At 41.8% G+C, this 130,422-nt stretch overlaps 3 protein-coding genes across 6 annotated transcripts; all 3 read right to left on the bottom strand.

Annotated features, from left to right (window-relative positions):
* Positions 1 to 9,067: 9,067 nt before the first annotated feature.
* On the bottom strand, positions 9,068 to 20,967 carry nr1d2a (nuclear receptor subfamily 1, group D, member 2a). Of its 2 annotated transcripts, XM_024396054.2 has the most exons (8): positions 20,563 to 20,967; positions 15,488 to 15,715; positions 15,169 to 15,257; positions 14,881 to 15,025; positions 13,972 to 14,696; positions 13,538 to 13,714; positions 13,032 to 13,233; positions 9,068 to 10,424 (listed from the first exon to the last, which is right to left on the bottom strand). In XM_024396054.2, the coding sequence occupies exons 1-8, from the start codon at positions 20,744 to 20,746 to the stop codon at positions 10,228 to 10,230; spliced, it is 1,947 nt and encodes a 648-aa protein (XP_024251822.1). In that variant the 5' UTR covers positions 20,747 to 20,967; the 3' UTR covers positions 9,068 to 10,227. The 2 variants fall into 2 exon arrangements, with proteins under 2 accessions (XP_024251822.1, XP_024251831.1); XM_024396063.2 differs by lacking the exon at positions 20,563 to 20,967 and having other exon boundaries at positions 15,378 to 15,519.
* Positions 20,968 to 24,435: 3,468 nt separating this feature from the next.
* LOC112229904 (ubiquitin-conjugating enzyme E2 E1) lies at positions 24,436 to 33,949 on the bottom strand. Of its 2 annotated transcripts, none has more exons than XM_042311858.1 (6): positions 33,827 to 33,949; positions 32,250 to 32,424; positions 31,971 to 32,039; positions 27,844 to 27,976; positions 25,082 to 25,229; positions 24,436 to 24,665 (listed from the first exon to the last, which is right to left on the bottom strand). In XM_042311858.1, the coding sequence occupies exons 2-6, from the start codon at positions 32,393 to 32,395 to the stop codon at positions 24,568 to 24,570; spliced, it is 594 nt and encodes a 197-aa protein (XP_042167792.1). In that variant the 5' UTR covers positions 32,396 to 32,424; positions 33,827 to 33,949; the 3' UTR covers positions 24,436 to 24,567. The 2 variants fall into 2 exon arrangements, with proteins under 2 accessions (XP_042167792.1, XP_024251810.1); XM_024396042.2 differs by having other exon boundaries at positions 31,971 to 32,021.
* Positions 33,950 to 34,350: 401 nt separating this feature from the next.
* ube2e2 (ubiquitin-conjugating enzyme E2E 2) lies at positions 34,351 to 66,336 on the bottom strand. Of its 2 annotated transcripts, none has more exons than XM_024396029.2 (6): positions 66,179 to 66,336; positions 62,366 to 62,551; positions 60,674 to 60,724; positions 37,046 to 37,178; positions 35,553 to 35,700; positions 34,351 to 35,087 (listed from the first exon to the last, which is right to left on the bottom strand). In XM_024396029.2, exons 2-6 carry the CDS (start codon positions 62,542 to 62,544, stop codon positions 34,990 to 34,992), a joined length of 609 nt encoding a protein of 202 aa, XP_024251797.1. In that variant the 5' UTR covers positions 62,545 to 62,551; positions 66,179 to 66,336; the 3' UTR covers positions 34,351 to 34,989. The 2 variants fall into 2 exon arrangements, with proteins under 2 accessions (XP_024251797.1, XP_042167786.1); XM_042311852.1 differs by lacking the exon at positions 66,179 to 66,336 and adding an exon at positions 64,588 to 64,729.
* Positions 66,337 to 130,422: the final 64,086 nt, after the last annotated feature.

Below are 130,422 nucleotides of genomic sequence, written 5' to 3'. Positions count from 1 at the left end.
ACTTAATAGTTTCCCTCAATGCCACGGGACCATAGCTTCAATGTTAAAGGAGGCTAATTACCCAGTATCTCCCACACTCCAGGGAGGAGGGGTCATTCAGAGGACAGGCATGCAGAGCATTCCTGCAGCCTGTTGGCCCCCACCACCCAGCCCAGGCAGCCTCACTCCCTCTCCCTTTACAGTATCTCTCTTTCTCTCTCGAAGTTTCAAGTTTCCCCTCATTTTACCAGGTAAATTGACTGAGAACATATTGTCTTTTACAGCAACAACTGGGCTCCCGAGTGGCGTAGCAGTCTAAGACACTGCATCTCAGCGCAAATGGTGTCACTACAGTCCCTGGTTTGAATCCAGGCTGTAAGACATCCGGCTGTGATTGGGATTCACATAGGGCGGCGCACAATTGGCATAGCGTCATCCGGGTTTGGCTGGGGTAGGCCATCGTTGTAAATAAGAATTTGTTCTTAACTGACTTGCCTAGTTAAATAAAGGTTAAATTGAAAAGAGAAAAAAAAGCTGGAGAAGAGTTACAGTGGGAGGAGAGGGGATGAATTAGCTAATTGGAAGCTGGGGATGGTTGGGTGGCCATGTTGGTATGAGGACCAGATTGGGAATTTAGCCAGGACACCGGGGTTAACACCACAATTCTTACAATAAGTGCCATGGGATCTGTAGTGACAACAGAGAGTCGGGACACCCGTTCTACATTTGCTACATGCTTAATCATGTGGACAAGTATCCTGCCTATATTGTATTGTGTTTTGGAGAAAATGGTTACTGTTTACTGTTTAATAAAAGCCATTTTTCTCAGTTCCACGCAATGAGCAGTTACTGCCTTTTTGCTTTGTAGGGCAGAAAACATTGATCATTTTTATTATCTACTTAGACCAGAAGTAAGAGGGCCCCCCTACTGGACCTCCAACACCACTTCCAGCAGCGTCTCTCATCCAGAGACAGACTCAGGACCGAACCTGCTTGGGATGCAGGCTGGTATGATGCTGGTCTGTACTCCCTCGCTTTCCATGGGTACATTTCCATGATACATCCCCGTTCACTCTCTTCCTCTGTAAAAATGTTTCAGCGCCACCATACCACGGACATGGTACAGGACCTGCTGTCTGTCTGTTGGTCTGGTGGTCATTCAGTCTACCTGTCGGTCTGTGTCTGCGTCTGCCTGTCTGTTCATCTATTCATCACTTTATATATTAAAATGCCATATGTTTCTGTGGCTTGTTACCTTCCAATGGATGAGCGTAAAAAAAAAAAAATAGCATTCCTTTCTACCAAGATAAGCACTCTCTTCCCACGCATGTGAAATAGCTGTGAAATTTCATCTCAAAGAGTGCAGTAGTGCCGATTACTAGCAAATCTGCACTGATTAGATAAGGATGCCCTAATATGGGAAGCAGCTTTCCCAACTTTAAGACCATAGTTAGATTGTCACAATGCACCCTCCCCCATTGCTACTCAGATCCCAGTGAAACATTGATACCACAGTAAATTTATTTGTGATGAATCAATTATTATTAGTGAATAAATATGGTCCTGTATATGAAATGTGCCTGTCCTCTTTCTCTTCCCACATTATCCAATACATCTGTTCCAATTAGCCACATACACTACATCATCAATGAACTCAACTCAGCAAAAAAAGAAACGTCCTCTCACTGTCAACTGCGTTTATTTTCAGCAAACGTAATATGTGTAAATATTTGTATGAAGATAACGAGATTCAACAACTGAGACATAAATTGAACAAGTTCCACAGACATGTGACTAACAGAAATGGGAATAATGTGTCCCTGAACAAAAGGGGGGTCAAAATCAAAAGTAACAGTCGGTATCTGGTGTGGCCACCAGCTGCATTAAGTACTGCAGTGCATCTCCTCCTCATGGACTGCATCAGATTTGCCAATTCTTGCTGTGAGATGTTACCCCACTCTTCCACCAAGGCAAGTTCCAGGACATTTCTGGGGGGAATGGCCCTAGCCCTCACCCTCCGATCCCAGACGTGCTCAATGGGATTGGGAATCGGGCTCTTCGCTGGCCATGGCAGAACACTGACATTGCTGTCTTGCAGGAAATCATGCACAGAACAAGCAGTGTGGTTGGTGGCATTGTCATGCTGGAGGGTCATGTCAGGATGAGCCTGCAGGAAGGGTACCACATGAGGTACCACATGAGGGAGGAGGATGTCTTCTCTGTAACGCACAGCGTTGAGATCGCCTGCAATGACAACAAGCTCAGTCCGATGATGCTGTGACACACCGCCCCAGACCATGACGGATCCTCCACCTCCAAATGTATCCCGCTCCAGAGTACAGGCCTTGGTGTAACGCTCATTCCTTCGATGATAAACGCGAATCCGACCATCACCTCTGGTGAGACAAAACCGCGACTTATCAGTGAAGAGCACTTTTTGACTGTCCTGTCTGGTCCAGCGATGGTGGATTTGTGCCCATAGGTGACATTGTTGCCAGTGATGTCTTACAACAGGCCTACAAACCTTCAGTCCAGCCTCTCTCAGCCTATTGAGGACAGTCTGAGCACTGATGGAGGGATTGTGCATTCCTGGTGCAACTCGGGCAGTTGTTGCTGCCATCCTGTAACTGTCCCGCAGGTGTGATGTTCGGATGTACAGGTGCTGTTACACGTGGTCTGCCACTGCGAGGGCGATCAGCTGCCCATCCTGTCTCCCTGTAGTGCTGTCTTAGGTATCTCACAGTACGGACATTGCAATTTATTGCCCTGGCCACATCTACATTACTCATGCCTCCTTGCAGCATGCCTAAGGCACGTTCACGCAGATGAGCAGGGACCCTGGGCATCTTTTTAAAATGTTTTTCAGAGTCAGTAGAAAGGACTCTTTAGTGTCCGAAGTTTTCATAACTGTGACCTTAATTGCCTACCGTCTGTAAGCTGTTAGTGTCTTAACGACTGTTCCACAGGTGCATGTTCATTAATTGTTTATGGTTCATTGAACAAGCATGGGAAACTGTCTTTAAACCCTTTACAATGAAGATCTGCAAAGTTATTTTGATTTTTACGAATTATCTTTGAAAGACAGTGTCCTGAAAAGGGGACATTTATTTTTTTGCTGAGTTTAGTATGATTGACTAAATATTGGCATGTTATTTGCTGTTCAACATCAGACTACATTACACCCATCCCATTCCAAACTCTGGGGAATATCCTTATAGTTTAGTTCTGAAAGGAATGACACTCTTATCCCCACCCTTAAAAAGGCAAGAATTGGAAAAGAGATACTATGAGTAAAGGCAACATTTTCTTTAATATTAGCGTTGCTTTTTAGCTGTTTACAGCCTGTTGTTAGCCCTCACTCAGCTCATCACATCTTTAAAGAGTTATTTATTGGAGTTATATATCTTTTATACGGGCTGTTACACAAGCAGAAACAGGATGAGAGGGACAAAGTGGCTTTAAAGCTGCCGACGTTCAATCAAACCCTTTTTAAAGGGGTGTTTGATTTTCTAAAGGGATAGTGTCAGGCCTATTAAGAAGCGAACAAAGGAAAACCATCTTCTTGATTGATGTATGGTTGCCATGGTTATTCAAAATGGGGCATATGTGGCCAATGGGGATTGAGGACATCCACACTGTCTCTGTTTTGGGACCATAACCCTAATCTATATGGAATTAAGACTGGAAGAGGACATTCATCTGCACTTGTCCCATATTTATAAAAGACACAGTAAAATTCATTCAGATGTAGGATCTAAATTTGACCAGTATTGCCACAGCAAAACAATCCTGCAGCAACAGGATCTAAACATTTAGTCCATAATGTTGGTTGATAGGGTGGTTAGGCTATTAGCTACCTGAAAAGTGCAATACTGTTAATATAACAGTGTGGTAGTGCAGGTTTTCAGTGAATTTATGTAAATCATGAAGCCCAAGAAAAAGAGTGATCAAATGAAGATCCTACACCAGTACATAGATGAGTTGCATGGATTATAGCATGGGTCATGTGACACAGAGCAGAGTATTCTAAGGATGTTTACAAAGTGTGTCTGGCACAATTGTTTCATTGAAAATGGCTAAATTGTATTATCATTGTCCAACATTGTAATGAATCAAAAACATTTAAAAAAATATATATAAAAATAACTCAAAATACTGAGTATCTTCAAAGCAGCTGTACAAACTACATAATTACATAAACAAATTATTAAATGCAACAGAACACAAGTTAACAACAATTTGCAGATTACACTGAGAAACCACTGCGCACATCAATTTAATATTTCGATTTTGTCACCAAACCTCTGCACACATTTTGCTTGTTTTATGCATACAATGAGATAAACATTATACTCTTACTGTAAAATGAACAATAAAATAAAATGACTTAAATGACACACTAGGACATGCAATCCCAACCACAATCCCATTTTGTCCCAATACAATGTATCATTTCCATAGTGGAAACCATTCCACAGTTGCTGTTGATTTGACGGAACCGTTTGTGTATGGCTCTTACCATCATAGCAGACAAAGGATTTTCGATCACTACAGGGCACATCATTCCAGTCTCTGCTATCCCCATTTTCCTCTCTGTTGTTACACAGTGCTGATCACTATGCTTATTATTCGGTTGACCGGTCCATCAGTTTTGAAACCCTGTATCTTTCTCATCAGTGCTATTAGCCAATGGCCATGTCCAGTTGGTAATGTTAACATACAGTCCTATCCAGGCCAAGTCAGTATAATCAGCCGTAATGTCATTCGGTGGAGTCATATCCTCCATATATTGACTAGGTCAATATACTTCTCTCTGCAGTAGCTCTGTGCTTAGGCCCAGGTCATGGGCAAGTTCACATAGTAATAGTCATAGGGAAGGCATGCGCTGGGATGAATCCTGAAAAGGGAGAACTTGTTTGTGATGTATGTTTTCCTGTAGAAAAGCTGCAAACCACAGGAGGGAGGACTGCTCATTACAATGACTGGAATGGAGTGAATGGAATGGTATCAAACACATGGAAACCATTTGTTTGATGAGTTGATACCATTCCATAAATTCCATTCCATCCATTACTTTGAGCCCGTCCTCCCCAATTAAGGTGCAACCAACCTCCTGTGTAGCAATAAATTAGGGTTCTTCAAGGTTTTTTGGGGAACCGTTGATGGTACTGTGTGGAACCATACTGACTCAAATAACTCTTTGAGCCCTTCAATGGTTATTTGCTTTTCAGAAAAGGGTTATTTCCTCTTTTAGTGATAATTCAAATGTAGAAGCGTCTCATTCAAATATTTTGGGGCGTGGTTTGTTCACAGCTCTTTTTGTGCAATCGTGAGTGAGCGTCATTCCAGTTGATCCAATCTGTTGTTTTATGCTAGTACGTGTTATTTATTGCTATGTCCAGTGACGGTGTCCTGTGAAAGACTCACGTATGGCCTTGTGTCAATTGAGAACGATTGACTAAGCCAGTAGTTCTCAATTCTCTCCTCAGGGACCGGCAGCCTTTCCAGAGCTAGCACACCTGGTTCAACTTGTTAATTAACACAATATTAAAACCTACAGAATTTTTTACAATATAATATGACTATTAACCTAGAATAAAAAACCCTATATGGTTCTACAAAGAACCTTTGAATTTGAGATGGGTTCTATAAAGAACCATTCTCCAAAAAGGTTATATAAATAACCATTAAAAAAGGGTTCTATATAGCCCCAAAATGGGTTAGAACCATAGCGGAACCCTTTTTTGGTGCTATATATATATATAGAACCTTTTTTATGTTTTTTTATAGAACCATAGGGAAGGGTTCTTTATAGCACCATACAGGTTCCATTGAGGATCTGATGAGCATGGTACTTTATAAAACCTTTTAAAAAATCCATATAGAACCAAAAAGTGTTCCGCTGTGGTTACAAGCCAAATAACTATTCTTAGGCACATTATAGAACCATTTGTTTTTAGTGTGTAGAAGGTGAGGTGGGGTTATTGCAGGTCACATCAGGTCAGGGGTAGTCCTGTCCACCAGCCAGCTCTAGCAATTAGCCTGGGGACGTGGTTTAGTTTAGTTATTCGGACATGCAGTAGCTACATTTCCTGGGGTCCACATAAAACTTACAAATACATGAAAAAGTACAGAACTGTTATAGACAAGAACAGCATAAGATCTAACTTTTTTTAAGACACCAAGAGACAACAAAAAATACTATTTACACACTATTCATATACACATATTTATATTTATATTCTTATATACAATACAGTTCAATTAGATCTTTAAAAAGAGGAGAGCTTCTGTCATACAATAGTTTTTTTTATCAGATGTTTAGCTTTTTGCAGTAGCCTCTGGTTGCAGAGCATTCCATGATGACATGACTCTATATTTAACTGAGCAAGGCATTAAATCTGTTTTCGGTTTGGGTACCGGTCAGGTGAGGTGAGGAATGAGGATGGGTGGGTGGGGTGTATTATGGAAAAGCGTTCTTCGAAGAGTTCTTAGCAAAGTTCTTAGAAGAGTTAGAATTCTATATAGTGCCAAATAAGGGTTATTTGGCTTGCAACCATAGCAGATCCCTTATTTGTGCTATGTATAACCTTTTTTAAAAAAGGTTCTATGAAGAACTTTGTTCATTTAGTACTTAGTAGGATCTCCATTAGCTGCCGCCAAGGCAGCAGCTACTCTTCCTGGGGTCCCAACAGGGTCAAAACAGCTAACAAAACACAAAACACAACAACCGCCATAAATAAAACAATACATTACACACATTATTACTCTATTATTACACATTTACAATATAAAACCCATAATACCACAAAAGAATGTGTGTTAGAGTGTGAGTGCGTGTGTCTCTTCACAGTCCGCGTTGTGCCGTGAGGTGTTGTTTTATCTGTTTTTACCGCTCACTTGAATTGCTTGATGTGGAAGAGAGTTCCATGTAGTCACGGCACTATGTAGTACTGTGTGTTTCCCAGAGTCTATTCTGGACTTGGGGGGCTGTGAAGAGACCCCTGGTGGCATTTCTTGTGGGGTATGTATGGGTGTCTGAGCTGTGTGTTAGCTGTTTGAACATGTGCCTTCAACATGTCAATGCCTCTCACAAAGACAAGTAGTGATGCAGTCAATCTCTCCTCTACTTTGAGCCAGGAGAGACTGACATGCATGTTACTGTTATTTATCCCTCCGTGTACATTTAAGGGCCAGCCGGGCTGCTCTTTTCTAGGCTAATTATATGTAGCTTTGTCCTTCTTTGGGGGCACTTGACCATACAACTACAATGTTTCCAGATACTTTGAGGTTGTAACATACATTGTTTAAGCCCAATAATGCTAATGCTAGTATTTTTTATTTATTTAAGTATCCCTTTAATTCAACAGTGGTGAGGGGAAACTCTAGGAAAGCCTGTATGTCCATGATCTACCTAGCTGGTGCTGGTCAACTATTCAGGACACCAAACAAATGAAAAACAAAAGTCAACCAATAGTGGTCTAGAATTTGTTAGACCTTCACACTTAAACTTTTACGCTAAAAATTATATGGCGTCCCTCAGCATTTGCCTTTTGTTTGATCAGACAGTGTTTGTTTAATCTTTATTTTATTAGGCGGGTCAATTAAGTACACATTCATGCTTACAATGACAGCCTGAATGACGGTGTGTGTGTGGGGAGGGCATAATCCCTGATAATACTATGTGTAAAACAATTATCTGAGCACGCTGAAATGAAATGTGTTATTCTAGGACAGAATTGATGCTCATTGTGCCAGAGTCTGGCCCGCTAGACCACATATACCCCTGGCGACGTGTGTATGAATCCCATCTCAGCCCTTCCTGTCTCGCTAATACATTCTAACTATCACTGTCCATGCAACTATACAAATATTCAATACTAATTGATGCTCATTATTGCTTCTTCAGGGCATTTTAATGCAGTCTTACATCCATTCAAATACAAGCTATAACTTATTCATAAGTCAGAATTTTGTTGAATTGAGTGTACTTTGTACTTACCTTACACTCACGCAGCATCCATTACACTGGCTGGTGTGATTTTATTTGACCTTTATTTAAGTAGGCAAGTCAGTTAAGAACAAATTCTTATTTTCAATGACAGCCTAGGAACAGTGGGTTAACTGCCTTGTTCAGGGGCAGAATGAGAGATTTTTACCTTGCCAGCTCGGGGATTCAATCTTGCAACCTTTCAGTTACTAGTTGCTCTAACCACTAGACTACCTGTATAAACCGGCTACAAAGACTCCACTTCTGTCAGTCTCTGGGCAGTTTTTCTGCTGTTGTTTTTGGACATTGTACTTTGTACTACAAAACAAATATCAAAATTATTCTTCTGAAATAAACATTTGTACATTTCTATGCTACTGTATTGATATCAGTTTCCAACATGGAAATAGTGGTACGACATAAAAATGTGGACAGCACGCCCTTGTGGAGGAACCTAAGTCACTGCATTCCAGGTCCACATAGTGGTTTCAGAGTTGGGTGGTCACTTTAAGTGAGGGTTGTGAAACTCATTCTATGGAGGGCCTAGTGTCTACAGGTTTTTGGTTCTTCCTTTCAATTAAGCCCTAGACAACCAGATGTGTGGAGTTCCTTACTAATTAGTGACCTTAATTCATCAACCAAGGGCTCCCAAATGGTACTGCATCTCAGTGCAAGAGGCATCACTACAGTCCCTGGTTTGAATCCAGGTTGAAACACATCTGGCTGTGATTTGGAGCACAATTGATTGGGTGCACATTTGGCCCAGTGTCATCTGGGTTAGGCTGTCATTGTAAATAAGAATTTGTTCTTAACTGACTTGCCTAGTTAAATAAAGGTCCTTTTTTTTAAAGTACAAGGGAGAAGCGAAAACCCGCAGACACTCGGCTTTCCTTGGAATGAGTTTGACACCTGTGCTTTAGGCCAATAAATTGAACCTGGTTTGTAATATGGAAAATCACTATACAATAACAGTACCCCTACAAATGATATCACAACGTAACTAACCACATACCTAGAGTTCTTAATGCTTTTACCCCTCATAGATGCTCATCTTAGATCACCAAACCAGTTCAAACATATTGCACACAAAAAACTCAACACCGTAAATAACTTCACTTGTATTTATTTATACTATTTATATATATTTATATGATAGACATAGCATAACTATTAATTACAAACGGCAACCTTGTCAGTAAATGGAGACAAATACAGACTATTCAACAACAACTAAAACAATAGATGGGAAACTATCAGTTGTAAAGTCAGTGCTGTGCTGAAATGCCAGGAGATAAAGTCCAAACCACCCAGTAACTCCTCACTGTGAGGAAGGTGGGGAATCAGTGAAGGAACACTTCAGTGTCATCGTGTTCACATCATGCACACATGATGTGGGTCTGTGCTGACATGTGTGATTTTGGAGGTTGACAGTCCACAACACAATGTGCAAAGTTGTGTTGCTGAAAAAGTGTACTATCAACAACTCCCCAGAAGGAGGCGTGGCAGTAGCAGCTAACAAAGACATGCAAATATGAAATATTCAGACAAATGAAATACCCTACACAAAGGACAGTAAACATAAAAATACAGTTGAACAATTCAAAAATAAATAAATGAGTCCTTCCTCGGAGGGTTGGGAGCAAAATGTCAAGTTGTTCACTTAAGGATAGCCAATGCAATTGCGGCAATTATCAGATTCATCAAGCATTCTTTTTGATAGATAGATGTTTACATTGAGTCTTGAGGGCTTTTATCAAACATATTGGGTCGAAAACAGTGACCATTTGATATTGCGCTTCGAATGAAACATCCAATAGGTAGCATAATCATCACATTCACACTGCTCTTAAGAAATACACTTTGGAATGAAATGGATTTAACAAACAAACCAAGTAGTTCTGCACTTCATCATTTCAAAAAGCTGGTATAGCATTTCTTCATCTTTTTCTTTAAAAATAGAAAGGTGCCTCTAACTTGGTAAAACCACAAGCTCCGCACACACACACACACGAGCAATAGCTCAGTTCTCAAGCCCTTTCCTATGACTAGAGTACAGTATCTTCTCTTCTTTGACCTTTGTCCCTATCAACATAGTTCAAAAGAAGAACTTCTCAATACATTCTGGAGAAAAACACTGAGTTGGTTGACTGCAAACGGTAGGTCCCTAAGTTCTCCCCTGGGTCCTGGTATAGGAGTGGCAGACGAGGCCAGTCCTGGTTTCAAAGTGTGGAAGGAGGGTATTAGGAGTGAGTTTCCCATTACAAGTGCACTTTGAAGGCCAGCAGTTCTTCAGAGTGTATGTTGTTGAGGGAGCGCAGCTCGGGCAGCTTCAGCAGCAGCTTGGTGAAGGTGGTAGTCTCATTGGCGTGGTTCTTCATGATCAGACTCTGCAGCGCTCGGATCAGCGTGTCCTGCAGCGCCTCCACTGACTTCAAGTCCTGGATCCCTGAACGATCTGATCACAGAACAGAGCATAAGAACAGTCTGTATCAAACAAGGCTTTAGGTTTCATCGTACACATACAGTGCCTTGCGAAACTATTCGGCCCCCTTGAACTTTGCGACCTTTTGCCACATTTCAGGCTTCAAACATAAAGATATAAAACTGTATTTTTTTGTGAAGAATCAACAACAAGTGGGACACAATCATGAAGTGGAACGACATTTATTGGATATATCAAACTTTTTTAACAAATCAAAAACTGAAAAATTGGGCGTGCAAAATTATTCAGCCCCCTTAAGTTAATACTTTGTAGTGCCACATTTTGCTGCGATTACAGCTGTAAATCGCTTTGGGTACGTCTCTATCAGTTTTGCACATCGAGAGACTGAAATTTTTTCCCATTCCTCCTTGCAAAACAGCTCGAGCTCAGTGAGGTTGGATGGAGAGCATTTGTGAACAGCAGTTTTCAGTTCATTCCACAGATTCTCGATTGGATTCAGGTCTGGACTTTGACTTGGCCATTCTAACACCTGGATATGTTTATTTTTGAACCATTCCATTGTGGATTTTGCTTTATGTTTTGGATCATTGTCTTGTTGGAATACAAATCTCCGTCCCAGTCTCAGGTCTTTTGCAGACTCCATCAGGTTTTCTTCCAGAATGGTCCTGTATTTGGCTCCATCTATCTTCCCATCAATTTCAACCATCTTCCCTGTCCCTGCTGAAGAAAAGCAGGCCCAAACCATGATGCTGCCACCACCATGTTTGACAGTGGGGATGGTGTGTTCAGGGTGATGAGCTGTGTTGCTTTTACGCCAAACATAACGTTTAGCATTGTTGCCAAAAAGTTCAATTTTGGTTTCATCTGACCAGAGCACCTTCTTCCACATGTTTGGTGTGTCTCCCAGGTGGCTTGTGGCAAACTTTAAACAACACTTTTTATGGATATCTTTAAGAAATGGTTTTCTTCTTGCCACTCTTCCATAAAGGCCAGATTTGTGCAATATACGACTGATTGTTGTCCTATGGACAGAGTCTCCCACCTCAGCTGTAGATCTCTGCAGTTCATCCAGAGTGATCATGGGCCTCTTGGCTGCATCTCTGATCAGTCTTCTCCTTGTATGAGCTGAAAGTTTAGAGGGACGGCCAGGTCTTGGTAGATTTGCAGTGGTCTGATACTCCTTCCATTTCAATATTATCGCTTGCACAGTGCTCCTTGGGATGTTTAAAGCTTGGGAAATATTTTTGTATCCAAATCCGGCTTTAAACTTCTTCACAACAGTATCTCGGACCTGCCTGGTGTGTTCCTTGTTCTTCATGATGCTCTCTGCGCTTTTAACGGACCTCTGAGACTATCACAGTGCAGGTGCATTTATACGGACACTTGATTACACACAGGTGGATTGTATTTATCATCATTAGTCATTTAGGTCAACATTGGATCATTCAGAGATCCTCACTGAACTTCTGGAGAGAGTTTGCTGCACTGAAAGTAAAGGGGCTGAATAATTTTGCACGCCCAATTTTTCAGTTTTTGATTTGTTAAAAAAGTTTGAAATATCCAATAAATGTCGTTCCACTTCATGATTGTGTCCCACTTGTTGTTGATTCTTCACAAAAAAAATACAGTTTTATATCTTTATGTTTGAAGCCTGAAATGTGGCAAAAGGTCGCAAAGTTCAAGGGGGCCGAATACTTTCGCAAGGCACTGTAAGTATTTTGTGTTATCACCAGTGGCTGAATGGTATGTACAGGACTGCGTTTTAAATGGCACTTTTGACCAAAGAAGTGCACTATATAGGGAATAGGGTGTCATTTTAAACAGGTAAATAATACAGTCAGCCAGCCGGAGGACAGCCAGCCAACCAGTTAGAGGACAGCCAGCCAACCAGTTAGAGGACAGCCAGCCAACCAGTTAGAGGACAGCCAGACAACCAGTTAGAGGACAGCCAGACAACCAGTTAGAGGACAGCCAGACAACCAGTCAGCCAGAGGACAGCTAGCCAGCTAACCAGAGGACAGCCAGCCAGAAAAGTACAGAGTACATCCAGAGTACAGCCAGAGTACAGAGTACAGCCAGAGTACAGAGTACAGTGATGAGGACAGTGTGTTTACAATTACAGTGTGTATAAAAGGACACTGTGTTTTACAAGGACACTGTTTACAGGGACACTGTTTACAAGGACACTGTTTACAGGGACACTGTTTTACAAGGACACTGTTTTACAAGGACACTGTTTAACAAGGACACTGTTTAACAAGGACACTGTTTAACAAGGACACTGTTTAACAAGGACACTGTTTAACAAGGACACTGTTTACAAGGACACTGTTTACAAGGACACTGTTTACGAGGACACTGTGTTTTACAGGGACACTGTGTTTTACAGGGACACTGTGTTTTACAGGGACACTGTGTTTTACAGGGACACTGTTTTACAAGGACACTGTTTACAGGGACACTGCGTTTTACAAGGACACTGTTTACAGGGACACTGCGTTTTACAAGGACACCGTTTACAGGGACACTGTGTTTTACAAGGACACTGTTTACAAGGACACTGTTTACAAGGACACCGTTTACAGGGACACTGTGTTTTACAAGGACAGTGTTATTTACCGGCGGAAACGAGGACGACGGCAATGAAGAGGTTCATCTCATCCTTGTCCAGCTGCAGAGCGGCCAGCTTCTCGCTGAAGTCACACATGGAGGTGAGCAGCTCCCCGGCCCGCAGCAGCTCCAAGCTGTAACACTTCCCCGTCAGGAAGGTCACGGTGCGCTCGGACACATCGAACAATGAAGCAAAGCGCACCATAAGCACCTGGAGAGAGAGAGGTGGGAGAGAGGGTGTGTTAGAACGGGGGTTTATGATGACTGGCACTATGGTGACTGGCACTATGGTGACTGGCAGAATTTAACAGTGATAATGCCCACCTAACTCGGTTAGAGAGAGTTCAATGTTGAGTTAAAATACACTGATACTCTACCATAACATATCTACAGACAGTAATGTATTTAGCCAATTCAACACTCAGAGTTAAGAAGAGTGCAATGTTCAGTTGGAACACGACAGCCAGAGTTGGGAAAGATCTATTTTTGGTGTCAGAGAGTCCAGGGATTCTTACCTCAAACGTTCCGTTTTTGAGCAGGCTGACTTGGTCGTACTCGGGGAGGTCTCGGAAGCCCGGGATCCTCTTGGCAAACCCCACAACCTCGCGCACGGCCGGGATGAAACTCAGGGAGAACTCCTCCCAGATCTCCTGGCTGCGCTGGCTGGGGTCCACATAGAGACTAGGAATGACCTGGGGTGACAAGAGTCAAGAACAGGGCCCTCAGTTGTGGAAAGCAGGACACAGGAGCAATAACGCAGAAGAAACTAAATGGGGGGATTTAGAGGATAGGCCTTTTTAGGTATTTCCCATGTGTGCTTTAGACATGGTTATGGGGTAATTTCAGGTGTGCAGTATACAATGCATTTCTACTGTAACATTTTGTAAAGAGACCTTCAATCTCCTCAATGTTTCAACGAAGGCTAATTAAATGATAAAAGGACACACACCAAGTTTGTCTTGTGGTCCTGTAGGCTGTATGATGGTCCACTGTAACCATTGGAGACAGTCTGTACGTTGTGCATTGTGTTGTCGCTCCTGTGATGGAGGCTGCAGGAGTCTTCTGGCATGCCACCACTGGGGGCGCCGTTTAGCTGCGCAGGCTGCTGCTGGTAAACAACTCTCTCTTCCCGGTAGGGAACGTTGGTGACGTGTTGATGACTGTTGCAACTAGGCTGGTAACCCCTGGCATTGTCGTTGCAGCGGTTCCAGCTCTCCTGCAGTTCCTCCATGCGGCTGTCTCTCCTGTCTTTTACAGTGTCCCCGGCGACCTGCGAAGGTGACTCCTCCGCTTCCTCTTTGATGGACTGTTGCTGCTCACGGTGGTACGTGAATGTGCCCTGGTGACACACCCTGGAAGGAGGAACCTCGTCATCACCGCTATCCGACGAACAGGAAGAGGCGGAGCTAGAGCTGGTCTCCAGGGAGTCTTGAACGGAACGGGGTGAGGAAGGGTTGGAGCCTGATGAAGACGAGATAGATGAGGAAGAAGAGGCAGAGGAAGAGGAGCTGCCGTCATTGGGGAGCCCTTCCATGGGGCAGGGTGGACTCTGGGTGCCGTGGAGCATACTGCGGAGCTGGCTGTTGTTGTTCATCATCATGTTGTTCATGGCGTTCTGCATCTCCAGCAGCATGCGCTGCTTCTCTCTCTTTGGGATGCGGCCAAACCTAACAGCTGGAGAAGGAAATCAAATAACACACATTAGTACATAAATCACTAATAAGGGCTGAAATATCCCTACAGTCAGTCAATCCATCAAACTTGTAAAAGGAAACCCCTCACCCCCATGAACCATAGTATTTCCGTTTGGGAAAAAATCAGTTATTATTTACATGTACATTTAAAAGTGGAGACTCACCGTCTCTAGACATGCCCACAGCCAGACACTTCTTGAAGCGGCACTGCTGACAGCGGTTCCTGTTGATCCTTATGACGGTGCAGTTCTCCATCTTCAGGCACTTCTTATACCGGATGCTATGCTGGATGCTCCTCCTGAAGAAACCCTGAGAACAATCACAGAAAACATTGTTTGTGCGTGGTTATTACCAAGTTAAAACGCGAATGACACAGAGCCATTGAATAACATGAATGAAACCTTGGACTGGCCGTGTGGCATTCCATGAGAAGCAGTCAGGACTAGTCTTACCTTACAGCCCTCGCAGGCGTGGACGCCATAGTGGAACCCTGAGGCCACGTCACCGCACACCTTACACAACAACACCATGCCGTTGATCTCTGTAAGGAGAAGCGCACAGCAATGTTACTACTAATTCACACCTCTCTAACAAATGTACTGGTCCACCTGTACATGATAATGACTCATGTAGACTTGAGAATAAGAAATGCACCTATTACCTGGATTAGTGTGGTAACTCATACAATGCATTTCCTATCCTTTGCCATTCTGAACATATCTAGTATCCTTTGCCATACTGAATGTATTTCCAGGACTGAAATACACTCACTGGTGATGCTGCTCTTGGTGGAGGTAGATCGCCCAGTCTTCTCTGTGCCGTGGCTACGTGGGTGCTTGGCTGTTGTAGTGCGGGCGATGTCCACCATGATTCCCACTGCCCGGCTTGGCAGTGAGGGATGAGGTGGAGAGGAGCACAGGTAGCTGCTGCTGCAACTGTCACTCAAACAAGACTCCGGGCTGGAGGCGGAGCCAGAAGAGATGTAAGTTATTACACCACCTGAGGGGAGAAGGAAAAAAACACAAAAGGTTATTGGAATATAAATCAAATATATGTCATATCAAAAACATAATATTGAAGTCGAAATATTTTGTAACAACTAAGAGAGACACAAATTATTATTCAAAGATTTTACCCCATTGTATGTCAGAGTAAGGTTATAATAGTGATGGAAATTGACCAACTATTTCAAAAGGTAAATAATAAACCATAAAACATCTGCCTGATTACCTTTGCCACTCCCAATATAGAGCAGGACCGTTTCCCCCCTTCGTTCATTCGTCCTGTTGTTTGACCTGTTTTTTTTGTGTGTCTAAATTTTTTTTTACCCCTTTTTCTCCCCAATTTCGTGGTATCCAATTGTTTAGTAGCTACTATCTTGTCTCATCGCTACAACTCCCGTACAGGCTCGGGAGAGACGAAGGTTGAAAGTCATGCGTCCTCCGATACACAACACAACCAAGCCGCACTGCTTCTTAACACAGCGCGCATCCAACCCAGAAGCCAGCCGCACCAATGTGTCGGAGGAAACACCGTGCACCTGGCAACCTTGGTTAGCGCGCACTGCGCCCGGCCCGCCACAGGAGTCGCTGGTGCGCGATGAGACAAGGATATCCCTACCGGCAAACCCTCCCTAACCCGGACAACGCTAGGCCAATTGTGCGTCGGCCCCACGGACCTCCCGGTCGCGGCCGGTTACGACAGAGCCTGGGCGCGAACCCAGAGTCTCTGGTGGCACAGCTGGCGCTGCAGTACAGCGCCCTTAACCACTGCGCCACCCGGGAGGCTTGACCTGTTTTTACTACCTCATGCCTGGCGATACAATAACACCACTGTTACATAACAAGCTGGCTCTATGGGTGTTTGTCCTAAATAGTACAGCAAAGCCTGCAGTCCAAGCCAGGGTCATGCATGTCACCATTATATTTTTTAAATATTTTTTTTACAAAAACACAAATAATCACAAAAATACTTTATTTAAAGATGTTTGGGCACAGGGTGACAAAGTGTGTTACATGACACACAGAAACCTAATCAAAATCGCAAATATCTTCCATTTGACCTAAATTACTTAACCCTTAATTATTTTGTGGGGGGAAAAAATATTTCACCCAATTTCTTTGGGAGCTTGGGGGTCCCTATTAATATATCCATCATAAAATGTGTCTAGTTTTCTATAGTACATATGATAAGCGGAATAAGGAAAAGAAGCAATATATGAATTGGAACGGGTTTTATTTAGACAAACATCAACCACAAATAGTTCCAACCAATCACAATTAGAAGTTTTAAAGTCAAAACATCAAGAATCAAATAAACTACAACTAACACCTCATGTATAAATGTTTCTCACATTTCCTATAAACCAATATCCAAATGACTGTGTGTATGTGGTGTATATGTGTGTTTGGAGGTTATAGCCTATATGTGCGAGTGTGTGTGTGTTTCAGTGTTTCTGAATGTGTGTTTGTGTGGGTTAATGTTTGAATCAGTGTTTCTCTTTTTGACAAAGCACACTCTGATTTCCATTTATGTGTGGAACCTCAGGAAGCAGTTGCTGGTGGATGTGAAACAGAGGTGGACATCACAATTCTGGCACTTGGATTTTGGTGTACCTTGGTACCTTGCGTCTCCCCTTCTCTTCAGCCATAATCATCTAAGTGGGCCGTGGCATCCAGGTGCACATCAGGGACTGGAATTGGAGCAGCGGGCCCTTTTCTCCTCTTCTCCTCATACTCACCAGCAATTGTGGAACTGGGACGACCTTTCTTGCACTCCAGACTATTTCCACTTTTGCATAGGCCTTCAGCGATGTATAACTTGAAGGTATACAACTTAATTTGTTCCTTCTTTCTCATGCCAGTGCCCTTACAATCTCTTCAGTAGAGCAGCCAGGTGGTCATGATGATCATATCCAGGAAGTGGAACACCAGCCTGTCGTACCACCTCCTTGATCTGATTTTGTTCTGGTACAGTGCAATCAGTGAGTCAAGCAGATCCATCCCACCCCACCCATATTAAGGGGACTTAGGTGATCCTCTTTCGCTTGAGATCCCACCTGTCAACCTCAGGGATTTTTTGATGGCCTCCCATCTATTCAGTATCATGGTGTCAGCTACTTGGGACACTCGGCAGGCTATGTTCCAAAACATGCGGGTGCCTGGTAAACCAAACAACGACATGTACACCATAATACCCAGGAACTGCTCCAATTCTTTTGTTGTGAGGTTAAGGGGCTTGTTTGCGTTACATTGTACCGCATATAGATTTGATTGCCCTACAATAACTTCCAGAATGTCTTCAGAGAAATCCTGCATGAAGTACTGGAGGGGGGACATGATATCATCAGATCTTGAAAGCAGGCCCTGCCATTCTGGGTAAGCATTGAAGTATGCATTGTGGGGTGTTCTCCACCAGGGTAGGCATGGAACATCAACCTCTGCTACATCTTCATCCTCAGACTCAGTCTCATTGTCAACAGACAGGCATTCTCCTTTAAAAAAGAAATCAGGAAGCACACATTTGAATGTGTCATATACCCTTCTTCATCCACTGACACGCATGCAAACACACACACACACACACATTACTTTGCTGACTGACCCCTAACTGATCCCTGACCTCCTAACTGTCTCGGGGATCCACTCTTCCTGACTCTCAAGCTCACTGTCCTCACTGTCAGAGGGATTGACCCTAACTGCTCGATGATGTTCCTTCCACCCATAAAATGTTGCTGTGTCCATTTCCTGGAAATATCAGTAGATAGTAAAGTAAAAACATTGACTATGGTCATAATTATGCATCTGAGCACATCTCCACACATTAGCATGTTATTGCCTGAACAAAGGTGGTCTAACTGCACAACGTTGCCCTGAGGCAACGAACCAAAAAACTGTTTTAGTATATAAATAAAAACAAAATAAGTATTTAAACAATCAAACATACTTCTTTACATACTCATGCACATAATTTTTTTTATATAAAGTTATTTCAATTTAAACATGTTAAAAGTGACTTTATCTTACCAATTGGTGGCACTGCGTCCCATGCGGCTTTGCGTCCTGAAAAGACTGCTACACCCCCAGACAAAAGGCCACACTCACTTCAGTCCCTCATTTCATTGGACACAGACATGTCAGGTGATATTATAAATATTTTTTTTAATCTAAAAAAAATTCAAGGGGTGGTGTGAGGCCCAAAAAGGTAGTTTGTTGCCTTAGGGCAACACCATGCCATAGAGGGTTAATGGTGTACCATCAAAACATGACACTACAGTGTAATGTGAAAACGAATGCGTTTCTATAAACATTTGTATGCACTTATGTTACAAATGTAATCATTTGTAACATTTATTTGGGGGTTGGGTTTCCCAGTTCTTCTATAAAATATTATATTGAATAACACTGCCCTCTACAAAGCAAAAGAGCAGTAACTGGACATTCGGTCAAAAATGTGTTGACATTTATGATACATTAAATACATGATTTATCATGTGGACAAAATGTGTTTCAGATAAAATGGGATGTCATGTTTGCAGTGGCTGGTAAAAGTTAGTGAAACCAAAGAAAAAAGCAGTAAATGTAATCGCTCACCTCAGTTACTGCTTTTTAATGATTTTTTTAAAACCTTGAATCACTAAGCTTTGGGCTGAAGTTACTATGGTTTACCAATTTATTGTTGTTTGTTGAAACAAGTATCAAACCATATGACACTGACAACCACATACAAATACATGTACGAACACAAGTTTGCATTGTAAAAAAAAATCATCATTCCAGTGGGTGTACCAAGCCAGAAGGCTGTAACTGCCAGATAATGCCAGAGGTCAGGGTCAATATGAATACAAAATAAACTGGGAAAAAAGACAACAGTTAACATCTCCAATGATCTGACTACAATTCATTTGGCTCCACAATTAAAAAAACACTGAAGTCATTTTTCTAAGTTTCCATTTATGAGCAGTTACAGCTCTTTTGCTTGACAGGGCACAAAAATATATCGTATTTTAGTTTCTGGCAAAATCAAAGTTATTCTTGTAGTCATTGGTGTTAAATAACATTGTTACATAAGAATGTAGACATTAAACCAAATGCTTAAATATGGGCTAAATAAGACAAACTAGGAAAATAATACACATGCTGCTTGGTGTACTGTCACAAAAATCAACATATATATTATACTATACTATGTAGCCCTAAATGTAGTTAATGGTCTCGAAGACCTGGCCATGATTACCTAACCAGCTACGACTATTCTCTTCCAAAACCCACCCACATGTGGAGCTGTCATGTCTAAGAGATTAAATCTAGGTCACCAAAACAGCCTCCTTCAGGCTCACGTGGACCTGCATGCCGCCCGCGAGCTTGGACTCAGTGCAGATTTATGCACTGATTGCGTCACAGCCTCTTCTCGACCAATGAGCAGTGAGAGTCGAGGGGCATCGGCACATGGCTAGGCAGCTTGTTCCATGTGAGGTGAAGCAAAGTAGAACATTGTAGTGTCAAAACAAAACAAAAACGTAGCACAGTGGCATTCCTAACCCATATACATGGCTTGGCAACAAGCAGACCACAAAAGCTAAATAATCCATTGGAAGGTTTCTAATTGTGGTCCACATATAACGTATAAAAAGCACACAACTAAATAAAATGTGGACAGATAAATCAGATTGCACAAGCTTTTTTCTAGAACAGATTCTTAGAACGACACATTGATTCTAGACAGCAACACTATATTTGTAACAAAGTAACACATTTGCAAACAAGTAACTGATTAATGTAGCGAGAGATGGACACTTTCAATTACATGTAACATTGTAATAGCACGGATAATAAAGCCGGTCTTACCAGTCTTGATTGATCCCATGTCTGCAGGCGCCTCGATTCCGTGAATTTTTGGAGAAAGCAACCTATGCTGACTAAATGTCTTGTCAATAACTCGCCAGTTTGACTTTAAGGATTGCAAAGTTCTATTGTCCTTGGTAGCACAGTGGTTACACTGTAACAAACTCAAATTAAAAGCGTCGATCATCTAAAGCTCAACACTATCTTATTTCAGTCTGAACTACATTGCTGTAAATATTGGTAGCATGAATATAATTGTCTGCACTCTCATGTCAGTATCTTTTATGCGGCATCTAATACAACCTGAATAGTTTTTGTACATTTAAAGATGTGTAACAAGATGAAAAACGCTGGACGAACTCCGTTGAACGACTCTTCTGTACTCAATGTTCTAAATAGTGCGTTAACCATGTGACCCAGTTGTCAGCCACTCCCACTTGCCTGGGCGCTTGAGTCACTTTAACCCAGTGACACACTTTTACAGACCAGAGGCAGAGTTAAAGGCTCAGTGCACACAAAAACGTGAATTCTCTGTGTTATACACACAAACACTATGAGCTTGGAATAATACTATGAAAATGATCATGCCCTTTAGTGTAAGAGCTGTTTGAAAAGACCACCTGACATTTTAGCCTGTTTTGGTGGGATGGAGTTTTGGCCTTCCTGGTGGAAACACCAGGTGGCAAATTAGTTAATACACAAGAGTTCCAAACCTCTCTGCCAATAACTAGTTTTCATCTCCCCACTCAGACCACTCCCAAACAGTCCTAGCAAAATTACTGCTTGAGAAATTGCTATTTTCTGAGAAGTTAATTGTTGTTTCTTCCATTAAAATGGAAAAACAATCACACTAAGATACTTCATTGTTACCAAGAAATGATTTGATAGAGAACCAAATAATGGCTGCATTGGACCTTTAACACAATGATAAACATAATCGGGACTGCTCCAAGCCAATCTCTGGACTGCTCTCACTGTCAGGTTTCTTCAAAATCGAACCCAGAAGCAGACCAGGACAAGGAGAGTAGGAAGAAGGTGAGTATTTATTTACAAGTGAATGTGAATGGGTAGATATATCGAGGTGGCGTAGCGGGCAGCGGTGGTGAGTTGATGGGAGTAAATAGGTGGATCCAATGGGGAAGCGGAATCCTCCGACGACCAGGCGGGAATGGGGTAAATGATCCGGGTGAGTAACTGAAGACAGAACAAACGGAGGTAAGTTTAAGGCAAACAATACGTAAAAAACCAACAAAACAAATTCTATCCAACTTGAGGCTGATACTATGGCACAACATACTGTTCATGGCTAACGATCCGGCAGGGAATGGATGTCAGGTCCGGGCTTATGAAGAGGAGAGATGATGATCAGGACCAGGTGTGCAGATAGCTGATGGGATACAGGTGCGGGTAATCAGAACTCCCAACTGGCTACATTGCCCGGCAACCAGACAGGGTGCGTTCCAGGACGCCGGAAAAAACACTCCAGGACAGAACACAGGCAAAAAAACAGACTCAGGAAACGGGATTCGTGACACTCACGTTGACTGCCTCGCATAACGTGAATCCATAGGCAGCGCATTGTGATGATCCATCCTCCATTGGATAACATCGAGGTGGTATAGAAGGAATGCAACATATGTATAGTTCAGAAATAGAACTCAAAAACTACAAACTCCTAATGGTACATAGGAGTTCTACTATTATTAATGTCAATAAAAGAATATGCTAGAATATGCTAAGCTTTGTGTCCCTACTGGAAAGTTACACAATCTGTGTGTATACAAATTTGAGCACTGATGTCATCAACATTCAAAAGCCTGTATCATTCCTATCATGTACCTACTGCTCTAGTAAAGTCACACAGTGGAGGTAAAAGTCTGTCAACATCAAATGCCAGATCTAATACTACTGACGAGTGAGTGTACTTGGGACTATAAATGACTGTCTAGGGTCCATGTGAGATGGAAATAGATATTTGTTGTTATTATTGGAATGACCTGCATAAGTGGTAAATATTTTGGTAAAAGTATTGTTTTTATGTATATTCATGCAGCTTAAAATCATTGTTCAACCGAGCATCTAAAACATTGTCCAACAGAGTGCGCTTCTAAAATGCTTACGTCCATTTTCAACAAAAATAATAAATACAAAACCAAGAGATATTGCCATACCGGTTATTCATTTCATGGTTTAAACCTCAGGGCCCAAAGTTACTGTAGTTTCATTAAAATAATTTCACGTTCCATTTAGAACAGCTGTTCTTTAGGAAGGGTAAAACAGCCACTTATTGGACTGCTGCAAAGCCACATTGGCATGTTGTACATACAGTGCATTCAGAAAGTATTCAGACCCCTTCACTTTTTCCAAATTATGTCACGTTAAAGCCTTATTATCCTTATACATCTACACACAATACCCCATAATGACAAAACAGGTTGTTTGACATTTTTGCAAATTTATACAAAAGAAAATGCATCCTGTTTCCATTGATCATCCTTGAGATATTTCTACAACCTGGGAGTCCACCTGTGGTAAATTCAATTGATTGGACATGATTTGGAAAGGCACATACCGGTCAATATAAAAGGTCCCACAGATGATGGTGCATGTCAGAACAAAAACCAAGCCATGAGGTCGAAGGAATTGTCTGCAGAGCTCCGAGACTGGATTGTGTCAAGGCACAGATCTGGGGAAGGGTACCAAATAATGTCTGCAGCATTGAAGGTCCCCAAGAACACAGTGGCCTCCATCATTCTTAAATGGAAAAAGGAAAAAGTTTGGAACCCCCAAGACTCTTCCTAGAACTGTCCGTCCAGTCAAACTGAGCAATCTGGGGAGAAGGGCCTTGGTCAGGGAGGTGACCAATAACCCGATGGTCACTGGCAGAGCTCCAGATTCCTCTGTGGAGATGGGAGAACCTTCCAGAAGAACAACCATCTCTGCAGAATTCCACCAATAAGGCCTTTGTGGTAGAGTGGCCAGACAGAAACCACTCCTCAGTAAAAGGCACATGGGAGCCCGCATGGAGTATACCAAAAGGCCCCTAAAATGCAGGAGTGGCTTTGGGACAAGTCTCCGAATGTAATTGAGTTGCCTAGCCAGAGCCCGGACTTGAACCTGATAGAACATCTCTAGAGACCTGAAAATAGCTGTGTAGCGATGCTCCCCATCCAACCTGATAGAGCTTGAGAGGATCTGCAGTGAAGGATGGGAGAAACTCCCCCAAAACATGTGCCAAGCTTGTAGCGTCATACCCAAGAATCAAGGCTGTAATTACTGTCAAAGGTGCTTCAACAAAGTACCTAGTAAAGGGTCTGAATACCGAGTTTTTTTTTTTTTAAATAAGGTTTAAATATTTTTTATATAAAACTGGTTTTGCTTTGACAATATGGGGTATTACGTGTAGATTGACGGGGGGGGGGACAATGTAATCCCTTTTAGAATAAGGCTGTAACAAAATGTGGAAAAAGTTAAGGGGTCTGAATACTTCTTGAATACACTGCAGTAGAGGCAATTTATCACTATTCCTTCATCTGACCATAACCAAGCACACTCGGTATGTATATGAGCTTGCACTGTTCCTTTAGCACCAAATTCCATTGGCTTTTCAAGTGAGAGATTACCATGTTATAATGCAATGACTAAATGCTATTAAAAGTAAGACATGGACAAGAGAACTGTGTAAAGGAGTACTTAGATTTCGTGGCTATTGTGGTACAACTGTACTGTAGTTCCATATTAAAAGGTGAAATCCATGCTTTTAATGGCACTGTTTCTGCATTTCATTTGAGAGACAGCCTACTATATTTCAGGAGATTAGCAATAGGCTAAGCAGTGGAATATCCTACGGAGAGTAATAAAACATGACATTACATATAGTTTCATTGTTTTTCTTTATTTCCATATCTGCACAGATAACTTAAATCAGGAACCAAAAAATATACCAGACAATAAAGTACTAAAAATCTGAAATAGAAATCCCCCCCCACACGGCTGTGCTCTATGGGCCTATGTGGCGTACCGCTTCGTCCACTGTTTGGCTGTTCTGTCATGCTCGGCTCTGTTTGTCGTGTACTGGGTGGCTATGCTTCCAACCAGGGGATCAGCTGAAAGTGAAAATCAACATGAGGGAAATTACAGTTAGAGGGTGGTGAATCTTGAAGCAATTACTTTGCTCCAAGTGATGAATTATAAGCATTTTATAACTACTTATGAGTTATGCCAGCTTGTAGTGGTATCATAAGGAATTATACATGCAATATAAGGCATTGTGTGGGCCTCAAAGTGATACCCATAACTTTTTTTAAAAGTAATCCATACTGAGCACAAAATGACACCAAAGAAATGGACAGGTATTTGCTATTTACCATGTTACCTGCAGATTCAATTTGACCATTCTCGAGTCAGGAATACTCATATTTGTTCTGGTATCATATTTCCAGCCTGGGACAGATGCAGATCTGAAGAGAAACAAGTAAATGGGGACAAGGAAGCCAATTAGGCTCCCCGATGGATATCTTACCTGGGTTACAGTCTGTGAGCAGAGAGCAGATGGACAGCAGCACCTTGGAGATGGTGAGGGCGGGGCTCCAGTTGTCCTTCAGGATGTCCAGACAGATCACCCCCTGACTGTTGATGTTACAGTGGTAGATCCTTGTCCGAAACGTTACCTTGAGGAAAAACAAAAGTAGAAAACATACATGCCATGTGCATATTAAACATAATAACAAGGCTAGAGACTCCAGATCAAAATCTATACAGAACAAAAATATAAAACGCAACATGTAAAGTGTTGGTCCCATGTTTCATGAGGTGAAATAAAAGATCCCACACATTTTCCATATGGACAAAAAGCTTATTTTGTGTACAAATTGCTTTTCATCCCTGTTAGTGAGCATTACTCCTTTGTCAAGATAATCAATCCACCTGACAGGTGTGGCATATCAAGAAGCTGATTGAACAGCATGATCATTACACAGGCGCACCTTCTGCTGGGGACAATAAAGGACCACTCTAAAATGTTGTGTGACAAAACTGCACACCACAAATACATTTTGAGGGAGTGTGCAATTAGCCTGCTGACTGCAGGAATATCCACCAGAGCATTAAATGTTCATTTATCTACCATAAACTGCCTCCAATGTCATTTTAGAGAATTTGGCAGTATGTCCAACTGGCCTCACAACCGCAGACCACATGTAACCATGCCAGCCCAGGGCCTCCACATCCTGCCTCTTAAATCCTTATTTTTTTAAACTAGGCAAGTCAGTTAAGAACAAATTCTTATTTACAATGACAGCCTACACCGGCCAAACCCAGACGACGCTGGGCCAATTGTGCGCCACCCTATGGGACTCCCAATCACGGCCGGTTGTGATACAGCCTGGATTCGAACCAGGCTGTCTATAGGGACGCCTCTAGCACTGAGACGCAGTGCCTTAGACCGCTGCGCCACTCGGGAGCCCTGCGGGATTGTTTGAGACCAGCCACCAGGACAGCTGATGAAACAGAAGAATTTCTGTCTCTAATAAAGCCCTTTGTGGGGAAAAACCTATTCTGATTGGCTGTGCCCTTGCCCAGTCATGTGAAATTCATAGATGAAGGCCTAATGATTTTATTTCAATTGACTGATTTCCTTGTATGAACTGTAACTCAATAAAATCATTGAAGTTGTTGCATGCTGCGTTTATATTTTTGTTCAGTATAGTTATTTATTAAAGTGGATCAACATTTATTGGGGCAAAAGACAATACATGTAGGGCCGGAATGATACCAGTATCGCAATACTTGTTAGTATTGTGGCAAGGACGCAAAACAAAGCAGATTTTACTTCTTTATCAAAACAGCTCTAATGTTGGAAACAAACATCATTTCGTTGTTATCCAGTCACTTATTTTTCAAGCTACATCACAATTTTTTTACATACAGCAGGTTTATTCGTCATTTTTTTGTTTGTAATTGTGATATTACGATCTTGTCTCATCGCTGCTACTCCCCAACGGGCTCAGGAGAGGCGAAGGTCAAATCATGCGTCCTCCAAAACATGACCAACCAAACCTTGCTTCTTAACACCCGCCTACTTAACCGGGAAGCCAGCTGCATCAATGTGTCGGAAGGAAACACAGTTCAACTTACGACCGAAGTCAGCCTGCAGGTGCACTGCCCACCACAAGGAGTCAGTAGAGCACGATGAGCCAAGTAAAACCCCCCCCTTGCCAATCCCTCCCCAACCCGGACAACGATGGGCCAATTGTGCACCGCCCTATGGGACTCCTGGTCCTGGCCAGTTGTGACGCAGCCTGGGAACCAAACACTGAGATGCAGTGCCTTAGACCGCTCGCCACTCGGGAGGCTCTATACAACAGGCTTTAAAGGACCAAAGAGTTTGGTCTACTTCGTGTTTTCATTTTTGCCATTTTTTCAAAATTGTGATACTGGTATCGTCCTGGACTTAATTCAAGCGTCAACTACTGAGGAGCAATATGGGACTAACCAATATTCACATAATCATTTAAACACACAAGGCAGAAAATATCTAACTGTGAAAGAAAATCACATCCATAGACTGTTCTGGCACCCAAGTGGAGGTGTCAAATGCCCTCTGTTGGTTAATGAGAGTACTTCCACATGTTAACAGGGAAAACCTGTCAAACCGCAGGGATGGTAAGTACTGTAGATATGCTGCCTGCTGTGTTCTAGAAACGGGAGGAAATTCAGTCATCCTCATTTCACCTTTCTTAAAGAGAAATTCCATATTGTAATGAAATTATCAAATGTGACAAAACAATCCAAATATAATAGAATTTCATTTTAGCAAATTTTTATGAAACGTTTGGATTCGTTTTTAGCACATGGAATTAAACTTAGAACAGAAAATTTAACTAGTGAGCTAACTAGCCAAGCTACAAGCTATGTTTCAAATTGTCTATTTAGTTTGTGTTGCTGTTGTGTATCAAATTGCATAGGCTACCTGTCTCTCCTCCTTCTCTGGAAATGACCCGACTCGCACACACACAATACGCACAAACAGAGGCACACATGTAAATAGCTCTCTAGCATCTGGAAAGTGAGTCTCGTTTTTTGCTGTGGCGGTAACAATTTAGCAGCAGCGTAATATAACAGAAACACGGTCGTCATCGCCGGTCGCATTTTTTGCTGTGTATACCTTGAAGAACAAGCAAATTAATACTAAGAAAATCTGTCCCATTCATTGCGCGGGACTAAACCAAGATGACTGTTTTGTAGAGAGTAAGTAGTGACTGGAAGCTGACGATTGCCTAGTACCTTGGGTGGTTTGAAGGGATAGTCAGGTGTGAAGGCGATGTCCAGGAAAAAGACCCCTCCCTCGTAAACAGAGCCCGGTGGTCCCAGGATGGTTGACCTCCACTCATAGATGTTGTCTCCTTTGGGACCAGCGCTGGTATTAAATGAGAAAGTTACAGATTATTTTAAACTATTAGCCTGGTCACAGATCTGTAAGTGCTATAGCCCACTCCTTTGTCGTTACCCACCAGGTAAACCAAAGGAGAACAGTCTCCCTAATTGGTGTAAACCAGACAGCGTTCTTTGTTATTGTTATGGCTCAGGTCACTTATGTGTGTGTACTTGTCTCATTGCCACAAGGGACAGATAACTTAAAGCTGCAAATCAGCAGTTGCAAAAATGACAAAGCATTCTCCCCACCCGTTTAAATAAAAAGTTAAAAGGGCTAGAGAAATGTAACCACTCAAATTCATAGACAGAGCAATGGATGCTGAGACTGACCATACAAGATTTCAAAATTATAGTTTTAACAATCACTATATAGCCTCAAAACATGGTTAACATTTACTTTGTTTACAACCATTGGAGTGAAACAACCGTATATATTTTGGGTTCTGATGGGGTACAACAGTTGAACTAAGCTGATAAGGTTATAGAATAAGTTATGGGTACATGTAATTAATTCAGAAGTCCCAAAATGGATGAATCGATTGTCCCTTTACACTACTGCACCTGCAAAAAAAAATGTCTGTCAAACTGTTTAGAGCCTATTATCCCTTGGGGTTACACTCGCTTGGTGACCACACAGCTTTATGTTGATTGAGAGAACAGTACATTTTCTCTCAAGCGTCAAAGAAGAAGCCTCCATTCACAACCAATCCCTGATGACGTGCCTCTGTATCATGACCCATATTGATTTCCTCAGAGCAGATCAGCCTTTATCCTTGGTACATGCTGAACATGTCGTGGGAATTATCTAGGGAGTGATGACTACAAGGCTGATCCAATATAACGTGGAAGATGTAAAATTCAGCTTCATGTAGATTTCTAATAGAGGTCGACCAATTAATTGGCATGGCCGATTAAAATTTTTCATAACAAATCAGTAAATCGGCATTTTTGGAGACCAATTATGGCCGATTACATTGCATTCCACGAGGAGACAGCGTGGCAGGCTGACCACCTGTTACGTGAGTGCAGCAAGCAGCCACGGTAAGTTGCTAGCTAGCATTAAACTTATCTTATAAAAAAACAATCAATCTTCACATAATCACTAGTTAACCTAGTAATATCATAAACCATGTGTAGTTAACTAGCTTGTCCTGCGTTGCATATAATCAATGCAGTGCCTGTTAATTTATCATCGAATCGCAGCCTACTTCGCCAAATGGGTGATTTAACAAAAGTGCATTCGATGAAAAAGCACAATCGGTGCACGATTGTACTTAACCTAACATCAATGCCTTTCTTAAAATCAACACATAGAAGTATATATTTTTTTAACCTGCATATTTAGTTAAAAGAAATTAATGTTAGCAGGCAATATTAACTAGGGAAATTGTGTCACTTCTCTTGCGTTCATTGCATGCAGAGTCAGGGTATATGCAACAGCTTGGGCCGCCTGGCTCGTTGCGAACTAATTTGCCAGTCTTTTACACAAGTATGACATAACATTGAAGGTTGTGCAATGTAACAGCAATATTTAGACTTATGGATGCCACCCATTCATTAAAATACAGAACGATTCCGTATTTCACTGAAAGAATAAACTTTTTGTTTTCGAAATGATAGTTTCTGTATTTGACCATATTAATGACAAACAGCTCGTCTTTCTATGTTTATTATATTATAATTTGATAGAGCAGTCTGAGCGGTGGTAGGCAGCAACAGGCTCATAAGCATTCATTCAAACTTTACTGCGTTTGCCAGCAGCTCTTAGCAATGCTTGATTCATAGCGCTGTTTATGACTTCAAGCCTATCAACTCCTGAGATTAGGCTGGCAATACTAAAGTGCTTATTAGAACATTCAATAGTCCAAGGTATATGAAATACAAAATGGTATAGAGAGAAATAGTCGACACGGCATAATTCCTATAACTACAACCTAAAACTTCTTAACTGGGAGTATTGAACCACCAGCTTTCATATGTTCTGAGCAAGGAACTTAAAACTTCTTAGGGCTGCAATCCCGTTAACGGGATTGATATGACAACAGCCAGTGAAAGTGCAAAGCGCCAAATTCAAACAGAAATCTTATAATTAAAATTCCTCAAACATACATCTTATAGCATTTTAAAGGTAATCTTGTTGTTAATCCCACCAAAGTGTCCGATTTCAAATAGGCTTTACAGCGAAAGCACCACAAATGATTATGTTAGGTCAGAGCCAAGCCACAGAAAAACACAGCCATTTTTCCTGCCAAAGAGAGGAGTCACAAAAAGCACAAAGAGATAAAATTAATCACTAACCTTTGATGATCTTCATCAGATGACACTCATAGGACTTGATGTTACACAATACATGTATGTTTTGTTCGATAAAGTGCATATTTATATTTTAAAAATCTCAGTATATATTGATGCGTTATGTTCACTAGTTGCAAAAACATCCGGTGATATTGCAGAGAGCCACATAATTTTACAGAAATACTCATTATAAATGACGACGAAAATACAATTGTTAGACATGGAAATATAGATACACTTCTCCTTAATGCAACCGCTGTGTCAGATTTCAAAAATTGTTTACAGAAAAAGCAAACCATGCAATAATCTGAGTACCGCTTTCAGACTACAAAGCAGCCAAAAAGATATCCGCCATATTGGGTAGTCAACATTAGTCATAAATAGCATTATAAATATTCACTTACCTTTGATGATCTTCATCAGAATGCACTCCCAGGAATCCCAGTTCCACATTAAATGTTTGATTTGTTCGATAATGTCCATCCTTTTTGTCCAAAGAGCTACTTTTGTTAGCACGTTTGGTAAACAAATCCAAAGTCATGAAGCGCGTTCCCTAGTTGCAGACTAAATGTCAAAACGTTCAGTTACTGTCCGTAGAAACATGTCAGACGATGTATGGAATCAATCTTTAGGATGTTTTTAACATAAAACGTCAATAATATTCCAACCGGAGAATTCCTGTGTCTTCAGAAAAGCAAAGGAACGCAGCTACCTCTCATGTGAAATGCGCGTGACCAGCACGTGACTGCTGGCAGACCTCTGACTCATTCCTCTCTCATTCGGTACCACTTCACAGTAGAATCCTCAAACAAGTTTCTAAAGATGGTTGACATCTAGTGGAAGCCTTAGGAAGTGAAAAATAACCAATATCCCACTGTGTATTCAATAGGGGCAGGGTTGAAAATCGACCAACCTCAGATTTCCCACTTCCGGTTTGGATTTCTTCTCAGGTTTTTGCCTGCCATATGAGTTCTGTTATACTCACAGACATCATTCAAAGTTTTAGAAACTTCAGAGTGTTTTCTATCCAATACTAATAATACTATGCATATATTAGCCACTGGGACTGAGGAGCAGGCAGTTTCCTCTGGGCACGTTTCATCCAAGCTACTCAATACTGCCCCTGCAGCCATAAGAAGTTAAAACGTTTTTTATTTTTTACTTTATGTTCTGAGCAAGGAACTTCAATGTTTATTTTTACATTGGACTTTTACTTTCTTCTCCAACACTGTTGTTGTATTATTTATTTGAGACTAATAGATTTGAGACTAATAGAATAGATTTAATGTATTATATTAAATTATTGTCCTTTCAGTATTGTATAATTGTCATTATTACAAATATATATAGAAAAATTGTCCGATTAATCGGTATCAGCTTTTTTTGGTCCTCCAATAAATCGGTATCGAAAAATCATACTCGGTTGATTTCGAAACACCTTTTTTCCCACCATCTTAATCTAGCCTTGCATTTCAAGTCTAAACATTTTGATCAAAATAGAAGGTGCAGCTTTATTTTATCAGCATATGGGACAACATGATAAAAATCAGAAAGTAATGCAAGCCTTTATGAATAAGTGGTCAAATCATTATTGTTTGGAGTCGCATGTAGGTATTGACCATGGCAATACGAAAGACTGTGGATGGATTAGAACAGAGAAGATGAGCTCAAATAAAACCAACCTGCAGTTTGGCGGAGGGTCCAGCGTGATATCTGCCAGCTCTTTCTGAATCCTGCAGAAACAAACATGCCTTCAGATCAATCATTGATTGCCCAGCCGTATCTTTACACATCTTTGTTTTCTCAGCCATGGTCGAATACAGTGAGGCTAGAATATTTTGAAACACAAATAAAGTACAGAGAATATCATCTAGGAGATTAACCTACCCCTCTGACTAAATGTCACTTTGTTGGTGTTGTGTGTGACAACCAGACAATATTTCATGAGGTTTGGGTGTTACCTCTTCGCGCTGGTGGATAGCAGCTTGGAGGTCTTGCTCATACTGGCTTTGCTCTCCCGTTTCTTGCAAGGTGTGTCCTTCGGTTTGTTTTGATTGGAGGAAGAAGATGAAGAGCTGGTGCTGACACGCGACTCCTCATCCGACATACCGGTTTGGACAAGAAATTAGCAGGAACCTACAATGCGATTGTGATGCAGCAGTTGAAGAACAAAAAAACAGTAGCTTTGACAAATGAAATTGCTTTCCAGCTATTTGCAAAATGAAGTTACGTTACAGTTATGACAGAGCACGTTAGACATTCTAGGAAAAAACAGCTACCTCAACATAGCTTGCTGAGATAACCTAAAAACAAGCCACTTCAACACAGCTACGACCAGTGACTTTTTCATAGCAGGTTAGGAGAATGTACGCAGCAAGTTAGGAGAATTAAGGCAGCTGGTTAGGAGAATTAGGTTAAGGTTAGGAAAAGGTTTAGTGAAAATGCTTTCCTAACCTGCTAGGAAAAGTCACTTCCGGTCATAGCTGTATTGAGGTGGCATGTTTTTAGGGAGTCTCTAGGCTTAGCGGAGATGCCAACAACCTGATGCATCTGCTTTTCAGGGATACAGTTTATTCAACTTTTACACCTGCTACGTTAGGTTACGGCAGTGGTTTCCAACCTTTTTCGGTCACTGTACCACCAACAGAATTTTGCTCTACCCAGAGTACCCCCTCATGTGCATTTTACCAGCAGGCCTATGGTCTCATGAGTCTTCAAGTACCCTCTGTGGATAGGCAAAGTACCCCTGGTTGGGAACCACTGGGTTAGGGAGTCCCATACTGCTTGCTGCTTGGCTAGTGCTCAGTTGAAATAGAAGTAACTGGCTAGCTGCCACCCCCTGGCAATAATATTGTGATTATGGATGGTTGCGCAAACAATGTTGGCCAGCCCTGATATGGCAAGCCTCCATTATTCCCAAAATGTAATAGATCATGAATGATATGTAAAAATGTAGCTAATTTACCGTCAGCTAATAATACAAGCGCCCAGAGGAACAAATTGAGTTTGTGTTTGCAACTGCTTGTGCCAAGTCAAGCTGGTTGGACTAGGTTTGGTTAACTATGTGGACATTAACAGCTGGCTAGCATAACCATCTAGCTAGCTAGTTAACGCTAGTCACAAACGGCCGACCTGATTTCCTCGCCCCCTCCTTATTAGCCGACCGTTTGACTGCCCAGACCGTAGCCAAAGTTCGCAAAATATTGTAGTTACATGAAAGTTGACGCCCACCTCAACCTTTCAACGTTCTGAGATATTTAACTTAGCTAACGTTAGTTGGCTATCTAGCTATAAGGCAAACAACGTTACACCATACAGTGAAGCTAGCTTAGCTACTAACATTACTAGCTTGAGCTAGCTAACGTTAGATTTATTTCCTGAGCCAGGCAGTGTCACCACAAATGTGTCTGTCGAGTCGTTAACTAGCCGTCTTTTCCAATAGAAAACAAGTTGAATACACTCATTGAACGTCAATGTATTTTATAAATCATGAGACCTATTCAATATTAAAAGTAACGTTAGCGAAGTAGCAAATTACCTCCTTTGTGTCTGGATCTCCCCACTGCCTGAGCTCGTGTGTATCGACTTCTGTGGAACGGAAGTGCCGCGGGTGCAGTGGAATCATATCGCGCACTCACTATGATGACAGTATATCCGCGCATAAGGATCATTCAATATTAGGTCATGGTAGACTGATATGACATTTTGATATCATACATTTAAAAAAGATGCACGAAAAGGCACTTGTCGGATGAGGGCCAATATAGAATGTGGAGTATCACTGAATATGGTGTTACCAAGTCAGGGTGAGAGAGAGGTTCATATATGGTCTATGGTTCATGCCCACCTCTAACCTAGACCTTTAATGCAGTTTGTTCTGCTGTAGTCTATTTTACCCTGGTTTCACTGATTCCCTGGATTCCCCAGAGTTCATTATATGCACAGGCAGTGGCAATGTGTGTCAGTCAGTCATGAGGCAGAAGACTGATAGGTCCAGAGATGATCCTTTTAACACCTGTCACAGACCACAGAGGGTTCACAGTTACAGAACAGAGAGTATAGTCACAAGCCAACCAGTGTTTTATTGGGTGCTTCATTAATACAAGTCATAACAAACCACCCTGCCATGCCAGAGTAGCCAGTAAATGTACAAGTCCTGCCTCTTTCACAAGCAGACCTATATTTCTGTGGTCTGCCTCAAAAGCGTTTGAAAAAATACATACAGTACAAACAAAACCAAAGAGCGCAGAAGAGCATGACATGTCATTTGATGCAAATCTTCCTCCTGTTCCATGCAGATAACATTGATGACTGGAATAGGAAATTAAAAAACACAAAAGAACCTAGGGTACAGTAAAAAGAGTATATAATCTGCATTTTGTTCCTGGAGCCACTATGAAAACAAGGATACCTACTGTATAGTTGAGGGACAATACTCATCAGAATAATAGTATTTTTTCAATACAATTCCAACATTCAGATATTGGAAAATAAAATCCCAATCTACTCTTTGTATATAAAAAAAAGAAGCTTTCAAGTCAACAAGGAACAAAGGACAGTTCTTTACAAATAAAAGGTAGATACAAAGTTTAGGGGGGAGGATTACAGGTATACCGTTGCACTTAGTGAGTGTGCTTTGAAAGGCTGGGGAGAGAGGTAGAGAGGTACAGGAGGGGGGCAGTGGAAAAGTCAGATGGGGATCTATGTGGCGTATCTCTTCGTCCACTGCTTGGCTATTCTGTCATGTTCCGTTCTGTTGGTCAGGTATTGTGTGGCAATGCTCCCCACCAGAGGGTCCGCTGCAATGACAAAAGGAATAGGATGCAGATCAGAGCATGCATTAATGAATAGCATTTCACAGGTGTTGGGTTTTTGGACCCAGAGAGAGTTTAGAGCATATTATTACATTGTATTAAAATATGAATAAGGACTTTTTTTTTTAAAGATCATTTTAAATCCATCAACAGGTTCAACAGCAACGGAGCTACTGTCCCTGGGGAAGGGAACGCTAGAACTCTGCTAGTAGAGCTGCAGACAGTTATCAATGAAACATTATCACCATCTCTGTGTATAGATGTTTCATGCTGTGAGTTTACATTATTTACACACAGAGATGGTGATAATGCTTCATGCGGTGAGTTTACACTATCGCTATCTGTGTGTGTAGATAGTGTAAACTCAAATGTCATTTAAAATCAGTCATGAATCACCAGCTGAAATGAGAACACTGCAGATCCTGATGTGGACATTGACGGGTCTCTTACCTGGGTTACAGTCTGTGAGCAGAGAGCAGATGGACAGCAGCACCTTGGAGATGGTGAGGGCGGGGCTCCAGTTGTCCTTCAGGATGTCCAGACAGATCACCCCCTGACTGTTGATGTTACAGTGGTAGATCCTTGTCCGAAACGTTACCTGGTAAGTACAGGAAAATACAGCATTTATAGTTTAGAACCCTGGTTCAGCAGCAATACTGACAGTAGAATAGTCTGAATTGGACAAAATAAAGTAGCAGTATGTGTAATTTCTTCATTGAGTAGATGGTGACAACCCTTATAACACGGCTGCAGACCTTCGATATACCATAACAAAATACCAGAATTTTCATATGCCTTCTAATTTCCCTTAGGCTTTAATATAGCCAACAGGGGGCAGCATGGTGCATTTACCAATATGCAGAAAATATGTATAATTGTCATGAAATGCCCCCAGAAAAAACCCATGCCCATCTCTAATCTCGCTATAACCATTACATATATTAGTTTGAGAGGAAAACAATCATTCCCATAAGACTTTAACAGGGATTCAAATAAGGGGTCAAAATTACTTTATTTGGTTTCAAATGTGCTGACGTCAAACCTTTGTACAAGAATCATCCACACAAACATCCCTGTTAAGTTTACTATCATGTTTCTGATTGACCGTGAGTCTGACATCTGTTTAGGCCTGACACCTGACACCAGCCCAGTCCTCCAATCACCAACATCTGGACAGACTGACCCTGACCTTGCAGAGGAAACTTCTAATGAGCCTTGGCATTCTGAACACACAGAACAGGACATTCATTATAAATAACCCCACAATGGTGCACTCTGCCCCACTAACCCTAACAACTGAATCTTATACTTCCAATCTGTCCAACAAGCTTGTCAAACTGGAGTTTCAGTTAGGGGCTTGAAAAAAGCTATGGTAAGAGTCTATAGTATACAGCAAAACTCCAATGGAGCATGTATCCTGTGCTATAGTGACGGAAGGACTGGCTACAGATCACAGTGGGACAAAACACTTGAGCCCTCTGGCTACACTGAGCAGAGCCTGTGGATTTGTTTGAGTCTGCTGTCAAACAGCAGAGCCGGTTCTTACACAGCTCAGAGAGAAACAGAGACAAAAAGAAAGAATGAAAGAAGGTGGGAGGAAACTGAGAGAGAGTCAGAACTCAAAATGAAAGCCAGTGAGAGGGAAATTGGGTTATAAGAAGCAAAGAGATATCCAAAAGCACATTTCATACAATGATAATGACATCCACTCAACAACCGAAAATACTCCACAGGGTACGTTTCATGAAAAGGCTAATAAAGAATGAATTGAAAATATGAACAGTGAACTGGTAAAGGCTTGGCGGAGCACACCAGATTTCCAGAAAATCATGTTAGCTGTTGAAATTACATTAAAGCAAGAGTTCTCCACACAGGAAGAGAGCAGCACAATGGCACTAAAGCTATAAACCATTTGTGGTCACAGTGTGGTGGTGGGTGCTGACCTTGGGTGGCTTGAAGGGGTAGTCAGGTGTGAAGGCGATGTCCAGGAAAAAGACCCCTCCCTCGTAAACAGAGCCTGGTGGTCCCAGGATGGTTGACCTCCACTCATAGATGTTGTCTCCTTTGGGGCCAGCGCTGAAACAGAAACATGTCAATATGTTAAGCAACTCAGGGCATTGGGATTGACAACCGGCTACTGACAGAGTAGCCTAGAGTAGACAGTCTGAGTCCAAGTGAGCAAGAGAGGAGGAAATGCTAGTTTCTGACGAGTTAATGAAGCAGAGATTTGAGATTCTCAGTTTGTACTTTTAGCCTGAGTTTTAGTTCTGTTCAATGATTATCACTCAAGCTATCTAGGTTGTGCTACCAAAGAAAATCTGAAACATTCTTAAACGCCCCAAAATGTGCAACATTCAAAGGCTAATATGATCATCCATCCATTGAAATAAACAGTTTGTTAGTTGGATTATCATTTCACAAATAGAGAACAATTTAGCTATGTCAATTCATACAATATATACACAAAAATGTAATTGTATCTTGAAGGTCCTTTATTAGATGTGACCCTCACCCCACTCAACATAACTACACATCTGTTGGATAGTCTGGTAATTAATGTAATTTCCATATTAAGTCTCCACCCTCCCCCAACAGAAGACTGTCTTGAACACCGACCAGATCAGAAATCCCAGGACAAATGAGCAATTCCTCAGATTTCATGTCATTACTGTACATGAACTTTAACATCGACCAAACCCACAGGTACACAAGAGCACACACACACACGACGACGACTGCTCACACAGATGCTCACACATACTTAGACAGATTGGGAGCAGGATTGCAGCAGCACAGAAAATGCATGACTAGCAAAGTCACCAATCGCTTTGTTCATCTTGACAAGCACCAATAATCTGTGACTGACGTTTCCAGGTGGCCATGTCAGAATGAAATGACTAGCAAGTTCTGCTTTCTCCACAACATAATAACCTCAAATAGCGCGACTTGAGTATCAAACAAGTGTCTGACTCAGTGCATGCCCATGAGAATGGATCAGTCTCCACAAATAGAATGAAAGGACGAGACACTTCCTCTTTCCTGTAGTGTCAACACATTCAGATTTCATCTTATACTATTTATTTTTCTAAAGCAACTATTCGAAGCGTTCTTTAATTAGTTAAGGGACTTGAATATTTTTCAATAGCTGTTTTGTGCCCATAAGAGCAATGCAAATATGGACTTATCTTGATGAGGCACAAAGGAAATCTGTTTTATACTGGTATGATTTGGAAATGACTTAAGCATATCATCTGGAGACCATATTGGGAAATATTCATTGTCAGTGCATTGCAACAGGGCAGATGTGGCCTATTAATAGCTAGCTGTAATGAATCTGTACTGAAGAAATGTTCTGATGTTGCTTAGGTGGGTGAGGTAACCACTGCACTGTTCATGGTGAAAATGAGTTGCAACCAGACACAGGGAGAATTGTTTTTATTTGGGTGGGGGAAGAAGTTATTTACTCATCTACACATCCCTGCACCAGAGGTAATCTGCTAATTTAATGGGTCATATTCATAAGGCCCGGAACGGAAGAAAGATTAGTAAAATGGGAAGGTTGTATGTGAAATTATACAACGAGAACTACTGGTTTTCATTTTCCGTTGTAAATGGTTTTGTTACAGTGTGCCATTTTGAACGCACACTTTAGCTGTAGGCAATTTCCTTTTCAATACTCACAGAAAAAAAATCTAATTTAAATCAAGCGCCTACATAAAACATGATTCAAGGTGAAAAACTCATTGTAGCTTGATGCAATAATAAAAAATAAATACCTCCCACTGTGCCAGATGTGTGATCCTTTTCAAAGCAGCACAGATACAGGGACTCTTTCATGTCCTTTGAGGCCGATCACTTTCCAGCCCAGATGAGATAGACGAGACAGCATGGCAGAGGATCCACTCTACACCACCTCTGTGTAGATCTGACAACACACGGACCTCTGGGTAAAGGCTAAGTCAATAGTTTAAAGTACATGCCACGACTGTAGGTTGCCCGGCAACCACCCCCCCACCCCAGCAGCAGGGATTGCAGTGCTTTGTGGAGGCTGCCTAAGCATTCAGGACCTGACTGACAGTGTCTCATTAGAACAGTGGAGTGGGAGAGCAGGGCCGAGGCCACAGCATCGGACTGAGACAGAGAGAGGCTGTCTAGATTAAGGATATCGACTGAATCAGCATCCTGAATGGCCAGGTTTAGGTGTCAAGGGAGATTCTGCTCACCCTTACATCCTGCTTTGGTCATGGGACGAATAGAGATGTTTTATAGCAGATCCTATTCACCATGCCCAAAACTGTGCAAGGGGTATAAGTAATCATTACTGAACCACTTTAAAATGCACAATGATTTTAATGCTAGTCAAAGGATTGCAATTTTGGATGCTTAACATTTATAGGGAATGAATGTGCCTGCTCAAAATCTTACATCAAGTCACTAGACTTTAACCCCAGAACTAACCCGAGACTAATTTGACTGCATATAGGCCTATAGCCGAATACTGCGATTTCGCAACAGTAATAGAGCTCTCCTCGCTCTACTATGGAACACCAATCCTTTAATGCAGACATATGAGTTCAATACACATGACATTAAACATGAAATCGCTACGGTTTACAATAATATCCTCTGTGCGACTCGAGAGTTATAATAAATCTACAGTACGTCAGTAGATTTCTTTGAGTCAGAGTATTTGGGTCATTTCTTCCAAGAATCTGGGATGCATTAGTGTGCGGGTGTCCGTGAGAATCTACCACTAGCCATCCTCTGCGATTACACTCATGTGGGAATGGCTCCGACAGCTGGAGTGCTGCCTCCGCAACAGAATGCAACCCAACAGAATCCCCAAATAAAACCCCTCGGGCCCGATTTACTCTGCTTTCAAACCCCTTATCATCTTGTTCGAATCCAATTTTTTTTAAACGGAATGCCAAGCTAAAACAGGTTATGCTTGTCAGTTAGCTAGGCATGGTTGATTCCTTTTTAACATGATACAAGTTGTATCTCATCTTTTATCATGCCATATTCTAAATGGAATAATACACTGGTAAATCTGGCATACATATAGAAATGTTCAATTAACGGAAGATGGCTATTCATATGACCACAGACACAAAACCACTGACTAGATCGTCTACATGATGTTGAACGACGACATGGACAAACCACATACATATCATAATGAACCATGTTCATTTCATGCATGCTCTTACATGCCCATAGACAGTGGACAAAGAATCTATTCTGATCTCATTACTGCCTTAATTTTGCCGGACCTCAGAAAGAGTAGCTGCTGCGGCTCCATAATAAATACAAATAACACCATTTCAATATAAAATATACTAGGCTGGCTGACACAAAAGTACCCTTACAAAATGTTGTTTTTATGGAGGCGGTGTACTGCAGGCGGTGTACTGCAGGCCTTCTCCATTCATACACCGTTCCACTTCACACCAACATTACTGGAAACTATCCATGTAACAAGCTGTGATCCATAAGTAACGGAGACCAGACATAATTTCCATATATATTGAATGACCTTTCCTTGCAGTGGCTGTGAGAGACTAGTGCACCTCGTGTCCCATTTAACATGGTCTATATTACATGATTCCAGACAATCTAGAGATTGTGCCAACATGCCAAAACCTTTATCTTGTTGTATGGCGATTACAGTAATCTCTGGCAAATCGGTGACCTTCCCTCCCCGGGCTATCGCCAGCTCTGGTAATTCTCCCTGACATCAGGGAAGCAGTTGAGTTGACGAGCAGATGCAGACAGGTGATCAGCCTGTGTCATGTATCCTACTCATGATGACAGAGACAAGCCGATGACAGTGTTCTACCGCTGCTGACCTCAGTTACAGGGAACATTGCTTGATTGCGCATGAGACAGACAAAAATCCACAAAACTCAGACCATTTAAGGAGGGCCCATGCTATTCACTTACAGTATTTATTAATTTTTGTGTCTTATTTTCTGGCAAGCACTCACTGTGTGTAGGAGTGTGTCTGTTCGGCAGAATGTCTAAAATGTTCTCTATTCCACCTTTGACATCTGCTGTGCAGCCGGAGACAAGAGAGCACAAAAAAGGTTAAGAGAGTGTAATTTATTCCTCAACTTATTAGCTTGTTAACACAACAAGCTAATAACTGCAGAAGACAGACAGAACCAAGCACACAGACAGAAACTATGCCAGAATTTGTAGTTCAGTTCAAGGTCAAAAGCTGTCAAAGCGTACAAAATAATAATAATTCATATATGCTGCCAGAAGGCATAGTAGCAACAACCATACTAAATCAACAAATTAAAAAGGCATTTGGGTACATGTTCATGTGTTGAATTGTTAACGTACAAGGCCAGGGAACTGTATGGATGCGGAGACGAGAGAAAGTACCTTCTTTTGCAGTACCAACTGAACATGTGCTTGGTGCAAGTGGCCCAATCCTCCAGGACCACAGTTCCTTAAAATAATTGAGCAATAACCTTTTATACCTCAAGCTGTTCAGTATGTTGCTGTATAAAAAAGGTCTCAAAATTGACCGGCACAGCAAAGGGTGTTGTATAAAAGAGTAACGGAACCCATAATTGAATGTGATTCAGTCGGTTTTGGCGCTTTTTAATGCTGCCATGTGCAAATAGAGCTATTATCTTAATTATGCACCATTCCAGTTAATTTCCCTTAGGCACTTTTCTTTGCTAATGGCATAGTCATTCAGTTAAGATCTTCTGTTCCATTGGCGCGGCTGCTGTGGCGGTTATCAGAAAGGGAACTTAATGACGCAATCTTCGTTTCCCCTGACCGTGAAAGCAAAGCGCCGACGACCAATTACCATGTAGCTCAGCAGCAGAGGTGACACCTCACTCCCCGGCCTTTCGTCTTTATTTGCACAAATGACATGGTTTGTTTTTAAATCAAGTGTTTTATTGTTCATCCTTACTATGAATACTGTAATTATTTGCCTGTGATTTATCCTGAAACAAGCATTTCTGGCAGAAATGGTTGAATATGTGCACGGTTTCCTCGAGTCCAAGTGAACCACATACCAATATTTACCCCTAACAGGCCATTTCACATGCTGGTTCAATCCATTTAAACTACCTTCCATTTGGTATTGATGAGAATGTGTACTTTGGAAGGTACTTCAGATACTTTTATGACATCAATAGGTAATAAAATATTTTCTATTCCCATTCCTCCATTTTAATTTACTAAGATGTTTCTGAAAAACAGGGACTTGGGTAAACATCGTGGGTAAACATCGCTCTCCTCACAGCATTGCTGGTGCCTGAAGCAAGCTTTCTTATGCATTGCAAATGTGTCTCAGGACTCTCCATAAATAATGTATAGCATATATCATAATACACAGGCTTCGCATACATGAATGACTCAAAATGATGAGTCATTAAAAAATAAATCACTTAACCCACAAAGTTTGTGTGTACTGAACTGAAGTATGTTACAACAAACAAAGGAGGCCATACTTTAAGTAGCTACATCAGAAAAGCAACGCTGCTCTCACTCCAAACCCTTAACCATTCAGCCATGACCAGAGGTTTTTTTCAGTACACATAACCCCCCACAAAGCTGCAGCTCCCAGGGCAGTTGCTTGGCCTTGTGGCCAAGGAAATGGACTCGTTACCAGAAGGTTACTGGCAGAGATGAGTGGTGTGGTGTTATTCTTTGGTGAAGCACATGATTTATAGCCTGGTTTCCATCTCTATTCAGCTATTACCTTCCACTCCTTTCGGCAATTCTATCATTAATGAGCTCGAGGAGATCAAAGGATTTGATCCCAAATCGATAACCCGCACAGCTATCATCCAATCACAATGTTTATGCAAATGAGACAGAGCAAAACGTTCAAATTTACTTCATAAATTTGATTGGAAACATTCAAACATTGGGAATTCTGATGTAATACATTTCATTGTAAACAAACATTTGGTGTTGGAAGAACAGATGTTTCCCCATTTAATGCATTTTTACCACCAGCCAATGTGATCAGAGCAGCTGAACCACAATATAAAACACAACATGCAACAATTTCAAATATTTTACTGAGTTACAGTTCATATAAAGAAATCAGTAAATTGAAATAAATTCATTAGGCCCTAACCTATGGATTTCACATGACTGGGAATACAGATATGCATATGTTGATCACAGACACCTTAATTTCTTTTAAAAGGGTAGGGGCGTGGATCAGAAAACCAGTCAGTATCTGGTGTGACCACCATTTCCCATACGCAGCTTGACATCTCCTTCGCATAGACTTGATCATGCTGTTGATTGTGGCCTGTGGAATGTTGTCCCAGTCCTCTTCAATGGCTGTGCGAAGTTGCTGGATATTTGCAGGAACACGCTGTCGTACACGTCGATCCAGAGCATCCCAAACATGCTCAACGGGCACTATGTCTGGTGAGTATGCAGGCTATGGAAGAACTGGGTCATTTTCAGCTTCCAGGATTTGTGTACAGATCCTTGTGACATGGAGTCATACATTATTATGCTGAAATATGAGGTGACGGAGGCAGATGAATGGCACGACAATGGGCTCAAAGGATCTCGTCACCATCTCTACGCATTCAAATTGCCATCGATAAAATTGTGTTCGTGCCATCGATAAAATTGTGCAATTGTGTTCGTTGTCCATAGCTTATGCCGGTCTATATCATAACCCCACAGCCACCATGAGGCACTCTGTTCACAATGTTGACATCAACAAACCACTCAGCCACACGACTTCTGCCCGGTACAGTTGAAACCGGGATTCATCCATGAAGAGCACACTTTTTCAGTGTGCCAGTGAAGGTGAGCATTTGCCCACTGAAGTCGGTTGCGATGCCAAACTGCAGTCAGGTCGAGATCCTGGTGAGGATGACGAGCACACGGATGAGCTTCCCTGAGGAGGTTACTGACAGTTAGTGCAGAAATTGTTTGCTTGTGCACACCCACAGTTTGTCCGGGTAGCTCGACTCAGACCATCCCGCAGGTAAAGAAGCTGAATATGGTGGTCCTGGGTTGGCGTGGTTACACGTGGTCTGCAGTTGATGTGAGGCCAGTTTAACATACTGCCAAATTCTCGAAAATGACGTTGAGGCAACTTATGGTACAGAAATTAACATTCAATTATCTGGCAACAGCTCTGGTTGACATTCCTGCAGTCAGCATACCAATTGCACGCTCCTTCAAAACTTGAGACATCTGTGGCATTGTGTTGTGTGACAAAACTGCACATTTTAGAGTGGCCTTTTATTGTCCCCAGCACAAGGTGGACCTGTGTAATGATAACTTTCTTTAATCAGCTTCTTGATATGCCACACCTGCCAGGTCAATGGATTATCTTGGCAAGGAGAAATGCTCACTAACAGGGATGTAAACAAATTTGTGCACAACATTTGGGAGAAACATGTTTTTTGTGCGCATGGAACATTTCTGGGACCATTTCAGCTCATGAAAACCAACACTTTACATCTTGCGTTTATTTTTGCGAAGTATATTTTTTAATTGCTCAAAATATGTCACCAAAATATATTGCTACTTCTGGGACATGCATTGGACTAGGCTACTGGTTCAAGAGTTATAAGAGACATACAGAGAGGATGGAAGAGAGAGGCCAGTGGAGATTCATGAATTGCGCAAAAAGTGAACAGTGAAGACAGAGAAGAGAGAAGTTAATTCATAGGCTGGGGGATTAACAGTGGTGGAAAAAGTACCCAATTGTCATACTTGAGTAAAAGTAAAGATAACGTAATAGAAAATTACTCAAGTGAAAGTCAAAGTAAAACACTACTTGAGTACAAATCTAAAGGTATTTGGTGTTAAATATACTTAAGTATCAAAATTAAAAGTATTAATAATTTTAAATTCCTTATTTTAAGCAAACCAGACACCACCGTTTTCTGTTTTTTTATTTACTGGTTGTCGGGCCAGACTTCAACACTCAGACATAATTTACAAACAAAGCATGTGTGTGCAGTGAGTCCGTCAGATCAGAGGTAGTAGTGATGACTAGGGATGTTCTCTTGATCAGTGCATGAATTTGACAATTTTCCTGTCCTGCTAAGCATTCAAAAATGTAACGAGTGCTTTTGGGTGTCAGGGAAAATGTATGGAGTAAAAAGTACATTATTTTTCTTTAACATTTACTTCATTGCATTCTTAAAGTTGACAGAAACGTAAATCATAAATCAAAGTACAGATACTCCAAAAAGTTACTTAAATAGTACTTTAAAGTATTTTTTACTTAAGTACTTTACACTAAAGGTCATTAATCCACCTTTTGAATGCTAGTCTACATATTAGGCCTTGCCTATTATAGTGAATTTAGGCAACGTGACAAAACTTTGTTGCCCTTTGCTCAAACATATGGAATGCTGTTTGGGTCTTTGCGTGTCAAAAAATATACACGTCAAAACACTATTTGACGCATCAAATAAGCTTTTCATTTGACACGTCAAATAACACAATTCTATTATAGAATGTTGTGTATGCTGAATTTGCACGTGCAAGTAGGGACAATCCAGATGTTACAATCCAGCAGATTGTAACATCTCTGAAAAAGATACTGTAGCCTACCTCGGTGTAAAGATGGGCTTTGTTGTATAAACACAACTTTTCACCTCATAAATGTTTAATTTGGAACAATGGGTCGATATTACAGAAACATTGTTATTTTACCATAAATGGTTCTCGAAAAACATTGTCCTTGTCAGCCAATTAGTTAATATTAGTGATAATCTATTTACTTTGAGGTTTCAAGTAAGGAATATTACACTGTTATTAAAGCTATACCTAGTGGGATAAAAACTGTACTTCAGAATAATGCATATTTTGGAATATCCACGATTGTAAGCGATATCCAGGTGAACGGCATAGGTCTACTCGATACGAAATTCAACAATCGTTTATTAAGGGATATTTTCTACAGGAAGTCTATTCCCTCTGCGATATTTTGTCGGGCTTCATCGTTTGATGTAAACTGGCACCGAGCTTGGCTCACTCCACACAACTTTATGATGACCAATAAAGTAAAGGAGATCTCCTTTAAGATTATCCATAGATTCTATCCATGTAATAGCTTGATTTCTAAATATATAGCTGATGTTACCAGGGAATGCAGTTTTTGTGAACTAGAAACTGAATCTATTGAACACTTATTCTGTCATTGTTTATATAGTGAAGTGTTCTGGACTGATGTAAAACTATATCTTGGCCTCAAATTGCATAAAACCATTGAAATTTCTAGGTTTGACATTATTTTACTACACTGATTCCACAGTTGAACGTATTGAACGTACACCCAGAGAACACAACTGTGAAGAGTTTACGGGAATATTAGCGTCGTAGCTCTTATTGTGGGACTTTGACTATGGAAAATCACCTCCCTAGTCTGCCTATTGTGCATAGACATTCATATTGCATTGTACAGCCGAACCTCATTTTACCCAATTTAATTTATCCCCAAACTTTTAGGCAAGAGCTTGTTGCTCTTACCAACGGCGCCAGACAAAACTTTACCAGCATCATAGCATACGTATCGGTGAATCAATGTGACATATGAAATATGAGTGATCGTGTAATCAATGTGTAATATAACTACGTCAAATTAATGAACGTGTTAAATTACTACATCACGTGCAGTCATATTCGGGTCCCGATTGGTCAACAAGCTTATTTGACACGTCAGATAGTGTTATTTGATGTGTATCAAACCGTGTTCCATACAAACATGAATAGAATGGGCTGGCAATTTGACTGGTAAACTCATGGGTACAATCGCAATGGCTGTCTGGTATTGTGATGCAATAATTTACATAGTAAAGTAGAATGTTCATTCAAATTATGTTAACTGATGAGGCTCATGCAAATAAATGTGTTTTTAGTTCTCTCAGCTGAGTTAAATCAGTAAATCACAGCCCATATTGATGGATACTTGGGATTCAAATTTCGGCCGACTAACTGACCCTAAACCGGTCAACAAACGGGTACATTTTTTCATAAACAGTAAAATGACTTGACCAACAGAAAATATTATCAGAGATCTGTAAACAATGACGAGATGCTTATGTTTCCGCACTAACTATGGCAGTCGTCCCAAGGCGGGAAGGCAGGCGACAAATTTAGGCCCCATAGAAATAAGGCCATAGAAACGCATTGGATTTATTTTGGACAGATCTGGGTGAGAGTAAAACCTCTCACTTCGCCTATTCCTCTCTGATACTATGTATACAGACAAGGACCGGACATTTTTTATTAAGCGCATGGAAAAATGAAACAATAGCAAGCCTATCGTCCTACAGTCAAAAGGCTATAGACTATTATTGAACATGCAACTCATGTAATGAAGCAGTTAATAAAACACATTGTCAAGCATTTGCGGAAAACTGCGCATCTAATGCGAGCAGTTCCTTATGTGACCGAGATTAAAATCGCAGTTAGAAATTTAGAGGGGGAATCTAATAGCAACTATGATGGGTTGCTAAAATGACTAAGAGTGTGCCTATGGCTTCTAGACAACGATAGAGTTGATATGAAAACCAATAGAACAATAGATAAATGCTAGTTAATGGCATGAGGAAGTCTATAACATAATTGCCTCCACGTTTCTATGGCTTGATTTTCGCAGAGCTACTTTGAAGCAAGGTAAGACATGCCTCATTATTTGACGTAAAGTAAAACGTTCAGGTTTCAAACAATTATACAGCTTCAAGCTCACACGGCAAAGTGGTGGGTGGCGCTCTGATCGGTAGGCTATAGACTATGCATAAGAATGGAGAATGGGAGGACGCGCTTTACGATTTGAGATTGACAAATAAAAATAGCTAATTTTTAATGAATCGTGGCCACCAAAGTTACCACACGATTTCATTTAGAATTGTTATTTTTTTGCGCAATGACTAAGCTTACAAAAGCAGGTTTCACTCCAGTAGCCTACAGGCGTTTTGAGGAGCAACTCTCCCGCTGTTTTACAGGTGGTGGGCTATTCCGCTCCTCAAACTAGGCTCTGTATGCTGTGCGCGTGTGATAAACAAAATGCATGACAACTAACGAAAACACACACGCACCAATTGGATTCAACAAAATTATACAAATTACCCTATAGCGCAATAAGCATGACAGGTCAAATGTATTTTCGGCAACTAACCGACTAACATCCCTAATGTGTACACTTCCTGCTTTTACTCTATGGGTACACTTGCAATGGCCGCCAGTCCACCCATTATGCGATCATTGACATTCTATTTCTATGGCAGCACATGCTGTCCGGAATGGAGGAAAGGAGAAAATGTGCCCCCCCACCAAAAAAACAAATAAATACATTTAATTTGTTTTGCTATTCAAACGGTTATTACGGAGATTGCGGTCATTTGGCTGGCCAATTACCGGTAACCAAAATTCCATCAGTCAGAGCCCTATCGGTAACCTGTATTGCCTCATTTAAAAAAAGTTTGTCCAGCTGATTAAATATTTTAGGCCTAGGCCACATTTGTGCCGACATCGCAGAAAAAAAAGGTATTATTCATTCATATAGGCTCTCGGGTTATTACTCATCTGATAATGACACGTCATTTACAAGTTGTTCATCAAAATCAACAGATTTCTCGTGGTGACAAATTGTATATTTTTGTCTGTACAATAGAAATAACTGAGATGGTAAAATGAAACCTAATCCTCTTGGGACGGTCTATTATTTGTAACTCGGAGAAACCCATTAAGCTTTGAGATGGTATCCCTGCGAAAATGGTAATGCGATCAAGAGCAACTGTTTACTTTGGAGTTATTTGTTCCTTTGTCAAGATTTGACTGTTTGCTTACACGTTAGCTGTGGATTATCATCCTGTCAGTCGCAATGACCTAAACGGCTTCTGTAAACCAATTGTATAATGGCTAGACTTCACCATAAAGTGGCCACGTGATGTGTCACACTTGGATTCCCATAGAACACATTAACATTTGGGACAAATGTTTATGGGAAGTGCTGCACAAACGAGGACATTGAGAATCCAATGACACGCATGAATCAAGACAGGCTGTGTTAGCTTTCAAACAAGTGCCTTGGTGGAGGGCAATAAGGATAAATTAAAGTGAGATGATGTCTGAGGTCTGGAACAAAGCATGTTAACTTCAGTCACTCACAGCTAATTTCTTTTCCACTCAACTTTCTCTGCAAAACAACTGACAGACTGTTCATTAGAACATGCTTAGTTCAACAGATGCTACACCAGCTCAGTTTTATCAAAAGCATTTGAGGTGAAACATTTGAAATCTTGTACAGGTGTAGGATCTCAGTTTGACCTACATTGCCACAGCAAAATAATTAATGCTGCAACAGGATTTGAACATTTAGTCCATAATGTTGCTTGATCAGCAGTAGGCTATTAACTGGCCAAAAGTAGGCTACACAAAAAGTGCAATACTGTTAATATAGCCAAGTGTTTATGTAAATCAATTCTCAGCAACAAAAGACTGATAAAATTAAGACCATGTATTTGTACTAGGGTTTAATATTTTCCCCTTTGTTTTACAAAATGTTCCATCCCAATAATGAATCGCTTTCCTCTCGCCAAAACTGTAAGTGTCATTCTAAAGCATATAAATATGTCTGGATTTGATTAAAGCTTTGATCGGGATGAAAATTCAAGCCTGAAGCTACCCGAGCCAGATTATGAGCCCTACATTAAACACATTTTAGGAGCCCAAACACCAAAAAGCACCAATGATTGTGCCATTATCCAATAGGTGTACATATGATAGGCTATCGCACATTACGCACGACAGAAAAACATAAAAGCCCATATATGTATGCGCTCTTGGGTAAATAAATGAAACAAGCGCCAGTAATCTTTTTGAGTGTGGATTGTATTACTGTACTCTATGGACTGGAATTACACACCCCGTTCAAACCATGAATCTGGGAGAGAACACGCAATGCTGGTGGAAAACATGCATGCAGAAACCCCAAAATAAAACAAATCCCATCCCAGACATAGATTACGATAGTGAAACTGATCAGCGATATGTTTATGTTGTAATACCATGGATGTTTGCCATCAGTTTATCACTAAACCACCCAAAACACACCCACCCACATTGTAAATACCAATCCCAAACATTATGATAGGGAAATTGATCATGGATGTTTATGTTGTAATCCTATGGATGTTTGGCCATCAGGACATCCCAGTTTTACACTAAAACCTAGTTGAATCAGATGTCAATCAAAACCCTGCACACCCAGACCCAGTAGCGCTCTGTTCAGGTGGAGGATTGGTCACCACCACTAACACCAACTCCGCCACCACTAACACCAATTTGATTTTGAAATATAATTAGGGTCCATTTACAATTTGTATAATTAGCCGTGCTTGACTTGGGATGAAAGAATGCAGGAGCGGTCTTTTCCCAAGTCGGTCCATTAGACCATTTTCACAAATTACATTATGCTATTGAGACCTCCGATTATTCTCTGTTAAGGGTTAATACACTTTTAACCAAATGTCCATTATTCTAGCCTACATGAAAAGTAAGCATTATTGACTGGAAGGCTGCTGTGTCTGATCCCATGTAGACCTACCATCTCCTGCAATAGTGCCCTTGATCAAGGTACCTGTCAGTCACGTTGTCAACATGTGGTCAACCTTTCATCTGGAGAGCTCCTGGGTGTGCAGGCTTAGCTTTTGATTCAGCCCTGCAACACCCAAGTCTGCTTATCAAGATCATGTTGAGCAGTCGATGTTTAAGCTACAACGTGGTTAGGACAAGGCTTGAACAAAAGCCTGCACACCCAGTAGCTATCCTGGAGTATGGTTGCCATAATTGCAACATTGCAAACCAATACCTTTGTCTTTATAAAATTATTCCCTAATTCAATTAATCAAATGGATTTGGTAGGCTACTTTAAAGCTAAAATATTCATGTTTCAGGGGAGATCGATGCACATTGTCGCAATTACATGGCTATTGTTTAATAGAGGGGAATACCATCTTATTTAATCAAGGGGAATTCCAGCATATTTATTTTAGGCTTTCCAAAGTGCTGGTGGAAAGGCAACAATGACATTAAAGCTTAGTTAACTAGCGAGATAGCCAATTCAGAACATAACGACTACAAGTTATCTAGTCAGTCTGTTGCCTGTCATTTTATTCCTGCTGCTGAAATGTCATATTCTCCCCCCTTGGGCAACAGCCCACTCGCACACACACTGAAGGGTCATGCCGATGATGGTTGATATGTAGTTTAAGTGAGTGATTGATACAATTTAAAAGCGTGCCTTGATGAATTACATGAACAAAATGTATTAAACTAATTTTTATGACCTCATTTGGCAACTTGGAGCAGCGCATGCGCATTTTCAATCTGCACAATCTCAAATAGCCTACTGTCACGTAGAGATTCACAGACTAACAGCAAATAAACTTGAACAAAGCAGAATCAGAAATGAATGCCCACTCTCCATTGCTATTCAATGCAGACCCCGTCTTCATTCCACTTTGATTAACTTTTTTTTGCCTCGATGTGTGAATCTGGGCCAGCGATAGGATACTTTGTTTTATAGAGGAGCTGGTATGTAATTCCCTAAAAATGATAGGTGCCGGTGCGGCGCTACGGACAGCCCAAGTCAAGCACTGATAATTAGTAGGCTGACGCATTGCCTACCTTTCAATATTTCCTAATGTTGTGTGACGTGCGTATTACTTTCTCTTTCAACTGTTGCTTTATTCCTTCCTCGCTCTCAAAAGTTAAATGAAATATGCGTTGTTTTCATCTTCATCATTGTAAAGACATGCTTGAATAATGTCTAAGATGCAGACGGAGTTCGCTTCTCTTTACAAACATAGCAGTTATTTCTTCAGACCATAACCATTCTATAGCCTATCGCCACAACGAGTTCCCATTCTCCTTTCAAACTCCCCACAAGTTATTTTGGCTGCTGTATTTAACATTCAGCAAGGCTGCATCCCTCTTCGAATAGTCTATTAGTATAAGAACTGCACAAAAAAAATGTCCAACAAGCAATTCTAGTCTAGCTTTTCCTGGGGCTGCATAAGAGCTACGGAGGGAGGCCATTGGAGAGCTAATACTGCATTGAATGTATTACCTAAAAGAAGTTGGCTAGGACATCCATATACAAGCCCATGAAAAAATTAAGTGACCACTGCAAAATTATCAGTTTCACTGGTTTTGCTATTTATAGGTATGTGTTTAGGTAAAATTAGCATTTTTGTTTTATTCTATAAAAACTACTGACAACATTTCTCCCAAATTCCAAGTAAAAATATTGTAATTTAGAGCATTTATTTGCAGAAAATTTTGTTTTAAAATATACATTTTAAAACAAAATACTAATGTTTTAATTTAGGAAGAGTTCAGAAATCAATATTTGGTGGAATAACCCTGATTTTCAATAACAGCTTTCATGTGTCTTGGCATGCTCTCCACCAGTCTTTCACATAGATGTTGGGTGACTTTATGTCACTCCTGGCACAAAAATCCAAGCAGCTCGGCTTTGTTTGATTGCTTGTGACCATCAATCTTCCTCTTGACCACATTCCAGAGGTTTTCAATGGGGTTCAGGTCTAGATATTGGGCTGGACCTGACAGGGTTTTGATCTGGTGGTCCTCCATCCACACCTTGATTGACCTGGCTGTGTGGCATGGAACATTGTCCTGCTGGAAAAAACAATCCTCAGAGTTGGGGAACATTGTCAGAGCAGAAAGAAGCAAGTATTCTTCCAGGACAACCTTGTACGTGGCTTGATTCATGCGTCCTTCACACACACACAAATCTGCCAATTCCAGCTTTGCTGAGGCACCCCCAGAGCATCACCGATCCTCCACCAAATTTCAGTGGGACACTGTGGCTTGTAGGTCTAGGTCTCTGTCTAACCAGTTGACAACCAGGTGTTGGGCAAAGCTGAAAATTGGACTCACCAGAGAAGACGCCCATACTCCAGTCCTCTACAGTCTAATCCTAATGGTCTTTTGCAAACCTCACCCTGGCTCTTTTTTCTATCTTTGCACGACTTCAGCCCTGCCCCTAGGAGCCTGTTTCGAACCGTCCTCGCCGTGCACTTCACTCCAGCTGCCATTTGTCATTCATTTTGTAGGTCACTTGATGTCATCCTATGGTTGTTGAGTGACATTCGAATGAGTTGGCAGGCATCCCGGTCAACGGAGAGTCGTTTTGCACTCTGCCGGTTTGTAGCTTTGTTATCCCCGATGTCTTCTGCTTGACCTGTGTTGGAATTAAACAGACACTGGAATGGAAGCCATACATGTAGAGATGGTGATTTAAGAAAAATTTGCAGTGGTATCTTAATTTTTCCAGGGCTGTATATACAGTGACCTCAAAGTATTGGAACAGTGACATTTTTGTTTTGCTTTGGCTCATTACTCCAGCACTTTCGATTTGGAATTACAATTATGCAATGACTATGAAGTGCGCTGTCAGCTTTAATTTGAGGGTATTTTAATTCATATCGGGTGAACAATTTAGAAATTACAGCAGTTTTTGTATGCGGAAAAAAATGTCATGGCATTAAGAGAAAAACCAAATACGCTAGACAAGGTGAGATCCTTTTATGCCTGTAAAATGAATTATGCGGCAAATGTAATTGGAAACGCTTTTATGCGCAAATATTGATACAATAACCATCATATCGACGTAAACTTGGAGCAACGTGATGACGTGTGGTCCTCCCATTACGACTCGTTGGGAAAGCATGTAATTTATTAGACTAGTGATGCTTGATGAAATAAGTTATGAACTTCACAGGGTGGTGAAAGTGTAAGGTGATGAGCTTGATGATCCTTTCCAATAAATATCTAGGGTCTTATTCTGTTGACATGATGATCAATGCTTGTCTGCAGTTTGACAAATCAAAATAATCTCGCACCTTTGTCCATAATAATCTCACCATGTAGGCTATATAGTGCATTCGGAAACTATTCAGACCCCTTCACTTTTTCCACATTGTTAAGTTACCACCTTATACTAAAATGGATTAAATATTTTTTTCCCCTCAATCTGCACACAATACCCTATAGTGACAAAGCGAAAACAGGTTTAGACATTTTTGTAAATTTATTACAAATGAAACACAGAAATACCTTATTTACATTAGTATTCAGACCCTTTGCTATGACACTTGAAATTGAGCTCAGGTGCATCCTGTTTCCATTGATCATTCTTGAGATGTTTCGACAACTTGGAGTCCACTTGTGGTAAATACTATTGATTGGACATGATTTGGAAAGGCAAACACCGGTCTATTTAACGTCCCACAGTTGATAGTGCATGTCAGAGCAAAAACCAAGCCATGAGGTCGAAGGAATTGTCTGTAGAGGTCCGAGACAGGAATGTGTCGAGGCACAGATCTGGAGAAGGGTACCAAAAAGAGGTCTGCAGCACTGAAGGTCCTCAGAACACAGTGGCCCCTACCATTCTTAAATGGAAAAAGTTTGGAACAACCAAGACTCTTCCTAGAGCAGGCCGCCCGGCCAACCTGAGCAATTGGGGGAGAAGGGCCTTGGTCAGAGAGGTGACCAAGAACCCAATAGTCACTCCGACAGAGCTCCAGAGTTCCTCTGGGGGGGATAGGAGAACCTTCTAGAAGGACAACCATCTCTGCAGCACTCCACCAATCATTACTGTAGAACAAGCTATGCTGCAGCAACTGTACCTCACTCACTTGCCTGTCCCTACCCTGAGTGTTGATGATTGATCATGCAGATAGCAGAACAGAGAAAGCTGTAGAGAATACAGATTTAGACTTTAAAATTATATGCAAAGGCGCTGCATGGTCAATCTGACGTCTGCATTGGCCGTGCAGCATTTAGGGTGATATGGCCTATGCAGAAGTCAGGGCATTCATACTTTTTTGCGCTTCGCGGAGCAGCACAGACCTGTTATGAAGGAAGTAGTCAAGGAAGTGAGTTTGTGTTAATACAGGACCTTCCACACCCACCTCCCGCCAACCAACCATGTCAATGCAGAGCTATATGGAGCCCTCCGCATTGGGCGGTGCACGACGATGCAGTAAGGAGCTCAATTTGGCCTCTGCATGCTTCTGGAGGCTCTGCAATTGCGTCACACCATCCATATGGTTCTCCGACCACATTTTCAGATCACGCGTGAGTTTTCGCCCATGCCCCGCACCATGAAATCCTCTTTCTCAAAGCTAAAGATCCCGATCATGTTCTGCGCATGTGTTATTTTACGCAGACATTCGTTTTTCCTAACGTAGCTGCTGCTCACACTACCCCTCCCTTCACATTTCGCTCTTTACCTCACCCTCTTCTTAACCATGATGATGTAGCCCGTCTCTACCTCTTATTTCTGAACAGTTGAAATCAAAACCCTACAGCGATTTGAACAAACATTCGAAAATATGTATTATGAAGGCTTACAACCTTCTCTGTCAGAACATATATTGCAGTTGCACAAGCAGGAAGCAGTCCCTACACCTTGGGGAAAAAATTATCAGTGTTGTGTGTGATGGCTAAACTTTAACTGCTGCCATATTGTAGTTCCTGTTTGCCTCTCGGTGAGCTTAGCATGGTTTTCCACTGCAAGCTGTGGCACTGAGTCCTCGGCAAAAAAATATGGAACATGGGAAAAAAGATGTGCACCAAGGTGCACTTTGAAGATGCTTGAACAGTCCTCTGCAAACAAAAAAAGTAATGAATAAAGAAAAAAAATCAGCAGACAACCCCATAGTAGAATGGTTTCTATTTACCAAGGTCAGCTTGTAGTTGTGTGTTCTATGCAAAATACATATTCCTCTCAAAACACATTCAAGTTATGGGGAACATGGCAAAACATGCATTCTGACAAGCAGTCAATGCACAAAAAATTATTGCAATCGCTGGGGAAAAAAGCAGCTTTGATGGCCTTTGTTAAAAAGAGGGGGATCCCAGCTTTCCATTCCTACTTTATTTCTCAACTTTTAAATATGCGGGAATTGCACCATTTAAAAAGTTTTCAAAACATGAAAGTCAAATGTAACTGGGCTCAATTGTAGGGTAATTTGGGGTAAAACGACACCCTACCTCAAAATAATGTTTTGGGAGGGACTTAAGTATTGTAATGGTGATGCTAATTTTGCTAATAGCTTTTTGCTAATAGCATACCTGATAGTTTGGACACCCCCCAGCGACCTTTCCCCCCCACTACACATTCTTGCAGAGGAAACACTGCAGCTTAGCCAATATTCGCAATGATGATGGAAAACAACAAACATTCAATTGCTAATTAGACTGCATGTTGGTGTCTTGCTGCGTTCCACCTTTGGGCAGTCAAACATTCTAGGCAGCCGAGCATGTATCCTGACCAGTGAAAATAGTCTGACAATGGGCGGGTTTGTTTATGCTGATATCGTGACGAGACTAACTAGCTGCATGTAACTCGCTAGCCTGCCTGTTTGTGTTGTGCTTATCTTTGCCATACTGACAAAGTTTGTACAAACATGTCAATTATGTATAAAACACATAAATAGCTGAATGTAGCCTACTCCACTCCTGGAAAAAAATAACATGAACTCGTGCTTTTTCTTACGGAGGCATGGAAGGCAATAGTTTGAACAGTGGTGTACAACATGAAGTTTGTAAGCTACACCATTGACCAGACAAAGGCGATCAAGGAAGGGGAGCGGCAGCGGAGCACTCAGCACAGTAGCTACTAGGAAGCTGAGTGGGCACTCGGCTACGTAGAAAAAAATAATCTGGCACATGCGCAGAAATATCTGTATTTTTAGCTTGGGCAAATTGGGATACAGAAATTCTGTATCCGTAGCCACTCTGTATAATTTAACAGTTCCATTTCACGTCATACTGTTCATATAAAAATTGTATTATAATTTAGTAGTTTCTCGCAGATATTTATCCTGGGAAACAGGAGTGGGTTTGGACGGGATATCCTGGTAACCTGGTTCCCGTTATTAAACCCTAATCTCACGAATCTTGGAGATATGTGCTGAAATTCTTGAAAGTTGAGCTGCAAATGACAATGATCAAGTATATTTCCCAGAGGCAACTGTGGCGCACATCTCCTCCCCCCTCATGAATATTGATAACTCCCCTGCTGTGGCCTCTTAGATGTGAAGTCCCCTGGTAAAGCCTGTGAAAAATGGCTCCGAGTTTGTCACTCCCGATAGAGGGCCACTACGCAACACTAATAAGCAGCAGTCACTCAGTCATGATTCCATCGTGTAAAGGGGGATGGAGATCTGTGTGGGTATTATTGGTTATTTGCCTCATGGCTCAGAGAATGCATGTAGACAATAAGTATGGCAACAAGCAACAACACACAATGTCAAGTTATAAATCCTGCTGAGTGCGGACATATCCCATTGGGCCTGGCATTGTCTGAAAGTGACACGGTTTGGTCATCTTTAAAGGCATTACATCATGCCATTTGGATTCAGAGGCCAGCAGAAGCTATTTGTGCTGAAGACTGACAGTGTAAATCATCCTAATTAGAGTGCATCTGGTCTCATGAGAGACGTGTCCAGTGCTACAGTAGGCTATACGTCAATGGCAACATTCAGTCAGAATAAATGCTACTCTGCTCCAGACTCTTTTCAATGTTTCATGACAAACATTGCTGCTTGTACAGCAATACTTGAAATATCTGATAGTTAGCAAAATCACAATTCCCAAAGCCTATTTGGTTTCACTCATTTGATGAGTGACAATGACAAGGTGAGCGCTGTCACAATAATGTTAGTAAACTGGTGTTGGAAATGTCATCTTATTGCCCTCGTGTTCACATGCTGAAAAAGCACCAACAGGCTCCAAACCGCTTGAAACAAACACAATTTCTAACAAATATTTAGTAACAGTGCTGATGAAAGACAATGTCAGATCATGGATGCTTAGGACTGTTATAAAGCAGAGTACTATAAAGTGATTAGACAGTAGCCAACTACACATCAACCATTACTTTCAACCTTCCACAATCACCTCATGATTAAATTTGCTGGCCAGTCTCCGAATCTCCAGAGATGTTTTATTACAGGATGATAAGGCTGGGAGACTCTCCCCTGCTTGAACAAAGGGGATGTCTGACTGCAGGCCTCTCAGTGGGGTGAGCAACGAGGAAATAAATCAGCCACCCCGGCTGTGTGTGTAATATGCCGAGCGAGGTGATCTTTTCAACGCAACACACACTGTCTCCTGAAGGGGCCAACAGACAGTGACACCATTTGCAGTGTGAAATAAAATGAATAACCTTTGGGACTAACCTGGTCGGTAGTGAGCGGTGTGTAAGGCATAAATGACGACTTTGACAAGCCTCTTTTTCATGCAAAGCAAATAATTGTTTTTGCCCTTATTGACATTCACTTTTTTAAAGTGTGTGAGTGTGTGTGTGTGTGTGTGTGTGGGGGGGGGGGGTCTACTAAGCTAACATATGGAATTGTTTTAAGATGGTCATACCATGGATCATTTAGCATTTATTTTAGTTTTGGACACATATTTAACCCCTTATTTTTGTTGGCACAAAACTACCTCTATTCATTTGTATGTGTTTACCTTCAGAAATGTTCCACGATAGAACCAAACCGCTTCGTGAGAAGACCGATTTTTGGGATGCCTCATGGTCTGACAAACAACGCTATAGTTCGGCCACCTTCTACCGCAGATGCGAGAGACCGACATAGGCGAATGCAGATCTCTCCAGCTTAAAGTGACAGATTTTTTGTATTTTGTTACTTATATTGACGCACGGGTGCATCAATAGACTCTTAAGGATAAATGAAATTGTCCGTTATACATATTCTATAATCCTAATCAGACCATTATAACAATGGAAGAACATTCATTGGAATGTGTTATAAAATCCATATTATTTCAGTTGTTATTGAGGCCGGGACAATACCAGTATCGTGGCAAGGAAACAAAACACAAATTGGATTTAACTTCTTTAGGATAATAACCCTTGATGTTGGAAACAAACATTACGTTGTCATCCAGTCACATTTATTTATTTTCAAGCTATAGCACACACTGTTTTACATAGAGCTGATTTTTTTTTTTTAGAAAGGACCAAAGAGTCTGGTCTGCTTCGTGTTTTCATTTTTGTGTACAGAAAAAATTTTGCGATACTGGTATCGTCCCAGCCCTAGTTGTTATGGGATTAGCATGAATATGCAGCCTGGGAATACACAGAGAGGATTATCTTTAAAATACCTAATTGTTTTCCAGGCAACTAGTTATTTTTATGGCTGCGTATATTTCTGTTAGTGATTATTTTACTTAAAAATGATGCTGCCTTTAATCCCCCTGCCTGTGTAGCCTCAAGCGAAATTATTTCCAACGCGACAACCTCATTTTTCAGAGTCCATTGAAACAGAGTATTTGAAGTCCTTGAGTAAAGAGCCAATACTCAATATCTAATTTACCCTTCAGTAACTACATTTTGAACTAGAATGAAAAGGTTACACACACATATATATATATATATCCTTCCAGCAAGGGTGTTACATGAACCTCAGTTAAAGTGATGAGTTCCTGCACAGCACTACACACAGAGCTGGATGAGTCACTCGGGGCCTTTTCTCTGTTGTTTTAACAGGTGCATATAAAATTAACACAACCAATCTAAAATGGCCAAAAAGCAACAGCATCTGCTATTGCACTCCATCTCCTGCAGATAAATGCCTAAACTTGCCTTGTGCCTGGCCTCCATTTTCTCTGGTAATTTGCCTTTGAATGCTGAGACTGAGGTAATTACTGTGCTGTTATAAACAGGGGGATAATCAATGACAACGTCACTTTGTGTTCTTTAAGTTAATAAGGCCTCTGCACAACGTCCCCCTGGGATGCCTTTTGTCATTCAGCGGCTGATGCACATTTGGTCGGTCTACCACTCGCTAGCTGAACACCATATCTCTTCTTCAAAGGACAGGCAGCAGAACACAATAACCATTGTCTGTCTATGGAAAATCCCCAGCAGAACCACATGAGAATCGAAACTTATTTTTTTAAATCACACGTTCTCTTTTCCCTTTTTAGATGGTCTTTCAACTGAAATTCTAGGATCTAAAATGGTACGTTTCCTTTACGGTTAGATAAGTAGGCCTACATCTTGTGTTAGGTAGAAGAACAAACTACAGAAATGTTGTGAAACGTGCTGGCGTTATAACTCTTACGCACATGATAAACGTCTTTATCATAACAAGGATATATATATATAGATTTTTATTTCACCTTTATTTAACCAGGAAGGCAAATTTAAGAACAAGTTCTCAATTACAACTGCGACCTGGCCAAGATAAAGCAAAGCAGTGCGACACAAACAGAGTTACACATGGGATAAACAAAACGTACAGTCAATAACACAATAGAAAAATCTATATACAGTGTGTGCAAATGTAGTAAGATTAGGGAGGTAAGGCAATAAATACCACTGTAATACCTGACTGCCTATGTAAAACCAGAAAGACTGAAGTCCAACCTTCATTCTTAGAACCAAGAATCCCGAACAGAAATACAGTATATCCTGAAATTCCAAACCCATAACATGAGCAAGGTGAATAAACAAATGCTGGTAGAGAGCAATCTTTCCTTACCTGCAGTTTGGAGGTGGGTCGAGTGTAATTTCTGCAAGTTCTTTCTGAATCCTGAAAAACAATGATACTCTCTTTTAATCTTTGTGGCAATGAATATCTCTAATCACATAACTGAAAAAGCTCCCAGGATGCATTTGACCCCAGTGTCAAATTGCAGATCCTGAAAGGTTCAAACCTGAAATGATTTTTCAGAGTGTGTGTTTTATTACAATAGAACTGCACAAATGTCAACATCTTTCAATAACTCTTTCAAATTCACCCACGCAGGAGTCACCTGCGAGGGAAGGGTTAATAACATCATATAAACATCTTTGTATAAAAAGGATGACAAATCACAATGACATGCAATGATTAAACGCGCAACAGTGCAATGTATCTTGTGACATAACAGTCATAATGTTATGTCACAACCATCTGTGTTGAACCAGGCATGGGGAAAACAGCATGGAAACACATTGTACCATCACTGACTGCACCCCTTTAATCAACAGAGAGCTGTGGTGTCCAATTTTGCGGTCGTAATACTAAAACCCTGGGTTTGAGCACAGTGGACTGTCTTATAAGTGCACTACACATCAGGAAGATGTTCCAAATATCAGAGGGTAGTTATAAAAAGCACTGTAGCCTCAGCCAATCCCTGGCTCAGCTGGTTGCATAATTCTATCATCACCCCGCATCAATCTGTGTTTCCACTGGCAAGGCTAGGTGGGCGACAGTGGGAATGCTGTTCGTGACAACACTAACCACACAGATGTGATATGAATGAAAGTATGGTCATCATCATTAGGGCTCAGGCCACCGGACCTAACTAACGAAAGCTCTATGAAAATGCTATAACCAAGGATAACCAGGCCGGGTCCAGAGTGTTTCCTGGTCAGCTCTGGTCAGCTCCAGGAAAGACTTGGGAAGCATAGTCATCATAGTAATCTGCCTGTCAGATGAATGACGGGCATTACAGTGTCATGATGGGATAGATCAAGGTCACCTTTCATTACATATCTTGTATGGATTACATCTAATGGATATATTAATAGCATGAGTGTGACTAAAATAATGATGTCCATAGGACCGGTTAGTGTTATATACATTAAGTGTACAAAACATTAGGAACACTAGCTCTGTCCATGACATAGACTGAACAGGTAAATCCAGGTGAAAGCCATGATCCCTTATTGATGTCACTTGTTAAATCCACTTCAATCGGTGTAGATGAAGGGGAGGAGACCAGTTAAAAAAGGATTTTTAAGCCTTGAGACATGGACTGTGTACGTGTGCCATTCAGACGGTGAATGTGCAATACAAATTATTTGAAGTGCCTTCAAAGGGGTATGGTAGTAGGTGCCAGGCACACCGGTTCGAGTGTATCAAGAACTGCAACATTGCTGGGTTTTTCACACTCAACAGTTTCCCAGGTGTATCAAGAACGGTCCACCACCCAAAGGACATGCAGCCAACCTGACAACTGTGGGAAGCACTGGCGTCAACATGGGCCAGCATCCCTGTAGAATGCTTTCGACACCTTGTACAGTCAATGCCCTTCTGAATTGCGGCTGTTCTGGGGGTGCAACTCAATATTAGGAAGGTGTTCCTAATGTTTTGTACACTCAGTGCAACTCACCACCCTGAGGATAGGAAGGTGCTCAAACCTGCCCCACTTAAATACCACTAAACTGAGACAGATTCAAGGTTTACCTCTTGGCACTGGTTGAGAGTTTGGCAGCCGTTTTACTGGAGATCTTGGTCTCCTTCTTTTTGGGCTGTGCTTGTTCCCGCTCCTGTTCTGGGGGTACTGATGATTCTCTTTGTTCGATATCCGAGCTCCCCCCACTGGTGCTGGGGCTGTCGTCCGGTCTCTGCACCTCACTGGACATCCTGGCCCTGGGAAACAGACACCAAGCAGCACAGCTTTATCTTTCATTATGTTTTCTATACAAAATAAATGAGTGGTGTACAGTGCCTTGCGAAAGTATTCGCCCCCCTTGAACTTTGCGACCTTTTGCCACATTTCAGGCTTCAAACATAAAGATATAAAACTGTATTTTTTTGTGAAGAATCAACAACAAGTGGGACACAATCATGAAGTGGAACGACATTTATTGGATATTTCAAACTTTTTTAACAAATCAAAAACTGAAAAATTGGGCGTGCAAAATTATTCAGCCCCTTTACTTTCAGTGCAGCAAACTCTCTCCAGAAGTTCAGTAAGGATCTCTGAATGATCCAATGTTGACCTAAATGACTAATGATGATAAATACAATCCACCTGTGTGTAATCAAGTGTCCGTATAAATGCACCTGCACTGTGATAGTCTCAGAGGTCCGTTAAAAGCGCAGAGAGCATCATGAAGAACAAGGAACACACCAGGCAGGTCCGAGATACTGTTGTGAAGAAGTTTAAAGCCGGATTTGGATACAAAACGATTTCCCAAGCTTTAAACATCCCAAGGAGCACTGTGCAAGCGATAATATTGAAATGGAAGGAGTATCAGACCACTGCAAATCTATCAAGACCTGGCCGTCCCTCTAAACTTTCAGCTCATACAAGGAGAAGACTGATCAGAGATGCAGCCAAGAGGCCCATGATCACTCTGGATGAACTGCAGAGATCTACAGCTGAGGTGGGAGACTCTGTCCATAGGACAACAATCAGTCGTATATTGCACAAATCTGGCCTTTATGGAAGAGTGGCAAGAAGAAAGCCATTTCTTAAAGATATCCATAAAAAGTGTAATTTAAAGTTTGCCACAAGCCACCTGGGAGACACACCAAACATGTGGAAGAAGGTGCTCTGGTCAGATGAAACCAAAATTGAACTTTTTGGCAACAATGCAAAACGTTATATTTGGCGTAAAAGCAACACAGCTCATCACCCTGAACACACCATCCCCACTGTCAAACATGGTGGTGGCAGCATCATGGTTTGGGCCTGCTTTTCTTCAGCAGGGACAGGGAAGATGGTTAAAATTGATGGGAAGATGGATGGAGCCAAATACAGGACCATTCTGGAAGAAAACCTGATGGAGTCTGCAAAAGACCTGAGACTGGGACGGAGATTTGTCTTCCAACAAGACAATGATCCAAAACATATAGCAAAATCTACAATGGAATGGTTCAAAAATAAACATATCCAGGTGTTAGAATGGCCAAGTCAAAGTCCAGACCTGAATCCAATCGAGAATCTGTGGAAAGAACTGAAAACTGCTGTTCACAAATGCTCTCCGTCCAACCTCACTGAGCTCTTGCTGTTTTGCTAGGAGGAATGGGAAAAAATTTCAGTCTCTCGATGTGCAAAACTGATAGAGACATACCCCAAGCGACTTACAGCTGTAATCGCAGCAAAAGGTGGCGCTACAAAGTATTAACTTAAGGGGGCTGAATAATTTTGCACGCCCAATTTTTCAGTTTTTGATTTGTTAAAAAAGTTTGAAATATCCAATAAATGTCGTTCCACTTCATGATTGTGTCCCACTTGTTGTTGATTCTTCACAAAAAAATACAGTTTTATATCTTTATGTTTGAAGCCTGAAATGTGGCAAAAGGTCGCAAATTTCAAGGGGGCCGAATACTTTCGCAAGGCACTGTAATGGTATGTTAGCCTTCCCAGGCCTTTAAAAAAAATTACTTTGTGTGGACTGCCGGGGTTCCAAAGTTGCACATTCTATAATTTTACTTGTCATTGTGCTGTTTGGCAGGTTAAGATTAAGATGCCATTACCTGCCATTCTGCCCTTGAGCAAGGCACTTTGGTCAATTGACTGTATTGGTCAATTGCACACAAGGTACAACTGAAATTTGACTTCCGCTTTTAACCCAACACCTCCGATAGACACAAATACAGTTTTTGGGGGGAGAGGTGCGTGGGGCTGCCACACTAGGCGCCCGGGGAGCTGTTGTTGTGGGGGGTTAAGTACCTACCTCAAGGGCACAACAGCAGGCAATGGCATCTAGGATTTTATACCAGCAACACTCCGGTTGCCAGCTCACTTCCCGCTGGGCCCCAGACACAAACTGGAAACCCTCGTGTTGCTGGCTCGTCTCTCTAACCACACAACAACGGCTACCTGCCTCCATTGCATGGTTGAGTAGAACACAATACTTGATTGTCCTAGCAGGAGGAAATTATTTTCACAACAGGGTAATTATGTAATTATGTTTCACTTTGCTGGTTTATGTGTTGAAGGCAAGGTGGTGAAGCTATTTTGTGTGTTGTAAAATAAAAGGTTGCGAGTGGTTCAACAGTATTATGACAAACTACTAAGATCTCAAACTCATTCAAGAAGATTCAACATTACGTGTTAACAAACCACCTACACATTTTTTGGAATGCATTAGAAATATGCCCGGTGAGATGAAATGGAATATAGCCTAGTATGAAAGAACAATGCTGTCAAGATGTCTTGACTAGCCTGGACTTGAAGAGTCAACTTGTCACAGGCCTACTGACAATAGTCTTATCTTAAACAATGAATTCAATATCACCACTCACGAACCTTTTAAATAGTTAACCACATCGATTGATGGAATATAGATCGAAAGAGACACTAGCCGATTAAACTCAACTAATCAGGGAGTTGAGTTCAGTAGGCTAAAGAGACCCTAGAACAGTAGGCACGTGCCTCTACAAAGGGCATCAGATGACTGAGATATCGCCTTAGGCTTTGATCATAATAATGAGGTGAGGTCATTTTTCATCTATCACGGTCAGTGATATCCGTTTATATTGTTTCGAATAAAAGCCTGGGGAATAGGACTAACGTCACGGTGAAAGATACAAACCGTCAGTAGTGCTTAACCACTCTCTTTCCCGGGGGTGTTATGATAAGGACATCAACGCTACTTGTGTATCCACTCGCCAGACATGTATCAACTTGCGAAACAGGTGAGTGACGGCAACGTTGGGGAAATTATATTAATTCTGAAAATTGTTAGTTACATTTCTCAAAGACGACGCGCATGTTGACTATAGGGGCCTCAATAAATAGGACACAACAATGTATCACTTTCTTCTGTCGTTGTTTCGGACCCAGCTGAGCAATAGGTCAACACAATTTCAAAGCCTCCCCCTTTTGACTGATTTTTTTTTTTTTTTAAATAACATGTGCCCGCGACACAAATAGAGCTGTCAAAAAAAACAATGCATAACAAACATCAATAACACTGCAGGGAAAAAGTTGCACCCGCTGCGCTATGTCCTGCTATGGGGAATTTAAAATGAAGAGGCCTGAGCGTTTAAAACTCGGGAAAATATGCAGAGAACCTCACGTTTTAGAGATTCTTCGACAAGGCATCAAGGGCTCGTCAAGGCCAGTCGACGCGAGGGCCAAATGAACGGCTTGAAAATGTGTGAATCCCACGTTTCTCAAGTGTCCACAAAAAGCGTTGAGCTGCTCAGGCACAAAGGGAGGCACGTCCCACACCCCCTCATCGGAAAATGCCACTTTCACGGGACATTTACTTACTTTCTCTACACATACCAAGGACAGTAACATGCGTGCATAAATATTACCTGGCAGCTGACTGTCGATGCTGTACTTAGTATTACAATCCCAGGTGAAAAGTATATCCACACACACGGCCGTCTGCTCGCACTCGTGTCCTTGCTATTTAACCGAAGGTAGCAACCGAAAAGCGATTACAGAAAACTGAAGAAGCCGGACCGCCTCCACGCGCGCTCTCATATTGCGCGCGCAGCTCGTGCACGTGTGATGGTCCCAGTGGCCGGAGCTTTATCACAAAACAGTTGTAATATTCAAAACAGCAAAGATAGAATTTAACTAGTCAAACTACTCAATGTTGGATGTCGGCTATCTGAAAATGATGGACACTGTAGGTCAAATGAGCAAGGTAGGATATGACAACGTGCTTGTACATTAAGACACTCAACAAAGCATGGCATAACACCCTGGGTTGGGTTTCCCAAAAGCATCTTAGCACTAAGATCATCTTAATTCTATTGAAACTAAATGGACGAAAGATGATCTTAGTGCTATAATGCTTTTGGGAAACCCAGACTTTGTCCACACATAGTTATCCATGGGCAACATAACTTAAGTGTAATTGGGATGAATAGTGTATGTGCATATCTGTGGAGGCTACTCAGGGGAGGAAGGGCAGGACCATCCTCCTCATTGAATTTCAAAATAAATAAATAGTAGAACTATACTATATATATTCACATCACCAAATCATTTATTAAAACACTGTTTTGCAATGGTCTACAGTGGCTTCAGCAGCACTCTGTAGGGTAGCACCATTGTGTAACCGGAGGACAGCTAGTTTCTGTCCTCCTCTGGGTGCATTGACTACAATACAAAACCTAGGAGGCTCATGGTTCTCACCCCCTTCTATAGATTTACATAGTAATTATGACAACTTCCGGAGAATGTCCTCAAACCTATCAGAGCTTCTGTAGCATGAACTGACATGTTCTCCACTTAATCAAAGGATCAGAGAATGAATCTAGTGCTGAAAGCATAAGCTACAGCTAGCTAGCACTGCAGTGCAAACAATGTGCTGAGTAGTTGACTCAAAGAGAGAAATTACAATAGTTTAACCCTTTTGAACAAATACATTTCTTCCAAAAGCAAGAGAGAGAGTGAGCTAACTATATTTTGTGGTATATCACTTTCACTAGTTTAGCCTACTCAAACACCCGACTCCAACAGAAAGGGATCCTATGTTAGCTATGGCTATCCAACATCGGAACTCTTCCAAGTCAAGGTAAGCTCTTGGTTTTATAAATGTATTGCCACCAGGGCCCGCCGGGGAACTGCTAAACTGCTTGCTGCTGACTGTACACTGTACTGCATGATCGTAGCTGGTTTACTAACGCAATTTCAATTCAACGTGGTTAGTGCAGGCCTGAATCACTTCATTGAATATATCTATTGTTCCCTGGACAGCAGATAGATAGCAGTATAGCGCAGCTGATGAACAGAAAATCCGAAATAGAACATTTGCCAAAATAGAACGCAACTGCTTAGCTACAGCGACCGACACATATCAGTTTGCTACTAGCTAAATTTGCAGTCTGGTCGACATGGATTGATTTATTGTAAAAAATAAACGTAAATCTATCAACAATTAAAATGAAGGGGAAGAGCTGGAGAACAACGTGACAATTATGAACGAACAACCACCAGAGAACCAGAAAAATCAGGAAGATGGCGACAGAGAAATGCAGCTAGCTAACATAGCTAACGTGGCTCCGGTGGCTAAGAGAAGGATACGGTTGATTCAAGAAGAACCCAGAAAGTTCCAAGAGATGGACAGACAAGTATTTTTTGTACTGCATGATGGGACTAGGCCACTTCGTCTTATTTGCCAGGAGGCAATCAATTGTTTTAAACAAGCAAATTTAGAGCAACATTTCCAGTCACACCTTGCCCACATTGACAAAACATATCCGACACAAAGCAACCTCAGAAACAACAAAATAGTGCAACTCAAAGAACAGCTCAAAGGACAACAACAAATGATGGACAGATCTAGCACTGTTGCAGAGAAAACAATGATTGCTTGGATACTCGCAAGAAACAAGAAGGCCTTCACAGATGCGGAGATTGTGAAATAATGTTTTTTGGCCGAAATATTGTATGCTGATATCACGAACAAGGAAACTATTTTAAAGTAAATGAAAGCATAGAAGACATTGGCGAGGACATCGGTAAGCAATTGATTACTGACATATTCGTGGCGCCGTGTTTTAGTATTGCGCTTGACGAAGGCACTGATTTAAGTGACAATACCCAATTATGTGTTTGGGTCCGCTTCCCTCAAAACGAGTTGTTCAGAGAGGAACTTTTATGTTTTACTGCCCCTTCAGGGACAAACACGAGGAGAGGATATTCTGAAAGCCCTTGTTCCATTTTTTTGCTGATAATTATATTGACTGGTCAAATCTGGCATCTGTGTGCACTGACTGTGCCCCAAACATGCGAGGGAAGGTGAAGGGACTCATAGGCCTGATAAGAAAGAAAGATGATTCATAGGCTTGATGAGAAAGAGAGAAGATATTCCAAAATTTGTTACGTTTTATTGTATCATTCATCAGGAAGCACTTGTGACTAAACTCAAAGACTGTGACTTACAGCAAGTCGTGCGCGTGGTGAACATTATTATTACGAGGACACTGTCAATTCTGTCAGTCAATTCTGCGAGTTGCTGGAGGAATACCAGACAGAATACAGCAACTTGATATTTCACAATGAGGTGAGATGGCTGTCTCGTGGCAGAGTTTTGGAAAGATTTCTCTCTCTCCTCCCTCAAATCCATGAATTTGTTGCAAGCAAGGGGAGAGAGAAGCCAGAGCTGGGTGATCCACAGTGGATATTAAAGCTGGCTTTTGTAACCGACATCACCTGTCACCTGAACATGGGGAACCTCCAGTTCCAAGGGAAAACTAAAACTCCGGGCAAAATGCTGCGTGTGGTCACAGAATTTCAAATTAAAATCACCACATGTTCATACCTGATAGAAAGTTTGTTAATTTACCAAAACTCAGAGCTGTCATAACATCCTACCCAAACATACTGCAACATGTTTAGCTATGATGCATTTGTGTGTGTGTTGGAAGAGTTGAAGTTGGAGTTTGAGTCTAGATTCAAGCGTCATTTGAGTGTGTTGAGTCACTGACGTGATCTTCCTGTCTGGGTTGACGCTCCCCTTGGGTTGTGCCGTGGCGGAGATCTTTGTGGGCTATACTCGGCCTTGTCTCAGGATGGTAAGTTGGTGGTTGACGATATCCTTCTAGTGGTGTGTGGCCTGTGCTTTGGCAAATTGGGTGGGGTTATATCCTGCCTGTTTGACCCTGTCCAGGGGTATCATCGGATTGGGCCACAGTGTCTCCTGACCCATCCTGTCTCAGCCTCCAGTATTTATGCTGCAGTAGTTTATGTGTCGGGGGGCTAGGGTCAGTCTGTTATATCTGGAGTACTTCTCCTGTCTTATCCGGTGTTGTGTCTTTGGCTATGCCGGATTAAGTGACATGAAATGCTATTCTATAAAATAATTTCTCCGTAATTAATATTACCTGATTATATATTTATAGAGCTGTTATCTTCCGAATAAACTCTTAAAGACCTAGTAATATTTTACATCAATAGCAGTCAATATTAATCATCATCTTAATTCAGTCTCATCTGAAAGTTGTAAATTCTTAGTTATCTGCACGAACCCTGGCTAACAAGTTGAATCAGCAATGCAAAATTGGGTTTAATTATTTATTTACGAAATACCTAACTAATCACACAGAATTATACATACACATATTTATATCAGCGGGCATATGACAGCTGGTTACACAAAAGAAAAGGGCTGGGTTTGAGTGAAAGAGCAGGAAGACTGAGGAACAAAGGGCGAAGCTGTGCTATCATAAATACAGTATCTTATGCATTCTAAATTACCGCCCATTTGGAAAAGGAAAATGCAATAAATATTTACTCTGAGCTGCGCTTCGGTAGGTTGGTGGTAGATGGAAGGCCGTGTTGCCCAACCGAGTCCTTTGTACTTTGAAAAATGTATCTGGTTGTCAATTGGATACGTTGTACTAACGTTGTTGTGTGATAGACGGGATACTCTGTCTGTTCCTTCCTAACTCTCGTTTGCAGCAGCTGTTGCTAACTCAACGGCTAGGAGGTATCACTTCTGAAGTGAATAAGAGTTCAAAGTTCATACCATTCGCAACCAAAGCTCACGATGATGTTGGCTTCGTTCTGTAGTTATTATCTGAACCATTCTGACATCGGACCGTCGTCCCCACATCCTCGGAACATAACGTTATATTGTCGTCAAGGGCTTATATAGGAAGGGAGAGGAGGGCGTGTTTGAAAAGTTTTATAGCCCATGTCGCTTCACAGGGGCGGGCCACTGATTGAGCAGAGCTCTATCTTATGAAAACCCAAATCTCACATTTTAGAAGCTAAAATCACATTTCATCCCATCACGAATAATTTCATATTCAAACATTTAAATTGAACAACAATTCCATGTGAATCCGACAGTGGTGTGCCATGGGCCTGGGGCCTGGGCCTTCAGTGAAGTCCTACACAGTCCCTCCCGAATTAATCCACCTCTTATTACTATCATTATGATGCCATGGCTCTAGACACTATACATTTAGACAGAAACACAGTATAACCAGGCGTTGTGTCACCTTGAAATTGCCATTTTTATTCAGAGAATTGCAGGGGAAGAGTACAATACCTTTTCATTGTGCAGCTTCGTTGCACTGCGCGCTTGTTCGTTGAGCTGTAGATCCACTCGGGTGTCCCCAAAAGTTTTCAAAAGCACCGTTGCTTGTAAGTGCCCAGCCGTACTTTGGTGTCTCGTTGCTGCCTTGGTTAGACAACTCAGGTTTGCAAAGCCAGTGTGGCTCCAAACACCAAATCGATCACTTGCAAATAGGCATTCCCACCAGTACAGTTTGCAGTGCTTCTCGGAGCCTGTGAGCCATTGATAGCGCTCGTAGTTGGAACTTTGAAAGTGGCGAACGAACCCCTTTCCCGCCTGTGACAGGCTTTGTAGCGTCGGCGTCGACCTCTCCTGACAATGTCTAACTTTTCTTGAAAAGTTTGTCTTGAGAATGGCGTTATAATTATATCCTCAACCAAATCGATATCTTCTCCTTTTCTGCCATTGTGGGTTGAAAAAACAGCTTAGTAGTACGCAAATTAATTTGTTTATCAATTTCAGTTTCCTAGTTCTGAGTTTCCTAGTTCTGAGACCTGCCCATATAGGACCTGCCTCTTAATATTGGTAATCCAATCAAAAGACATGCACGCGCTACGCCTGCTAGCTGGCTCCTGTGTAACACTGGAGCCAGCCAGCAGGCGTACAATAGCCAACTCTAAAGCTGATTGGTTGACACAAAATTTTAATTTCCATTCACTTTAAGCTACAAGCGCCCGCACAGTTGATTCTGAAGGCCTGAGGGCAGATTTTAGACCCCTGGCAACACATGATGGCTGAATATGATTGGATAAAAGATCTAACATAAAAACCATCCCTCCAAATCTCAACCCGGGGCTGGAAGCAGTGCAACCAAGAGGAAAGCTATGAAATGAAGAGTGTAACTCTTACTCTGGGGAATAATTTAACACATATTTGTGGGAAAATATATTTTAAAAATATATATATTCTGATGATGTTTAGGCCAGCAGAGAAGGCCTTGCTGGCCCTGACGGCCCACCACTGGAATCCGATAACTCTGATGTGTAGACTTTCCACTGTAGAGTTTGTCATCTTATCATTGATGAGAATGTCTCAGATGACAACCTAACTGACATCATATTCATTAAGTACCACCGCATATGTTCAATTGGTCGGATTACCAGAATATAGTTCATTTCCCCCCACCTTCTGATGTTCCCAGGATCTCTATGTTAACCAAGGGTTTTGCAAATGTTACATCAGTAGGGTAGAGAGAGGAAAAAGGGGGAAGAGGTATTTATGACTGTCACCCCCAGGCCAACGTCATGACACTGGTGTCCTGTGTGAATTTAAGTATGCTCTCTCTAATTCTTTCTTTCTTTCTCTCTCTCGGAGGACCTGAGCCCTAGGACCATGCCTCAGGACTACCTGGCATGATGACTCCTTGCTGTCCCCAGTCCACCTGGCCATGCTGCTACTCCAGTTTCAACTGTTCTGCCTGCGGCTATGGAATCCTGACCTGTTCACCGGACGTGCTACCTGTCCCAGACCTGCTGTTTTCAACTCTCTAGAGACAGCAGGAGCGGTAGAGATACTCTTAATGATCGGCTATGAAAAGCCAAGGTCCCGAGGTGCTGACTTGTTGCACCCTCAACAACTACTGTGATTATTATTATTTGACCATGCTGGTAATTTATGAACATTTGAACATCTTGGCCATGTTCTGTTATAGTCTCCACCCGGCACAGCCAGATTTGGACTGGCCACCCCTCATAGCCTGGTTCCTCTTTAGGTTTCTTCCTAAGTTTTGGCCTTTCAAGGGAGTTTTTCCTAGCCACTGTCCTTCTACACCTGCATTGCTTGCTGTTTGGGGTTTTAGGCTGGGCTTCTGTAAAGCACTTTGAGATATCAGCTGATGTAAGAAGGGCTATATAAATACACTTGATTTGATTTGTGTACAAGGAGTGTTTCAACTTCATGAGAACCACTTTCATGTGCCAGTGTCATCTCTGACCCCAGTCATCACAGCCCTCTGTCCTGACCGTGCTGGAATAGAGAGTGAGATAGTGGAGCTGCAGGCAATTGACACATTGCAAGGTGAACTAAGATCAGGTGTTACCCATTTCTGGAGCCTTGTGTCAGACACAGAGCATCCACTTCTGAAGCAGTGTGTGCAAAAGGTGCCATTTTTTGTCAGCACTTATATATGTGAAGCAACATTTTCAACAATGAATATTGTGAAACAAAAACAGAGAAACAGACTGACCAATGCACACATGGATTGCCTCACAAGGATAGCAACAACAGACTATACATTTAGAATGAATTCAATCAAGGACAAGAAGAGACATTTTCGTTCCTCCAACTACTGAGTTAACCCTTAATATGGGTCTTATACATGTGATGTAGCCTATTTGATGTGTGTATGTATATTTTTGTAATGTACTGTACATCAAATCAATTGCATGTGCTCTATTGCTCTGGATTTTTTCTCAATTGATAATTGATAATATTGGAAGAAAAAGTACAAAAAATGTAAGATCTGTGTGGCCCTCTGAATAATTGTCTCAACCCAAAGTGACCCCCTTACAAAAAAAAAATAGTGAGTAACACTGAGCTAGGTTGACTATGAAGGTTTGGCTTGGAATTATTTTTCCGCCACAAACAGCTGATGTGTTGTGCACTGAAGCCCACAAGCGAAGGGAAAAGGTCAATGGAGGAGAGCACATAGATAGATGCAAGAAGGAATTGTATATACAACAAGCTGTTTGTATGTGGCTGCTATGAAAGTGAACTGTGGTTGCATGTGCTCAGGGGTGAATTCATTGCACAGATTCTGTTGAAAAACTTTTCTTAAACGGAAGCAAACTGAACGAAACAGGGATAAACATATCTGAATTTGTCCAATAGACACTCTCGTTTGCAACTGTTGGACTAATGATTACACCCTAGATCAGCTAAATGGAGGCAAGAGTGTGCAAGGCGGTATTGAATGTGTCACTGTCTCTCAACTTGATTACATAAAAATATCTCGCCCTGTAAACCTACGTTGTATACTTTAAATCATAGGCTAGGTTGTAACAACCTCATGATGGGTACAGGGAAAATTGTAGCATCATGTAGTAGCCTCAACCTATCGATGTTACATTGAGCTGGATGAATGGAATATGAATGACAGTCATCCAATATGCTGTAATAGGCACAAGGGCATGTTCATTCAAACATTTAAGGTTTGAATTCAAACAAAGTCTTTCCCTGCAAAAATAGCCTAATACAACACACACTGTCATACAGGGCAGAGCTTCTCTTGTGCAGGGCAGAGCTTCTCCTGTATGGACTGTGAGATACTTCATTATGACACACTGACACACCATTTGATCCAAACTTATTCAATCAAATAATTCAATGTAGCCCTCCCATGCAATGCCTCCATGCTCCTCCCTCATTGAATGTTTATGAATTCTGATCCTCATTCTAATGAAGGCCTTTTGGATTACCCTTCACAGCCATTAGATCAACATAACAATAGCCTTCGACCGTGGAAGGTCCTGACAGCGACCTACAGGCCAGTGTGTGAATAGAGTTGGCTGCAGCACAAGCACTTCCTGAGTCTCCCCCGACAAGGCTCAAGGTCAGCTCTGCACTGTGCGGAGGGCCTTTGTGATGGAAATTGCAGTGTATAAGTTTAAACCCAGAACAATTGTCCTCCATGTTCATCAGGTCCCCTCTCCACACCGAAACCAATGGAGAAGGAATGCTGAGTCTCCTGGGGCAGTTCACAGTTAGGGCCTACTAGGCTTGTCTTCAGATTGGCTGGAACTTGAGTTCGTGGCTGTTGTGCTTTTTGTGTGCGTTGAACAGTTGAGTGGAGTGACATTAGATTCACCAAATTCAACACAGATGTTGTGCTGCTTGAGAGAAACACATTCAATTAGGTCCATCTGGGCAAATGTGTCAGTGGATTGTATGGGGTGTAAATAGTATTTCACTGATAAAGCTGTTGAGCAAATGCAGGATTATTTGGAAGTAGTATCAATATTTTATATATTGAATTGTAGTTTGTTATAGGCTACATGTCCACTGATAACACAATCACTAATTAAATGAAAACGACATAACATCTTTATAGAGAGTTATTAAAGCTACAACATATTCAACATAGCATTAGCTACAGCATATTCAATACCTTCCGCAGCAAAGCATGAGGAATAAGTAAGTATTGTGCCATCAAATGTCCAAGATTTGACCTGAGAGAGCGGCTCAATTAAGCACTATGCATATATATATATACTGCTCAAAAAAATAAAGGGAACACTTAAACAACACAATGTAACTCCAAGTCAATCACACTTCTGTGAAATCAAACTGTCCACTTAGGAAGCAACACTGATTGACAATAAATTTCACATGCTGTTGTGCAAATGGAATAGACAACAGGTGGAAATTATAGGCAATTAGCAAGACACCCCCAATAAAGGAGTGGTTCTGCAGGTGGTGACCACAGACCACTTCTCAGTTCCTATGCTTCCTGGCTGATGTTTTGGTCACTTTTGAATGCTGACGGTGCTTTCACTCTAGTGGTAGCATGAGACGGAGTCTACAACCCACACAAGTGGCTCAGGTAGTGCAGCTCATCCAGGATGGCACATCAATGCGAGCTGTGGCAAGAAGGTTTGCTGTGTCTGTCAGCGTAGTGTCCAGAGCATGGAGGCGCTACCAGGAGACAGGCCAGTACATCAGGAGACGTGGAGGAGGCCGTAGGAGGGCAACAACCCAGCAGCAGGACCGCTACCTCCGCCTTTGTGCAAGGAGGAGCAGGAGGAGCACTGCCAGAGCCCTGCAAAATGACCTCCAGCAGACCACAAATGTGCATGTGTCTGCTCAAATGGTCAGAAACAGACTCCATGAGGGTGGTATGAGGGCCTGACGTCCACAGGTGGGGGTTGTGCTTACAGCCCAACACCGTGCAGGACGTTTGGCATTTGCCAGAGAACACCAAGATTGGCAAATTCGCCACTGGCGCCCTGTGCTCTTCACAGATGAAAGCAGGTTCACACTGAGCACATGTGACAGACGTGAAAGAGTCTGGAGACGCCGTGGAGAACGTTCTGCTGCCTGCAACATCCTCCAGCATGACCGGTTTGGTGGTGGGTCAGTCATGGTGTGGGGTGGCATTTCTTTGGGGGACTGCACAGTCCTCCATGTGCTCGCCAGAGGTAGCCTGACTGCCATTAGGTACCGAGATGAGATCCTCAGACCCCTTGTGAGACCATATGCTGGTACGGTTGGCCCTGGGTTCCTCCTAATGCAAGACAATGCTAGACCTCATGTGGCTGGAGTGTGTCAGCAGTTCCTGCAAGAGGAAGGCATTGATGCTATGGACTGGCCCGCCCGTTCCCCAGACCTGAATCCAATTGAGCACATCTGGGACATCATGTCTCGCTCCATCCACCAACGCCACGTTGCACCACAGACTGTACAGGAGTTGGCGGATGCTTTAGTCCATGTCTGGGAGGAGATCCCTCAGGAGACCATCCGCCACCTCATCAGAAGCATGCCCAGGCGTTGTAGGGAGGTCAAATAGGCACGTGGAGGCCACACATACTACTGAGCCTCATTTTGACTTGTTTTAAGGACATTACATCAAAGTTGGATCAGCCTGTAGTGTGGTTTTCCACTTTAATTTTGAGTGTGACTCCAAATCCAGACCTCCATGGGTTGATAAATTTGATTTCCATTGATCATTTTTTGTGTGATTTTGTTGTCAGCACATTCAACTATGTAAAGAAAAAACTATTTAATAAGAATATTTCATTCATTCAGTTCTAGGATGTGTTATTTTAGTGTTCCCTTTATTTTTTTGAGCAGTGTTCCGTTTATTTTTTTGAGCATATATTTTTTTTAACCTTTATTAGGCAAATCAGTTAATTCTTATTTTCAATGACAGCCTAGGAACAGTGGGTTAACTGCCTGTTCAGGGGCAGAATGACAGATTTGTACCTTGTCAGCTCAGGGATTTGAACTTGCAACCCTCCGGTTACTAGTCCAACGCTCTAACCACTAGGCTACCGCCCCAGCGGCGGGGTGTATTATAAAGGCTTTATGTTGATGGCGCTCACATCAGTTGTTATTAGGAATGCACAATATATCGGTGAGCATATCGGAATCGGCCGATATAGCTAAAAATGCCAACATCGGCATCGACCCGATGTCTAGTTTACGCCGATGTGCAAAACCCTTTGTCAAAGCTGACGTGCATACATGTACCCATACATGTACCCATATAACTCAGCTTGGTTGGATTGTGTTTCGGAGGACGCATGGCTCTCGACCTTGGCCTCTACCGAGTCCGTATGGGAGTTGCCATGATGAGACAAGACCAATTGGATACCATGAAATTAGGGATAAAAAAGGGGTAAAAAAAACACACACAAAAACATAGGTAGATGACGTAATGACACCACTAAAAATGCAGCGCTACACAGAACAAAAGCAGAAAAATACTAAGCACACACTTCCAACAACGAAACAAGTTAAAGTCTAGCAGTCATTTGAAAGAGTAAGACAATTTCAGCAACTCAGAGGTGAAGTCCATTAATGCCAAACTAATCATTGCCCTTGACAATCAACCGTTCTCTGTTGCAGATGATGTTGGCTTTCGCCGACTGGTTGAGCACCGGTACACACCACCTACAGTAGGTAGGTTTTTCAGATGTTGCCCTATTGTTGAAACACATCCATGAGCTACTTGCTATGGGCGTCACTGCTATTAGCTTCACGACTGACATATGGACCAGCGATGTCAGCCCCATGAGCATGCTCAGTCTGACAGCACAGTGGGTCGACAAGGATTTCGTACTGAGGAAAGCCGTATTGCATGGTCATGGGGCTGGAGTGTGCTGGTTCTCATACACCTGCTGTCATTTCAGTGGCATTTGAGAACATGTTTGAAACTTGGAAACATTGAACACCCTCCTCGCTCCATTCAAACAACCGACTGGAGAAATAAGCTCATCAACTGCGTCTGCAGCAGACATGATACTCTCTGTCATGGCATTGAAACGCCTGCTCAACGAAATTGCTGACACAGACCGTGGGGTTAAAACTTACAAAAGTACTTGAGGCTGTGAACAAGTGATTTAGTGGCATTCTCTCTGAGCCTCTTTACTGTGTCACCACCATGCTCGATGCTAGGTACAAGGACCGCTACTTCGATGCAGACAAGAAACAGGGTTAACGTGAAATGTTACAGACACAGCTGGACAAGATGGAAATGGACACAGTGACAGTGGGCACGGAGGAAGAGAGGCCACGGACAGACAGAGCTGAATCTTCGCTTCTTAACATGTATGATGAAATCCTGGTTGAGAAATGAAACGACTGAACAAATGAATAACGAAACAGAACAGCAAGTAAGTGAAAGAAATAGGTTTTGATTATGTTTTACTGGTAATGGGGACATACATTACGTAAATGCCAACAAAATAACTTTTTGGTCAGTGTGTGTGTGTGTGTGTGTGTGTGTGTGTGTGTGTGTGTGTGTGTGTGTGTGTGTGTGTGTGTGTGTGTGTGTATAACCTTTATTTAACTAGGCAAGTCAGTTAAACCGAATTCTTATGGCCTTCCCGGCCAAACCCGGACGACGTTGGGCCAATTGCCCTATGGAACTCCCAATCACGGCCGGCTGTGATATAGCCTGGATTCGAACCAGGTACTGTAGTGACACCTCTTGCACTGAGATGCAGTGCCTTAGACCTCTGCGTCCGTGTGTGTGTGTGTTAACTATTTAACTGCACTAGAATGCTTAAAAGGCAGCTAAAATGTTAAATATTGGTTTATCGGTATCATTTTTTTGGCAAGGAAAATGTTGGATATCGGTATTGGCCAAAAATGTCATATCGGTGCATCCCTTGTTGTCCAACATTTATATGTTGAATCTATATGTTGAATCTATTTGAAGGCCCTATTCAATGGCAGACACAGTGATCAGATCCTGTCTGACATAAAATACATTGAAATGGCTCAACATCCTGAGATTCAGTGTGTATTAATCCTTTCCTGGTGTTGAACACAAGGTGGGGCTATGACACCTGCCACTGTGGCCTAATCAACTCTCCTCTCCTGGACTTTCTCACTCTCTTCTGTACTGTTCTCCTCATGCCTGTATATACCCATGTTATTCTGTGGTCTGATGCCACACTGACACCCATGACATTTCTGTCATCTTAATGTCATGGTGATGTGGTGAGGACAAGGGGAGAGGAGGCCAGGGGACTGTCTGTCTGTCTGGCTGTCTGCTACTCGTCCATCCCAGGGACTGGCAGCAATTCAGGCTGAGAGACACTGATTGGACAGGAAGCCAGGGACAAGCAAACTCAAACATAAATATTTTCTTTCAGAGGGTGACTATCAATAGGAGCTTTGAGGAGTTTCTATTATCAAAGGACCTGTAAGCAGAGAGACCAATGTGTTCTGGTGTTGTGTTTATTGATTATATTCAGGGGTTGAATTTGGAATATGTTCACTAGATATCTATTCAACGGCATCTGTTTTGCCCATCATAAGGCAATGAAATGTAGTCTTATCTTATTATGGGAACCCATACAGTGAGTAAAGTGTTTTGAGAGTCTCCTTTAACTCTTATAGAAGGGAATGACATGACTATTATCCACATGTAGATTGATCAATTCTCCTATAGCATTACAATGTCAACATTGGTCTTACAGATTCAGCTCTTTTGTTCACATCAGGCACCACTATAATCCTGTTTGAACTAATCCTGATTAAGTCAGTGTCGATAGATTCCCATCCATGTTCAGGAGATTGACTGAAGCCGGTGGTTTAGTCCTATACCTGATTAGTAAGCCTGCAGACATCACAGCCTTCTCATTTCAGAGTTGGCTGCTCCTGTTGTGAGAGCCACAAAGAATTCCTTTAAAAAAACATTCACTCAGCACACCTACCTATCATACCCAAGCCCATTGAAACCAAGAAGAGCTTTTCTGAGACAGACTTGAAACTTTTCCAATAATCACATAAGACCTTGGACTGTGTAGAAATCAATGTGTGTGCAATGGTGCTCTTTTGTGGTTGTCTTGTCCTATTTCAAGGCAAATTGTGTGAAACTGATTCTCTTCACAAAATGGAGCTGGACACCTGCCAGTTTGCACTATTGAATGATCGCCTCTGTTCAGAAGAAAATAAAAATCGACAAACATTTTCAGGGGTTAGTGATTTTTGAATTGTACTTGTGTATCTGAACCCAATACATATTTTTGGTTGCTTTTCTATTATGTAAGCATTAATCCAACCATGGGAATGCCATAAAACATTCCTTATCTCTAATGATTTTTAGCACAACGAAAATGTGCATCTTTCAAGGCATCCATATGTTGAACTGTCCAATATCCTTGATTTTAAATCTATGTAAGGGCATTTCAATGAAAAGGACTCATGAGCACAAACATGTGAAGTTTATAGGAGGATATCAAATTGGGTGTCAAATGAAAGCTAAGAGTCTATATTTTTGAGAATGAAAACATACAATGCCTTTGGAAAGTACTCAGACCCCTTGACTTTTTTCACATTATAGCCTTATTCTAAAATTGATTTAAAAATAATCATCAGCAATCTACACAAAATACTCAATGAAGACAAAGCTAGAACAGGTTTAGACATTTTTGCAAATGTATTAAAAACAAGAAACAGAAATACCTTATTTACATAAGTATTCAGATCCTTTACTATGAGACTTGAAGTTGAGCTCAGGTGCATCCTGTTTCCATTGATCATCCTTGATGCTTCTACAACTTGGAGTCCACCTGTGGTACATTTGATTGATTGGACATGATTTGGAAAGGTGCACACACCTGTCTATATAAGTTGACATTGCATGTCAGAGCAAAAACCAAGCCATAAGGTCGTAGGAATTGTCCGTTGAGCGCCGAGACAGGATTGTGTCGAGGCACAGATCTGGGGAAGGGTATCAAAACATTTCTGCAGCAATTAAGGTCCTGAAGAACACAGTGGCCTTCATCATTCTTAAATGGAAGATATTTGGAACCACCAAGACTCTTCCTAGAGCTGGCTGCCCAGCCAAACTTAGCAATCAGGGGACAAGGTAGTGCGCTGGGCCTTTACGAGTCCTGTATTAGTGGACCAATATAGCCGTCTGAAGGTCAGGCAAAACATAATTTTATGAGCCCACATCAGTAGCCGGCAGCATATAATGCCCAACTTGGCAGTGGTTACATATCAATCACTGACTATTCAAACAAAATTAACAGTGTTTTGTTTTGGAATGAAAACTCCACTCAAATTACTAATACAATCACAGCTGATTGGTGCAGTGTATGTTGGTCAGAATCCAAAGAGATCAAGTTCTCATTGGCACTGACACAGCTAGTTACCTCCAAAGAAAGGAGAGAGAAATGTTGAAATGGTACACCTGTTCCACAATCTTTTAAATGATGACAGGGTATCAAATGAAAACATGCATTAATATGGATTTGCTACGGAATGTAAATATTACTGTATCTATTGATAATGGGATCAGTTCTCAATAAAGGTCCTTAATAAATGGTCCAAACTCACAATAGGACAGTAACTATATTCCTTGAAAACCAGAGTATTGGTTTTCCCATAGCGACCTATAAAATAGGGACCTTGTAGCAGTGGTAAGAGTGGAAATGTTGCAGGGAGGATCAGGCACAGTAGTTATGCTTTCCTTTGTTGAAAATGTATGGTCCATAGATTCAATTGGCAATATAATGATTTTATAAAATTTAAAAAATCTAAACTTCTCAATTTGACATGGGGTGGCAGGGTAGCCTAGTGGTTAGAGCATTGGACTAGTATCCGAAAAGTTGCAAGATCAAATCCCTGAGCTGGGCAGAACAACAGATTTGTCGTTCTGCCCACCTCGGGGATTTGATCTTGCAACCTGAACAAGGCAGTTAACCCACTGTTCCTAGGCCGTCATTGAAAATAAGAATTTGTTCTTAACTGACTTGCCTAGTTAAATAAAAAACAAATAATGGAAAAGAAAATGCCAAGAGCAGGCAAACCTGTCTATACAGTAAGACTAAGGTTGGGGTATCTGAGGTACATGTCAGCCAAAATTAAAGACGAATCAGCCAAAGCGAACCCCAAACAGGTGTTTACATTCCACTAGCCTTTCCCTGAGATATACCACTGTTAAAATGGACAATTAACCAAATTACATGGTGTTCAAATCAAATTTTATTTGTCACATACACATGGTTAGCAGATGTTAATGCGAGTGTAGCGAAATGCTTGTGCTTCTAGTTCCGACAATGCAGTAATATCCAACGAGTAATCTAACCTAACAATTTCACAACAATTACCTTATACACACACAAGTGTAAAGGAATGAATATGTACATAAATGTATGAATGAGTGATGGTATAGAACGGCATAGGTAAGATGCAGTAGATGGTATAGAGTACAGTATATACATATGAGATGAGTAATGTAGGGTATGTAAACATATAAAAGTGGCATTGTTTAAAGTGGCTAGTGATACATTACATCAAGATGGCAAGATGGCAAGTAATGTAGGGTATGTAAACATTATATGAAGTGGCATTGTTTAAAGTGGCTAGTGATACATTTATTACATCAATTTTTCCAGTGGCTGGAGTTGAGTCAGTATGTTGGCAGCAGCCACACAATGTTAGTGATGGCTGTTTTACAGTCTGATGGCCTTGAGATAGAAGCTGTTTTTCAGTCTCTCTGTCCCTGCTTTGATGCACCTGTACTGACCTCATCTTCTGGATGATAGCGGGGTGAACACGCAGTGGCTTGGGTGGTGGTCGTCCTTGATGATCTTTATGGCCTTCCTGTGACATCGGGTGGTGTCCTGGAGGGCAGGTAGTTTGTCCCCGGTGATGCGTTGTGCAGACCTCACTACCCTCTGGAGAGCTTTACGGAGCAGTTGCCGTACCAGGTGATGATACAGCCCGACAGGATGCTCTCGATTGTGCACCTGTAAAAGTTTGTGAGTGTTTTTCGTGACAAGCCAAATTTCTTCAGCCTCCTGATGTTGAAGAGGCGCTGCTGCGCCTTCTTCACCACACTGTCCGTGTGGTTGGACCATTTCAGTTTGTCCGTGATGTGTACGCCGAGGAACTTAAAACTTTCTACCCTCTCCACTACTGTCCCGTCGATGTGGATAGGGGGGTGCGCCCTCCGCTGTTTCCTGAAGTCCACGATCATCTCCTTTGTTTTATTGACTTTGAATGTGAGGTTATATTCCTGACACCACACTCCGAGGGCCCTCACCTCCTCCCTGTAGGCCGTCTCGTCGTTGTTGGTAATCAAGCCTACCACTGTAGTGTCGTCTGCAAACTTGATGATTGAGTTGGAGGCGTGCATGGCCACGCAGTCATGGGTGAACAGGGAGTACAGGAGAGGGCGCAGAACGCACCCTTGTGGGGCCCCAGTGTTGAGGATCAGTGGGGTAGAGATGTTGTTACCTACCCTCACCACCTGGGGGTGGCCCGTCAGGAAGTCCAGGACCCAATTGCACAGGGCGGGGTCGAGACCCAGGGTCTCGAGCTTGATGACGAGTTTGGAGGGTACTATGGTGTTAAGTGCTGAGCTGTAGTCAATGAACAGCATTCTCACATAGGTATTCCTCTTGTCCAGATGGGTTAGGGCAGTGTGCAGTGTGATTGCGATTGCGTCGTCTGTGGACCTATTGGGGCGGTAAGCAAATTGGAGTGGGTCTAGGGTGTCAGGTAGGGTGGAGGTGATATGGTCCTTGACTAGTCTCTCAAAGCACTTCATGATGACGGATGTGAGTGCTACGGGGTGGTAGTCATTTAGCTCAGTTACCTTAGCTTTCTTGAACAGGAACAATGGTGGCCCTCTTGAAGCATGTGGGGACAGCAGACTGGGATAAGGGTTGATTGAATATGTCCGCAAACACCCACGCCAGCTGGTCTGGGCATGCTCTGAGGACGCGGCTAGGGATGCCGTCTGGGCCTGCATCCTTGAGAGGGTTGACACGTTTAAATGTTTTGCTCACGTCGGCTGCAGTGAAGGAGAGCTCGCATGTTTTGGTAGCTGGCCATGTCAGTGGCACTGTGTTGTCCTCAAAGCGATTAAAGAAGTTGTTTAGCCTGTCTGGGAGCAAGACATACTGGTCCGGAACAGGGCTGGTTTTCCTTTTATAGTCTGTGATTGACTGTAGACCCTGCCACATACCTCTCATGTCTGAGCCATTGAATTGCGACTCTACTTTGTCTCTATACTGACGCTTAGCTTGTTTGATTGCTTTGCGGAGGGAATAGCTACACTGTTTGTATTCGGTCATATTCAATGCAAAAGGGATGTTCCGGCATTGCGGATAGAGTTTTTAATTAAATCAGGACTAGGCTAATTCTACTTAAATAAATCCAGATTTTAAAAATGGTTTTATGAGACTTGGCTTAATTTCAGATTAATTCATTATAATCTAGGGAGTCCCAGACTACAGTAATTAAGGACCAACCAGTTAATCTTTGAAGCCTGATTAGATTAACAATGCGCACTTGGTGCTGACCTGAGGATGATTCAAAAACCAGGGATGGGACACTAATACATAAGTATTGTGTGGAATTGGAGCAAATCACCGAAACAAAACAATGGATGGAGGTAAAAGAAAATGTTCAAAGAATTTCAATGACTTTGAAGAAAAATATGTTTCAAAAGGTTAACGAGGACAAACAAAAAACAAGAATAAGAATGCCTGGACTACCATTTGTAATGAATTCATCTCAAAAGAAAAAAGTTTAACAAAAAGGATGCTACAACAACTTCAGGTAAGATACTGTATTTATTGTTGGCCCACTTTTACAAATCAGAGTCACTTTGGAATGTTAGTTGTCTTGTGTAATACAACATAGTGGGACCTAAATGTATTTGTGTGACAGAAATGTAACACAAACAATAACATACATAATTACAAAAAACATTTCTATGTTGTCTTGTCTTTCTAAGGTCCTGTGGAAAAACATAAACATCTACTTAAAGAAGACATGCTGTTGCTCAAAGGGAGCGTTTCAAGACTGTTTAGACCAGCGAGAGAGAAAAAGAAAAAAAGCTGGGGGGCTTGGGGGACTTGTTGACCAGGATCATTGATAGCCAGCAACCCCTGGAAGGTATCCCCGATGATGACCATTTGGACAGTTAAGATGGGGGACCGTTCCAATCCTCATTTGGTAGGACACATTCATTCAATGTGTCATCCCTGGACTGCAGGGAATATGTCATGTTGTCAGTCATCTCTTGCACTCCCATAATAATAATTATGTAATGAACTCAACTCTTGACATGTTCTCTAATGCAGCAATGTCATCATTTTCTAGAGGCAGATCACCGTAGCTTGGAGGGGACTTGTCTTAACAGGAAGGTCAGCTCGTTACATCTGCAGCAGCCAAGCGGGAAGATTGTGTTACTAATCCGGGCCGGAGGACAAAGACAAAGAGGCTGAGCATGCATGAGAAACTGCCCATGGAATTTCACAAATGCAAGCTAATGTATTTAAAAGGGCATGATATGAAGATGCAAATCCTGCATGTTGAGCTGGCTATGAAGGAGGAGGAGAGAAACATGAAGCAGCACCAGTTGCGGGTCTTGACATTTCCACTTGTGAATTAAAAACCTTTTTGTTACCAATACATGGGTATTGTTTGCTTCAATCACGATCTATCTCTGCAGGCTTGACCATTTCTGTTATTGTCCACTTCAACTATTGGAACATCTGGGTCATTCTCATCTTCAATGTGAGGATCTGGGCAGCCATGTTTGAGGTAATTGTGAAGCACTGCTTTTGTAATTATGACAAAAGCACAGTGTGTTTCTGAGACAATGGAAATGACTCGTCCATACAACAAACATGCGCTCAACTACATCTCTGGTGTGGATATGAGCTTGGTTGTGCCATTGTTGCTCTGGTCCGTTTGTGTGAAGATAGGGGGTGAACAAGAAGTTGGTTTGTGCATACCCACTGTTACCAAGTATGATTCAACTCTGCTGTCCTCCTTCAAGCTGAGCATACAAAGAGGATCCTTAAGTCATTAGATGCACCTTTTCAACATACAATGTTGGAGAACTGCAAATTGGGAGTGAACACACTTTGTACATTTATTGAGAACCAGTTAAGATTCCAGTACTCCTCAGCATCAGCTGTAGAGGGACACTTGATGGGAATACGACATCATACAGCCAATGACGCCATATTTATAGAACTATACCTTGTAGGTGGCTTGGGCAGCAGCATCAGGAAACATGATGTAATTGGCTTTTAGTTCACATATAGCATTGCAGACTTTGTGGACTATTCTGCATAGAGTCGGTTCAAATACACCACACAAATGTTCTGTTTCACAATGGAAGGTTCCAGATGCCAAAAAACTCAAGGTGATCAGTACATGGAGGGATGGGACTTCCCCAAAGAGATTCAGATGAAAGCCTTGGATCAAGCAAACAAATGTCAGCTGCATTTTCTTTTGTACATACAGAAATGGTCACGGAAATCGATTTAATCAAAATCATTCACTGGGTTGCTTCTGTCTATAACCACACTTCTGTCTGGCCTTGATGGTGGTCTTTGATCATCATTGAAATAGTCCAGGTAATCAATTGTCCTCCATTGCCAAGGAGGGGGTCAACATCCATTCATCTGAAGTTAAACCTGCCTCTGGCCAGTTTAAATTTAAGCCTTCACTTATACTGAACAAAAATATAAACGCAACAGGCAACAATTTCTAAGATTTCACATGACTGGGAATACAGATATGCATCTGCTGGTCACAGATACCTTTTAAAAAAAAGTAGGGGCGTGTGTCAGAAAACCAGTCCGTATCTGGTGTGACCACCATTTACCTCATGCATCATAACACATCTCCTTCGCATAGGGTTGATCAGGCTGTTGATTGTGGCCTGTGGAATGTTCTCCCACTCTTCAACGGCTGTATGATGTTGCTGGATATTGGTGGGAACTGGAACACGCTGTTGTACACGTTTGTTCAGAGCATCCCAAACAAGCTCAATTGGTGACATGTCTGGTGAGTATGCAGGCCATGGAAGAACTGCTCCATTTTTAGCTTCCAGGAATAGTGTATGGATTCTTGCCACATGGGGCCGTGCATTATAATGCTGAAACATGAGGTGATGGCGGCGGAAGAATGGCACAACAATGGGCCTTAGGATCTCATCACAGTATCTCTGTGAATTCAAATTGCCATCGATAAAATGCAATTCTGTTCATTGTCTGTAGCTTATGCCTGCCCATACCATAACCTCACCGCCACCATGGGGCACTCTGTTCACAATGTTGACATCAGCAAACTGCTCGCCCCACACGATGCCATTCACGTGGTCTGCGGTTGTGAGGCCGGTTGGTACTGCCAAATTCTCTAAAACGACATTGGAGGCGGCTTATGGCAGAGAAATTAACATTCAATATTCTGGCAACAGCTCTGGTGGACATTTTGTAGACAGCATGTCAATTGCATGCTCCCTCAACTTGAAACATCTGTGGCATTGTGTTGTGTGACAAAACTGCTAATTTTAGAGTGGCCCTTTATTGTCTACTTCTTGATATGCCACACCTGTCAGGTGGATGGATTATCTTGGCAAAGAAGAAATGCTCACTAACAGGGATGTAAACTAATTTGAGCATAACATTTGAGAGAAATAAGCTTTTTGTGTGTATGTAAAATTCCTGGGATATTTTATTTCAGCTCATGAAACATGGGACCAACATTTTACATGTTACGTTTATATTTATATTCAGTGTAGATCTAGATGAACTCTAATCATCCTTCTCAAAATCAGACTTTTTGAATCAAGACAAGGGCAAATCTGAGACTATTTTAAACCATGTCTGAGAAATGCAATTTCAGTTAGTCCAGTTTAAAAGTGCAAAACCGCCCCTAAGAGTCCTTAGAAATTTCAAGTGACTAAAGTGTGGCCAGTGAAGTGATATGGATTGTGCAGTCTTCTTTATTTGTAGTCCCATCAGTTATTGCACAACTCTCTTCAAAATTATACATTTTCATATATAATTCCCTCAACGTCTTTATAATCTTTTTAAAATAGAAAACAATATGTCAGTGGCTATGTCTAGCAGACTGGTAGCCCAGAAATGACTAGCAGGTTAAATTAAAACATTATTATATATTACTTCACAGTGTACCTTATACACCTTACTATTTAACCATAAAACATCTACTTGAATGAATCTGCCAATACAACCCCCCCCAATCCCAACGTGCACCCCTTGGGGACCTGAGGACCCGTTTAGGAAACCCTGCTTTATAGGAACATCATTTATAGTTCACTGGAAACATCATTACACGAGGGAGGAGAGGACGGTTTATGCAGTTCCAAATGTGACCTGCAGATGACAGCAGCAGCATGCGCGTCACATAACGGTAGACCAATTAGCCAAGTAAAACTTAACTCCACGATGTACTTCACATCAACGGAGTTGAGGTAACCGGCGTGGGGGAACTAGAGCTCCGGCATCACATAAAATAGAGTTTTTATCAAAAACTACGGATTTTCAGCAACCACAGACTATCCCGCAATTAAAAGGGACGATGCCGGAGCTTTAGTCAACCCACACTAGTCATCGCACAACTCCGTGGATGTGAAGTACATTGTGGAGTAGAGTTTTACTTGGCTATAGACCAGTATACTGCTAGGCACTGTTGCATAATCTGAAACATGCTCTGAAATACCATACCATACCATCAGTGAGCAAAAACACTGATAATGTATCAGGAAGTGCATTTGCTCTAATTTAATCAAACTTTTCTTAATCTCTCCTGAAATTCTCCTGAATTTGTTTAACCTTTAAGTGGTTAATTAAAAGGAAACTCAGAAGACATCCCTTACCTGCACTGCATTCTATCATAACCATTTTTATTTGATTCATGTTCCCTCACTACCAAAATGAAAGTTTCACACATACCTACTCATTCTCAGTGCAATATGTCCCCTTACCTTTAAACAGTGGTATTTTTTTTTCTTGAGGAGCAGTCCATCTCCAAAAAGGAAGCTAGGAGCAGATCTGCACTCAAGTCAAAAATGGATTAGATTTTTTTTCTTCTCATTTGGTTCAATGTGGGGACATTTATTTCACAGTCCTGTACAATTCCAATAATGTCTCACTGTGGGTTGAACTGCTGAGCGGGCCAATTGGAGCATTTTTCACAGTTTTTACCTCACTCCCAAGACTTTGCTGACTTTTCACTTCAGTGTTTCAAACTGTGACATAGTGTTTTCTTTTATTTATACACAAACCAGACATTTTCATGACAGGTTTATAAAGACTTAAAAACTACTCTCAAATTTGACTGCTGGACGTCATCATGCTGTGTGTGAGTGAGTCACTGTGTTAATTAGTTAGACACAGGAAAGTACTGTAGCATGACAGAAAAACAACACATTTGGGACAGATTAGGTGAGTGTTTCGGTAGATGCACTTTTTTTGCATCGACCTTTTTCCGCACAAACCTTTTTTTCTCATTACATCACGCTGCTGCTACTGTTTCTTATCTGTCAGTTTATTACTAGTTATATGTTCATATCTACCTCAATGACCTCGTACCCCTGCACAACTAGTACAACGAGTTATCGTTACTCATTGTGTATCTATTATGACTTGTATTATTACGTGTTTTACTTTTCTATTATTCCTCTACTTTCTTTCATTCTGCATTGTTGGAAAGGCCCAGAGAACATTTCACTGTTAGTCCACACCAGTCGTTGATGAAGCATGTGACGAATAAAATGTGTTTTTGATTTATTGTTCCTGCCATTAAACCTCAACACATATAGACGGACAGGGTAGTACAAGAGAAGGCGCCTGTACAGACACTATACTTAGAGATTTACTCCACACTTTCCAAGGGGGTTGGATCACTTTAATAAACAATGGGCTGACATACAGCTGTTCACACTATAGCAGAGAGCTTTGCAGGACGTCCAATTAAATGCCAGTCACAGTCCTAGAAAACCAGAGGGCTGTATACATCACTCATTTTGGCTGGATTTTATTGGTCTGTCTTGGAAGTAGAGGACCTCTCATAAAGCCACTTTATATGACTTCAAAGTACTCCGTATGGCAGTGCACCAGTCTGAGAAAGAATTCACAGAGGATTACCTCAAGGCTAATAGCTAGAGAATCTGACAATGGATGTCTGCTGCAAAATGCTAATCATAATCAACAAAGTGATGTCGACGACAAGAGATTTAGCCTCGTACACACCAGTGCCAATTGCTGTTAGCATGTGTTATGGTAGTCTCTGCTTGATACAGTGGAGCAGCATTTACAACCTCTGTAAAGGACATGCTACTCATGGGGGACATCAAGGGGGTTCTGTGTTTTGGAGCGGAGGTGAAATGAAGTGGGAGAGACGTGAGTGAAGTCTATTGTGTAGAGGACAGGATCAGGGAGAGATGTTTGTTTTGTTCCCAGGCATGATGAGGAAAAGGCCTAGAGTTGCCCACTGGCTCAGCTCTGTCACTACTCCTGATTACCAGGGGAAAGAAGCCATGGGGGTCACCGAGGATATCGCAATGGTCTGTCACTACTCCTGATTACCAGGGGAAAGAAACCATGGGGGTCACCGAGGATATCGCAATGTTGCTTATCACCAACTAGCTGTAATAATGTCATTGTTGTCAGTTCTAGTAAACTGCATTTATTTGTAGTGCTCTGTAATCCATGGGGGACCGTAAATGGTTTAGACATTGCATTTAACATGAGAGCTTGTGATGTGGAAGAGATGCTTTGATGTTCACACACACACACGCAAACACACTTTTCAAGCACTCTCTGTTGGCTTCTATTCAAACTAATGTGATCACCCTCAGTGCAAACCCTGCATTTTCCACATTCAATTTAGTGGATTGCGCTTGTTTTTGGGGACAGGCATTTGGGAGATAAAGTGGATGATAACTCTCAGGCAACAGTGCTCTTTTCCCCAACCAAATTGCAGTGGAGAGCACAGAGGAATTTTAAAAGACACATTCATCTGCTCCCGACAAGAACTTCATGCAGTGAATAATTAATGCAGTGGGCGTGATGTGTCTTCCAGCTCTGTCCTTTAAGGCTGTTGTCTCGGGGGACGTTGAGTGTTGAGTTGAGCGTCCAGAGGTTGTTTGCATGGAAGTCTTATGATACCCACTTTGGGCCATATATTTGTGTCTAATAGTCGATTTACCATAGGGGTTTGCTTCACTGGCCAAAGAAAATTGTACTATGAATTACCAGAGTAGTAGCTAGGCCATGTTGTTGTTTTTTTTTTTAAATCGGATAAATAAATTCAGAGCAATAAAAGGCTGAACTGTGATAGTAAAAGCCATTACTGATAGTGAGGAGAGGCTAAATGGATTGTAATGGCTGTGTGGGGTATGATGAGAGAGCGGAGATGACACTTTTTCTTGCTAACTCCCTGATGAAATATAGACATTATATGACATTATGTGTTATTATACTTTTTATTAGCTTTGGGCCTATATGAAAGGATATTTCAGGAAGAAAGACGCTGTCGATATGCAGTGTTACACTGTCATATTAATAACATCAACATTTGTCTCAAATGCTCAGCAATGCAGCCATGGGCAGACAGTATCATTTTGATTTTAGGTGACGACAGTGTGATGCTGGTTTTATACTGCAGCATGGATTGTCAATGTAAAGGTATTGTAAGGTCAAGTATCTAGTGGAGCGTTGTCACTCGTTACCATATACAACACGAGGTGAGATTAAGCTCCAACATACTAGGTTTCCAAATCCTGTGGCTTCACATTTTGCACATATTTCTCATATTTCTAAGTGTAATACAATAGCTTTAATCCTCTCTTCCATTGCCTATGGCTATAGTTCTGGTACCTCTCAGTCTCTACACTCCCACTGTCATTTGGATACTTACTTTTCTGTGGCATTGATTACGGGTTGAGTGCGGATGTAGAGGATTTAAAGGGAATTAAGACACACTGTTGCACGCCAATGAGGTTTCCCCCAAATCCTTGGAGACTTGATTTTGTTTATCTGATGTTCACAGCTGTGAGGTCAGCTTATCGTCTTCTTTCACAGCCCTCAATTTATCTGGAGTTCATCGAACGGAAATAACGTCTTGATGCACAGATTTGTGTTCGTTTACTAACAACAAAACATACACTATATACTTTTTTTCTGTGTTATCTGACTGGGATTAGGCAATAGGGACAAAGTATCATTTTAACATGGATTTCAATTGAAGTCAATGTCTTCACTCTCATAGATTCACTTTAATGTGTAGATGTGAGCTTTCCCTTGTCTTTGTGTGTGATCTCAGTAAGAGACATGACGATTTCCATGTCTCCGGATAATACTTGCTTAATATACATTGATATGATAAAACTGGCCAGATTAGGTTAAATAATCAAATGATAACAGTTTCAGGGATGTGCAGCAGGTCTCTAAAACTGAGGTTATTCTGGTCCTCAAAGCCTGGGGATCGAGGTTGCTCAGGTTGACAGCTAGGAACATTGATTATCTTTCCCAGAAGTCGTCTGTGAAATAATCTGTGCTCTGAGGTGCTGGGGCTTTACTGCGGGTAATTGACCTCAACGTTTCCAAAGTGTTATGTTCTTTTACAGGCAGTGGCCAATGTCTCAGAGTGATGGAGGGCTATTATGGCTCCTTCTGGAATATGATCTCATTTATCTCGGATTATGTTCAGTTTATGACCGTTCACCACAGAGAAATCTTTATAGGAATCTTTACTCAGCAAAAAAAGAAACGCCCTCTCACTGTCAACTGCGTTTATTTTCAGCAAACTTAACACGTGTAAATATTTGTATGAACATCACAAGATTCAACAACTGAGACATAAACTGAACAAGTTCCACAGACATGTGACTAACAGAAATGGAATAATGTGTCCCTGAATAATGTGTCTCTGAACAAAGGGGGGGTCAAAATCAAAAGTAACAGTCAGTATCTGGTGTGGCCACCAGCTGCATTAAGTACTGAAGTGCTACTCCTCCTTGTGGACTGCACCAGATGTGCCAGTTCTTGCTTTGAGATGTTACCCCACTCTTCCACCAAGGCACCTGCAAGTTCCTGGACATTTCTGGGGGGAATGGCCCTAGCCCTCACCCTCCGATCCAACAGGTCCCAGATGTGCTCAATGGGATTGAGATCCGGGCTCTTTGCTGGCCATGGCAGAACACTGACATTCCTGTCTTGCAGGAAATCAAGCACAGAACGAGCAGTATGGCTGATGGCATTGTCATGCTGGAGGGACATGTCAGGATGAGCCTGCAGGAAGGATACCAGATGAGGGAGGAGGATGTCTTGCACAGCGTTGAGATTGCCTGCAATGACAACAAGCTCAGTCCGATGATGCTGTGACATACCGCCCCAGACCATGACGGACCCTCCACCTCTAAATCAAAACCCGCTCCAGAGTACAGGCCTCGGTGTAATGCTCATTCCTTTGATGATAAACGCGAATCCGACCATCACCCCTGGTGAGACAAAACCGCGACTCGTGAGTGAAGATCACTTTTTGCCAGTCCTGTCTGGTCCAGCGACGGTGGGTTTGTGCCCATAGGCGACGTTGTTGCCGGTGATGTCTGGTGAGGACCTGCCTTACAACAGGCCTACAAGCCCTCAGTCCAGCCTCTCTCAGCCTATTGCGAACAGTCTGAGCACTGATGGAGGGATTGTGCGTTCCTGGTGTAACTCGGGCAGTTGTTGTTGCCATCCTGTACCTGTCCTGCAGGTGTGATGTTCGGATGTACCGATCCTGTGCAGGTGTTGTTTCAAGTTGTCTGCCACTGCAAGGGCGCTCAGCTGTCCGTCCTGTCTCCCTTAGGCGTCTCACAGTACGGACATTGCAATTTATTGCCCTGGCCACATCTGCAGTCCTCATGCCTCCTTGCAGCATGCCTAAGTCACGTTCACGCAGATGAGCAGGGACCTTGAGCATCTTTCTTTTTCAGAGTCAGTAGAAAGGCCTCTTTAATTTCCTAAGTTTTCATAACTGTGACCTTAATTGCCTACCATCTGTTAGCTGTTAGTGTCTTAACGACCGTTCCACAGGTACATGTTCATTAATTGTTTATGGTTCATTGAACAAGCATGGCAAACAGTGTATAAACACTTTAAATCAAATCAAATCAACAGTGCAGTAATGCAGTAATAACCAACGAGTAATCTAACCTAACAATTCCAAAAGTACTACCTTATACTCACAAGTGTAAAGGGATAAAGAATATGTACATAAAGATATATGAATGAGTGATGGTACAGAACGGCATAGGCAAGATGCAGCAGATGGTATCGAGTACAGTATATACATATGAGATGAGAAATGTAGGGTATGTAAACAAAGTGGCATAGTTTAAAGTGGCTAGTGATACATGTAATACATAAAGATGCAGTAGATGATATAGAGTACAGTATATACATATGAGATGAGTAATGTAGGGCATGTAAACATTATATTAAGTAGCATTGTTTAAAGTGGCTAGTGATATATTTTTACATCAATTTCCATCAATTTCCATTATTAAAGTGGCTGGAGTTGAGTCAGTGTGTTGGCAGCAGCCACTCAATGTTAGTGGTGGCTGTTTAACAGTCTAATGGCCTTGAGATAGAAGCTGTTTTTCAGTCTCTCGGTCCCTGCTTTGATGCACCTGTACTGACCTCACCTTCTGTATGATAGCGGGGTGAACAGGCAGTGGCTCGGGTGGTTGTTGTCCTTGATGATCTTTATGGCCTTCCTGTGACATCGGGTGGTGTAGGTGTACTGGAGGGCAGGTAGTTTGCCCCCGGTGATGCGTTGTGCAGACCTCACTACCCTCTGGAGAGCCGTACGGTTATGGGCGGAGCAGTTGCCGTACCAGGCGATGATACAGCCCGACAGGATGCTCTCAATTGTGCATCTGTAGAAGTTTGTGAGTGCTTTTGGTGACAAGCCGAATTTCTTCAGCTTCCTGAGGTTGAGGAGGCGCTGCTGCGCCTTCTTCACGACGCTGTCTGTGTGGGTGGACCAATTCAGTTTGTCCGTGATGTGTACGCCAAGGTACTTAAAACTTACTACCCTCTCCACTACTGTCCCATCGATGTGGATAGGGGGGTGCGCCCTCTGCTGTTTCCTGAAGTCCACAATCATCTCATCTGTTTTGTTGATGTTGAGTGTGAGGTTATTTTCCTGACACCACACTCCGAGTGCCCTCACCTTCTCCCTGTAGGCCGTATCGTCGTTGTTGGTAATCAAGCCTACCACTGTAGTGTCGTCCGCAAACTTGATGATTGAGTTGAAGGCGTGCATGGCCACGCAGTCGTGGGTGAACAGGGAGTACAGGAGAGGGCGCAGAATGCACCCTTGTGTGGCCCCAGTGTTGAAGATCAGCAGGGTGGGGATGTTGTTACCTACCCTCACCACCTGGGGGCGGCCCGTCAGGAAGTCCAGTACCCAGTTGCACAGGGCGGGGTCGAGACCCAGCTAGATGACGAGTTTGGAGGGTACTATGATGTTAAATGCTGAGCTGTAGTCGATGAACAGCATTCTCACATAGGTATTCCTCTTGTCCAGATGGGTTAGGGCAGTGTGGTTGCGATTGCGTCGTCTGTGGACCTATTTGGGCGGTAAGCAAATTGGAGTGGGTCTAGGGTGTCAGGTAGGGTGGAGGTGATATGGTCCTTGACTAGTATCTCAAAGCACTTCATGATGACGGAAATGAATGCTACGGGGCGGTAGTCGTTTAGCTCAGTTACCTTAGGTTTCTTGGGAACAGGGACAATGAAGATCTTTACAATGAAGATCTGTGAAGTTATTTGGATTATTATGAATTATCTTTGAAAGACAGGGTCCTGAAAAAGGACATTTCTTTTTTTGCTGAGTTCATTTAATGTCAGTATGAGTAGTTCTATTGTATAACAAAAACACTAGTCAGAGATAACATGTATTTTTAGATTTTCTCTATGAATCATAGAGAATCAAAACATACAAGATAGAGCTATTTCTTCATCATTATATTACTTTATATTCTTCCATAATGAAGAAATAGCTTTATTTTGTATGTTTTTGTCTATGATTTATAGAGAGAACCTAAGAATGGATGTTATCTCTGACTAGTGTTTTTGTTATACAATAGAACTACTCTTATCTCTTCACTTGCCATATTAGTTCTTCTCAACTCTACCCTACTTCTTTTCACATTCTTAGCAATCTTCTTTCTAAAACAAATTCTATATGCTATATGGCATGTATTGAAACACTGATATTATTTTATTGCCTAAATTACACCTTTTTGTTAGGCTAAACCATGAGGGACACTTTAGTTATTAGCCTTTGCATAGCTGAGAGTTTCTCTGAGGCAGTAGTGGTTAAGTGCCTTACTCAAGGACAGCTGTATCCTCTCATGGGAAACACATTAATGCAGTGATGATCTCTCTGCCAAACCACAGGCCATAGACAAGGCTGGCTACTGGAGCTAATGCATGAACTGTGTACAAACTTGTGGTCGACCGATTAATTGGAATGGAGGATTAATTAGGGCCGATTTCAAGTTTTCATAACAATTGAAAATCGGTATTTTGGGACGCGGATTTTGCCGATTTAATTATTTTTTTATTATAATTTTTTTTTACGCCTTTATTTAACTAGGCAAGTCAGTTAAGAACACATTCTTATTTTCAATGACGGCCTAGGAACAGTGGGTTAACTGCCTTGTTCAGGGGCAGAATTACAGATTTTTACCTTGTCAGCTCGGGGATTCAATCTTGCAACCTTACAGTTAACTAGTCCAACGCTCTAACCACCTGCCTCACGAGGAGCCTGCCTGTTACGCGAATGCAGTAAGAAGCCAAGGTAAGTTGCTAGCTAGCATTAAACTTATCTTATAAAAAACAATCAATCAATCATCATAATCACCAGTTATAACTACACATGGTTGATGATATTACTAGTTTATCTATCGTGTCCTGCGTTGCATATAATCGATGCGGTGCGCATTCGCGAAAAAGGACTGACGTTGCTCCAACGTGTACCTAACCATAAACATCAATGCCTTTCTTAAAATCAATACACAGAAGTACATATTTTTAAACCTGCATATTTAGCTAAAAGAAATCTAGGTTAGCAGGCAATATTAACCAGGTGTAATTGTGTCACTTCTCCTGCGTTCATTGCACGTAGAGTCAGGGTATATGCAACAGTTTGGGCCGCCTGGCTCTTTGCGAACTAATTTGCCAGAATTTTACGTAATTATGACATAACATTGAAGGTTGTGCAATGTAACAGGAATATTTAGACTTATGGATGCCACCCATTAGATAAAATACGGAATGGTTCCATATTTCACTGAAAGAATAAACTTTTTTTTTCTCGAGATGATAGTTTCCAGATTCGACCATGTTAATGACCTAAGGCTCGTATTTCTGTGTGTTATTATGTTATAATTAAGGCTATGATTTAATAGAGGAGTCTGACTGAGCGATGGTCGGCACCAGCAGGCTCGTAAGCATTCATTCAAACAGCACTTTCGTGCGTTTTGCCAGCAGCTCTTCGCAATGCTTCAAGCATATCAACTCCTGAGGTTAGGCTGGTGTAACCGATGTGAAATGGCTAGCTAGTTAGCGGGGTGTGCGCTAATAGCGTTTCAAACGTCACTCGCTCTGAGACTTGGAGTAGTTGTTCCCCTTGCTCTGCATGAGTAACGCTGCTTCGAGGGTGGCTGTTGTCGATGTGTTCCTGGTTCGAGCCCAGGTAGGAGCGAGGAGAGGGATGGAAGCTATACTGTTACACTGGCAATACTAAAGTGCCAATAAGAACATCCAATAGTCAAAGGTATATGAAATACAAATCGTATAGAGAGAAATAGTTCTACAATTCCTATAATAACTACAACCTAAAACTTCTTACCTGGGAATATTGAAGACTCATGTTTAAAGGAACCACCAGCTTTCATATGTTCTCATGTTCTGAGCAAGGAACTTAAACGTTAGCTTTTTTATATGGCACATATTGCACTTTTACTTTCTTCTCCAACACTTTGTTTATGCATTATTTAAACCAAATCGAACATGTTTCATTATTTATTTGAGGCTAAATTGATTTTATTGATGTATTATATTAAGTTCAAATAAGTGTTCCTTCATTATTGTTGTAATTGGTCGATTCATCGGTGTCGGCTTTTTTTGGTCCTCCAATCATCAGTATCGGTATCGGTATCGGTGTTGAAAAATCATAAATGGTCGACCTCTAGTACAAACACATACTGTAGTGCTAATACAGTAGAGTGCTATGTGGACTGTAAGCATGCTTTAGTGTTAAGCAATGTGGCAAACAGATTATTATATACTGGCTAGACCAGATTAACTATGGTGAAATAATCTTAAATGGCTTCAATTGCACCATAAAACCCTATAAAAGGAATAAAATTAATAGTGGTCATACAGTTGAAGTCGGAAGATAACATACACTCTGGTTGGAGTCATTAAAAAATTATTCAACCACTCCACAAATTTCTTGTTAACAAACTATAGTTTTGGCAAGTCGGTTAGGACATCTCCTTTGTGCATGACACAAGTAATTTTTCCAACAATTGTTTACAGACAGATTATTTCACTTATAATTCACTGTATCACAATTCCAGTGGGTCAGAAGTTTACATACACTAAGTTGACTGTGCCTTTAAACGGCTTGGAAAATTCCAGAAAATAATGTAATGGTTTTAGAAGCTTCTGATAGGCTAATTCACATCATTTGAGTCAATTGGAGGTGTACCTGTGGCTGTATTTCAAGGTCTACCTTCAAACACAGTGCCTCTTTGCTTGACATCATAGGAAAATAAAAAGAAATCAGCCAAGACCTCAGAAAAAAACATTTTAGATTTCCACAAGTCTGGTTCATCCTTGGGAGCAATTTCCAAACACCTGAAGGTATAAACACTATGGGACCACGCAGCCATCATACCACTCAGGAAGGAGACGCGACCTGTCTCCTAGAGATGAATGTACTTTGGTGCGAAAAGTGCAAATCAATCCCAGAACAACAGCAAAGGACATTGTGAAGATGCTGGAGGAAACATATACAAAAGTATCTATATCCACAGTAAAACGAGTCCTATATTGACATAACCTGAAAGGCCGCTCACAAGGAAGAAGCCACCGCTCCAAAACCGCCATAATAAAGCCAGACTACGGTTTGCAACTGCACATGGCAATAAAGATCGTACTTTTTGGAGAAATGTCCTCTGGTCTGATGAAACAAAAATAGAATTGTTTGGCCATAATGACCATCGTTATGTTTGGAGGAAAAAGGGGAAGCTTGCAAGCCAAAGAACACCATCCCAACCATGAAGCATGGGGGTAACAGCATCATGTTGTGGGGGTGCTTTGCTGCAGGAGGGACTGGTGCACTTCACAAAATAGATGGCAACATGAGGGAGGAAAATGATGTGGCTATATTGAAGCAATACCTCAAGACATTAGTCAGGAAGTTAAAAATTGGTCGCAAATGGGTCTTCCAAACGAACAATGACCCCAAACATACTTCCAAAGTTGTGGCAAAATGGCTTAAGGACAACAATGTCAAGGTATTGGAGTGGCCATCACAAAGCCCTGACCTCAATCCTATAGAGAATTTGTGGGCAGAACTGAAAAAGTGTGTGCGAGCAAGGAGGCCTACTAACCTGACTCAGTTACACCAGCTATGTCAGGAAGAATGGCCAAAATTCACCCAACTTATTGTGGGAAGCTTGTGGAAGGCTACCCGAAATGTTTGACCCAATTTAAACAATTTAAAGGCAATGCTACCAAATACTAATTAAGTGTATGTAAACTTCTGGCCCACTGGGAATGTAATGAAAGAAATTAAAGCTGAAATAAATTATTCTCTCCAGTATTATTCTGACATTTCACATTCTTAAAATAAAGTGGTGATCCTAACTGACCTTGGACAGGGAATTTTTACTAAATGTCAGGAATGATGAAAAACTGAGTTTAAATGTATTTGACTAAGGTGTATGTAAACTTCCGTCTTCAACTGTAACAACAAGGCACCAACGTACTATAGGTTATGCCACTATAGTTCCATGATTGTAATACCTGGCCTTATTGAATGGGATTTATCCTCCGTTTCCCATCATGCACTGAGACAGCTAGAATAATTAGTTATTGATAGAGGGCCGGTAATTAATGATGATGAGTCTAGGTGCAATATTAGCTGCCCGTGATTGCATCTGAGTGGCCTCTGTGATTGGTTCAGAGAGTCACGGAGACATGGACACTCGTTTGTTGTCCCTTGAACTGAATCTGGGGTAATGGGATGGAGTCACACAGTGATGGAAGGGGACCAAATTCTCTGCACCCCAGTCAATAGTTCTGAAATGGTCAGTGGGATTCATTAAGTGTTTATGAGTTGGTAAGAGATATTGATGGTTTCATATTCATGTTTATTAACTATTTACAGTAATCAATGGCATACTTTTGATAGAACCAAACAGAATAATTATCTGTTTTATAATATGTAGAACTACTCTGAATAATCGTAATAATCTTAAACTTCTAGCCGTTGAGATAATTGAGCTATGAAATGCAATAAAGAACATTTGATTTGCTTGAAATATATGATGTATCCCTTAGGAGTAGAGAAAGTGAGGACTGGAGCCTCTTGAAGGTCCCAGTGTGTGCCGTGTGTGTGTGTGTGTGTGTCTGTGTGTGTATGTACTGACGTGTGTGTGTGTGTGTGTGTGTGTATGTGAGTGCATGTGTGTGTAGCCTACGTGTGGAAGTGATCGTCTGTGTCCCTGCTACCCCTGTGGGGACGTGTGTGTGAGTGATGGCTCTGTGTCTGAAACGGCGTTGTGTGTGAGCAGCAGAGCGTGTAATGAACGTTACCGTCACCCCCACTCCCCCCTCGTTCTCCTTCATCCCTCACTCTGCTACAGCAGATCCTGTACAGGGCCATTCCCATCACGCACATCACAGTACAACCCTCCTAATCACTCGAAGTTATCAGACCACACACACTCCAGGGAGTACAGTACACTAGTCCCTACGTTCTGCACTGATGACAACGTTTGAACACAGACGCATAGGCTACAAGGAAGTGTGATCATCTCATTCACTCCATGACAATGGGATACAGTGTGATATTCTGTGCGCATAATTCTTTTGTTATGTCTGACCTATGATACATGATGCTTGTGAAAGGTCAATGTGTCTACATCTAATTAGCTCATTTGAACACAGTTGATGTAATTCTGTGAAATTTAGGGGAAATATGATATGTAATGGAGATTGGATGACATCCTCAGATCAATCTCTATGACAATGACAGAGTAATACTGTTGGCTACACGCGGCAGGATGGAAACAGAAAAAAAGCTTTGTCAGGTTGGATGGGGAGCGTCACTGCACAGCTATTTATAGGTCTCTCCGGAGATGTTCGATCGAGTTCAAGTCCGGGCTCTGGCTGGCCCACTCAAGGACATTCAGAGACTGTTCCCGAAGCCTCTCCTGTGTTGTCTTTGCTGTGTGCTTAGGGTCGTTGTCGTGTTGGAAGGTGAACTTTCGCCACAGTTCTGAGGTCCTGAGTTCGCTCCATTCATCTTTCCTTTTGATCCTGACATCCCCCCAGCATGATGCTGCCACCACCATGCTTCACCGTAGAGATGGTGCCAGGTGACGCTTGGCATTTAGGCCAAAGAGTTCAATGTTAGTTTCATCAGATCAGAGAATCTTGTTTCTCACGGTCTGAGAGTCCTTTAGGTGCCTTTTGGCAAACTCCAAGCAGGCTGTCCTGTGCTTTTTACTGAGGAGTGTCTTCCGTCTGGCGACTCTACCATAAAGGCCTGATTGGTGGAGTGCTGCAGAGATGGTTGTCCTTCTGGAAGTTTCTCCCATTTCCACAGAGGAACTATGGAGCTCTGTCAGAGTGACCATTGGGTACTTGGTCACCTCCCTGACCAAGGCCCTTCTCCCCCGATTGCTCAGTTTGGCTGGGAGAGTCTTTGCTCTAGGAAGAGTCTTTGTGGTTCCAAACGTCTTCCATTTAAGAATGATGGAGGCCACTGTGTTCTTGGGGACCCTTTTTGGTACCCTTCCCCAGATCTGTGCCTTGACACAATCCTGTCTCGGTCCTCTACGGACAATTCCTTCGACCTCATGGCTTGGTTTTTGCTCTGACATGCACTGTTAACTGTGGGACCTTTAAATAGACAGGTGTGTGTCTTTCCAAATCATGTCCAATCAATTGAATTTACCACAGGTGGTAGAAACATCAAGGATGATCAATGGAAACAGGATGCACCCGAGCTCAATTTCAAATCTCATAGCAAAGGGTCTGAATACTTATGTAAAAAGGTATTTCTGTTTTTTAATTTAATACATTTCTAAAAACCTGTTTTTGCTTTGTCATTATGGGGTATGGTGTGTAGATGGACAAATATTTGTATTTATTTAATCCATTTTAGAATAAGGCTGTAATGTTACAAAATATGGAAAAAGTCAAGGGGTCTGAATAATTTCCGAATGCACTGTATATCTAGATAAGCACACCGATTCCTAGAAAACATTTAGTAGTGCCGGCACACCTCAATGCTACAAATATACGTACATTATGCTTTGTGACACACATTCTGCTTATTAATCAGTACTCTTAAAGGCAAACAGTTGTACTTCTGGCTAGTGTTAACAGGGCAGGCAAAGCAACTCTCACTGTATATGGATTCCATATGGATTACAGCCAAACTTTATTTTACGTATCAACATATTTCCTGAGACGGTATAAAAGTATTGATTGGGTGAAATTTCAAAATCACCACTACATACAGGTATTCTATTACCAAAGCTACAGAGGGAGAGTCTGCTTCCCAAATGGCCCCCTATTCCCTACACTGTGCCCTACTTTTGATAGGGCTCTAGTCAAAAGTAGTGCACTAAATAGGGAATGTGTCATCTGGGAAGCCGCCTGACTGTCCCTCTGTAGCTGTCTTAATGGAATGCCTGTATGTAGTGGTGATTTTGAAATTTCACCCAATCAGGAACTTTATACCATCTCAAGAAATATGTTGATACATTAAAGAAAGATGTGGCTGTAGGTTTTAAGGCTGACAGGTCACAGTTCGACGTCGAGGTGTTACCTGTTCTGAGGAGATTGGTTTTGTGATGAATTGTTCGATGCTTGTTGTCGCCTGCAGCGTATGTTCTTTTCTCTTCCCTCCACTTAGTTGAAATGCAGCCAGGGCCAAAGGTCCTTCCCATTCATCAGGCAACTGATGCCATCATCTGGCAAACTGCTGCATATGGGAGAAAATGTGGAAGGAAGGAAAATAGTGTGTATAGGAGGATTGATCCAAACATGTGATCTGTGATCAGTAGAACTGTCAAGAACGATCAAAATAGATACAATGCTAACTGGATTCAATCTATGAAACATCCAAACATGCATGGATGGATGCTGGGGTGATTTTGATAGGATGCTGGGGTCAAGAATAATAGGAATGAATTCCTTGTTGTTTACATTCCTGCTGGGTATAAAGATCTGCAAGCAGATATGTGTTATGAGACTTTGCTGAGTAGCATTAGTTACAGAGGCAAAAACATCACACACACACACACACACACACACACAAAGAGAGCAGGAATTCCATCTGCTGGAAATATTATAGCTCATAATTTTCTTTGACCAAAAAGAAAAACGAGCAAATTTTTTGAAGATACAGTACATGTTTTTGGAAAAGGTTCGATGAACGCAGAGAATACAAACATCTGGGATGTGTGTTGCTTTCCACAGCTTTTGCAATTTATCCTTATTGTTGCCATTATTGTCAATTAGTTGAACACACGGCTCATGGAACATGACTAACGATGGTGAGTTATGTAAGCATTATAAAGACCAGAAGGTTGTAAGAGATTACTGATGTGGTGGGAAGGATTTCTGTGGCGTTCTCACTGGGCACTGCCTTTATCAAAGAGAGCTATCTTCTCCAACAGATGCTAATTGATACCAGCTCTGGCTTCTGGGAAATGTTGGAGACAGTTTTTTTCCCCACTCCTTTAAAGAATCCATATGTTACCTTACGGGTTATGATGTCACAACTTTAAACGGTCTGTATCTCATTTTCGGTGATTGATACCACCGTTGTTTTTGAAGAATTGACATAGACTTTAATGGGTACAGTACTAGCATTAGAGAGATCAAGAAAGCTATTATAGTTATAAACAGTTTATTATCTTCTTGAAGCAATTTTGAGTAATGAGATTTACTCATCTCCACACGTGACACAGTAAATGTGTTTCGGATTGTGTGAAAAGGAAATAGGAAAGGTTTCTAGACAAACAAACAAAGGGATCAATGTCTGCCTCTGTATATCTCCAAGCATTTTTTTGTGTGCGTGTTTGATTTTTAAAAATGTAACCTTTATTTAACTAGGCAAGTCAGTTAAGAACAAATTCTTATTTACAATGATGGCCTACCAGGGAACAGTGAGTTAACTGCCTTGTTCAGGGGCAGAACAACAGATTTTTACCGTGTCAGCTCGGGGAGCCGATCCAGCAACTTTTCGGTTACTGGCCCAACGCTCTAACCAATAGGCTACCTGCCGCCCCAAAATACACTAATACACTGACAGGTTTGGAATGTTTTGTCTCTAATGAGACAAGAGCCATTACTCTTTCTTGTCAACATTCTTTCCAAGCAGGGCAAAAAGGAATGCACGCCCTTTCTTGTCTGTCATATTGAAGAATGGCTTTCATTTTCATTCGTTAATGCTTTCAAATGTTTATGAACAATTCTCTGATAAGAGCTGAGGACCATCGGCTTTATATATGAGTTCCATAATCATACATCTAGTATGTTGATTGATGTATATATACTGTATGTATGATAAGATCTATATCTGTATCCTTACCATAAATGGTTATCCTCATCTGTCTTTCTATGTCTCATTATCTTGCCTTTGCTGCAGAGTTCATTACATGAAATGACTTGGTTTCAGAATTGCTTAACATTTCATTTAAAATCTCAGCATTTCTCCACGTCGCCCTCTTCTAACTCATCTGCAGATTATCTGTACTCGCAAGATTGTAATCTCAAGAAATACTGCCACCCTCCAACGACTCCTTCAAGGTACAGTGGCTTGCGAAAGTATTCACCCCATTGGCATTTTTTCCTATTTTGTTGCCTTACAACCTGGATTTCAAATAGATTTTTGGGGGATTTGTATCATTTGATTTACACAACATGCCTACCACTTTGAAGATGCAAAATTATTTTTATTGTGAAAATATCTGTACATTAGGAGGATGTTGAGCACAGATATTACTGCTTACACTAACCTGTGATCACATTATTTATGACCAAACAAATGCAAATATTTGAGGAACCAACCTTGAGAATGAGATATTGCTCATGTTCCAGAGTGGTGATTCCCGCTACAGTGACTTTTGGGGGTTTGTATCATTTGATTTACACAACATATTTTTTTATAATAATAATGAGACAAACTTGAGCATGCATAACTATTCACCCCTCAAAGTCAATACTTTGTAGAGCCACCTTTATGCAGCCATTACAGCTGCAAGTCTGTTGGGGTATGTCTCTATAAGCTTGGCACATCTAGCCACTGGGATTTTTGCCCATTCTTCAAGGCAAAACTGCGCCCGCAGTTTCCTGTATTTAGCGCCATCCATCATTCCTTCAATTCTGACCAGTTTCCCAGTCCCTGCCGATTAAAAACATCCCCACAGTATGATGCTGCAACCGCCATCCCCATGTGGGGATGGTATTCTCGGGGTGATGAGAGGTGTTGGGTTTGCGCTAGACATAGCTTTTCCTAGATGGCTTTTTTTCTGGCCACTCTTCCATAAAGCCCAGCTCTGTGGAGTGTACGGCTTAAAGAGGTCCTATGGACAGATACTCCAGTCTCAGCTGTGGAGCTTTGCAGCTCCTTCAGGGTTATCTTTGGTCTCTTTGTTGCCTCTCTGATTAATGCCTTCCTTTCCTGGTCCGTGAGTTTTGGTGGGCGGCCCTCTCTTGGCAGGTTTGTTGTGATACTATATTCTTACAATGTTTTAACAGTGGATTTAATGGTGCTCTGTGGGATGTTCAAAGTTTCTGACATTTTTTTATGACACAACCCTGATCCGTAATTCTCCACAACTTTGTCCCTAACCTGTTTGGAGAGCTCCTTGGTCTTCAAGGTGCTTGGTTGGTGGTACCCCTTGCTTAGTGGCGTTGCAGACTCTGGGGACTTTCAGAACAATATACTGAGATCATGTGACAGATCGTGTAACACTTAGATTGCACACAGGTGGACTTTATTTAACAAATTATGTGACTTCTGAAGGTAATGGGTTGCACCAGATCTTATTTAGGGGCTTCATAGCAAAGGGGGTGAATACATATGCAGGCACCACTTTTCCGTTTTTTATTTTTTTGAATTTTTTGAAACAAGTCATTTTTTTCATTTCACTTCACCAATTTGGCCTATTTTGTGTATGTGCATTACATGAAATACAAATTGAAATCCATTTAAATTATAGGTTGTAATGCAACAAAATAGGAAAAACGCCAAGGGTGGTGAATACTTTTGCAAGACACTGTAGTTGATCATCATTGGCCAGGAGCAAGTGATGTGCAAATAAACCCGTGGAGATGTTACTAAGAGGTTTGAATAATGGATGAATCATCATTCAAATGTAAGGCAAATGTAGGGCAAAAAGGACAGGTGCATTCGGTTTTACTACTTCCTGTATGAGTCGTTAACGAACTAGGTACCCACTCTCAAAAGATATCAGTCTCACTGCAGCACTCACACACAAGGTGACAGAGGCCAGGTAGATCATTGTGGGAGCGTCCATCATCCAGGCAGAAAGGACAGGGAACCTTTCAGTCACCAGGCCCATATTGTTCAATGAAGGTCAGTGGCAAGGGGGAAATGAAATAGGGTGACACAGCAGAGAGATAACACATAATGGAGAGGAATCTGTCTTGCTGACATGTATTATGCCAACATAAAACATATTCATAACCACTGTATATCACTTAGCAGCAGCTGGTAAAATCCAATCATCTTATATATGTGCTCACTTACAGGGCTTTCCCAACAATGCACAGAGAAACAAAGAACAATTACAGAAACATAATAACACAAGGAATAAATACACAATGTGTAATGATACCATCACTATATACACATGGTACCAGTACCGAGTCAATGTGCAGGGGTACGAGGTAATTGAGGTAGATACTGTATGTGCATATTTATTTTTATTTAACCTTTTATTTAACTAGACAAGTCAGTTAAGAACAAATTCTCATTTTACAATGACAGCCTACTCCGGTCAAACCCTAACCCGGACAACGCTTGGCCAATTGTGCTCTGCCCTATGGGACTCCCAATCACGGCCAGTTGTAATACAGCCCGGGATTGAACCAGGATCTCTAATGATGCCTCTATCACTGAGATGCAGTGCCTTAGATCGCTGTGCCACTCGGGAGCCCCCATATAGGTAGGGATAAAGTGACTAGGCAACAGGATAGATAATAAACAGTAGCAGCAGTGTATGTGATGAGTCAAAATAGTTAGTGTGGGGAGGGGGGCAATGCAGATACATCATGTAAATACTGTACAGTCGGAAAACACGTTTATTGGGTAATATTTCAAATAAATCAAAAGACTAGTTGGAGGCATGGGCAAACTAATGGTAAACAACATGCTGCGCACAGTACTCTGGAGTCATAATTCTGTCTGGAAAGCTTCCCAGGCAAGTCGGGCTCAGCACGAGTCTTTATGTACAGTCTTCTTTGAATTAGATCCCCTGGAATGAGTAAACCTTTACAACCTAAAGGGATAAGTGAACAGCCCCCCCCTCCAAGCAAATCAGAACCTCCTGTGTATTTCATCAATAATGATTTAGTCTCAAATGACTTTCATATTTTTGGATACAGATATTAAGTCCTCTGCTCTTTATCATTAGCTTTTATTTTAATAGGAAATGACATCACTGGAAGCCCAAGGTGGGCCCGTTAATGGACAAAACAACCGCACTGCCCATTGGGACAAACATGCTAGGGGCGGTTTGTTTTTTTCACAGATGAGGCAACTGAAATTAAGGGTATTTTGTTCACTTACACTAGGGTCCAAAAAAGATTATGTTGGGACTTGCAGAGACAGCTGGATAGTTTTTTTTTAAAGGGGGGAAAAGAGGAAAATCCCCAGAAAGAAGCCTGGTCTTAATTACAAAAGGCTGATGGGAATGGTTGAATAGAGGAGCTTTGGAGAGCAGATATTTGCAGCGGGATCAAAGGAGAAATGAGGGATGACAAATAACCCCTGGACCAAGTCTGCTGGAATCCAACTGGTAGACAGTCTAACCCGAGGGATAGGGAGAGAGAAGGAGAGAGAGAGATAAAAGGGGGATGGGGATTGCATCCATCTATTTGAGTTTCCCTTTTCCGGCTTTTTTCCTGCAACGTTTTAGCATCATTTGTATCCACAAAATAAGGAGCAGATGGACCTTTTCTAGGGAGTTTTTCCTAGCCACCGTGCTTCTACACCTGCATTGCTTGCTGTTTGGGGTTTTAGACTGGGTTTCTGTACAGCACTTTGAGATATCAGCTGATGTACGAAGGGCTATATAAATAAATTTGATTTGATTTGATTTGACCTTGCCAATACTATCTTTTAAACAATTGCAATCTCCTCGAGCTGTACCAATACAGTACTGTTTTACAACTTTTTATTTTGCCATCGCAGCATTTCAATGTCATCAACAAACGACAGCAGAGTAGGAGAGTTTCTTTCAGCTCTTGTCGTGATGTGTTTTCAATGTCCAGTTCAATGTTTCACCAGCGCTGTCAACGGAACTGTCACGTTCGGCAAGCTTTGGTGAATTGAGAGTGCGGGTTACAAAAACAGGAAATAAAATCACCCGTCTTTCCTCTCATTCTGAACATCTCCTCCGGCATTTGGATTCCCAGCTCAGCCACAGTATGAGTCCCAATTGTTTACACACTTCCTCTATCAACACCAGGCCGACTTTATGAGAGGCTTTATTGTGTATTTGTAGGCTGTTCTTAGACCAGGAATAGGGATCAAGACTAAATGAAAGAGGATTGCCAATAATGTGACCATAGGCAATCCTTTTTGTTTGACATCTGTTTTCACTGGCGAGTGGTATCTTGAGTCATAGTCGCAGGAAGTAGGGGTGCTGAGGATGCTGCAGCACCCCTGAAGAATCATAATATATCTATACTTTTTTCCACAGAAGTAGTATACTTGGCCTTTAATAGTTCTGTATTAGCGGACCGATATAGTCGTCTGAAACGCAAACACAATTTAAAAGGATTGCACCTAATCATCTACTGTGCCTTTGACATTACTGTAAGATAATTCAAGTACTGAGCTAACGCAGTATATTTTTCTTCCTCTCCTGTTCATGTAACTAACTGTGCCCAGTGCTTAAAAATCACCCATACAAAGGATTGCGAAACCATTGTCAAATTGTTTCAAGGGGTTCGACCGGAAATCACATTAAGCTACGGTATATCAATATTGTAACAGGTTTAAAAAATAGTAAGTAATCTTCTTCAATCTTTCCAGATGTTAGTATGGTGATAGAAGACATATAGTGCCAAGAGAAAGTATGTGAACCCTTTCGAATTACCTGGATTTCTGCATAAATTTGTCATCAAATTTGATCCGACCTTCACCTTCATCTGTGCTTAAACTAATAACACAAACAATTATACGTTTTCATGTCTTCACTGAACACACGTGTAAACATTCACAGTGCAGGGTGGGAAAAGTATGTTAACCCTTAAATTTAATAACTGGTTGACCCTCCTTTGCAGCAATAACCTCAACCAAACGTTTTCTGTAGTTGATCAGACCTGCACAAGATCAGGAGGAATTTCGGACCATTCCTCTATACAAAACTGTTTCAGTTCAGCAATATTCTTGTGAAGTCTGGTGTGAACCACTCTCTTGAGGTCATGCCACTGCATCTCAATTGGGTTGAGGTCAGGACTCTGCCCCAGAAGGCGCATTTTCTTCTGTTGAAACCATTCTGTTGTTGATTTACTTCTGTGTTTTGGGTCGTTGTCCTGTTGCACCACCCAACTTCTGTTGTGCTTCAATTTGCTTCATCAGATAGCCTTACATTCTCCTGCAAAACGTATTGATAAACTTGGGAATTCATTTTTCCATTGATGATAGCAAGCAGTCCAGGCCCTGAGGCAGCAAAGCAGACCTAAACCATGATGCTCCCGCCACCATACTTTACAGTTGGGATGAGGTTTTGATGTTGGTGTGCTGTGCCATTTTTCCTCCACACATAATGTTGTGTGTTCCTTCCAAACAACTCAACTTTAGTTTAATCTGTCCACAGAATATCTTGCCTGTAGCACTATGGATCATCCAGGTGCTCTTTTGTGAACGTTTTTTGTTTTGGACGCAGTGGCTTCTTCCGTGGTGTTCTCCCATGAACAACATTCTTGATAGTGTTTTACATATCGTAGACTCGTCAACAGAGATGTTATCATATTCCAGAGATTTCTGCAAGACAATTTATTTTGCCGTGGACTGATGAACATCAAGGCTTTTAGAAATAATTTTGTAACCCTTTCCAGCTTTATGCAAGTCAACAATTCTTAATCTTAAGTCTTCTGCGATCTCTTTTGTTCAAGGCATGGTTCACATCAGGCAATGCTTCTTGTGAATATTGAACTCAAATTTTGTGAGTGTTTTGTATAGGGCAGGGCAACTCTAACAAACATCTCCAATCTCATCTCATTGATTGGACTCCATGTTAGCTGACTCCTGACTCAAAGTCATTAGTCTAGGGGTTAACATACTATTTCCATCCTACACTGAATTTTTAAATGATGTATTCAGTATAGACAAGAAAAATAAAATAATTTGTGTGTTATTAGTTTAAGCACACTGTGTGTGTCTATTGTTGTGACTTAGATGAAGGTCAGATCAAATTTTATGACCAATTTATGCAGAAATCCAAGTAGCTCCAAAGGGTTCACATACTTTTTCTTGCCACTGTACCCCAGTACCAACCCCATTCTAAAACACACCACAGGAAAGAGAAGAGTAGCATTACAAAACAGTCCCTGGGGGGGGGGGATCTCAAGTTGGTCTATATAAAATAAAGCCGTCTGGTAGGGGAAATGAGCGAGGAACATGCATTGAGTTACCTAAGAAGTAATACCTTCATCCAGTCCATTGATTTACAGTGGTGGCTAGTACTCTATGTTGCAGTAATTGGCTTTTTAGATAACAAAACAACTTTAATAGGTTTGTGCTGACAGGCTGAGCAGGCTTGTTGTTATCAGTAGTGCAGTGCACTTTGGATGATGGATTATGTGAGTGGTCTCAGTCACACGATGACTGGGTTTTTGAAAAATGTAACCTTATCTTGCTGATGTCATCAACGAGAGACTGTTGCCATGACTCATGATACAGCAATCATACATGTCTGGAATGCACAATCACAAGGGCAAAGTAATGACTTTTCCTGAGAGATATTCAGGACTATTTCCTCACTGATCTACTGGAGTAAGGATACTTGATATTGGTTATGAATTTGAAATTCAAATATACCACTTGTGTTACTGGATAGCCATAGTCATGTTTACTGGATAGCCATGCTTAGTTTGGTGTAATTGGGAATAAAGTTGAAAGCACACAGAGAGCTTTTAAGGTGCTAAAACATCATTTCTGCGGTGAAGGAGAACTAATGAATGTCGGCCAAACAGTTTCCACCCTAGGAAAGAACATGGTTTATTGAATCTCTGTGTGTTCCACTATATCTGAGGCAAATTACATTCTAGAAGCCCTGTAATGGATTGTGCTGTCTGCTATTGTATTGGGCTTTCAATATCCGCCTCAGCTGGGGCAATACAGCCCTACTCAGTGCCAAAGTTGCCGTTAGCCCAGTGAAAGTAGCCTGTTGTTTCTTTCCTCCCCCAGTTTTTTCTTTAAAATGGGATAAAGCCAAAGTTGTCCAAGTTGCTTCAATATGCTGACCCAAAACAACATAGCAGTAAGGGGAAGGCAAGTTGGTTGAAAACACATTGTTGTTTGTGTAACGGTTTTCCTCCTCTTCTGAGGAGTAGTAGGAAGGATCAGACCAATATGCAGCGTGGTAAGTGTTCGTCATTTTATTAAACTGAACTGAACACTACAATACAAAAAGAACAACCGAAACAGTTCCGTCTGGTAACTAATACAAAGACAGAAAACAACTACCTACAAACCATAGTGGGAAAACAGGAAGCCTAAGTATGGTTCTCAATCAGAGACAACGATTGACAGCTCACGCCCTGACCAAACTAAAATAGAGACTAAAAGGAACTATGGTCAGGAAGTGACAGTTTGTGTGATTTTTTTTGGTAGGTTTCATTTTGGGGGGTTTTGCGATCCAGATGCATGTAAAATGAATAACCACTAACCAGTTATGAATATCTATCTATCTAATGTCAGATGTTGGCTTAAGCTAATATTATGTCAAGTGATTATTTAAAGCCCATGTTCCTCAGACACAGGGCAGACCCTTTAATTTAGGAATTTCATGTGTGCTCCCTCTCCGGCCTCTAGGTCACCAGGCTGCTCGTTATGGCGCACACCTGTCCCCATTGTTATGCGCATCAGCACATTATGATACTCACCTGGACTCCATCACCTCCTTGATTACCTGCCCTATATATGTCACTCCCTGTCAGATCTCCCTAAGGAGAAGTGGGTGTAGAGTCAGGCGCAGGAGAAACAAGTTCCGAAGGAAAAGGGCGTTTATTTTAACAAGTTCAAAATAACAGGACACCAGACTACAACAGTAGCCACAAATCCCCACTCAGACACAGTCCAGGGAAAAACCAACCAAAACTCACTGACAGTCAAACAAAAACAATCCCGCACAAAAACCCAAAGGAAATAGCGAGATTAAATACCCCCCCTAATTAACCAAAATGGTGCCAGGTGAAACACAAAACGGACATAACCCCAAAAAAAGGAAAAGGGATGGGTGGCATCTAGTAGACCGGCGACAACGACCGCCGCCCGAATAGGGCGAGGCACAGGGCGATCAGGATGGAGGCGGTGGAACTCACAAGATGTCCACCACTGGCACCCAGAACCTCTCCTCCGGATCGTACCCCTCCCAATCCACGAGGTACTGCAGGCCCCCCACCCGATGTCTAGAGTCCAGGATGGACTGTACAGTGTACACTGGACCCCCCTCGATGTCCAGGGGGTGCGGAGGGACCTCCCGCACCTCAACGTCCTGTAGTGGACGGCTCTCCAGGTCTCTTTTGAGCGCTGCACCCAATCCTCCACCGCAGGAGCCTCGGTCTGACTGATGCCACGGTACCAGGACCGGCTGATAGCCCAACACGCACTGAAACGGCAACAGGTTGTGCATGGCCCATGCGGGAGAGTGGGGCTGACAGGAATAATGTATTGTTTTATATTTGTATGTGGATATGTGGCTGATTCAACATTTTTGTTTTTGTATAAAGAAATTAGGAGTGGCGAAGTGAATTCTGGGCCATCTCGGCCCATGGGACGAACCTCGCCCACTCTCCAGGCCGGTCCTGGCAATATGACCGGTTCCGTATTTCACTGAAATACGAAATTATAGTTTCCGGATTTGACCATATTAATGACCTAAGGCTCGTATTTCTGTGTGTTATTAGATTATAATTAAGTCTATGATTTGATATTTGACAGAGAAGTCTGACTGAGTGGTGGTAGGCAACAGCAGACTCATAAGCATTCATTCAAACAGCACTTTCCTGCGTTCACCAGCAGCTCTTTCCAATGCTTGAAGCGCAGCGCTGTTTATGACTTCAAGCCTATCAACTCCCGAGATTAGGCTGGCAATACTATAGTGCCTATAAGAACATCCAATAGTCAAAGGTTAATGAAATACAAATGGTATAGAGAGAAATAGTCCTACAATTCCTATAATAACTACAACCTAAAACTTCTTAACTGGGAACATTGAAGACTCATGTTAAAAGGAACCACCAGCATTCATATGTTCTCATGTTCATGCTCATGTTTTTTTTGGCCCTCCAATAATCGGCATTAGTATCGGCGTTGAAAAATCATAATCGGTCGACCTCTAAATAAAACTTAATTTAAAAAAAATGTGTCAGCCTTGTCCAGGACTGGACTCTACACCTACTGGTGCACCATAGCCAATCAGAGCCACAGTAGGCCTATATGAAAATAAGTAATTTGCCACATGGGCCTGCCATCATTCACTTTGAACTGGACTGTGTGTTTACAGGCAGTAGCAACAGCGGAACTTTAGATCATTAGAAATCATTTTCCAAAAGCCACAAAATAAACCTGAATGGATTTCTGTAAATATTTAAATACCACAGGATTCCTCTTAAATTTGGGAACTTTACAGTCCTATTAATCAAACATCCATGAAAAGGTAGGTCCTCTCTCCCTGAGTTGCTTATGCACATCAACAACAACAAGATCAACAACTAATGTTACCCAGTGCAAGATAAGCTAAAATCTATTGAGGGAACAGTAGATAAACCCTATCAAAATGGTTTAGCTTGTAGTTGGCTGTCAGAATTGCACTGATAAACAATGGGGAATAGTACCCTGCTCGCCCCTCTGCAGCTTTCCTGCCTATATATGCTTGTCCAACCCATGTTTTGACAACTGAATGGAAACTTGCCTATCTGCCCTCCCATTTGCTTGATGCCAAATGCATTTGATTGACAACTAAGAGATTTGCTAACTGTGGATAACAGTTGTTCAAGTTCAGCATAGCTAACTAGCAAAGTGATATCTAACCGAATGACACCTGCCACCGGAAAACAAACGATATGGGGGAAAAAGAGGGCCACTTGTCCAATGACATGAGATGCTTCCAGCAGCTAGCTAGTTAATGTTAGGCTCCATGTTTTTAGCATGCTAAATAAATAGCTACATAAATAGATAGCCTATTAGCCACGTTATGACTCTCTTGTGGTCATTGCCCTTGCTAGTTTGATTGTATTGACACTCCTAGCCTTAGTCATCCATTTTTGTTCGAAACATTGAGTCATTGAAACTGAAACATTGCATCCCGAACGGCTGGATGTACCAGGCCAGCTGTGATTTACAACCTCTAATAGCATTATTTGTTGGACTACCAATAAAAGTATTGTTGAATTAGCTATATTATTCATGCATTGAACTGCATCCATCTATTCTGCCAACAATGCCTTACATGCTGAACACACAGCCCACGTTGCATGCGCGAGCGTTGCAAAATAAATGTACAATTACATGTTATTCAATCATTTCATCCAAACTGCTCGCATGCGTCAACAAGTCTCTGTGTAGCCAGGTACAAAAATAGAACTTGGTTCTATTTTTGATGCTTCATAAGCTGCAAGTCCCGCCTCTCCAATCTCCTCATTGGTTTTTAATTGAATACCAATGTGGGTGATTTGAAAGATGAACTGAGATCCACACTCCAGTCCAGTTGGTGGCGGTAATGCCCCTTAAAGTTGGTTGCCAACCGCCATATAAAGCCCACAGAAGAAGACTGAAGGAGGAAAGATTACTAGAAACTAACTAGGTTTCCCCTTTTATCTATGGATTCATTGTCAAAGTAGAGGACACAAGATTTTGTGTGACTCAAAATGAGTCAAAATTTTATAAAGATCCAGAGAAAAGGACCCAATGTTTATATCCCAGGACAAATTAGCTAGCAACATCAAGCTAGCTACAGTTGAAGTCGGACGTTTACATGCACCTTAGCCAAATACATTTAAACTCAGTTTTTCACAATTCCTGACATTTAATCCTAAAAATTCCCTCTCTAAGGTCAGTTAGGATCACCACTTTATTTTATGAATGTGAAATGTCAGAATAATAGTAGAGAGAATGATTTATTTCAGCTTTAATTTCTTTCATCACATTCCCAGTGGGTCAGAAGTTTACATACACTCAATTAGTATTTGTTAGCATTGCCTTTAAATGGTTTAACTTTGGTCAAACGTTTTGGGTAGCCTTCCACAATAAGTTGGGGGAATTTTGGCCCATTCCTCCTGACAGAGCTGAGTCAGGTTTGTAGGCCTCCTTGCTCGCACACATTTTTTCTGTTCTGCCCACAAATTCTCTATAGGATTGAGGTCAGGGCTTTGTGATGGCCACTTCAATACCTTGACATTGTTGTCCTTAAGCCATTTTGCTACAACTTTGAAAGTATGCTTGGGGTCATTGTCCATTTGGAAGACCAATTTGCGACCAAGCTTTAACTTCCTGACTGATGTCTTGAGATGTTGCTTCAATATATCCATGTAATTTTCCTCCCTCATGATCTATTTTGTGAAGTGCACCAGTCCCTCCTGCAGCAAAGCACCCCACAACACCCCCATGCTTCACGGTTGGGATGGTGTTGTTCGTCTTGCAAGCCTCCCCTTCTTTCCTCCGAACATAACGATGGTCATTATGGCCAAACAGATCTATTTTTGTTTCATCAGACCAGAGGACATTTATCCAAAAAGTATGATCATTTGTCCTCATGTGCAGTTGCAAACTGTAGTCTGTTTTTTTATGGCAGTTTTGGAGCAGTGGCTTCTTCCCTGCTGAGCATCCTTTCAAGTTATGTCGATATATGACTCATTTTACTGTGGATGTAGAAATTTTTGTACCTGTTTCCTCCAGCATCTTCACAAGGTCCTTTGCTGTTGTCCTGAGATTGATTTGCTCTTTTCGCACCAAAGTATGTTCATCTCTAGAAGACAGAACGCGTCTCCTTCCTGAGCGGTATGTCGGCTGCGTAGTTCCATGGTGTTTATACTTGCGTACTATTGTTTTTACAGATGAACATGGTACCTTCAGGCATTTGGAAATTGCTCCCAAGGATGAACCAGACTTGTGGAGGTCTACAATGTTTTTTCTGAGGTCTAGGCTGATTTCTTTTCATTTTCCTATGATGTCAAGCAAAGAGGCACTTCTTTTGAAGGTAGGCCTTGAAATACATCCACAGGTACACCTCCAATTGACTCAAATTATGTGAATTAGCCTATCAGTAGCTTCTAAAGCCATAACATCATTTTCTGGAATTTTCCAAGCTGTTTAAAGGCACAGTCAACTTAGTGTATGTAAACTTCTGACCCACCGGAATTATGATACAGTGAATTATAAGTGAAACAATCTGTCTGTAAACAATTGTTGGAAAAATTTCTTGAGTCATGAACAAAGTAGATATGCGAACCGACTTGCCAAAACCATAGTCTGTTAACAAGGAATCTGTGGAGTTTTAATGACTCCAACCTGAGTGTATGTAAACTTCCGTCATCAACTGTACCTAAATGTCATGTGTTTTGACCTGTCCCCAAATGAACATAGTTGGTTCAGAGTTTGTTTATATATTTCAACCTGCGTGTCCTGATGGCATCTATAGTGTGGATGGACAAAATCAACATACACACGATGGCGCACGCACGTGTCCGGTCTCGTCAGCATTTTACTCAATGTCATGGAATTTGTCAAATGGAACCTTTTTTAAAACCTTGTATGAATTTGGTTTTGTTGCATTAACTGGGAATTTTGTATTTTTCACTGATTATGGTTGTCTTGTTTTGTTTCATATCTGCATATCTGCATATCTGCATATCTGCATATTAAAACGCTGTCAGTTCCACTTTAAGTTCAGTTTTACCCAGTATTTCATTAGAGCATCAGAGGCAGTATAATGCAGGAGGGATGGCACAAGCATGGCAGGTGAAACGCTGTGTATAATGACAATGACACTGAGATTGTATTACAAGTGTCAGGAAAGTGTAGTATTGCACTTGCTTTCCCAGAACTGAGGCAGGCCCTGAGAATGGCAAGATACCAAAACAATTCCCAGTTTATGCTACAAAACCAACTTTATAGGAGGTAATAAAAATAGGTTATATTTGACTAAACATTCCAATGACGTACACAAAAGCATTGTTGGCAGAATAGATGGATGCAGTTCAATGCATGATTAATATATAATTCACCAATACATTTCTAGGTAGTCCAAAAAATATTGCTATCATGTTGTAAATCACAGCTGGCCTGGTACCTTGTTTGTTGCCTCCATTCGGGATGCACTGTTTCCGTTTCAATGACTCAATATGTTGGACAAAAACGGATTAATGTAACTAATGCCGAGAATGTCAATACAATCAAACTAGCAAAGGCAATGATCACAAGTGAGTCATAACGTGGTTAACATGCTAGCATATCTATTTATGTAGTGAGCTATAAACACAGAGCCTAACGTTAGCTAGATATTTAGCTAGCTGCTAGGAGGATGTCATGTCATTGGAGGAGTGGGTGAGTGAGTGACTTTTCCCCTCATATCGTTTTTCGGTGACTACACAGGTAGAGATGCATGTGTCATTTGGCTAGCTATCAAGAAATGTGAATAGCTTTATCTAGCTAGCTATGCTGAACAACTGATATCCAGTTAGCATATCTCTTGCATTCGCAAATTCCCTCTGGCTAGCTATGTACTTCGATATCAGAGCACTCTTGTCTGAATGTGCTAGAGAGCAGAATAACTGATGAATTTACGAACGCGCAACACCCTGCTGAATATGACCAGTGTTAGTAAACATCGGCAAAAAAAACGAATAGTCACGAACGTTCTATGTAGTATTGATATTTTATTATAATTCCCATTAGCTGTTGCGAAAGCCATAGCTACCCTTCCTGGGGTCCACACAGAACATGAAACATGACATAATACAGAACATCAATAGACAAGAACAGCTCAAGGACAGAACTACATACATTTAAAAACGGCACACATAGCCTACATATCTATACATGCACAAAATATCTAGGTCAAATAGGGGAGATACTTTGTGCCGTGAAGTGTTACTTTATCTGATTTTTTAAAACCAGATTTGCTGTTCATTTAACCTCTCTGGGATATGTGGGACGCTAGTGTCCCACAAATGCAGAGTGCCAAATTCAAATAAATTACTATAAAAATCAAACTTTCATGAAATCACACGTGCAAGAAAGCAAATTAAAGCTACACTTGTTGTGAATCCAGACATGTCAGATTTCAAAAAGGCTTTTCCACGAAAGCAAACAATGCTATTATCTGAGGATAGCACCTCAGTAAACAAAGAGAGAGAAGCATAAAAGAACCCTGCAGGCGTGACACAAAATGCAGAAATAAAAATATAATTAATGCCTTACCTTTGACGAGCTTCTTTTGTTGGCACTCCAATATGTCCCATAAACATCACAAATGGTCCTTTTGTTCGATTAATTCCATCGATATATATCCAAAATGTCCATTTATTTGGCGCGTTTGATCCAGAGAAACACCAGTTCCAACTTGTGCAACGTGACTTCAAAATATCTCGAAAGTTACCTGTAAACTTTGCCAAAACATAAAATTGAAGACGGGATAATCTGTGTTCAATACAGGAAGAAAACAAACTGAAGCTAGCTTTCTGGTCACGCGCCTCTATCTAACAGTACACTTCAAGTTTCTGAACAGTGCTACTTCTTCATTACACAAAGGAATAACCTCAACCAAGTTCTAAAGACTGTTGACATCCAGTGGAAGCGGAAGGAACTGCAAGAAGGTCCCTTTGAAATCTGGATTAGAAATCTGGATTCCCATTGAAAATTCATTGAAAAGAGAGTGACCTCAAAAAAAAAAAATCTGAATGGTTTGTCCTCTGGGTTTTGCCTGCTAAATAAGTTATGTTACACTCACAGACATGATTCAAACAGTTGTAGAAACTTCAGAGTGTTTTGTATCCAAATCTACTAATCATATGCATATCTTATCTTCTGGGGATGAGTAGCAGGCAGTTGAATTTGGGCATGCATTTCATCTGAATGTGAAAATACTGCCCCCTGACCCAAAGAAGTTAAGCAATATGAAATGGAAGGGAGTTCTATGCAATAATAGCTCTATATAATACTGTATGCTTTCTTGAATTTGTTCTAGTTTCAGGACTATGAATAGACTAGAGGTCGGCCGATTATGATTTTTCAACGCCGATACCGATACCAATTATTGGAGGACCAAAAAAAGCCGATACCGATTAATCGGCCAATTTTCTTTTTATTTATTTGTATTAATGACAATTATAACAATACTGAATGAACACTTATTTGAACTTAATATAATACATCAATAAAATTAATTTAGCCTCAAATAAATAATGAAACATGTTCAATTAGGTTTAAATAATGCAAAAACAAAGTGTTGGAGAAGAAAGTAAAAGTGCAATATGTGCCATGTAAGAAAACGTTTAAGATCCTTGCTCAGAACATGAGAACATATGAAAGCTGGTGGTTCCTTTTAACATGAGTCTTCAATATTCCCAGGTAAGAAGTTTTGGTTGTAGTTATTATAGGAATTATAGGACTATTTCTCTCTATACCATTTGTATTTCTTTAACCGTTGACTATTGGATGTTCTTATAGGCACTTTAGTATTACCAGTGTAACAGTATAGCTTCAGTCCCTCTCCTCGCTTCTACCTGGGCTCGAACCAGGAACACATTGACAACAGTCACCCTCGAAGCAGCGTTACCCATGCAGAGCAAGGGGAATAACTACTCCAAGTCCCAGAGCCAATGACGATTGAAACACTATTAGCGCGCACCCCGCTAACTAGCTAGCCATTTCACATCGGTTACACCAGCCTAATCTCGGGAGTTGATAGGCTTGAAGTCATTAACAGCACAGCTGCTGGCAAAACGCACGAAAGTGCTGTTTGAATGAATGCTTACCAGCCTGCTGGTGCCTACCATCGCTCAGTCAGACTGCTCTATCAAATCATAGACTTAATTATAACATATTAACACACATTAATATGGTCAAATCCAGAAACTATCATCTCGAAAACAAGCCGTTTATTATTTTAGTGAAATACGGAACCGTTCCGTATTTTATCTAGCGGGTGACATCCATAATTTGAAATATTCCTGTTACATTGCACAACCTTCAATGTTATGTCATAATTACGTAAAATTCTGGCAAATTAGGCGGCCCAAACTGTTGCATATACTCTGAATCTGTGTGCAATCAACGCAAGAGAAGTGACACAATTTCACCTGGTTAATATTGCCTGCTAACCCGGATTTCTTTTAGCTAAATATGCAGGTTTAAAAATATGTACTTCTGTGTATTGATTTTAAGAAAGGCATTGATGTTTATGGTTAGGTACCTTTTCAACAAATACTCACTGCATCGATTATATGCAAAGCAGGACACGCTAGATAAGCTAGTAATATCATCAACCATGTGTAGTTATAACTAGTGATTATGATTGATTGATTGATTGATTGATTGTTTTTTATAAGATAAGTTTAATGCTAGCTAGCAACTTACCTTGGCTTACTGCATTCGCGTAACAGGCAGGCTCCTCGTGGAGTGCAATGTTATCAGGTGGTTAGAGCGTTGGACTAGTTAACTGTAAGGTTGCAAGATTGAATCCCCGAGCTGACAAGGTAGTTAACCCACCATAGTTAACCCACCCTGAACAAGGCAGTTAATCCACCGTTCCTAGGCCGTCATTGAAAATAAGAATGTGTTCTTAACTGACTTGCCTAGTTAAATAACGATAAAATAAAGTTGTAAAAAAATCGGCCAAATCGTTGTCCAAAAATACAGATTTCCGATTGTTGTGAAAACTTGAAATCAGCCATAATTAATCGGCCATTCCGATTAATCGGTCGACCTCTAGAATAGACCCCTGGTGGCATGTCTGTTGGAGTAAGTGTGTGTGTCAGAGCTGTGCGTAATTTGACTATGCAAACAATTAGGAATTTTCAACACATTAATGTTTCTTATAAAAAGAAGTGATGCAGTCAGTCTCTCCTCAACTCTTAGCCAAGATAGACTGACATGCATAGTATTTATATTAGCCCTCTGATTATAATGAAGTGCCTCTAGCAAGCTAGCAAACCTTAGCCAGTTAGCTTGGGTGCTTGGTTGGGACAACGCATGCATTGGCAGGCAAGCTGCAGAAGGACGAGCAGGCTATTCCCCATCGTTTATTAATGCAATTATGACTGTCGACTAGCTGAAACATTTTGAGAGGTTTAATCTAATCTTTTTTTGTTAGATTGCTCTGGCTAGCATTAGTTGATGATCTTGTTGATAGCCTACCAAGTTCCCAAATGTAAGAAGACTCCTGTGGTATTTAGCTACATATTTTCAGAAATCCATTCATGTGTATTTTGTGCCTATTGCAGAATGCGGTCCAATGATCTTAAGTCGTGCTGTTGCAACTGACTGTAAACACACAGTCCAGTTCAAAGTGAATGATGGCAGGCCCTTGTGGCAAATGGCTTGTTTGCATATAGGCCTACTGTACCTCTGATTGGCTATTGTGCACCGGTCTGCGTAGACTCCGATCCTGGACACATGTTTTATTCAATTTTATTTACTGCAGTGTCTATAATTGTCCAACCGCACAGCCACTTTCCCACTCTATATTGCTATAGAATTTTCACGAATGCCTTGGTATACCTAAATTCCGAAACATTCTAAGAATGTATGAAAATGTGAAAATGACCATATCTAAGTGCTTGCTTGATTGGAGTCCATATGTTGTAAATTCAATTGATTGGAGATGATTTGGAAAAGTACACATACAGTATATGGTCCCACAGTTGACAGTGCATGTCAGAGCAAAAACCAAGCCATGAGGTCGAAGGAATTCTCCTAGAGCTCCGAGACAGGATTGTGATGAGGCACAGATCTGGTCGAAGGGTACCAAGAAATGTCTGCAGCGTTAAAGGTCCCCAAGAACACAGTGGCCTCCATCATTCTTAAATTGAATTGAAGAAGTTTGGAACCACCAAGACTCTTCCTAGAGCTGGCCACCCGGCCAAACTGAGCAATCGGGGGAGAAGGGACTTGGTCAGGGAGGTGACCAAGAGCCCAATGGTCACTCTGACAGATCTTCAGAGTTCCTCTGAGGAGGATAACCATCTCTGCAGCACTCTACCAATCAGTCCTTTATGGTAGAGTGGCCAGACGGAAGCCACTCCTCAGTAAAAGGCACATGACAGCCAGCTTGAAGTTTGCCAAAAAGCACCAGAAGGACTCTCAGAACATGAGAAACCAGATTATCTGGTCCGATGAAACCAAGCCATCCCTATGGTGAAGCATGGTAGTGGCAGCATCATGCTGAGGGGATGTTTTTCAGCGGAAGGGACTGGGAGTCTAGTCAGGGTAGAGGGAAAGATGAATTGAGAAAAGTACATAGAGATCCCTGATGAAAACCTGCTCCAGACCGCTAAGGACCTCAGACTGGGGCTTACCTTACAACAGGACAACGACCCTAAGCACACAGCCAAGACAACGCAGGAGTAGCATTGGGATAAGTCTCTGAATGTCTATGAGTGGCCCAGCCAAAGCCCAGACAAAGCCCCAATAGAACATCTGTGGAGAGCCTCCTGGGTGGCGCAGTGGTTAAGGGCACTGTACTGCAGCGCCAGCTGTGCCACCAGAGACTCTGGGTTCGCGCCCAGGCTCTGTCGTAACCGGCCGCAACCGGGAGGTCTGTGGGGCGACGCACAATTGGCCTAGCGTCTTCTGGGTTAGGGAGGGTTTGGCCAGTAGGGAAATCCTTGTCTCATTGCGCACTAGTGACTCCTGTGGCGGGCCGGGCGCAGTGCGTGCTAACCAAGGTTGCATGGTGTTTCCTCTGACACATTGGTGCGGCGCTGTGTTAAGAAGCAGTGCGGCTTGGTTGGGTTGTGTATCTGAAGACGCATGACATTCAACCTTCGTCTTTCCCGAGCCTGTACGGGAGTTGTAGCGATGAGACAAGATAGTAGCTACTAAATAATTGGATAGAAAAGGGGGTTAAAAAAAAGAACATCTCTGGAGAGACCTGAAAATAGCTGTGCAGCAGTGCTCCCCAACCAGCTTGACAGAGGATCTACAGAGAAGAAAAAAATCAAAACCTGTTTTTGCTTTGTCATTATGGGGTGTAGATTGGTGAGGGGGGAAAAACAATTTAAGCAATTTTAGAATAACAAAATGTGGGAAGGGTCAAGGGTGCTAAATACTTTCCGAATGCACTGTATATGAACAGATTTCAATAAGATTTCATGTTGCTAAAATGCTGTCACTGCCACTTTTAAAAGTGATTTTTTATTTAACTGAATATGGTTGTCAGTCTCTTTTGTCCAATAGAAAAATAACCACGTTTTAACTTTGATTCTCACAGCTGGTGTCAGTTCCCATTTGTTAGGTGTGGAATGAGCACGGCAACCGATACATATGTAAAAGTGGAATGCATTTTAAGTTCTCCATGATTCATATGCAAGCATTACTTAGGTGTATATCAGGTTTCTGTTTGTGTATTCATTGGATGGATGTCACAGAGTCAACATTGAAGTAGGGATGGTGTTGTTATGCACTGCTTCGTGTAGTCAGGGAAGTTGAGGGAACCATAGAGGCAATCAACTGGGAGACAGACATCATATTGAGTTCTGGATGCTGGTTGGATGTTTGAAGATACTGAAGTTGAGCCTCACTGTTTAGTGTATGTCACTGTGTTAAATAAGGGCTCAATGAAATGTGGATGAAATTAGATGTCTCATTGGCCAGTGCAGATCTCATCAAAGCAGAAAGGTCAGTGTTCTGAGAGCTTTCACTATCTACAGCAAGACCCTCCCCCTCTCATCACTGTGATAATCTCTCTCTCGCTCTCTCTCTCTCTCTCTCACTCCATTTGCCTTCCACTCTTCCAATCCTCTCTCCTTCCATCTTCTTCGCATTCCTCCTTTAGCTTACTCCTCTGTCTGCCTGTCTTCTTTTTCTATCTCTTTCTCTTTTCTTCTTCGTCCTGTTGTCTTCTGCTAGTGTGACAGTGATACTGGGAAGTAGCAACCGTCTATTGTTCACACAAGCGTTTCATACATTGACACAGTCCTGGTGTCTCGTAGAATAGATCTCACTAACAAATCAAAATCAAATCAAATTTATTTATATAGCCCTTCGTACATCAGCTGATATCTGACCCCGCAGCTGACCCCGCCCTGTGCAACTGGGTACTGGACTTCCTGACGGGCCGCCCCCAGGTGGTGAGGGTAGGCAACAACATCTCCTCCCCGCTGATCCTCAACACTGGGGCCCCACAAGGGTGCGTTCTGAGCCCTCTCCTGTACTCCCTGTTCACCCACGACTGCGTGGCCATGCACGCCTCCAACTCAATCATCAAGTTTGCGGACGACACAACAGTGGTAGGCTTGATTACCAACAACGACGAGACGGCCTACAGGGAGGAGGTGAGGGCCCTCGGAGTGTGGTGTCAGGAAAATAACCTCACACTCAACGTCAACAAAACTAAGGAGATGATTGTGGACTTCAGGAAACAGCAGAGGGAACACCCCCCATCCACATCGATGGAACAGTAGTGGAGAGGGTAGCAAGTTTTAAGTTCCTCGGCATACACATCACAGACAAACTGAATTGGTCCACTCACACAGACAGCATCGTGAGGAAGGCGCAGCAGCGCCTCTTCAACCTCAGGAGGCTGAAGAAATTCGGCTTGTCACCAAAAGCACTCACAAACTTCTACAGATGCACAATCGAGAGCATCCTGGCGGGCTGTATCACCGCCTGGTATGGCAACTGCACCGCCCTCAACCGTAAGGCTCTCCAGAGGGTAGTGAGGTCTGCACAACGCATCACCGGGGGCAAACTACCTGCCCTCCAGGACACCTACACCACCCGATGCTACAGGAAGGCCATAAAGATCATCAAGGACATCAACCACCCGAGCCACTGCCTGTTCACCCCGCTGCCATCCAGAAGGCGAGGTCAGTACAGGTGCATCAAAGCTGGGACCGAGAGACTGAAAAACAGCTTCTATCTCAAGGCCATCAGACTGTTAAACAGCCACCACTAACATTGAGTGGCTACTGCCAACACACTGTCAATGACACTGACTCTACTCCAGCCACTTTAATCATGGGAATTGATGGGAAATGATGTAAATATATCACTAGCCACTTTAAACAATGCTACCTTATATAATGTTACTTACCCTACATTGTTCATCTCATATGCATACGTTGATACTGTACTCTATATCATCGACTGCATCCTTATGTAATACATGTATCACTAGCCACTTTAACTATGCCACTTGGTTTACATACTTATCTCATATGTATATACTGTACTCGATATCATCTACTGTATCTTGCCTATGCTGCTCTGTACCATCACTCATTCATATATCCTTATGTACATATTCTTTATCCCCTTACACTGTGTATGACAGTAGTTTTTTTTTTTTTTTTTTTTGGAATTGTTAGTTAGATTACCTGCTCGTTATTACTGCATTGTCGGAACTAGAAGCACAAGCATTTCGCTACACTCGCATTAACATCTGCTAACCATGTGTATGTGACAAATAAAATTTGATTTGATTTGATTTGATTTGATATCTCAAAGTGCTGCACAGAAACCCAGCCTAAAACCCCAAACAGCAAGCAATGCAGGTGTTGAAGCACGTTGGCTAGGAAAAACTCCCTAGAAAGGCCAAAATCTAGGAAGAAACCTAGAGAGGAACCAGGCTATGAGGGGTGGCCAGTCCTCTTCTGGCTGTGCCGGGTGGAGATTATAACAGAACATGGTCAAGATGTTCAAATGTTCATAAATGACCAGCATGGTCAAATAATAGGTCTGGGACAGGTAGCACGTCCGGTGAACAGGTCAGGATTCCATAGCCGCAGGCAGAACAGTTGAAACTGGAGCAGCAGCACGGCCAGGTGGACTGGGGACAGAAAGGAGTCATCGTGCCAGGTAGTCCTGAGGCATGGTCCTAGTGCTCAGGTCCTCCGAGAGAGAGAAAGAAAGAGAGAAAGAGAGAATTAGAGAGAGCATACTTAAATTCACACAGGACACAGGATAAGACAGGAGAAGTACTCCAGATATAACAAACAGACCCTAGCCCCCTGACACATTAACTACTGCAGCATAAATACTGGAGGCTGAGACAGGAGGGCTCAGAAGACACTGTGGCCCATTCCAATGACACCCCTGGACAGGGCCAAACAGGAAGGATATAACCCCACCCACTTTGCCAAAGCACAGCCCCCAAACCACTAGAAGGATATCTTCAACCACCAACTTACCATCCTGAGACAAGGCCGAGTATAGCCCACAAAGATCTCCGCCACGGCACAACCCAAGGGGGGGCGCCAACCCAGACAGGAAAATCACATCAGTGACTCAACCCACTCAAGTGACGCACCCCTCCTAGGGACGGCATGAAAGAGCACCAGTAAGCCAGTGACTCAGCCCCTGTAATAGGATTAGAGGCAGAGAATCCCAGTGGAAAGAGGGGAACCGGCCTGGCAGAGACAGCAAGGGCGGTTCGTTGCTCCAGAGCCATTCCGTTCACCTTCACACTCCTGGGCCAGACTCCACTCAAGCATATGACCCACTGAAGAGATGAGTCTTCAGTAAAGACTTAAAGGTTGAGACCGAATTTGCATCTCTCATATGGGTAGGCAGACCATTCCATAAAAATGGAGCTCTATAGGAGAAAGCCCTGCCTCCAGCTGTTTGCTTAGAAATTCTAGGGACAATTAGGAGGCCTTCGTCTTGTGACCGTAGCGTATGTGTAGGTATGTACGGCAGGACCAAATCAGAGAGATAGGTAGGAGCAAGCCCATGTAATGCTTTGTAGGTTAGCAGTAAAAACCTTGAAATCAGCCCTTGCCTTGACAGGAAGCCAGTGTAGGGAGGCTAGCACTGGAGTAATATGATCAAATTTTGGGGTTCTAGTCAGGATTTAGCACTAACTGAAGTTTATTTAGTGCTTTATCCGGGTAGCCGGAAAGTAGAGCATTGCAGTAGTCTAACCTAGAAGTAACAAAAGCATGGATTAATTTTTCTGCATAATTTTCAGACAGAAAGTTTCTGATTTTTGCAATGTACGTAGATGGAAAAAAGCTGTCCTTGAAACAGTCTTGATATGTTTGTCAAAAGAGAGATCAGGGTCCAGAGTAACGCCGAGGTCCTTCACAGTTTTATTTGAGACGACTGTACAACCATTAAGATTAATTGTCAGATTCAACAGAAGATCTCTTTGTTTCTTGGGACCTAGAACAAGCATCTCTGTTTTGTCCGAGTTTAAAAGTAGAACATTTGCAGCCATCCACTTCCTTATGTCTGAAACACAGGCTTCTACGAGGGCAATTTTGGGGCTTCACCATGTTTCATTGAAATATACAGATGTGTGTCATCCGCATAGCAGTGAAAGTTAACATTATGTTTCCGGATGACATCACCAAGAGGTAAAATATATAGTGAAAACAGTAGTGGTCCTAAAACGGAACCTTGAGGAACACTGAAATTTACAGTTGATTTGTCAGAGGACAAGCCATTCACAGAGACAAACTGATATCTTTTCGACAGATAAGATCTAAACCAGGCCAGAACTTGTCCGTGTAGACCAATTTGGGTTTCCAATCTCTCCAAAAGAATGTGGTGATCAATGGTATCAAAAGCAGCACTAAGGTCTAGGAGCACGAGGACAGATGCAGAGCCTCGGTCTGATGCCATTAAAAGGTAATTTACGGGCCTCCCGGGTGGTGCAGTGGTTAAGGGCGCTGCAGCACCAGCTGTGCCATCAGAGTCCCTGGGTTCGCGCCCAGGCTCTGTCGTAACCGGCCACGACCAGCAGGTCCATGGGGCGATACATAATTGGCCTAGCATCGTCCGGGTTAGGGAGGGCTTGGTCGGTAGTGATGTCCATGTCTCATCGCGCACCAGTGACTCCTGTGGCGGGCCGGGCGCAGTGCGCGCTAACCAAGGTTGCCAGGTGCACGGTGTACTCTCCGACACATTGGTGCGGCTGGCTTCCGGGTTGGATGCGCGCTGTGTTAAGAAGCAGTACGGCTGGTTGGGTTGTGTATCGGAGGACGCATGACTTTCAACCTTCGTCTCTCCTGAGCCCGTACGGGAGTTGTAGCGATGAGACAAGATAGTAGCTACTACAACAATTGGATACCACGAAATTGGGGAGAAAATAAAAAATCTATAACTTAAAAAAAAAAAAGGTCATTTACCACCTTCACAAGTGCAGTCTCAGTGCTATGATGGGGTCTAAAACCAAACTGAAGCATTTCGTAAACTTTGTTTGTCTTCAGGAAGGCAATGAGTTGCTGCGCAACAGCCTTTTCTAAAAATGTTGAGAGGAATGGAAGATTCGATATAGGCCGATAGTTTTTGATATTTTCTGGGTCAAGGTTTGGCTTTTTCAAGAGAGGCTTTATTACTGCCACTTTTAGTGAGTTTGGTACACATCTGGTGGATAGAGAGCCATTTATTATGTTCAACATAGGAGGGCCAAGCACAGGAAGCAGCTCTTTCAGTAGTTTAGTTGGAATAGAGTCCAGTATGCAGCTTGAAGGTTTAGAGGCCATGATTATTTTCATCATTGTGTCAAGAGATATAGTACTAAAACACTTGAGTGTCTCTCTTGATTCTAGGTCCTGGCAGAGTTGTGCAGACTCAGGACAACTGAGCTTTGAAGGAATACGCAGATTTAAAGTGGAGTACGTAATTTGCTTTCTAATAATCATGATATTTTCCTCATGAATTTATTACTGCTGAAGTGAAAGCCATCCTCACTTGGGGAATGCTGCTTTTTAGTTAGCTTTGCGACAGTATCAAAAATACATTTTGGATTGTTCTTATTTTCCTCAATTAAGTTGGAAAAATAGGATGATCGAGCAGCAGTAAGGGCTCTTCGATACTGCACAGTACTGTCTTTCCAAGCTAGTCGGAAGACTTCCAGTTTGGTGTGGCGCCATTTCCGTTCCAATTTTCTGGAAGCTTACTTCAGAGCTCGGGTATTTTCTGTATACGAGGGAGCTAGTTTCTTATGAGAAATGTTTTTAGTTTTTAGGGGTGCAACTGCATCTAGGGTATTGTGCAAGGTTAAATTGAGTTCCTCAGTTAGGTGGTAAACTGATTTTTGTCCTCTGACGTCCTTGGGTAGGCAGAGGGAGTCTGGAAGGGCATCAAGGAATCTTTGTAACTAAACAGGTAAATACAGTTAGTCCTAGTTGCTTTCCCTACTGTGCTGAGTCAAATGGGGCAGACATTTTAACATTAGTTTCCATTTTAGTTTTAGGATGGGGAAGGGAAAAGTAAGTTGAGTGTTGAAGAAGTAGGTTGCAATTTGAAATATAGGTTTGTTATTAATCAAATATAACAGTTGGCACTGAATCACATTGGTTGTACAGTTGACACATTTTTTTTTTAGTTTGACCCAAAGAGTCATTTTTTTTCTAGTGTGGTTGGTGTACATGTCTTGGATATTGCAGTTAGGTTTTTTCTTATTCTTTAGCGCTGTAGACTAATGTTTTCCTTCTCCGCTCTCCATCTGATGTGGAATGTATTTGCTTGCCTGATGTCGGTATTACAGTCTAGGACACGGGCTCACCTCAAAGCCAAGGTGTTAGCACTGTTTCCAACCCTTTGCCATTACTCAACGACAGTCGAGTTAGTGTCGACTACAAGCTCTCCTCCATTCAGTTAGTTCCCTGA

This window comes from Oncorhynchus tshawytscha, linkage group LG03 (assembly GCF_018296145.1).
Source record: "Oncorhynchus tshawytscha isolate Ot180627B linkage group LG03, Otsh_v2.0, whole genome shotgun sequence".
In the NCBI taxonomy this organism is placed as follows: Eukaryota; Metazoa; Chordata; class Actinopteri; order Salmoniformes; family Salmonidae; genus Oncorhynchus; species Oncorhynchus tshawytscha.
The sequence above is the reverse complement of the archived record's forward strand: the minus strand, read 5'-3'. Positions and strand labels throughout refer to the sequence as shown.

Coding starts and splice junctions, on each gene's coding strand:
- LOC112229904 (XM_042311858.1), bottom strand. CDS start 32,395: ATGTCGGATGAGGAGTCGCGTGTCAGCACCAGCTCTTCATCTTCTTCC. Junction 32,040..32,249: donor CTATCCACCAGCGCGAAGAG/GTAACACCCAAA, acceptor ATTGATCTGAAG/GCATGTTTGTTTCTGCAGGA. Junction 24,666..25,081: donor GCTCACAGACTGTAACCCAG/GTAAGATATCCA, acceptor TTTCACTTTCAG/CTGATCCCCTGGTTGGAAGC.
- ube2e2 (XM_042311852.1), bottom strand. CDS start 64,616: ATGCCATTGCCTGCTGTTGTGCCCTTGAG. Junction 35,701..37,045: donor ACCCCTTCAAGCCACCCAAG/GTCAGCACCCAC, acceptor TGTACTTACCAG/GTAACGTTTCGGACAAGGAT. Junction 35,088..35,552: donor GCTCACAGACTGTAACCCAG/GTAAGAGACCCG, acceptor TTGTCATTGCAG/CGGACCCTCTGGTGGGGAGC.
- nr1d2a (XM_024396054.2), bottom strand. CDS start 20,746: ATGATCGACGCTTTTAATTTGAGTTTGTTACAGTGTAACCACTGTGCT. Junction 15,026..15,168: donor ACGCCTGCGAGGGCTGTAAG/GTAAGACTAGTC, acceptor GATTGTTCTCAG/GGTTTCTTCAGGAGGAGCAT. Junction 14,697..14,880: donor TGTGGGCATGTCTAGAGACG/GTGAGTCTCCAC, acceptor TTCCTTCTCCAG/CTGTTAGGTTTGGCCGCATC.